Genomic DNA, 121,000 nt, shown 5'->3' on the forward strand with positions numbered 1-121,000 from the left:
GAGGCCAGAAATGGAGGAGTGCAGATATCTCAGAGGGCTGGAGGAGATTACAAAGAAAGGGAGGGAGGGGCGAGGCTATGGAAGGATTTGAAAGTAAGCTTGAGAATTTTAAAATCGAGGCATTGCTTAACAGGTTGCCAGTGTAGGTCAGCAAGCACAGGGGTGATGGGTGAATGAGATTTGGTGCAAGTTAGGACCCGGGCAGCAGAGCTTTGGATGACTTAAAGTTTATAGAGGGTAGGTTGTGGGAGGCCGGACAGAAGTGCATTGGAATAGTCAAGTCTAAGGGTGACAAAAATATGAATGAGGGTTTCAGCAACAAATGAACTGAGTCAGGGATGGAGTCCAGCGATATTACGGAGATGGAAATAGGCGGTCTGAGTGGTGGCGCGGGCACTGTTCAGAAGCTGTTCATTTGACTGAGTATGGCATCAAGGAGCCCTAGCAAAACTGAGGTCAATGGGAATCAGGGGGAAAATACACCGCTGGCTGGAGTCATACCTAGCAAAAAGGAAGATGGTTGTGGTTGTTGGAGGTCAATCATCTGAGCTCCAGGACATCAAGGGCGGCACAGTGGTGCAGTGGTTAGCACCGCAGCCTCACAGCTCCAGGGACCCGGGTTCGATTCCGGGTACTGCCTGTGTGGAGTTTGCAAGTTCTCCCTGTGTCTGCGTGGGTTTTCTCCGGGTGCTCCGGTTTCCTCCCACAAGCCAAAAGACTTGCAGGTTGGTAGGTAAATTGGCCATTATAAATTGTCACCAGTATAGGTAGGTGGTAGGGAAATATAGGGACAGGTGGGGATGTTTGTTGGGAATATGGGATTAGTGTAGGATTAGTATAAATGGGTGGTTGATGTTCGGCACAGACTTGGTGGGCCGAAGGGCCTGTTTCAGTGCTGTATCTCTAATCTAATCTAATCTAATCTAATCATCACTGCAGGAGTTCCTCAGGGTAGTGTCCTAGGTCCAACCATCTTCAGCTGCTTCATCAATGACCTTCCTTCAATCATAAGGTCAGAAGTGGGGATGTTCGCTGATGATTGCACAATGTTCAGCACCATTCGTGACTCCTCAGATACTGAAGCAGTCCATGTAGAAATGCAGCAAGACCTGGACAATATCCAGGCTTGGGCTGATAAGTGGCAAGTAACATTTGCGCCACACAAGTGCCAGGCAATGACCATCTCCAACAAGAGAGAATCTAACCATCTCCCCTTGACATTCAACAGCATTACCATCGCTGAATCCCCCACTATCAACATCCTAGGGGCTACCATTGACCAGAAACTGAACTGGAGTAGCCATATAAATACAGTGGCTACAAGGTCAGAGGCTGGGAATCCTGAGGCGAGTAACTCACCTCCTGACTCCCCAAAGCCTGTCCACCATCTACAAGGCACAAGTCAGGAATGTGATGGAATACTCTCCATTTGCCTGGATGGGTGCAGCTCCAACAACACTCAAGAAGCTCGACACCATCCAGGGCAAAGCAGCCTGCTTGATTGGCACCCCATCTACAAACATTCACTCCCTCAACCACCGACACACAGTGGCAGCAGTGTGTACCATGTACAAGATGCACTGCGGCAATGCACCAAGCCTCCTTAGACAGCACCTTCCAAACCCACGACCTCTACCAACTAGAAAGACAAGGGTAGCAAATGCATGGGAACACCACCACCTGCAAGTTCCCCTCCAAGTCACACACCATCCTGACTTGGAACTATATCGCCGTTCCTTCACTGTCGCTAGGTCAAAATCCTGGAACTCCCTCCCTACCAGCACTGTGGGTGTACCTACCCCAAATGGACTGCAGCGGTTCAAGAAGGCAGCTTACCACCACCTTCTCAAGGGCAATTAGGGATGGGCAATAAATGCTGGCCTGGCCAGCGACGCCCACATCCCATGAATGAATTAAAAAAATGCTCATCACAGTGTCAAATATGTCACCAAGGTTGTGAATCGGCTGGTTTGGCCTCAACAGTTGCTCGAGAGAGGGATGGAATCGATGGCTAGGGAATGGGGTTTGTTGAGGGAACCGAAGGCAATGGCTCTGGTCTTCCCAATATTTAATTGGAGCAAGTTTCTACTCCTCCTGTGCTGGATACTGGATAAGCAGTCTGATAATTCAGAGACAGTGGAGGGGTCGAACGAGGTGGTGATGAAGTAGAACTGACTGTCGTCAGTGTACACATGGAAACTCACCCTGTGTTTTGGATGATGCGATTCAACTTTGAGATTGTCATAGGGTCATTTGCGGGCCAGAAGGAGGCCATTTGGCCCATCAAGTTCATGCCAGCTGTCCACAGAGCAATCCAGTCAGTCCCACACCCCCACTCGATCCCTGTAGCCCTGCAAGTTTATTTCCTTCAAGTGCCCATTCAATTTCCTTTTGTAATCATTGATCATCTCTGCTTTCACCACCCTTGTGGGCAGCGAGTTCCAGGTCATTACCACCCACTGCATAAAAAAGTTCTTCCCCATATTCCCTCTGCATCTCTTGCCCAAAAACTTCAATCTGTGTCCCATAGTCCTTGTATCATCAGTTAATGGGAACAGTTTTTCCTTGTCTAACTTCTCTAGTGCAGTTCAGCTCTTACATTTGAAAAAAAGGAAGGTGTGGACTTTGAAATAGTGGGTGGAAGGGAGCAATGAACCATTCAAAATGTTCATTGTGGATTATTTCCATGAGGAGAATTTTTCCAGGCCCTTGAAGACAGATTTGGAGGCAAAGGGGGCAGAAGAAAATAGGAAAACATGGGTCAGTCCGGTTTGCTGATGAGTTCCCGCATCTGATTGCTTTTCCCAGGGGCAGGGTGGGTCCAATGTTGGCAATCTGCGTGTCCGCACCGAGAAGTCAATTGAAGTAGTTAAGGGATCAATTTTCAGGGATTTTCCCAACATAAGGAAATTTTGACCTTGTTGCACAGGCCCCTGTTGTGTCAGCACACCGTCAACTCAGAGGAGGCATTTGCACTGCGGGGGTTTGGAGCTGTGGGAGATTTCAAGGCTTTTTAATGTTTACCACCAAGAAATGGCAAGGCCAATGTATTCCCATGTCAGAGGCATGACATAGCTTGAGGATTTCCTGGAGTCATACTGAGCACGAAGGAAGATGGTTGTGGTTGTTGGAGACCAACTTCTTGTTGCTCCAGGAGTTCCTCAGGGTAGTGTCCTCGGCCCAATCATCTTCAGCTGTTTCATGAATGACGTTCCTTCCATCATAAGGTCAAAAGTGGGGATGTTCGCTGATGATTGCACAGTGTTCAGTACCATTCGCAACTCCGCAGATACTGAAGCAGCCCATGTCCATATGCAGCAAGACCTGGACAACATTCAGACTTGGGCTGATAAGTGGCAAGTAACATTCGCATCACACAAGTGCCAGGCAATGACCTTCTCCAACAAGAGAACTTGTAACCATCACTGAATCCCCCACTATCATCATCCTGGGGGGTTACCATTGACCAGAAACAGAACTGAAGCAGCCACATAAATACTGTGGCTACAAGACCAGGTCAGAGACTGGGAATTCTGCAGCAAATAATTCACCTGACTCCCCAAAGCTTGTCCACCATCTACAAGGCACACGTCAAGAGTGCGATGGAATACACTCCACTAGCCTTGATGGGTGTGGCTTCAACAACACTCAGGAAGATCGACATCATCCAGGACAAAGCATTCTGCTTGATTGGCACCCTATCTACCGCCTTAAACGTTCACTCCCTCCACCACTGGCGCACAGTGGCAGCAGTGTATACCATCTACAAGATGCACTGCAGCAACTCACCAAGGCTCCTTCAACAGCACCTTCCAAACCCATGACCTCTTCCACCAAGAAGGACAAGGACAGTAGATGCATGGGAACACCACCACCTGCAAGTTCCCCTCCAGGTCATACACCATCCTGACTTGGAACTATATCGCCGTTCCTTCACTGTCACTGGGTCAAAATCCTGGAACTCCCTTCCTAACTGCACTGTGGGTGTACCTACCCCACATGGACTGCAACGGTTCAAGAAGGCAGCTCACCACCACCTTCTCAAGGATAGTTAGGGATGGGCAATAAATGCTGGCCTAGTCAGTGACGCCCACATCCCATGAAAGAATAAAAAAAGACTGATGTCTCCGATAGTGCTTAGTCTAATGCAGTGCCAGCTGCTCCCCCGATAATGATGGCACCTGCATTGCGTCCTGGCCACTCTTAATGTTTGCCCCTCAGCAGCACTCTCATTGGTTACACTGTGAAACCTGCCGGCCACCCTAGCACATGTGCCACACTGTACCCATCTCCTGCCTCCAGAGCCCATCTGCCATCTCGAATTGGATGGTTTCCCAGAGGGGGGCTCTTAATTGATTGGCTCATGTAAGATCGTGCCTGAAGTCCCGCTGCTGCTGCAAACAGGGCCAGGACCCAAAAATGGAACTGATGCCCTCGAATTGTCATACTGTGGAAGATTCAGCCCCTTGTGTCCACATTAGATTGGCATAAGTGGAAGATGAGTGCACAGAAACATACAATTTATCCATTCAAGGATTTATAGAATTATCTCTAAACAGGAATAATTATCGATCTATCCATCAGTCTTAATATCACTTTAAGTAACTCCCATGACAGTTCAATGTTATGTTTAGTAAAATAACTAGGTTTTCAGAAATTAGCAGATGGCTAACTAAAGGAAATGGCCTTCAAAGTAACTGGCTGTATTTGTGTAACAAAGTGGGAGAGATCAATGCTTGGAAAATGAAAAGTGGGCTTCTTGTGATATTTTGAACATTGAAGCAAGTATAAGCTGTAGAAGGAGTCCAGCTTTTGTTTTGTCCTATTTTAGTACAAATTATAACCTTTTGAACAAGACAGCATTAATTGGCCTCCCACAGTCCTGATAGAGACTGAAGCCTGTGCTACTCATCTGATCAATATTATACAATGGATTAGGCAAATCATAGCTCCTTACCTTCAACCATAATCTATGGTACAGGGATAAAAAAGTGTCAGAAATTAATTCCTTGCAGCTGCGATTCTGTAAAACTCTGTGGGTTGAATTTTCCAGTAAGCTGTAATTAGAGCTCCACACCAGCTCAAAATGAGTTGTAGTCATCATCCTAAATCCATTTCTGCACTGGGATTAAGAGGTTGATTTGAATATTTTAATTGTACATCACCATATTTTGTAGTCTAGCCCAACAAAGAGGCAGTGGAAGGGTTGAGAGAAAGAGCTTGTGGATTTGAGGTCTGATGCATTGAGGACAAGGCCCGAACTATGTTTCGAGACAAAAAAATGGACATAACATTTAAATGGCCAGTGCAGTGATTACAGTTGTTTTTCATTCTGCCCTTCACACTTTTACTCATTTTAAAAAGACAAAAATCTCCACTGCTCTGCTCCCCCATTATAATGATAATCTTCAGCCAGCTAAACCATTCGGATGCACACTGGAGAACAAGTTCGCTAAGGGTAGGATACTCTTACTGAAAAATTAAACCACAGTGATATCATCTGTTAGAAGGTACCACACTGTATTAAAAAAAATCTCCATGGATCATTTACAATTTGCATGAAAATTAATGCAAGCATATTCATAGCTTGGAGCACGTGAGAAAAATTTGCTTGTTCTATTTTACAACATGCTGTTTCTTCCTGATATCAGTTTTTTTCAATGCTTTCATTTCTCATATGTTTTCACAGAAGAGGCCTTGTCTTATAATGTGGTGTGGTGAAGATAAGGTGGAATTTGTCTCTTCATAGGGACAAGTCACCTGAATCTGAATTATTTCAATTGGGTACAATTTAGCATTTTCCAATTAACCCTCCTTAAATCAGTGCAGAATTTTTGATTCAACTTAATATGTCTGTCCAATAACTAGCCAGACAAGCTGACAATGTACATTTATATGGAATATGTAGTATTTATTTTAAATAAAGTGTATGGTATGAGTACTTTACTCATTTTATTTTTCAATAGAAATTTGAGAAGCTTATTTTGGTTCAGGGTTTGATGAGTTCTGTTTGGTTTTGATTAATATTTTTAAATTAAAGCTGGTTTGCTAATTAGTCAACGAAACATTGTATTGCTCTTTGTGTCTTCATTCTCCAGCGGCTATTCTTCAAATCCCTGATCTGCTGCTGTTTAAAATGATAGAACTTTAAAGAATCTCTCTTTTTCTTACTGGAAAAGGAGAAGCTGTGGATCATTTTTGTTACTTTGGGAGTAAGCAAACTGGCATGCTTTGCTGCAACACTGTGGTGTGTTTTGGCACAATCAAACTGTCTAATCATCGGCAAGTTTTTTTTTGTTTGTTTACCACTCTCTGAAGATATAACCATTGCTTCCAAATGAAGAAATAAAAACAGAAAGTGAGACAGTAACCTTTTAAATCCTGAGGAAATAGATGGAGAACTATTTCAAATAAACCTCAGTGCTGATATCGGATGATGAAACCTTTGTCTCCATTGTACCTCCTTGTGATAAGATCAAACATTTCTAAATTCAAGCTTCTATATTTATTTTCTCTATTAGTTTTAAAATCTCTAGGTTTGGAACAAATTCATTTCCTCCCCTGAATTTGCAATGAAAACAGATTGCATGCGGAATCTCAAAGTGACACTGGTTATAATAACTGCTGCCCCATTGTGTACCATTTGTATCACATTTTAAATTTACAAAACCTTTGAGTCTAATCTCCAGAGCTGAGCAAATCTGTACCTTGTTCTCCAGAGCATATTAACATTTTCAAATATGAGTGAGGTTTAGAAGCTTCTCTTTTCAATTTTATGTGGAAAGAGCCAATTTACTTTCTTCTTTGCTGGAAGAAAAAGAGCTGACAGTTTCCATTTGATGGCTGCTTTCTTCTGCAAGGAAATTTGCATTTTAACCTTAGTTTCCATTTATCATATCAAACATGTTTGATGAATCAATAAATTTATCAATTGCCTAAGTGATTAAAAATAATTGATGGGGAAACTGGTGCCTTTATTCAACTATATAATGTTCCTCACGCATGGCTAGGACATCTTCACTATAACTACACACACTGTATATCATGCTAATAAGGACTGCAATAGTTCTTGGGTTATATCTATATTGTATTATGTGTTCATAAAACAACATCTGTTATTATTAGCCCATGAAGGTTGTATATAGCAAGGACTGCATTTTTATTTTTTTTAAACTACAAAACTGTGAGTTAGGTTTCATAAGCTCCTGACTGCTGAAATTAGAGTGCTTTGGGGAAAATGAGCTTTTCATGTTGATGAAGAAAATGAAATTGAAAGAGGCCAGTTTATCTTTCAGGAAGTGATATTCCCGTTAGTAAAATAGGTCAATTGGACCTGGAGGTAGTGGAGATACCTGTGTCCTCCTGTCCACCATTTTAGTTAAAATAGACTGCATGCACCAAAAATGCAATAAAATAATTTCTTTCAACTCTATTGTTCAAATTTGAAGGTCCAATAATTGGGTACTGAGCAAATAACTATTGCCCTGCAGCAAACAGACACCCATTAATCAAACCATTAAGTATCAGGGATTGCACAGATAGAGTCATAGAATCATACACTTCTACAGCACAGAAACAGGCCCTTCGGCCCATCGTGTCTGTGCCGGCCATCAAGCACCTAACTATTCTAATCCCATTTCCCAGCACTTGGCCCGTAGCGTTTCAAGTGCTCATCTAAATACTTACAGTCAGAAACAGGGGATTTTATTGTGGCGAATAAGGAAATGGCTGACCAACTAAATGCATACTTTGGTTCTGTCTTCACAATGGAGGACACAAATATCATACCAGAAATGTTGGGGAACACAGGGCTTAGTGAGAGAGAGGAACTGAAAGAAATCAGTATTAGTAGAGAAATGGTGTTGGGGAAATTGATGGAATTGAAGGCCGATAAATCCCCAGGGCCTGATGGTCTGCATCCCAGGGTACTTAAGGAAGTGGCCCTAGAAATAGTGGATGCATTGGTGGTCATCTTCCAAGATTCTATGGACTCTGGAACAGTTCCTACAGATTGGAGGGTAGCTAATGTAACCCCACTATTTAAAAAGGGAGGTAGAGAAAAAACAGGGAATTATAGACCAGTCAACCTGACGTCATAGAATCATAGAATCGTACGGCATAGAAACAGGCCCTTCGGCCCACCGCGTCCATGCCGACCATAATGCCTATCTATACTAATCCCACCTGCCTGCATTAATTCCATATCCATCTATGCCTTGCTCGGTAGTGGGGAAAATTCTACAGTCCATTATCAAAGATTTTATAGCAGAGCACGTAGAGAACAGTGGTAGAATCGAGCAGAGTCAGCATGGATTTAAGAAAGGGAAATCATGCTTAACAAATCTACTAGAATTCTTCAGGATGTAACTAGTAGAGTTGATGAGGGGGAAGCCAGTGGATGTGGTTTATTTGGACTTTCAGAAGGCTTTCGACAAAGTCCCACATAAGAGATTAGCATGTAAAATTAAAGCGCATGGGATTGGGGGTAGTGTCTTGCGATGGATAGAAAATTGGTTGGCGGACAGGAAACAAACAGTAGGGATAAATGGGTCTTTTTCCGAATGGCAGGCAGTGACTAGTGGGGTACCGCAGGGATCGGTGCGAGGACCCCAGCTATTCACAATATACATTAATGATTTAGATGAGGGAACTGCATGTAATATCTCCAAATTTGCAGATGACACAAAACTGGGTGGGAGGGTGAGTTGTGAGGAGGATGCAGAGAGGCTTCAGGGTGATTTGGACAAGTGGAGTGAGTGGGTAAATGCATGGCAGATGCAGTATAATGTGGATAAATGTGAGGTTATCCACTTTGGTAGCAAAACAGGAAGGCAGATTATTATCTGAATGGCTATAAACTGAGAGAGGGGAATATGCAGTGAGACCTGGGTGTTCTCATACACCAGTCGCTGAAGGTAAGCATGTAGGTGCAACAGGCGGTAAAAAAGGCAAATGGTATGTTGGCCTTCATAGCGAGAGGACTCGAGTACAGGAGCAGGGATGTCTTGCTGCAATTATACAGGGCCTTGGTGAGGCCACAAATGGAATATTGTGTGCAGTTTTGGTCTCCTTATCTGAGGAAGGATGTTCTTGCTATAGAGGGAGTGCAGCAAAGGTTCACTAGATTGATTCCTGGGATGGTGGGACTGACGTATGAGGAGAGATTGAGTCGGTTAGGATTATGTTTGCTGGAGTTCAGAAGAGTGAGGGGGGATCTCATAGAAATCTATAAAATTCTAACAGGACTTGACAGGGTAGATGCAGGAAGGATGTTCCCGATGGTAGGGGAGTCCAGAACCAGGGGTCATAGTCTAAGGATACAGGGTAAACCTTTCAGGACTGAGATGAGGAGAAATTTCTTCACCCAGAGAGTGGTGAGCCTGTGGAATTCGCTACCACAGAAAGCAGTTGAGGCCAAAACATTGTATGTTTTCAAGAAGGAGTTAGATATAGTTCTTGGGTCTAAAGGGATCAAAGGGTATGGGGCGAAAGCAGGAACAGGCTACTGAGTTGGATGATCAGCCATGATCATAATGAATGGCGGAGCAACCTTGAAGGGCCGAATGGCCTACTCCTGCTCCTATTTTTTATGTTTCTACTTAAATGTTGTGAGGGTTCCTGCCTCTACCACCTCTTCAGGCACTTCCATATGATGCACTTCCACAAGATTGTATTACCTCCACAACTCCGATAAGATTATAAGGGAACAGATAGATAAACCCACCATTACCATGAAGTTAAATTTTCCATCTAGATTACCAGGGATGTGACACATGCTCTACCATCGGAACACCAGCAGGCAGGTACTTTCAGTTTCACAAAGCAGCTACAGATGCCAGACACTCAAATCATCAAATTCATCATTATATTGGATTTGTAATATAGCACTGTACCTGCACAGTGCTTGCATGAGCTTTTCTAAAAGATCAATCCACCTCAATCTCAAAATGTGCAGAGTTGAGGTTTTTGTGGGAAATAAATGACCAATTTTGGAGCACTTCCAATTTAGGTTGAGTCACACTCCTAATAAACAGCTTTCAGTCTCACACACTGCTTTACATTCCAGGCTCTAAAAGGACATTTTAAACTTGCTCCTTGCTTTTCCCTCAGTCCCACTTCCATCAACTGTAACTCATGTTTTTGCAGCTGATTTTCATGAAGCAGGGCACAACAACCTTAACTGTGAAAGTTCCCCAGAGTGTCAGAAGATTAATGCACCAGGAGGTATGGTACTGAATCATATTGAACAGGATGATCCCAGGCTTCAAATCTGGCTCATTAGTTTATCTTAGGTACAGTTAGTCTCAATGGGGAAAATAGCCAGAGTTCCTGATCCTCATTGGTAAAAGATGAAAATTAGCAGTCATGTTAGTGGCTGCAGCATGCCGAATTAGATTAAATTATACAAAAGCAAAATGCTGAGGATGCTGGAAACCTGAAATAAAACTAGAAAATGCTGGAAATATTCAAGAGGTCAGGCAGCATCTGCGGAGAAGGGAGTCTGATGACCAGTTGTCAGAAGTTTATCTCTCCTCAGATGCTGTCTGGCCTGTTAATTATTTCCAGCATTTTCTGTAGATCCAATTATAGCAAACCAATAGGAAACAAATGGAGAAAATTGCAATAAGTGGGCAAAATTCTGGGTGGAAAGGTGCGATGTGGAGTCCCACAGGGCTTGGTATTGGGACTAGAACTTCAACATTTTCATTAATTATCTTGAAGAAGGTGTCAGTAGTTTCATCTTGAGGTTTGCAAATGGCACCATATAAACAGGGTGATTAACATGCAAGAAGATGGGGACAATATAAGGGGAGTCTTAGACTGTTTGGGGGGTTGGGCAGACAGTTAGCAGATGCAGTTCAATGCAGATAAGTTTAATTTCATTAATTAAATGAGATGCAAAATAAACAGAGGGATTATAAGTTTGATAAGAAAATACTGATAAAGACAAATCAGGAAAGAGATCTGGGAATAATGCTAGAAATAGCTCTCAAGGCTATTCAGATCTTGAGATTTTCATTACCAGCCCTCTGGAGAATGGCTGGGAGGTGGAAGGGCTGGTAAAATGGTGGTAGAAGGCATCGGGAGGGAAGCCTGATGTCTTCTTGCCACCACAGCATATTGCCAGAAGTGGGAACGGCAGTGGCCGCCCAGCAACTGGAGGCAAGTGGCCAATTAAACCAATTAATTGGCCACTTAGCCACTTCTCACCCCCACTGGCATTTTATCGGTGTTGGGATGAGTCCACGCCCCATGGGGAGACCACCAGGTAAACTATGCCAGCCTCCCAGCCGGTTCCCGAGAGGAGGCTTTCCTTAATGTCTGCTCCATGGCTCACAGAGGGGCCCCCCAACGGCAATGGCTGCCTCTGCGGCTCCGACACCACTGCTGAAGGGTTCACACCCCTCCGAGCACCAGGGCCTGCCTGCCTGGCCCCAACACAGTTAAAAAAAATCCTAACTGGCCTTTGAGGGTGCATCAACATGGAGGCGCCCTCTTCATCCTGCAAACTCAGTAGTGGCCACCTCTATCGGTGGCGTTGCCAAGACTGTCAAGCTGTTGGCCCTCTGATTGGGCTGGCAGATCTGAAAGGCGGACCGCTGTCCTCAACTAGATGGCGGTCCCGGTGGCAGCTCTTAATTGGGCGCTGCCGGTAAAACCCCTCCCAGTGTCCTGACGTCCATCCACGCAGGCTTAGGGCACACTTTCGGTCCCGGCAGTGGAACATCTTTGGAGTTGGAAAAATTCCGGCCTATGTTTCTATCCCCCTTTGAGTAGGCAGGAGTAGGCTTGATTGTAATGATTACCCAAAGTCAAATAACCCGCCAACAAGTCCCTGGGCTCATGTGGCCAGTGCAAAAGGAACTATACTGGCGTATGACACTGTGTTAGCAGGAGAGATGGGATAAAGACAAAACTATAGAACAAAAACAAACATGAGGGTAACAAATCAGTGTAATTAGAATGCCTTTACTCTAGGAAGTGTTTACTGTTTGATTCAACTGTCAGGGTTTCATTTCACATGTGGAAATGGTATCTGGTTTCATTTATCTGGGTAATAATGGGTATTAGGATAACCAGATGAAGTTGTTAACGGAGCATCAAATTGGGCAAGTGGCTTGAGGCTTTTGTTGCATTAGTGAACATCTGGCAGCAGCACATTTCAACATCTCAAAAAGATGGTGCTCTACACATTTTGCAAAAGTGAATCATAGAACTTCTCAGAGGTAGAGCCCTTGGATGCTTTCAACTTTGCTGCTTGAAATGTACCTGGGCAGTGCAATGGCAGGTGCTACGTGAGAAATACAGTGGTGCAGCATCAAAACTTGCTCAATATCAGAACTTGTTTGGTTTATATGTGTGTTATACTGCACAGGAAAGAAACAACGTGGGCATTCATGCATTTATTGTTTGAGAATGCAACAATATGCTCGTACTATCAAAGGGAAATCTTCTTGGCCATAGCATTGAATGTGCACTATCTGCTCATTCCTGCCGGTTAAATGGATAAAGGCACCACCTGACATAATACTGCACTAAATGGTGTCAAATTTGGTTCTTGTTTTTATGCTGAGTTAGTTGATCTCAGCTGGGCTGAAGTTGGTGTCTAGCAAGCGGCCTCAGTGTTCTTGGCTTGGAAAGGAAGCAACTAGCCAGAGGTCCTACTACTTTTCTACTTAGAGTTGGAATGTGTTGATTTGAGAGCAAGATTGCAATTAGATATTATGGCTTCCATTGTCAAGTAACCTTTCTAGGTTCAACATGAAGCATAGCCATTTGGGTGAAGGATTGGGAAGGAGAGTGGAAGGGATGGTCTATCTTACTCTATATTTTTATTTCACGGTTTATTCCTTGTGCTATTCAGATCCACACCTCCCATTTAATTCTAGTTACTGCTGAAAGTCAGTCTGATTCTCCCTTCTTTCAATGATTTATCAATAAGCAGCTCCTGCTGTACCATAATAGCTCGGAATCAAGCCCAGCCTCATCAATTTTAAACTAAAGAGGGGGCATTATTACAAAATTACGTCAGCACTGAATGAAGCAACTAGATTTTTCAAAGATTGTATGTTATTGATCTGTGCTGCATCCACTTTGTCTGCCGTAAAGTGTTGTGTTTATTAATTGCCCTCAAGCAAGACCCACAAGGAACCTTTCGAACCAGAGTATATCCTGTGAAAGTCTCATATAAATAGTAGTTTCATCAATGAAATGGATAGTGAAGTAAAGTACTGCACTATAAAGAGGGTTGTGATTGTTCCTTACTGGAGATAATTTGCCCTGATAGTGTGGTAATATTTTTGACCATGTTTAAGCTGCTCTTGTCTTACAAGATGTGATGGATGCCCTTTGTGTGGCAACACTAACAACTCAGTTAGGGACATAAGGGCTGAATGATAACATCTATAGTAATTTAATCAAAAAACTAAAATGTCACTTGTGATTGTTACAGATGGATGGCCTAGTCGAAAGAATTGAAGATCCTTTTGCTTTGTCTTCCAGTAAAACCCTGAACCTCAATTATTTAGAAAACATTTTTGTTTATAACAGTAACGTGTGAAGATGAGTCAGCGCATACAATTTAAAATGATTTCAGTGAAGGACCTACAACATTAAAAAATTAAAAGGTGAGAGTTTGGTTCGACAAGATTGTGTCACGAGTTTTATTGTGAGTGAATTGGGCCATCAATTATTCAAACTAGCCAGGGCCAGCTAGAACATTCTTTGGAATATAAAAAGCAAAGGTTCAGAGTAGTTCAGCCTATTGCTCTTCATTTTGTTATATTTCAATTTACTAAAGTAGAAGCCGCATGCGGTCAGCCCCCAGCAGTTTGAGTTTGTTGCCGAATCAAATATGTTGCATTAATTCTGTAGATATGGTCATTCTTTCCTTTGTGACGTGGGGGGGGGGCGGGGGGGGGGGGGGGGAGGACAGTGGCTTTAAAGCCTTTAAAATTTAGCTATTCATGAGGCTGATCCAGTAGTTTATAAAGAAACCATTGGAAAGGAACCATAAAGGAAACTGCTACCGATACCATTCTCCCTTACCACGCTAGAAATTGTGTCTAAATATGATTCCTAGGCATTACATTTCCCGCACAGACCCTCCCCTGAGGTTCGTCGAGTTGATGCAGAAAGACACAGACAAATAAAGTCACAGCTTTGATTTTCTATGTACGTTGATGCCCCCCAGGGAAGTACAATTGGCGTCAGTGCCCCTGGCTTAGGGACAACAAAAGTGCTGAGGTTTCCTGTTCCTGATTACAGTCCTTCAACCCCTGGCAAAGGTTCTGAGGGTGTAAACATTAAGGTAAACAAATTTGAGCTTGTCTGTTATGCCCTTCGCAGCCAAATAGCCTAGGCTCACCCATAGCGAATGGCCACTATAGTAAGATACTGGAGGCTGATGCACCCGGGAAAATGTACCCCAGCAAGAGTAAGTCGATCCCTTCAGTTCCAGGTCAGATGTAGCCAGGACTGCACTTCCACCCATCAATATGACAGTGGCACAACCTCATCCAATTTTTCTCAAATAAATTCATTTTAATATTGCTCGTGGGCTCTCAACACTATTTGCAACCTGTTTTAGGAGCTTGCCTCTTGTGAGCATCAAACTGTCTGCAACAGCTTCATGGGGCATTGCAGTAATTTTGTTTCTTTAAACTATTTTGGGTCCTTACAATATCTGAGGCTGATGTTTTGCATGTATTAACAGAATCTTTAGTTGAGATGTTGTTGGCTGGAATTCAGTAAAGATGAACCCAACATTATGGTATCAATGGATGGAAGTCTGTGAAGAGAATGTTCCAAGCTCAGTGAAAGCAACATAAGAACATGAGGAATTGGAGCAGGTGTAGGCCATTTGGCCCCTCGAGCCTGCATTGTCATTCAATATAATCATGGTTGATCTTCAATCTGAACTCCGCCTTCCTGCCCTATCCTCATTTCCTTTGATTCCCTTAGTGCCCAAAAATCTATTGACCTTTGGCTTGAATATACTCAATGACTGAGCATCCACAGCCCCATGGGGTAGAGAATTCCAAAGATTCACAACCCTCCGAGAGAAGATATTTCTCCTTATCTCAGTTCTAAATGGCTGACCCCTTATCCTGGGACTGTGGTCCCTAGTCCTAGACACTCCAGCCAGAGGGAAACAGCCTCTCAGCATCTACCTTGTCAAGCCCTCTAAGAATTCTATACATTTCAATGAGATCCACACCCATTCTTCAAACTCCAGGGAATATCGACCCATTTTACTCAATCTCTCCTCATAAGACAGCCTTCTCATTGTGAGAATCAATTCAGTGAAAGGAGTTGTCTTGGTGGGAAATGCCATCTCAGTGATTCCTGCACAGCTACTCAGTGTCAGAAAAAGTTCAGTGACATCAACTGGTTAACAAGATTAGAGGAGGAAATCACTGATTGAATTAATACAATATTAGAACCACCTTTCACATTTCTATCTAAGTGCTAGCTGTGGTTCACTGGTAGCACCCTTGCTTCTGGGTCAGAAGGTTGTGTGTTTAAATGAGCGGGGGAGTTCCCCTCTGTTCTGGCCAATGTTTATCCCTCAACCAACATCACTAAAGAAATGGATCATCTGAGCATTATACCAATGCTGTTATGGGATCTTGCTCTGCGTAAATTGGCTGCTGTATCCTAACTGCAGCAGCAACTACACTTCAAAAGTACTGAATTAGCTGTAAAGTTCTTTAGATACCCTAAGTTAGTGGAAGGCACTATCTAAATGCAAGTTCTCGCTCTTGTTCTTGTCCTCCCTGTCCTGAACACCATGTGCAACTTCCCATGAGGAACCAGGAGATCCTTCACACCCCTCTCTTTTCCCTGCAAGTATTCCTTCACCTATTGCTTAATATGTAGAAATGCATCTAAAGATTCATGATATGTCTTTATTCATTTCCTGCCCCTGTTATTGGCTGCATGAGGGAATGCTTACCTAGCTTGCATTTTGCATGATGGGAAACAAAGTGCCTCAGACTCTCTATGTTTATCATAGAATCATAGAAATTTACAGCATGGGGTTCATTCGGCCCGTCATGTCCATGCCAGCCAATAAGTAACCATCTAGCCTAATCCCACTTCCCGGTTCTTGGTCCATAGCCTTGTAGGTTACGGCATTTCAAGTGCATGTCCAAGTACTTTTTAAATGTTATGAGGGTTTCTGCCTCCACCACCCTTTAAAGCAGTGAGTTCCAGACCCCCACCATCCTCTGGGTGAAAGAAATTCCCCTCGAATCCCCTCTAAACCTGCTATCTTTTACCCTAAATCTGTATCCTCAGTTATGGACCACTCAACCAAGGGGAATAGGGCCTTCCTATCCACTCTGTCTAGACCCCTCATAATAACATACACTTCAATTAGGTTTCCCCTCAGCCTCCTCTATTCCAAAGAAAATAACCCTAGCCTATCCAATCTTTCCTCATAATTAAATTCTCCAGTCCAGGCAACATCCTTATAAATCTCCTCTGTACCCACTCTAGTGCAATCACATCTTTCCTATAGTGTGGTGACCAGAACTGCACGCGATACTTCAGCTGTGGCTTAACTAGTGTTTTATACAATTCCAGCATATTTTCCTGCTCTTATATTCTATGCCTCGGCTAATAAAGGTAAGTATCCTGAATACCTTCTTGATCACCTTATCTACCTGTCCAGCCACCTTTAGGGATCTGTAGACATGCACTCCAAGGTCCCCCGTTATCTAAAAGGTCCCACTATCCTACCATTTATTATGTATTCCCTTGCCTTGTTAGCCTTCCCAAAATGCATTACCTCACATTTCTCCGGATTGAACTCCATTTGCCACTGTTCCACCCACCTGACTGGTCCGTTGATATCTTCCTGCAGTCTTCAGCTTTCTTTGTTATCAACCACACGGCCAGCCTTTGTATCATCTCCAAACATATAGAGTCATAAAGTCATTACGGCATTGAAGGAGGCTATTTGGACCATTGAGTCCATGCCAGCTCTCTGTAGAGCACTCCAATCAGTCCAATACCACCGCTCTATCCCTCTAGTAAACCTGCAACTTTATTTTCCTCAAGTGCCCGTCCAATTTCCTTTTGAAATCATTCATCATCACTGCTTCCACCACCCTCGTAGGCAGAGAGTTCCAAGTCATTACCTCTTCCTGCATAACAAAATTCTTCCTCACATTCCCCTGCATCTCTTGCCCAAAACCTTAAATCTGTGCCCCCTTGTCCAAACAGAATCATCTAACGGGAACAGCTTTTCTTTGTCTACCTTATCTAAACCTGTCATGATCTTGTACACCTCTATCAAATCTCCCCTCAATCTCCTTTGCTCCAAGGAGAACAACCCCAGCTTCTCCAACCTAACCTTGTATCTAAAATCCCTCATCCCTGGAACCATTCTGGTAAATTTCCTCTACATTCTCTCACTGACTTCTTAATCATACCCTCTACGTTCAAGTCAAAATCATTGGTATATACCACAAAAAAGCAAGGGACCTTGTACTGAGCCCTGTGGAACCCCACTTGCAGTCACAAAAACACCCATCACCCATTACCCTTTGCTTCCTGCCTCTGAGTCAATTTTGGATCGAACTTGGCACTTTGCCTTGGATCCCATGGGATTTTATTTACATGACCAGTCTGCCATGTGGGATCTTATCAAAAGTCTTGCTAAAATCCATATAGATTACCTCAAATGCACTACTCTCATTGATCCTCTTTATTACCTCCTCAAAAAATTCAATCATGTTAGTCAGACATGACTTCCCTTGACAAATCCATGTCTGGAGCGGTTCCTGCAGATTGTCACCCCACTATTTAAGAAGGGAGGGAAAGAGAAAACAGGGAATTACAGACCTGTTAGCCTTACACAGTCTTTGAGAAAATGCTAGAATCTATTCTTCTTCTTCTTCTTTGACCTCCTTGTCTCGGGAGACAATGGTTAAGCGCCTGGAGGTGGTCAGTGGTTTGTGGAGCAGCGCCTGGAGTGGTTACAAAGGTCAATTCTAGAGTGACAGACTCTTCCACAGGTGCTGCAGATAAAATTGGTTGTCGGGGCTGTTACACAGTTGGCTCTCTCCTTACACTTCTGCCTCTTTTCCTGCCAACTGCTAAGTCTCTTCGACTTGCTACTCTTTAGCCCCGCCTTTATGGCTGTCCGCCAGCTCTGGCGATCACTGGCAACTGACTCCCACGACTTGTGATCAATGTCACAGGACTTCATGTCGCATTTGCAGACGTCTTTAAAGTGGAGACATGGACGGCCGGTGGGTCTGATACCAGGGACAAGCTCGCTGTACAATGTGTCCTTGGGGATCCTGCCATCTTCCATGCGGCTCACATGGCCAAGACATCTCAAACGCCGCTGGCTCAGTAGGGTGTATATGCTGGGGATGTTGGCTGCCTCGAGGACTTCTACGTTGGAGATACGGTCCTGCCACCTGATGCCAAGGATTCTCCGGAGGCAGTGAAGATGGAATGAGTTGAGATGTTGCTCTTGGCTGAAATGCGTTGTCCAGGCTTCGCTGCCTTAGAGCAAGGTACTGAGGACACAGGCTTGATACACTCGGACTTTTGTGTTCCGTGTCAGTGCCTCTTGGCCAGTCTGGACATAGCAGCCTGCGATAGAATAGACTCCATTCTAAAGGATGTGATAAATGGACACTTGGATAATAATGATCTGATTGGACATAGTCAACATGGATTTATGAATTGGAAATCATGTTTGACGAACCTGCTGGTGTTTTTTGAGGATATTACTAACAGAATTGATAAAGTGGAGTCGGTGGACGTAGTATATTTGGATTTTCAGAAGTCTTTTGATAAAGTGCCCCACAGGCGGTTGGTTAGCAAAATTAAAGCACATGGGATAGGAGGTAATATACTGGCATGGCTTAAGGATTGTTTAGCAGGCAGAAAGCAGAGAGTAGGAATAAATGGGTCATTCTCGCATTGGCAGGCTGTGACATTCTCGCATTGGCGGGGGTAACGCAGGGATCAGTGCTTGGGCCCCTGCTGTTCACAATATATATCAATGATTGGATGTGGGGCCCAAATGTAATATTTCCAAGTTCGCGGATGACACAAAACTAGGTGGGAATGTGTGTTGTGAGGACGAACCAAAGCAGCTTCAAGGGGATTTGGACAGATTTAGTGAGTGGGCAAGAACATGGCAGATGGAATATAATGTGGAAAAATGTGAGGTTATCCACTTTGATCGGAGGAATAGATGTGCAGAGTATTTCTTAAATGGTATGAGATTAGAAAGTGTAGATGTACAAAGGGACCTGGGTGTCCTTGTCAATAAGTCACTGAGAGCTAACATGCAGGTGCAGCAAGCAATTAGGAAGGCTAATGGTATGTTAGCCTTTATCGCAAGAGGATTTGAGTACAGGAGTAGTGATGTCTTGCTTCAATTGTATAGAATTGTTAGACCGCATCTGGAGTACTGTGTGCAGTTTTGGTCCCCTTACCTTAGGAAGGATATTATTGCCATAGAGGGAGTGCAACGAAGGTTCACCAGACTTGTTCCCGGGATGGCGGACTGTCCTATGAAGAGAGATTGGGGAAACTGGGCCTGTATTCTCCAGAGTTTCGAAGAATGAGAGGTGATCTCATTGAAACCTACAAAATACTTAAAGGAATAGACAGGGTAGATGCAGCTAAGATGTTCCCCCTGGTTGGGGAGTCTAGAACCAGGGGACACAATTTCAAAATAAGGGGGAAGCCACTTAGGACAGAGATGAGGAGAAATTTCTTTACTCAAAGGGTTGTAAATCTTTGGAATTCTCTAACCCAGAGGGCTGTGGAAGCTCAGTCATTGAGTATGTTTAAAGCAGAGATTGACAGATTTCTAAATACAAATGACATGAAGGGATATGGGGATAGTGTGGGAAAAAGACATTGGAGTGGATGATCAGCCATGATTGTAATGAATAGCAGAGCAGGCTCGATGGGCTGAATGGTCTACTCCTGCTTCTATGTTCCTATGCTTCAACTCTACAGAGTTGTCCCTCAGAAATTTTTCCAATAATTTTCCCACTACTGAGGTTAGGCTGTCTGGCCTGTAATTACACGATCTATCCTTTTCTCCCTTTTTAAACAATAGTACTTTAGCGGTAATAATGGAGGCGTGTAAGAAGGGCGCTACAACTGTCATGGGTGATTTTAATCTGCATATTGACTGGACAAATCAGATCGGCAGAGGTAACATGGAAGACGAATTTGTAGAGTGCATCGGGGTTGTTACTTTGAGAAATACGTTGCAGAACCTACTCGGGAACAGGCTATTTTAGATCTAGTAATGTGTAATGAGGTAGGATTAATAAGAGATATCGTAGTTAAGGATCCTCTAGGGGGTAGCAATCATAACATGGTAGAATTTCAAATTCAGTTTGAGGGCGAGCGACTCGGGTCTCAAACCAGTGTCTTCAACTTAAACAAGAGCAATTACAGAGATATGAAGAAAGAGTTGTCTAAGGTGGGCTGGGAAATAGACTAAAGGAAGGTCAGTGGATGAACAGTGGCAGACCTTTAAGCAGATATTTCATAACGCTCAGCAAACATTTATCCTGGTCAAAAAGAAGGACTCGATGAGAAGGATAAACCACCCGTGGTTAACTAAGGAGGTCAAGGAGAGTATCCGATCAAAAACTAAGGTATACAAAGCGGCAAATACTAGTGATAGGCTAGAGGATTGGGAATTTTTTAGGAACCAGCAGCAGATATCTAAAAAGCTAACAGGGAGAAAATTGATTATGAGAGTAAATTGGCAAGAAATATAAAAACAAACAGCAAGAGCTTCTACAGGTATATAAAAAGAGAGTAGCTGAAGTGAGCGTGGAACCCTGGGAGGATACAACTGGAGAATTGATAACGGGGAACAGGGAAATGGCAGATAATTTAAACCAATATTTTGCATCGGTTTTCACAGTGGAGGACACTATAAACATCCCACAGATATCAGATAAGCAAGGAGCTAATGGGAGGAAAATCTTGTAACAGTCTCTATCATGAGGGTCAAAGTATTTGACAAACTAATGGGACTAAAGGCAGACAAGTCACCAGGACCTGATGGCCTGCATCCAAGGGTTTTAAAGGAAGTGGCTGCAGAGATAGTGGAGGCATTGGTCGAAATATTCCAGAACTCACTGGATTCCGGGAGGGTCCCAGCGGATTGGAAAACCGATAATAGAAACATAGAAACATAGAAAATAGGAGCAGGAGCAGGCCATTTGGCCCTTTGAGCCTGCTCTACCATTCATTATGATCATGGCTGATCATCCAACTCAGTAACCTGTTCCTGCTTTCCCCCCATATCCTTTGATCCCTTTCGCCCCAAGAGCTATATCTAACTCCTTCTTGAAAACATACAATGTTTTGGCCTCAACTGCTTTCTGTGGTAACGAATTCCACAGGCTCACCACTCTCTGGGTGAAGAAATTTCTCCTCATCTCAGTCCTGAAAGGTTTACCCTATATCCTTAGACTATGACCCCTGGTTCTGGACTCCCCTACCATCAGGAACATCCTTCCTGCATCTACCCTATCAAGTCCTGTTAGAATTTTATAGGTTTCTATGAGATCCCCCCTCACTCTTCTGAACTCCAGCGAACATAATCCTAACCGACTCAATCTCTCCTCATACATCAGTCCCGCCATCCCAGGAATCAGTCTAGTAAACCTTCGCTGCACTCCCTCTATAGCAAGAACATCCTTCCTCAGATAAGGAGACCAAAACTGCACACACTATTCCACGTGTGGCCTCATCAAGACCCTGTATAATTGCAGCAAGACATCCCTGCTCCTGTATTCGAATCCTGTCGCTATGAAGGCCAACATACCATTTGCCTTTCTTACCGCCTGTTGCACCTGCATGCCTACCTTCACCGACTGGTGTACGAGAACACCCAGGTCTCCTTGCATATTCCCCTCTCTCAGCTTTTTGCATTCAGATAATAATCTGCCTTCCTGTTTTTGCTACTAAAGTGGATAACTTCACATTTATCCACATTATACTGCATCTGCCATGCATTTGCCCACTCACTCAATTTGTCCAAATCACCCTGAAGCCTCTCTGCATCCTCCTGACAACTCACCCTCCCACCCAGTTTTGTCTCATCTGCAAATTTGGAGATATTACATTTAGTTCCCTCATCTAAATCGTTAATATATATTGTGAATAGCTGGGGTCCTCGCACCGATCCCTGCGGTACCCCACTAGTCACTGCCTGCCATTCGGAAAAAGACCCATTTATCCCTACTGTTTGTTTCCTGTCTGCCAACCAATTTTCTATCCATTGCAATACACTATCCCCAATCTCATGCGCTTTAATTTTACACGCTAATCTCTTATGTGGGACTTTGTCGAAAGCCTTCTGAAAGTCCAAATAAACTACATCCACTGGCTCTCCCTCATCAACTCTACTAGTTACAGCCTCGAAGAATTCTAATAGATTTGTCAAACATGATTTCCCTTTTGTAAATCCATGTGACTCTGCCCGATTCTACTACTGTTCTCCAAGTGCTCTGCTATAAAATCTTTGATAATGGACTCTAGAATTTTCCCCACTACCGATGTCAGGCTGACTGGTCTATAATTCCCTGCTTTCTCTCTACCTCCCTTTTTAAATAGTGGGGTTACTATCGCTACCCTGAAATCTGTAGGAACTGTTCCAGAGGCTAGAGAATCTTGGAAGATGACCACCAATGCATCCACTATTTCTAGGGCCACTTCCTTAAGTACTCTGGGATGTAGATTATCAGGCCCTGGGGATTTATTGGCCTTCAATCCCATCAATTTCCCCAACACCATTTCTCTACTAATACTGATTTCCTTCAGTTCCTCTCTCTCACTAAGCCCTGTGTTCCCCAACATTTCTGGTATGATATTTGTGTCCTCCTTTGTGAAGACAGAACCAAAGTATGCATTTAGTTGGTCAGCCATTTCTTTGTTCCCCATAATAAATTCCCCTGATTCTGACTGTAAGGGACCTACATTTGTCTTCACCAATCTTTTTCTCTTCACATACCTATAGAAACTTTTACAGTCAGTTTTTATGTTCCCCGCAAACTTACTCTCGTACTCTATTTTCCCCTTCTTAATCAATCCCTTGGTCCTCCTTTGCTGAATTCTAAACTGCTCCCAATCCTCAGGTCTGTAGTTTTTCCTGGCAAATTTATATGCCTCTTCCTCGGATTCAATGTTATCTCTAATTTCCCTTGTAAGTCATGGTTTGGCTACCTTTCCCGTTTTACTTTTGAGCCAGACAGGGATAAACAATTGTTGCAGTTCATCCATGCGCTCTTTGAATGTTTGCCAATGTCTATCCACCGTCATCCCTTTAAGTAACGTTTCCCAATCCATCATAGCGAACTCGCGCCTCATACCTTCATAGTTTCCTTTTTTAAGATTCAGGACCCTAGTCTCAGAATCAACTACGTCACTCTCCATCTTGATGAAGAATTCTATCATATTATGGTCGCTCATCCCCAAGGGGTCTCGCACAACTCGATTGTCAATTATTCGTCTGTCATTACACAATACCCAGTCTAGGATGGCCTGTTCTCTGGTTGGTTCCTCAACGTATTGGTCCAGAAAACCATCCCGTATACACTCCATGATTTCCTCCTCTACGGTATTGTGACTGATTTGACTTGCCCAATCTGTATGCAGATTAAAGTCACCCATCAACAGATGTTTCTTTATTGCATGCATCTCTAATTTCCTGTTTACTGCCATTCCCAACATCACCACTACAGTTTGGGGGTCTATATCCAACCCCGACTAACGTTTTTTGCCCCTTAGTATTTCTCAGCTCTACCCATACAGATTCCACGTCGTCAGAGCTAATATCCTTCCTCACTATTGCCTTAATTTCCCCTTTAACCAGCAATGCAACTCCACTGCCTTTTACTTTTTGCCTGTCCTTCCTAAATACTGAATATCCCTGGATGTTCATTTCCCATCCCTGGTCATCCTGCAGCCATGTCTCCGTAATCCCGACTTTATCATACCTGTTTACATCTATTTGCGCGATTAATTCATCCACTTTATTGCGAATGCTCCGCGTGTTAAGGCACAAAGTCTTAAGGCTTGTCTTTTTAACATTACTTGTCCCCTTCCCACTATTTTTCACTGTGGTCCTGTTTGATTCTGGCCCTTTATTTCTCTGCCTATCACTTTTCTTATTTCCCTTACTGTCTTTTGTGATGCCCCTGTTCAAGAAGGGAGGGAGACAAAAAGCAGGAAACTATAGGCCAGTCAGCCTAACATCGGTCGTTGGGAAAATGCTAGAGTCCATTATTAAGGAAGAAATAGCAGGATATTTGGAAAAGCTTAATGCAATCAAACAGAGTCAACATGGTTTTGTGAAAGGGAAATCATGTTTGATAAATTTGCTGGAGTTCTTTGATGATATAACAAGTAGTGTTCATAAAGGGGAACCAGTAGATGTAGTGTATTTAAAATTCCAGAAGGCATTCGATAAGGTGCCACATTAAAGATTATTGCACAATATAGGAGCTCACTGTATTGGGGGTAATGTGTTAGCATGGATTGAGGATTGGTTAACTCACAGAAGACAGCGAGTCGGAATTAATGGATCTTTTTCAGGTTGGAAAGACGTAACTAGTGGAGTGTCACAAGGATCAGTCCTGGAGCCTCAATTATTTGCTATCTATATTAGTGACTTGGAGGAGGGGGCAGAGTGTAATATATCCAAATTTGCTGACGATACAAAAATAGATGGGAGGGCATGTTGTGATGAGGACATAAGGAATCTGCAAGGGGATATAGATAGGTTGAGTGAGTGAGCAAAAACTTGGCAGATGGAGTTTAATGTAGGAAAGTGAGAGATCATGCACTTTGGTAGGAAGAATCAAAAGGCAGACTATTATTTAAATGGTGAGAGACTGCAAAAATGTGCAGCACAGAGGGATCTGGGTGTTCTTGTGCATGAAACACAAAAAGGTAGCATGCAGACGCAGCAAGTAAGTAAGAAGGCAAATGGAATTTTGGCCTTTATTGCTCGGGGGTTGGAGTTTAAAAATAGGGAAGTCCTGTTACAACTGTACAGGGTGTTGGTGAATCCGCACCTGGAGTACTGTGTACAGTTTTGGTCCCCATATTTAAGAAAGGATATACTGGCATTGGAGGCAGTTCAAAAGAGATTCACTAGGCTGATTCCTGGGATGAAGGGGTTGACTTATCAAGAACAGCTAAACAGGTCAGGCTTTTATTCATCAGCGTTTAGAAGTATGAGGGGTGATCTTATTGAAACATACAAGATTCTGAGGGGGCTTGACAGGGTAGATGTTGAGAAGATGTTTCCACTAGTGGGGGAATCTTGAACTAGGAGACATAGTTACAGAATAAGGGGACATTCATTTGAAACTGAGATGCGAAGGAATTTCTTCTCTCATAGGGTAGTGAATATCTGGAATTTTCTACCCAAGAGAGTTGTGGAGGCTGGATCATTGAAAGTATTTAAAGAGGAGGTAGATAGATTTTTGAAATATCAGCAAATTGGACGCTATGAGGAGCTGGCACGAAAGAGGTTGAGGTCTGGGGCAGATCAGCCATGATCTTATTGAATGGCGGGGCAGGCTTGAGGGGCCGAATGGCCTACTCCTGCTCCTATTTCTTATATTCTTATGTTCTGATGTTTAGCTGTCCTTCAGTCCTCATCTAATCCTGTCTGGCTACAGACATGGTACCAAACGATGGTCAGAGCCTTCGTTATTTATTCTGTTGCTTCCCTTAACAGCCTAGGATACATTTCATCTGGGCCTGGAGATTTATCCACTTACAAAGATGTTAAACTCCTTAATACTTCCTCTCTCACTATGTTAATTTTATCTAATATTTCACACTCCTCCTCCCTGATTGCAACTTCTGTATCATCCTTCTCTTTTGTGAAAACAGATGCAAAGTATTCATTAAGAACCATACCAACATTCTCTACCTCCACACTCAGATTACCTGTATGGTCCTGATTAGATCCTACTGTTCCTTTTGTTATCCTCTTGCTCCTTATAAATTTATGAAAAAACACTTTGGGTTTTCCTTGATTTTACTTGTCAATATTTCTTTATGCCCTCTCTTTGCTTTTCCAATTTCCCTTTTAATTTCACTCCTACACTTCTTATACTCCTCTTGGTTTTCTACAGTTTTGAGCCCTCAATATCTGTCATAGGCTTCACTTTTTTTTCCTTTAGCCTCTCCTTTAAGCTTTTAGTTTCGGTGACTGCAGCTTGGATAGCAACGGAGGTGCGTGAACGGGCTTACAGCTGTGAAGTCAATTTCAGCGTAAGTTTAAAAGTGAATTCCCTTTTGTTTTCGGAGGACCAGGGGACTGCTGGGTAAGGAAAAAGGTATATATTTGTGTGGTGGCTGTACCCGAGACACTACACGTGTAGTGTCTCCCACCCACCCTCCTCCTCTAACCAAAAAAAAAGGACTCTGGTGTGTTGATAAGGTAAGCTTTTTATTTAGGAAGTTCTGTCCGTTGGATTGCTCACCTAACAAGTTTTGACTTTTTGTTTTTTTTTTGGTTTTTCAGTAGATTTGTTGGGAATTTAGAATAGAGGGAATGGAAGTTAAGGCAGTTGTATGTTCCTCCTGCAGAATGTGGGAGGTAAGGGTCGCCAAGAGTGTCCCTGCTGACTGCATCTGTGGGAAGTGCACCCAACTCCAGCTCCTCGAGAACCGCGTTAGGGAACTAGAGCTGGAGCTGGATGAACTTCGGATCATTCGGGAGGCGGAGGAGGTTATTGAGAGGAGTTATGGGGAGGTAGTCACACCTCAGGTAAAAGAAGTAGGTAGATAGGTTACCGTCAGGGGAAGGAGAGGGAACCAGCAGGCAGTGCAGGGATCCCCTGTGGCCGTTTCCCTCAACAGGTATACCGTTTTGGATACTGTTGCGGGGGACGACTTACCAGGGGTAAGCAATGGGGTACAGGTCTCTGGCACAGAGTCTGTCCCTGTTGCTCAGAAGGGAAGGGGGAAGAGGAGCAGAACATTAGTCATTGGGGACTCCATAGTTAGGGGAACAGATAGGAGGTTCTGTGGGAACGAGAGAGACTCACGGTTGGTATGTTGCCTCCCAGGTGCCAGGGTTCGTGATGTCTCGGATCGTGTTTTTGGGATCCTTAATGGGGAGGGGGAGCAGCCCCAAGTCGTGGTCCACATAGGCACCAACGACATAGGTAGGAAGAGAGATGGGGATTTAAGACAGAAATTTAGGGAGCTAGGGTGGAAGCTTAGAGCGAGAACAAACAGAGTTGTTATCTCTGGGTTGTTGCCCGTGCCACGTGATAGCGAAGCGAGGAATAGGGAGAGAGAGGAGTTGAACACGTGGCTGCAGGGATAGTGCAGGAGGGAGGGTTTTAGTTTCCTGGATAATTGGGGCTCTTTCTGGGGTAGGTGGGACCTCTACAAACAGGATGGTCTTCACCTGAACCAGAGGGGTACCAATATCCTGGGGGGGAGGTTTGCTAGTGCTCTTCGGGGGGGTTTAAACTAATTCAGCAGGGGAATGGGAACTTAAATTGTAGTGCCAGTGTACAGGATGTTGAGAGTAGTGAGGTCAGGGATATGGTTACAAGGACGCAAGAGGGCACTGGCAAGCAAGAACCTGGTTTAAAGTGTGTCTATTTCAACGCCAGGAGCATCCGGAATAAGGTGGGTGAGCTTGCAGCATGGGTTGGTACCTGGGATCTCGATGTAGTGGCCATTTCGGAGACATGGGTAGAGCAGGGGCAGGAATGGATGTTGCAGATTCCGGGATTTAGATGTTTCAGTAAGAACAGAGAAGATGGTAAAAGAGGGGGGGGGGTGTGGCATTGTTAATCAAGGAGAGTATTACAGCGACAGAAAGGACGTTTGAGGACTCGTCTACTGAGGTAGTATGGGCTGAGGTTAGAAACAGGAGAGGTGAGGTTACCCTGTTGGGAGTCTTTTATAGACCTCCGAATAGTTACAGAGATGTAGAGGAAAGGATAGCGAAGATGATTCTCGACAGGGGTGAGAGTAACAGGGTAGTTGTTATGGGGGACTTTAACTTTCCAAATATCGACTGGAAATACTATAGTTCGAGTACTTTAGATGGGTCAGTTTTTGTCCAGTGTATGCAGGAGGGCTTTCTGACACAGTATGTAGACAGGCCAACCAGGGGCGATGCCACATTGGATTTGGTACTGGGAAATGAACCCGGCCAGGTGTTAGATTTAGATGTAGGTGAGCACTTTGGTGATAGTGATCACAATTCGGTTAGGTTTACCTTAGTGATGGGCAGGGACAGGTATATACCGCAGGGCAAGAATTATAACTGGGGGAAAGGAAATTATGATGCGATTAGGCAAGATTTAGGATGCGTAGGATGGGGAAGGAAACTGCAGGGGATGGGAACAATCGAAATGTGGAGCTTATTCAAGGAGCAGCTACTGCGTGTCCTTGATAAGTATGTACCTGTGAGGCAGGGAGGAAGTTGTCGTGCGAGGGAGCCGTGGTTTACTAAAGAAGTTGAAGCGCTTGTCAAGAGGAAGAAGAAGGCTTATGTTAGGATGAGACGTGAAGGCTCAGTTAGGGCGCTTGAGAGCTACAAGCTAGCCAGGAAGGATCTAAAGGGAGAGCTAAGAAGAGCAAGGAGAGGACACGAGAAGTCATTGGTGGATCGGATCAGGGAAAACCCTAAGGCTTTCTATAGGTATATCAGGAATAGAAGAATGACTAGAGTTAGATTAGGGCCAATCAAGGATAGTAGTGGGAAGTTGTGTGTGGAATCAGAGGAGATAGGGGAAGTGTTAAATGAATATTTTGCGTCAGTATTTACAGTAGAGAAAGAAAATGTTGTTGAGAATACTGAGATTCAGGCTACGAGGCTAGATGGGATTGAGGTTCACAAGGAGGAGGTGTTAGCAATTTTGGAAAGAGTGAAAATAGATAAGTCCCCTGGGCCAGATGGGATTTATCCTAGGATTCTCTGGGAAGCTAGGGAGGAGATTGCAGAGCCTTTGTCCTTGATCTTTATGTCGTCATTGTCGACAGGAATAGTGTCGGAAGACTGGAGGATTGCAAATGTTGTCCCCTTGTTCAAGAAGGGGAGTAGAGACAGCCCTGGTAATTATAGACCTGTGAGCCTTACTTCGGTTGTGGGTAAAATGTTGGAAAAGGTTATAAGAGACAGGATTTATAATCATCTTGAAAAGAATAAGTACATTAGAGATAGTCAGCACGGTTTTGTGACGGGTAGGTCGTGCCTCACAAACCTTATTGAGTTTTTCGAGAAGGTGACCAAACAGGTGGATGAGGGTAAAGCAGTGGATGTGGTGTATATGGATTTCAGTAAGGCGTTTGATAAGGTTCCCCACGGTAGGCTATTGCAGAAAATACGGAAGTATGGGGTTGAAGGTGATTTAGAGCTTTGGATCAGAAATTGGCTAGCTGAAAGAAGACAGAGGGTGGTGGTTGATGGCAAATGTTCATCCTGGAGTTTAGGTACTAGTGGTGTACCGCAAGGATCTGTTTTGGGGCCACTGCTGTTTGTCATTTTTATAAATGACCTGGAAGAGGGTGTAGAAGGGTGGGTTAGTAAATTTGCAGATGACACTAAGGTCGGTGGAGTTGTGGATAGTGCCGAAGGATGTTGTTGGGTACAGAGGGACATAGATAGGCTGCAGAGCTGGGCTGAGAGATGGCAAATGGAGTTTAATGTGGAAAAGTGTGAGGTGATTCACTTTGGAAGGAGTAACAGGAATGCAGAGTACTGGGCTAATGGGAAGATTCTTGGTAGTGTAGATGAACAGAGAGATCTTGGTGTCCAGGTGCATAAATCCCTGAAGGTTGCTAACCAGGTTAATAGGGCTGTTAAGAAGGCATATGGTGTGTTAGCTTTTATTAGTAGGGGGGTCGGGTTTCGGAGCCAAGAGGTCATGCTGCAGCTGTACAAAACTCTGGTGAGACCGCACCTGGAGTATTGCGTGCAGTTCTGGTCACCGCATTATAGGAAGGATGTGGAAGCTATGGAAAGGGTGCAGAGGAGATTTACTAGGATGTTGCCTGGTATGGAGGGAAGGTCTTACGAGGAAAGGCTGAGGGACTTGAGGTTGTTTTCGTTGGAGAGAAGGAGGAGGAGAGGTGACTTAATAGAGACATATAAGATAATAGAGGGTTAGATAGGGTGGATAGTGAGCGTCTTCTTCCTCGGATGGTGATGGCAAACACGAGGGGACATAGCTTCAAGTTGAGGGGTGATAGATGTAGGACAGATGTGAGAGGTAGTTTCTTTACTCAGAGAGTAGTAGGGGCGTGGAACGCCCTGCCTGCAGCAGTTGTAGATTCGCCAACTTAAAGGGCATTTAAGTGGACATTGGATAGACACATGGATGAAAATGGAATAGTGTAGGTCAGATGGTTTCACAGGTCGGCGCAACATCGAGGGCCGAAGGGCCTGTACTGCGCTGTAATGTTCTAATTCTAATTCTAATTTAAGCCTCTTGACATCCAGGGGCTCTGGATTTGTTAGTCCCACCCTTTTTCTTTAAGGGAACATACTGGGCTGAATTTTACCAGCCCCTTGACGTCAGGGGTCGTGGCGGGGAGGGGGGCCCCATAAAATACTTGTGGGAGCAGCCCGCCACGACCCTCGATGCCAAAAAGGCCCTGTTGCATTTTACCGGCAACGGTGACTCCTCGGTGCAGCCCCAATCCTGCTGCTCGGTGGTGGGGCCTTCAGTTAAATCTTAAAATTTTGTAAAACAAATGCAAATCCACTTACCTGGTCCCGGCGGCAGTCCCACGCCAATATTACTGCTGCCCACTGCAATTCGTGCGCCTTCGGAACTCCGTATGGGGTTCCGAGGTGAGGCACTGGTGAGGAGGGGGGAGGACTGAAATTATCAGGGTGGGAGGTGGGGGGAGTGGGAAAAACATTTTTTTATTGCCTGTGTGGATGGTGGGAAGGGGTTGAAGGACTAAAGTGACGGGATTGGGGGCTAAATTCAGCATGGGAATAAAATTAATATCTGTCAGATTGGTATATGAAACAACCATGGCGGGGTGGGGGGGGGAGGGGTGCGGGTTGGAAAAGGACCTCCTGCTTTTGATTTTGATTTTTAAAAATTAACAAAGTACTTTCTCTTTAAACATTCAAATTTTTGTTAATGGCTTGAAGCCCTTTAAAAATGGCGACGGACGCCATTGCTGGGGACAGAGTGACCGCTCCACCCCTCCATTTAAATGAGCCCCCGTGTGAAATATCGCGGGGCTCAGCGGCGCGCTTCCGTGTCGGAAGGTCAGCAGCTTCAAAGCACACCGCCATGAAGTGTGGCGCCAGTAAAACTCAGCCCACTTGCTCTGAACCCTCACTTACCTCTTCCTTGAAGGCCTCCCACTGATCTAGCACTGATTTACCTTCTACTTGAGCTAAATCACATCTCAGCTTAGTAAAATTAGCATTCCCCAGTTGAGAACTTTTATTCCTGGTCTCTGTCCTTTTCCATAACTACCCTAAATCTAACTGAATTGTAATCACTTACCTTTTAATCTTCAAGGAGAAAGCAGACCATAATCAAAGCAAATAATTTACCACCATAGCCCTCCGAGGCTCCTTCTCTAAAGCATTAACCCCTCAACTTACTGCCACTGAAGGAGCATGGGGAAGTTAAAGATTAGGAATGAATACATACACAGGGGAGGGAGGCTTGGATTAAGAATACGGTATGAAGGCCCACAATTTGCTTTCATCTAAATGTTTTTGAGTAGATGCAGAATTTGAGGCAAGGGAGAAAATCTTAAAAATGAGTAGTAGGTTTCTCAAATTAAGGTTTTAGTGGTTGTGGAGGAGAGCTACATGTCAGAAAGAGAATCAATTGGTGCAGTTGTGAAAGGGAGACCATGATGGCAGGACTGATTGTGCAGTGGGCTATGATCTTATTTAGCTGAAATTGTCCGTTATAAGCTTTGCCTGCAGTTGACTGTAATCAAACATCCTCGGCTGCCTGCGACCCAACCCAGCTCGTCTTGGCCTCCTTTCTCTTCATCCTCTTGGACATTAATCAACAGACTTTGACCAATAGCAACATTGTGCAGCATACAGCAGACCATAATGATAACGAACTGTCTGGCAGGACTACACTGAAGTGCTTCTCTAGATCTTTCCAAGCACCTAATTCATGCCTTGAGAATCCTTTATGGTTTGGTCAATGACAATCCAATTGGAATCAAGATCTTTATTGTATTGGTGTTCCTAATCAGTTTTCAGGTTGTAGAATAACTGAATAGATGAATGGATATTTACAATGGTCTCACCCAACATGCACATTCCACTATCCTCCCATTCCATTGTGCTCTGAGATCAAATATGACAATGTTAGAGTGAAAGATTAAGAGATTAATGCATAGCCCACACACGAAAACCTTTTCACATGGAACATCTGCAGACACCCACGTGTAAATTTATTGTTGAAACAGTTGTTTTGCTTAAATTATTCACTTTGTAAAGGAAAACAGCATCCACAATCTGTCAAAAAAGTGCCACAGGGAGGGGAGGAGTAGCAACCATTGTGTCCTTAAACAACCATGAGGAAGAAGCTCTTTAATTCTTCGACAGACATACTCAGGAGACAGTGGAGGATGGAAAGTTGGAGGAGAGGTGCCAGGAACAGGATGGTAACAGTGCAGATTGCCTACTTTCCCCTTAATTGTAAGGCTTATTACACTGCTCTGTTACTTCTTCGAGGTCACATGTGAATCCACCCTCTGTTATTCTCCTGGAACATGACTGGTCTGAGGAATATCCTGGTCCCTCCACAGCAAACACTGATGCAGCATCCATTATGGCAGCTTAATAATTCCAGCAACAGCCCAGGTGCACCCACTCAGAGGAATGCAAACAGTGAGAGAGCAGGTATGTCACAGGATGATGCACAAAACATGAGTAAGCAGGAGAGGGGGAAAAGGAGGAGGCAGCCATGTCTCCTGAGATGGGGAGAAACAATTCTGCTTGCCTGAAGAGCCGAGCTACCCAAATCTCATGGGTCTGGTTTTCAAAAGATAAATGCTCAGGGAGTATCAAACTCATGCCCACATTGTGGAGGCAGTTTCCTTGCAGGTAGTGAATAAGTTGGAGGAGTCAATTTCTCTCATCTGCTGCACTTTACAATGGTGCTCATAGTAGGATGACTTCAGCGACTTCCTCATTCTTCCATAATCTAATATGAAAGCCATGCTCGGACGTTATTGGAGACCAGTGCGGATTATTTCTTGCTTTTTTCCTTGAGCAGTTGGCAATGGATTTGTCAGAAGCTCCTCCCCTCTTTCCAGGCCAACTTCCACATGATCTGGAGAGGGAGGGACTCTGTCTTCACCTTACCTCTTTGTTCCCCTCATTATCATCTGGCAGAACTAACCCCTCCTGAGTCACATAATGTGTTATGTGATGTATAGCAGGGCGAAACTGCAGTAATTCTCCCAGAACTATCAAGGATATCAACTTGTCACTTGCTTGGATCCTAGCACCCAGCTTTATCTGTTCTGCTGTGTGGTGATTAGATGTTGGAAAGGTGCCAACAGCTAAGGATGCAGGTAGTATCTCTAATCAACCAACCCAATTCTGTGTTCTAGCTCATCAAGGCAGGTATCGTTGAATGCCAAATTACAAAACATCATGACAACTACCTGGGTAACAAACATTCCCATTCAAGATCATGTATCACACACTAGCTGAGACCATTGTTGGACATGGAACAATGAGATCCATCAAATGCACTTTGTATCCAAGGGAATTCTGCTCCTTAATAAATGCTCACAGTCTATTCTCATTGCTTGTCATGGTAGGACCTATAAGTCTAGAAACCTTGCAGAGTGGGGAATGAACATGTTGGAAATAAGTGCCCTCTACGTTCCTATGAATTGGTACATTCCATATCTTTATCCTCATTCTAACACAGGAAATCCTCAAGAAAAATCCATCTCTCTACTCTAAAAATGTTTATTTCTTGCAACACACTGTAAATGACAGAACAACTAAGAGAAGATCCTAAGCCCAAAAAACAAAAATTTCTATTCAAGTAAATTTCCAGAAACATGCAATAAATTTCTCCAACGATGGTATTCTCTATATGGTATCCACCTCAGGGATTCCACTTTGCTACTCCAATCACCATTGTTTCCCAAAGTTAGGCCATGAGCACCAATTGGGAAAAATTGTGGGAACAGTTTGATAATGCTCACCCGACCCCATTTAGCAGCAGAGAGACTAGCTCAGAGCAAGTGCCAATGGTGAATTGTAATTTTCCAGCAGAACAATTCTGCCAACTATTTATTGAGGTGGGATTTCAGCAACAAGACACATCTCAGAGAAAGCAAACTTAACTGATTTAAATTCAGGCTGCTGAGGTGAAAGGGCAAACGTATAATCTGTATCCCATTCCCAGAAAAATAAAATCTTTATGAGCACGTTTCATTCATTATAATTTAATTAGAAATATTTTAATTACATTTTCTTTAAAATTCTAGTGTTTTGAAGTGCCTGTTATTAATTGAAGTACAATAACATGCTGAGTTCAGAATGATCTCTATTATCTGTTGCCTTGGTGTTATTAATGGCTGGAATAAACCCACTACTTCTAGCAAGGATTCCAGGGTCATTCTGTCGTAGTACTTGCAATGGGAAAATCAAATAAGTAGTCAGATAATCGCTCCGTGTCTCAGTGTGTCTGACTAGGAGAAAAGAATGAGCTTGTCTTTTCCACCTGAACACTATGTCAGTGGACATTCACCTTGTTCTCAATCTTCTGTCTCTCTGAAGACTTCACTGAGGTTTAGTTATAAAACCCTACAGGGGAAAAACATAAGAGAAAACGATCAGCGCTATGTGAAATGCAGACGATAGCCAACAAACACCATCCACAACAAATGACACTGTTTATATTTGAATTATGAAATGTTGACTTTTAAAATCCTAAGCTGTATGTGGTCACTTGTTACAAACGGTAACAAATGCAGCTGCACATTACCTGGGTGACATTTTCAATTTAGCCAAAAGTTCATTTATAGCTAAGCTTCTTCTATATTTAAAATACGTTAAAGAGGAAGGTAACAATAAACAAATGTACAAACATAGAACAAAACTAACTGAGGTTTTCAATGAAAATTAGAGATTGTTTTTGCTCCAGTTGTAGGAGGGCCACTGTTGGAACAGCAGAGCCAGCTGACCCACAGCAATGTGGCACAGGGGCAAAGACATCACCGTGCACGGATATGATGTCATCATGGGCCTATAGACCACAAGCCCATAACTAAAAAATGCACTAAAACTGCCTGTGTTTGTGAGTATAATGGATTAATTTCAAGTGACAAACGTTGATGAGAACAGCGAACTGAATCACAGTGTTTTCCTGGCTAGTCATTGTCTTTTAGACTCCTGTATTTTGCAAAATTACTTTAAATGATTCTTCCGTTCTAACCCTGGTAACTGGACATAAAGGCATCAGGTACCGAACAATGGGCAGACTGGCTAAAAACTAAACTGTCCATTATAAAACTGGACGAATGGCCACTCTACCCTAGTTTGTTCTCTCTTTTCTCTTACTGAAGTCACAGGCTCATGATTGAAGTGGTCCACAAGCTGCTGACAGCTCTCTGCTTATTCTTCCCATGGCAGCCAGGAAGAGAATGTCAGCAGGCTATTCCATCACAGAGTCATCACAGCTGAGCCCAACCCTGCCCTCGACAAACACTCACACATGTACTTTCCAAGTGGAAATACTGAATGTTGATTCTGGGCTTGTTGATTTTCTCCTCTACTTAGCACAAGACAATGAAACCATGTCATAGGAGGAAAAATTTCTATGGAAATTCTCTTGCCCTCCCATTGTAACATTGGCAGAAGAATGGCAGAAATCTTTGAAACTCGGTTCATGTCCCAAATGTCACTGATGGAGATCTGCCTGGTCTGGAAGTTGCATTTACCTGCTAGGCTTTTTGTGGGGAATCCATACCTGACTTCCATATATATATGACTAGTAAATTTCCCACATTGTTGCTCATGGTCAGTTAATAAATATTTTTTTATATACAAGATAGCAACAGAGTAGGGAAAGAGACTTCAGAAATAAAAACAAGAAATGCTGGAACCACTCAGCAGGTCTGGCAGCATCTGTGGAAAGAGAAGCAGAGTTAACGTTTCAGGTCAGTGACCCTTCTTCGGAACTGACAAATATTAGAAATGTCAAAGGTTATAAGCAAGTGAGGTGGGGGTGGGGCAAGAGATAACAAAGGAGAAGGTGCAGATTGGACAAGGCCACATAGCTGACCAAAAGGTCATGGAGCAAAGGCAAACAATATGTTAATGGTGTGTTGAAAGACAAAGCATTAGTACAGAATAGGTGTTAACGGACTGAATATTGAACAGCAGCAAGTGCAAACATGAAAAAAAACAGTGGGTAAGCAAACTGAACAAACTAAGATGAAATGAAATAAATGCAAAAAAAAAGGTTGTAAAAAATGTAGAAAAGAAAAAGAGAAAAAACAACTAAAAATGAAAGTAAAATGGTGGGCTGTGATGCTCTGAAATTATTGAACTCAATGTTCAGTCTGGCAGGCTGTAGCGTGCCTAATCGGTAGATGAGATGCTGTTCCTCGAGCGAGCGTTGATGTTCACTGGAACACTGCAGCAATCCCAGGACAGAGATATGAGCATGAGAGCAGGGGTAAGTATTGAAATGGCAAGCAACCGGAAGCTCAGGGTCCTGCTTGCGGACCAAGCGGAGGTGTTCCGCAAAACGGTCACCCAGTCTGCGCTTGGTCTCCCTAATGTAGAGGAGACCACATTGTGAGCAGCGAATACAGTATACTACATTGAAAGAAGTACAAGTAAATCGCTGCTTCACCTGAAAGGAGTGTTTGGGGCCTGGGATAGTGAGGAGAGAGGAGGTAAAGAGACCTCAGAAACTCACTCCACAAAGTCATCTAGTGATCAGAGACTGCAACTAGATTAGAACAGATTGACAGTAAAATTGATTGTTAACACACCAATTTACAATGATAATTGATGACAAGAAAGTGTGACTAGAAATTGCAAGAAGTAAGGTTTATGGAGGACAAAAGATGTTTAATAATATACTAGTAGACCTTCCTAAAACACTGTTCACAATGTGTCAGGAGATACACTGCTTAGAGCTAATGGGCTATTTATACCATATAGCGGATATGATCAGGGTCAATGGCTGAATAAATCAAATTCCAGTTTTATTAGATGGTATTCTGGAATTTTTATTGCTGCTTTGGGAATTGAATCTCTCAATTGTTCTGTGACTTTCTGAGGAATGCCTGTAAACATTGGATTAGAGATTTCCTGATTGGTTTCAAGACATTTCTCCCTCTCTCTTTCAATCTCACTTTCTCTTGTCTCGCACGATCTCTCTTTTGTCAAAGGCCCGCAGTTTTAATGTGGAGCCAGGAGATTTGCTCCTGCTGCTCCTGACTCCACGATGAGGTAAGTTCATAAAGTATTAACTTATCTTTTTGGTTGGCAGCCTCCAGCAGTTCCTTTAAGAACCACTGGTTTGGCTGACGAGCGCCTGAATAAAACAAATAGCAACATGCATGGCACACACTGGCATCAGCCGCAGGCCAATTTGGCAAAGGAACTGAAATCGGAGTTAAGCCCTTGATTTGCATTTGCGGTGGACCTAGCCGCAATTTCAGACGTGCACCCTGGAATCCTACTGAGCATTCTGAACCCAAATGATAGGCAGCAACAACATTGTGCATTTACAGAGTGGCTTAAAAGTAGTAAAATGCCCCAGGATGCTTCACTGCTGTGTTCTCAGACAAAATAGACACAGAGGGCTGAATTTTATATCGTGCCGGTCCGCACGGCGCACTGTGAAACCAGCGGCCTTCCAACATGGAAGTGCTGCCACTGAGCCCCCGCAATATTACACGCGGGGTCTCATTTAAATGGAGGGGTCAGAGTGGCCGCTCTTGATGATGTAGATGGGACGACCGCCGCGTCCCCGACAATGACATCAGGCGTCACTGTGCAGGCACCAGCGTCATTATTAAAGGGCTTCGATACCCTCAGATGAAATTTTAATATTTTGAGGTGAATTCATTTACACCTCATTTGAAAATTTTATTGAAACCTGGAGGCCCTTTCAACCCCACCCAGTGTCTATTTTAGGGCCACCGACTCTGAATTAACTTTATTGACATCGCAAAGTTTCCCCCCCAACCTCGTCACATTTGCCCTTCAACCCCTTCCCACTATCCCCACAGCCAATAAAAAATGTTTTCCCTGCTCCCCCCACCTGATAATTTTAGTCCTCCCCCCTCCTCAACAGTTTCTCACCTTGGAACTCTGTACAGAGTTCCGAAGGCACGCGAGTTGCGATCGGCAGCCGTAAAATCAGCGTGGGATGGCTGGTGGCAGTAGGTAAGGTCATTTGCATGTTAAATTTTGTGATTTCCATATTTTAATGAAGGCTCCGCCGCCAAGCAGCATGGTTGGGGGTGGGGGGGGGGGGGTGCGCTGCACCAAGGCCTCGCCGCTGCCACTAATATCCGGCGGGGTCTTCTCAGTGTTGTGGGTCGTGGTGGGCCACTCCCGCTGGCATTTTACAGGCTTCCCTGTCACGACCCACAGGCCTTGCTAAAATTCAGCCCTGAACTAAAGAATGAAACATCAGGACAGGTTGGTCAAAGCTTAGTCAAAGAGGTAGATTTTAAGGAGCATCTTAAAGGAGGAGTGAGAGGTGGAGAGGCAGAAAGGTTTAGGATGCTTAGGGTGTAGACAGCTGAAAGCACAACTGCCAGTGGTGGGCTAAAGGAAATTGGGCAGCACATCTCTGTGTGTGTATACCAACTGTCACATTGGGCCCATTTTACACCTGCAAAAGGAGCACAACACAATCCACTTTCTAGGTCATACTCTAGGTGGCATCTTAATGCAGTTCTAAGAGACAGTTGCACTATTGGAGGTGCCATCTTTCAGATGAGGCAATAACTCAAGGTCCCAGCTGCTCTTTCAAGAAGGTGAAAAAGATTCAATGTCACAATTTAAAGAAAATTCTCCCAGATTTCTGGCTGAGACTTACCCCTCATTTTTTTTAAATTCATTCATGGGATGTGGGTGTCGTTGGCCAAGCCAGCATTTATTGCCCATCCCTAATTGCCTTTGAGAAGGTGGTGGTGAGCTGCCTTCATGAACCGCTGCAGTCCATTTGGGGTAGGTACACCCACAGTGCTGTAAGGAAGGGAATTCCAGGATTTTGACCCAGCAACAGTGAAGGAAAGGCGATATAGTTCCAAGTCAGGATGGTGTATGACTTGGAGGGGAACTTGCAGGTGGTGGTGTTCCCATGTATTTGCTGCCCTTGTCCTTCTAGTTGGTCGAGGTCGCGGGTTTGGAAGGTGGCACTGGGATGGATTATATGGTCATTTATGTCATTGCTGCCTGTGGGATTTTGCTGTGCTCAAATTGGCACCACATTTCCCAGCATTATAACAATGATTACATTTTAAAAGTACTTCACTGGTTGTGAAACACTTTGGATCATCCCAAGGTATGAGGGCTCTATATAAATGCTTTCCTTTCTCTCCTTTCTTTTGTTCGTCTTTCTTTCTCTCTGTCTCATAGCAATAAGGAAATGTTTAATATTAGAATTGTTAACAATCAATAAAGCAGGTCATACTTTGAGTTTTCAAAATTCAACTCTTGTTTTTTTGAGAAATACATTTAATGAAGAAACACTCCAGTGTGGATCTTTGTTCCTGGGGCTCTATACTTGACAGCTGTTAGCAATTAGCATCTTTCCATTTTCTAACCATCAACCTAACACAGGTGATAATTAGACTGCTTGCACTATTGGTATAAGTGATAATCGGATGTGATAATTAGAGGGTGTTGGTTTTTAAATGCAACATTTTTGTTAAAAAATGAAAATGACCATGAGGAAGGACACCATAGCCACTCAATGAAATCAGGTGTTGAGCAGCTGAACCAATGGTCTTTGTGGGGATGACTGCAGAACATTCAGAAAGAGAGGGAAAAAAACTGTAGCACTGGCTTTTGTGGCAAATGGACTGCCTCTCCTGTCCTGGTAAAAATCGTCTGGCCATTGCCAGTCCCTCTCTGACCCTCTTTGAAGTGCTTTCTCCCAGCTTGTCTCTGGAGAGGAGTGGCTGGATTTCCCATAACCCTACTAATTGGCAAACTACCTGTCAGTGCCCATTTTGCTGCTCCATTTAAATTCGGCATAACCATGAAACTGAGTCAGGGCTTTCATTGGTCCCCTCAGGTGAACCTTGCAATTGCTCTGCCCAATGTGTACTCCCAATAAAAATTGATCTAGCATCTCACTGAGCTTAATGCACTCTCTAAAATTCATAATACACTAAACAAATGCTACAACAGGTGTGTTTTTCTCACATCTAGCCTGCTTGAAACACTCTGTAAATTTTACTTGAATAATGATTTTGAAATTTATCCTCTCGATTGCTTTCAAATAATTCTCAAAAACTTCTGAAGGGAAACTGATAGAAGCTGAAGAAAAATATTCCATCAGTACAGCTGACTGAATGGTATTGATGCATCCTGGAGAGTAGGTAGAGCACACATGCTCAGATTGCACAATCCAAACTGATCTCATAGGATCATTGCTCTGGGCAAAATTATCAAGTCCAAGCCCAGGCTTTTGAGAGAGGCTGGGGCCTTTATGTAAGATTTTTAATGAGGGCATTAAGACACAAAAGATACTTCAATGGATACAGTTAATCATGTTTTGTGAAATATCTAGTTTTTAAAATTTAAACCCTATTTTGGACATTATAAATCTTAGTTACTGAGGAAAAAAACTATAAAATTAATTTTTTTTTCAGAAAGCATTTTGATTGATTTGTGGGAACCTGGTAACCAGTCTGAATAATCACAGTGATACGTTTACATAGGCAAAACCCATTAAAAATGTGGACATGGGAATTTGTAATGGGAAAAATTTGACACAAAAGCTGGAATTTTATGTAGAAAATAGGGGTCCCACAGCCTGGACTCAAAGTGGGGGGTGGGGGGCGACCCCACCTCGGGCAGCAGGACCTGAGGCCCATTTTGTTGGCGGCAGCCAATTAAGTGAGGGGAGACGGCGTAGTGGTAATGTCACTGAAATAGTAATCCAGAGGCCCAGGCTAATGCCCTGGGGACACGGGTTCAATTAAATAATAAAAAATGGGAATTGAAAGTTAGACTCCGTAATGGTGCCATGAAACTATCATCGATTGTTGCAAAAACCCATCTGGTTCACTAATGTCCTTCAGGGAAGGAAATCTGCCGTCCTTACCTGGTCTGGTCTACATGTGCCTCCAGACCCACAGCAATGTGGTTGACTCTTAACTGCCCTCTGAAATGGCCGAGCAAGACACTGAGTTATCAAGGGCAATTAGGGAGGGTCAACAAACACTGGACTTGTTAGCAATGTCTACAGCCCATGAAAGAATTTTAAAAATGTGTTTGTGTTTGTATGTATCCTGAAGTCGGGTCTTAATACATTATAGCAAAATATAGAGAGGAAGACAACAAAAACACTAAAAAGCTAATTACATTTTGGCGGATTTGTTTGGGCCTGGATTTCAAGAAAGCAGACTGCTAATGGTAAATTAACGAGGATGTGCATATCAAGGCCGAATAGTGGTGCTGGTGTGTGAAGGATGGCAGAGATTTGAGGACATGACGGCAGTGGTAGTCAGGATAGTAGAAGGTGCAGAGTGTGGCATTAGGAGCAGAAGGAAATGGAGTGAAGCGTACAGCAGTGAATGGAGGAGAGAGCTGCTAATCAGGGAAGGGAGCATTATGTGTATTGTGGCCCCGTGTAATGCAAAGTTATGCAGAGAGTGATGTGGGATCATAGTTAAGAGTCTTACCTTAGAAACCTTGGTCAAGTCATTAAACTTTATCCCACATTGCAGCCATGTGCTGGGGGCAATGCTCCTGGTGCTGCTGCACTCTGCCATTTGGTGCCCACTGTAGCCAAGCAGCTTGGTGGGATATCTTTCTGCCACCTGGAGGGAAGGGGTCCTCCAGCTGATCTCCTCCACTAAGACCGCCATTATTCAAAAGGCAGGGGGGCCCTTGAAGCTTCTCCTGGGCCTGTTGTGTTCAGAAATTGCCTGCAGCCAAAGAGCGCCACCCCTTAAGAGGTACAGGCTAAAGCCTGGCTCGCGTATAAAATTAAAACCTGACCCAGGCCTGACCCGACAACAGCCAACCTGAACCCGACCCGGGGCTGAGCCCTTTCATTTTTTAAAATGCCCGATCCGACCTGAGCCCGACATATGTAGTCGGGTTTGATCAGGTAACCAGGCTTTACTGCAGAGTGCGGAGTCAGGACTGCACATTTCCCATCTTGACATCCTGAATGTTCATTTGAAGATTACTTCCCGAAGCAAAGCAGCACTGTCCATGTCCAGCCCGACCCGATCCGAGCCTGAATGCCGGACCCGACCTGATCCGAACCCAACACATGTCGTCGGGTCTGGTGGGGTTTGGGTCAGGTAGCCACGCTTTAGTACAGGCTGCCTTTAAATAGGGTCAGGGATGCCCAGTATTCAAACCCCAATTCGACAATTTACCAATCAGCAGCACAGCTAGCGTTGGCAGCACGGTTATTTGACAATAGTGAAGCCCCTGACTAATTTTACGTTCTAGGCCTATCCACATGATCAGATGCACACTGACTGCAGAGTGTCAATTCTGATGCTCAGAAACAGGCCCAAACAAATTTCCACCTCTATATGTCCATTGCAGTGACTGTCCTTAGTCATATTCTGTCAGGGTTTTATACAGATACTTGGGTTGTTTTCTGCAAACGCCTTCAGGCAGATGTTTGAGTGAACATGAGAAGATAGAGCTGCATTTCATGTGATGGGGCCCCGTTCCTGCCATCAATGTTGAATGCTCACTTTGTCTGGCAGGGATAAAGTTCACATCAGGGAGAGTAAGGCGGTTGTGTGAACATTGGATCCGAGGCGGAATCTAGCTTGAACAAAATTTGTGAGAATAAAGGATGAAGTGATTATTTTAATTTTATGGATGTGACATTTTTATTGTGAGCTTCCATAGTTATCAACTTTAGTCTATTGTTAACAGTGAGATTCTATGAAAGGAAGACTGAAAGAGGTTGCAAATCCACTCAAATGGATAAAGTTGTTCACTTTATTTGGAGACAGACAGAAATATATTTTCTCCTAATTTTCTTTCCTTTTCTTCAATGGCACTAACTCAGAGAATTAGAATGTTATGGGTGATAACTGAGTTCCATTACCCTGCCCAAATATCCAGTGAATCTGTTTAATCACTCGTGTTACATTTGAGTCTGATCCTGTCTTCAGCTGACATGCAGCATTCCCAGCCTAGGCCATTGAATAGCAATTAGGAACAGCGAGCTATCTGATTTTTCTCCTCCTTAAGTCACAGGCACTGAGGCTCATAGTAGCTCCTGTCCTTGACCCAGCTGAGAGCAGTTAACTCGGTACATCCCCAAAGACTGTATCAGAAATCTTCCTGTTATGTCGGGCCAGTACCGAGGAATATACATATGTATGTTTTTTAAACAAAATTGATGTGTCTCAATGCAAATGAATGTGATGTGACTGGAGTGTGAATGGAAGCTTTCGTTGCCTGGTCTTGTAGTAGGTGAAGGGTTAGCACATGATGAAATAACTAAAGAATGTAACAGTGTCAATAAAAGACTTCAGTATTGCTGTTACCTCTTCAACATGATATGTCTGCTCTTCAGGAATGACTTCATCTTCAACAATTTCAGCCACTCTCTAGAAAATATCAATGTGATTTTCTGAACACAGGCCTGACGGTCGGCTTTATTCCTTTAACCTTTACATTTGTAGAATTCATCTCTTCACACAATTAAATAAAATCTCAAATTCAGGAATAATTTGAAGTCAGACATAATTTTCTTCAATTACATATGTTTTAAACATGAATTTCTCAACATATTTAATACGGTTAGCCTTCAGGCACAGAAACATCTTAGAAGAAATTGCGAGTATTTAGTTTTTATTATACTTTTGTTCTAAATTGTTTTCAGTCATATTAATTTAGACTCAGTTACAAAATTAAATTGAAAAGCTAATATACAGGATGCCTGAAAGCAGCACAGAGGGAACGTGAATCAGATTGCGGGTGAAGACACAGACCCTGATTGAGGTATACAAGGGAGAAATCTATTGTTCAGGTTAGCATGTCTGTCTGTCTCTCTATTTCATATCGGAATATGTTCCCTTCCACAAGGGTATAGCGCAAACTTGCAATAATGCTCTTTACATCACACTTTTTTAATGACTATTTCTTGAATATATGGCTTATCATCACATACCAGCAAGCTTATAAACTCAGACTGGGCTACCTGCTGGTAGATTTCCAGCAATTCCAGTTTTAGCAAACTAATTCATATCCCAATTTTGACTATCCTTTGAACTTGACTCCTTTCACTGATACATGAGAATTTTTCAAGGATTCAGAAGCACCAGGGCTCTCTATGCTGGTAGAAAACTCAATTTCAGGAAACAGCCCAACAATCAAAAATCCATGAGGCTAAATTTTCACAGCCCTTTAGAGATGGGCTAGTAGTGGGGAGGGCTGGCAATATGGGGGGGGATGTCATCGGGAGGGGAGTCCAAACTCTTCCCACCACCCTGGCATATTGCCAGCTGCAGGAACCTTAGCGGCGGGGCTGCCTAGCAGGTGGCCAATTGAGCCACTTAAGGGCACTTGGGAGGGCCCACCGCTGCCTGGGGAGACTGCCAGGTAAACCACAGAGAGCACTCAGTGGGTTCCAGGGGGAGCGTTAAACTCCAGAAAGTTTGTGTTGGAAGGATAATGCTGGAGCCTATCTTTACTCAGTTTCACAGAGTAAAAGGATTACAAACATGTAGCTCCACACTCAAAACTCTTACCCAGTCTCAGCAAGTGTCTGCTTATGTGCTCAAGTAAGACACCAATTAACACCCTCCACCTGCATATACTTAAACATTTGATACACAATTAACAGATTAACAGGGAGAACCTCCTTGATGGGCACTCCATGGCCAACATAGGGCCCCCACACCTAACTTGCTGCCAGTACACCACGACCCCCACCGATCATTGGGGCCTGCCTTCCTGGCCCTGGCTTCCCCCTAACAAATTCACCAGCCTCATCCTCAAGCTTCAGCCTCAGCTGTGGCTACTGCTAGCAGTTTTGCTGCTAAGGCTGCTGAGCTGCCAGCCCTCTGATTGGGTCAGCAGCTCTGTGTGGGGTGCGGGGGTGGGGGTGGCGGTGCAGGCCACTGTCTCCAATTGGATGGCGGCCACAGCAGCAGCCTGTTAATTGGCCACCACCAGCAAAATGCCGCTCCTGGGTCCCGCAGCCCAGCACTGGCAAGACGTGACCCCCAACGGCAAAATTCAGCCTCAGTATTAGTAGGGAAATGGTGTTAGGGAAATTGATGGGATTGAAGGCCAATAAATCCCCAGGGCCTGATAATCTACATCCCAGAGTACTTAAGGAAGTGGCCCTAGAAATAGTGGATGCATTGCTGGTCATTTTTCAAAATTCTATAGACTCTGGAACAGTTCCAATGGATTGGAGGGTAGCTAATGTAACCCCACTATTTAAAAAAGGAGGTAGAGAGAAAATGGAATTATAGACCGGTTAGCCTGATATCAGTAGTGGGGAAAATGCTAGAGTCCATTATAAAAGATGTAATAGCAGAGCACTTGGAAAACAATGACAGGATCGGACAAAATCAACATGGATTTACGAAAGGGAAATCATGCTTGACAAATCTACTGGAATTTGTTCGAGGATGTAACAAGTAGAATAGATAAGGGAGAACCAGTGGATGTGTTGCATTTGGACTTTCAGAAGGCTTTCAATAAGGTCCCACATAAGAGATAAGTGTGCAAAATTAAAGCACATGGGATTGGGGGTAAGGTACTGACCTGAATAGAGAACTGGTTGGCAGACAGGAAACAAAGAGTAGGAATAAATGGGTCTTTTTCCGAGTGGCAGGCAGTGACTAGTGGGGTACCGCAGAGATCAGGGCCAGGACCCCTGCTATTCACAATATATATTAATGATATAGATGAGGGAACTAATGTAATATATCTAGGTTTGCAGACAACACAAAGCTGGGTGGGAGTGTGAGCTGTGAGGAGGATGCAGAGACGCTCCAGGGTGATTTAGACAGGTTGAGTGAGTGGGCAAATACATGGCAGATGCAGTATAATGTGGATAAATGTGAGGTTATCCACTTTGGTGGCAAAAACAGAAAGGCAGATTATTATCTGAATGGTGATAGATTGGGAAAGGGAGAGGTGCAGCGAGACCTGGGTGTCCTTGTGCACCAGTCGCTGAAAGTAAGCATACAGGTGCAGCAGGCAGTTAAGAAGGCAAATGGTATGTTGGCCTTCATAGCGAGAGGATTCGAGTACAGGAGCAAGGATGTCTTGCTGCAATTATACAAAGCCTTGGTGAGGCCACATCTGGAGTATTGTGTGCAGTTTTGGTCTCCTTATCTGAGGAAGGATGTTCTTGCTATGGAGGGAGTGCAGTGAAGGTTCACCAGACTGATTCCTGGGATGGCAGGACTGACAAATGAAGAGAGATTGGGTCGATTACGCTTGTATTCACTAGAGTTTAGAAGAATGAGAGGGGTTCTCATAGAAACCTACAAAATTCTAACAGGACTGGACAGACTAGATGCAGGAAGGGTGTTCCCGATGACGGGGGAGTCCAGGACTAGGGGTCACAGTCTAGAGAGTGGTGAACCTGCAGAATTCTCTATCACAGAAAGCAGTTGAGGCCAAATCATTAAGTATATTCAAGAAAGAGTTAAGGAAAATCCCAAGGCGTTCTACACTTATGTGAGGAACAAGAGGATGGCCAGAGTGAGGGTAGGGCCGATCAGGGATAGTGGAGGGAACTTGTGACTGGAGTCGGAGGAGGTAGGGGAGGTCCTTAATGAATACTTTGCTTCAGTATTCACTAGTGAGAGGGGCCTGGTCGTTTGTGAGGACAGCGTGGAACAGGCTGATATGCTCGAACAGGTTGAGGTGAAGAGGGAGGATGTGCTGGAAATTTTGAAAGACATGAGGACAGATAAGTCCCCGGGGCCAGACGGGATATACCCAAGGATATTACGGGAAGCGAGGGAAGAGATTACTGCGCCTTTGGCGATGATCTTTGCGTCCTCACTGTCCACTGGAGTAGTACCAGATGATTGGAGGGTGGCGAATGTTATTCCCTTGTTCAATAAAGGTAATAGGGATAACTCTGGGAATTATAGACCAGTCAGTCTTACGTCGGTAGTGGGTAAATTATTGGAGAGGATTCTGAGAGACAGGATTTATGATTATTTGGAAAAGCATAGTTTGATTAGAGACAGTCAGCATGGCTTTGTGAGGGGCAGGTCATGCCTCACAAGCCTTATTGAATTCTTTGAAGATGTGACAAAACACATTGATGAAGGAAGAGCAGTGGATGTGGTGTATATGGATTTTAGCAAGGTGTTTGATAAGGTTCCCCATGGTAGGCTCATTCAGAAAGTAAGGAGGCATGGGATACAGAGAAAGTTGGCTGTCTGGATACAAAATTGGCTGGCCCATAGAAGACAGAGGGTGGTAGTAGATGGAAAGTATTCAGCCTGGAGCTCGGTGACCAGTGGTGTTCCGCAGGGATCTGTTCTGGGACCTCTGCTCTTTGTGATTTTTATAAATGACTTGGATGAGGAAGTGGAAGGCTGGGTTAGCAAGTTTGCCGATGACACGAAGGTTGCTGGAGTTGTGGATAGTGTGGAGGGCTGTTGTAGGTTGCAACGGGGCATTGACAGGATGCAGAGCTGGGCTGAGAAGTGGCAGATGGAGTTCAACCTGGAAAAGTGTGAAGTGATTCATTTTGGAAGGTCGAATTTGAATGCAGAATACAGGTTTAAAGACAGGATTCTTGGTAGTGTGGAAGAACAGAGGGATCTTGGGGTCCATGTCCATAGATCCCTCAAAGTTGCCACCCAAGTTGATAGGGTTGTTAAGAAGGCGTATGGTGTGTTGGCTTTCATTAACAGGGGGATTGAGTTTAAGAGCCGCGAGGTTATGCTGCAGCTCTATAAAGCCCTGGTTAGACCACACTTGGAATATTGTGTTCAGTTCTGGTCGCCTCATTATAGGAAGGATGTGGAAGCTTTAGAGAGGGTGCAGAGGAGATTCACCAGGATGCTGCCTGGACTGGAGGGCATGTCTTATGAAGAAAGGTTGAGGGTGCTAGGGCTTTTCTTATTGGAACGAAGAAGGATGAGAAGTGACTTGATAGAGGGGTACAAGATGATGAGAGACATAGATAGAGTGGATAGCCAGAGACTTTTTCCCAGGGCGGAAAGGGCTATCACCAGGGGGCATAATTTTAAGGTGATTGGAGGAAGGTTTCGGGGAGATGTCAGAGGTAGGTTCTTTACACAGAGAGTGGTGGGTGCGTGGAATGCGCTGCCAGCGGTGGTAGTAGAAGCAGATACATTAGGAACATTTAAGCGACTCTTGGATAGGTACATGGATGATAGTAGAATGAAGGGTATGTAGGTAGTTTGATCTTAGAGTAGGTTAAAGGGTCGGCATAACATCGTGGGCCGAAGGGCCTGTACTGTGCTGTACTGTTCTATGTTCTATGTTCTATATAGTTCTTAGGGCTAATGGGATCAAGGGATACGGGGAGAAAGCAGGAACAGGTTACTGAGTTTGGATGATCAGCTGTGATCGTATTGAATGGCAGAGCAGGCGCGAAGGGCCGAATGGCCTACTCCTGCTCCTATTTTTCTATGTTTCTATGTCTCACATTCATTCCATTTAACACCCATGGTGGTTTCAGGAAAATCTGTCTCTCAGGTTACCACCCCACTGCCCCTCCCCCACCCCCCCGAGATAAATGAGGAATTGTGCCAACAGTGAGATAACTATTGAAAATCCAACCTTGAAAAATACAGTACCTAAAATCATTTCCCACCTTATCGATCGGCAGTTCCACCTTGGTGTTTTCATCATCAGGAATTTCTTGAGCTCCTTGCAGCTCAGCTCGTTTTTCATTCACTTTGAAAACACTTCTGTCCTCTGATGGATGTAAAGTATATTAAACTGACAGCAGCAGTCAATGAAACAAAAGATAAAAGTATTTCAAATAGAGTGCGCGTAACAAGCAACATTGTCCCAGCTAGTTCACTGTTAAAATCACCAGAGTGTAGCAAAACATTAGTAACTCCCACTAATACCTCTATCTCCTGGAATCATTCCAGGAGATGTTGAGCTGGCTTGTGCCAAACCATATTAACTATATCAACTGGAACATTTTCAATGTCCTCTAGGTAGTCTTAAATTTGACTCAACTGAGAATAAAATGATCAAAATGATGCTCTTGCATGTGGATGTATTTTTTCCCCTTCTAATAGTCACTGTGCTACAAATTTATTCATCATGTGAAGTATGTTAACATGATTTGACATGATAAAGACTATGTTAAGTGTATAGATTATTATTCTGTTCCTCTCTTGGCCATGCCTCCATCTCAGACAAAACATAGTCAGGAGGACAAAAGGATTTTCAAACAGGACTAAATGTCTGATTCAGATAAATAAAGAGCAGAAAAAATAATACCAGAGTTTCTAATGTTCCTTAATCAATGATTTGGTTAAACAATTATTTTTTATCCAAGACATCTTTAAGCAATTAATAAACGAAGAATAAATCATAATCAAACTATGAACAATTGCAACAAGAAACATATACTTGAGCACACTTTCATTTCTGTCAAAATATGTCATTAGATTGTAGCTAGGTATGATCAGACATTACTAGTTAACTACCTGGTTAAATATTTCAATATAGTTTGACGTATCTCCCTATTTCCACTGAATAGACATTGCATTCAGATACATCAGCACTGTGTGACGTGGTTCTGACCCATACGCACCAGATCTAGGCAATCCCAGCTTGGGTAATGGTGCAAGGGCTTTTGAGAATGGGAATATAAGATCAAGCATTGTTCTCCACTGCTGATTTCTTATGTTGCATTTCTACTGGACCTATCAGTGTGTGGCTGCCAGATCTGGGCTTTGCTACGATTGCCCGTGTGTTCAATAACCTATTGGCACAGAAGAAATAGGCATTTGATCATGGTAGCATAGAGCTGCTGCTGTCTGTATAACAGTACGAGTACGTGTGTGTGTGTTTGAGTGTGTGTGTGTGTTTGAGTGTGTGTGTGTGTGTGTTTGAGTGTGTGTGTGTAGCTGGAATGGAAATCAAATTGAAGAGAAAGCATTGTTTTCACAATTTAACGGCCTCTCCCTGGAATCTTTCAGCAGTATATTTTCATTTGTTTACTTTCTCCAACTTATCCTAGTAGCTTGACAAATGAATGATAGTATTGACTAGCCTCCATCTACTGCATATTTATGTAATGACATGAAATAATCTGAAAGACTATATGAATCCCAGCATGAGTTACTCATTATCTTATGGGTAAGTGGGAAAATTGGTGGCAAGACTGTCAAGAGGATGACTTTCAGTTCCTGTAAATATTGCTTGTGTCAGATGAATTTTTAACAAAGCTTCAATTTTAAAAATTAGAACTCTTACCTTTGGCAGCATCCCTGAGCTGTGACTTCTTTGTCAGATTCCGATTTGACTTCACTTTAACCGGCTTTGCAAAGAATATAGAATTTGCTTCCTGGTTGGTGTTCTTTCTTCCTTTCCTCCTGACAGTCTGTGGTGACAAGATGACTCCAACTGCTCCTGCATCCCCTGTGGACTGGATTCTCCGCTGATCTGACTGGAAATTGAAACAATTAGGATCCTCATTTACAAACTATTACACAGTATTTACAACACTCCTCCCACTTCACATTTATTTTGTTTGTTTGTGGAATGTGGGCGTCGCTGACCAGGCCAGCATTTATTGCCCATCCCTAATTACCCTTGAGAAGGTGGTGGTGAGCTGCCTTGTTGAATCGCTGCAGTCCCTGTGGTGTAGGTACACCCACAGTGCTGTTAGGAAGGGACATATCCTTCTATTATTTTCTCCCTCATGCACTTATCTAGCTTCCTCTTAATTGCACCTTCATTTCCGAAGATTTTACTATAGAGTGTGCTAAGTGCAGTTGACCATGTTGATCTCGCTAAGGAAGATCATGAAGCCTGGTCCTGTCCTTTTGAATATCCAAATAAGTGCTCTCTATAGCAGGAGTCACTAGATAGCTCCTAACTAGAGGCAAATGTGGCTGATTATTTTGCCCATTCTAGCTCAGGGATGTTGAGATTAATTGGGACACTGATCCTGCTGCCCCAGTTCAGCACAGGGAAAAAATCAAACCTGCAATTTTCCTGCTCAGTCTGCTGAGCTTCACATTGAAGAGTATATTAATCAACCAACCCGTCAGGAAAACCCACTCTTAACTTTTGGATATAGTAGAATAGGAGGGTGCAAGGGTAGCACAGGGTACATTTAATAAAATCACAAAGCCATTTTCTTATTATAATCCCTTATGTGTATGTTTTCTGAATAATTCTATTTTTGAAATGAGCTCACTGTTTCCCTCTAGTGATTATTGAGGAGTAGTTTTACTCTCCTGTATTGTGATTACATCACATGATAAATACTGTTCAATAAAATGGATTTGGTAGTAAACAGATTATCAGTGGAAGGAGGTGTCTGCTGGAGGATCACCATCCTTCATTGGAAAGGGGAAGAGGATGGAGAGTCTAATTCAGCCAAGTCAATATGATAATTACCTTACCAGGTGATGACAGCAGTGCAGAATCACTGACTCCATCTCGGGATAGGATATACTGTCTCACACAATAGATGCAAACAATTGAAAATAATTAGTTGCACAATTATTTGTTTATGCAAGTCTTTCATTTTATATCATTTACTTTTAAATTAAAGATCATTATTAGTGTTAGAAGTTGTATGACATTTAACCATTTGCATACTGAATATTCTTTCTGAACTTTTTAAAATATCTGTTTTTTTAAGATCATGTAATTACTGCAGAAAAGAATTTGTCGAGGTTCACAGATGAAGACCAGCCACTTGAGTGAGATGTTGGAGGCAGCGACAATTACTGCCATGTGGAACAAAACAATAGTCGCAGAAGGAAAGCATAAACTGGGAATTTGTATAAGCAGGACTCTGATTATATTGCATTATAATAAGTTCTGAGTTATGACTGTGCATTTGTGGATGTGTCATATATGACATATCTGTATACTTAATGTTGGAATGATATGTTATGTAAATACTGCTGGTGTGTGTTGAAGATACTTAGAAAATGGTGAAGTTGGGGTTTCGACAATGACAGAAATAAAAATGTTTGTTCAATATTTGGTGAATGCACTTTTAAATATCCAGGGCCATTGCTATCTTTACAGAATCATTCTGCCCAACTAACATTAAGTGGAGGAGGATTGGGCAGTAATAACAGGGACATATTTCTGATCAATGAGTTTAAATGATGGACTTTGTTAATTTTGCTTGAATCAAACCTATGGTCTCACCCTCCCCCATTTACTGAGCAATATTTCTGTTAAGGGCCATTAAGAAAGGGGCACAAACTGCATCAACATGGTGGCTATCAAAACCATCAGTACTCAAAGATGAAAATGGGGCTTTCCGCAGATACATCTATCATCATATATAAATTTAAAATATGTTAATTTAGATATGACACCCCCATCACCAATATAATTCAGCGCCTTTGTTTTGAGCCTGGGAGCAGGTTGAATGAACTCGTTATGGAGCTCCATAGTCAGTGTTGCTAATGTAAAACTTCGCCATCAGTCAACAACTGACTTAGAAAAGGTGGCCAAGTTATTGGCTTTGCTGAAAGACCAAACACTAAAGCCTGGCTCGGGTATAAAACTAAAACCTGACCTAGGCCCAACCCGACCACAGCCAACCCGAACCTGACCCGAGCCCGAGTCCTTTAATTTTTTTTCGCGCCCGACCCGATCCAACCAACACAAATCTCCTTCAATCTGTTCCAGCAGCTGGAGTTGTGGGGAATCATGGGTAAGCCTGATCCCGTGACTTCCGGAAGCAGTGTCCAGCCTGACCCGACCCGAGCCCAAATGCTGAACTCGGAATGTCGACCCGACCCAACCCGAACCCGACGCATGTAGTTGGGTCTGGTTGGGTTCGGGTCGGGTAGCCGGGCTTTAGCAAGCACAACATTTTTCATCCAAATGAAATGAATCAATTTACTAAAAATAACACAAACTGGAGCTTCTAGCCCTAAATTACAATATTTCCTCCAGGTTGCTACAAGAAGTTATAGGATTATTCAGATCACAGGGTTTACGTTAACACATGATGTAATTGTTGGCCCATAATGAGTGGGAGTTGCCACGCTGGAATTACAATGACTTTGTTACTGGTGTCATCGTGTCTCAGAGATCAGCTCTGCTTTGTCACTTATGCACATTTAGGAGACGATTTACCTCTTTGCTGTGATTCTTGTGTCTGGTCATTTGTTGACGTCTGAAAAAAGAATATTCATATCACAATTATTTTCTATTTTTCTGCATATAAAAGCTTCATTAAAAGCATTATTAAAAAGGCAGTGTGTCTGCTTTTTGAAGCTTACTTGTATCTTCATATTTGAAGATACGGTAAAGCAGTTTTCACCATTGTATGCTGCATTAAAGATATGTGGCAGATGACAATTCCATTAACCTGTGTTCATTAGTGCCTTTTAATGAAGAAAAACATCTCAAAGCAATTCATGAGAAGAAAGGAACTGATGGCGAGACTTTGTACAAAACCGTGGAGAGGTGACCAAAAGCTTGGTTGAGGAGGTGGCTTGAGAAAGCTTTTAAAGGGATGAGAGCGGTAGGGAGCAGAGAGCTTGGCAGAGAGAGTCCTGAAAAGTGAAGCTGAGACAGCTGAAAGTTCTGCCACTAATGGTTGCTTGGGGTTTGAGACCAGCTACAGAAAACCAGAGCAAAGTGCCTTAGCTCACTATCTACACAATGATAGTGATCAGAAACAGGAACATTATTTAAAGTTTCCTCTTTAGGACAGGACCACTGAACCTTCTTGTAGCACACCATTACTGTCCTGGGGAAAATCAGGGAACTCAGTCCAGACTGACAATGACATGGGAAGCTTTCCTGCTCTGAATTAAATAGTCTGACACGCAGTAGTGACGTTACCAATTGAGCTATCAGAGAAACCCCAATACCACACGCGAGTTACGTGATGATCGCGTCCTCAGAGAATGTTTCTGTAATTCACAAACTGTGATTGGCCACCTACTCTGTTCATATCTCAAGTGTTGTGAAACTGGAATCATTTCTGTTTTTTAAACCATTTGTATTTTTTTTCTCTCCGTTACCTGCTTTTATGGAGCAGAAGAGCTAAATGACAGTGGTCAAGTGGTGTGTTCAGACACATGTTGAAATGATATATCACTTTGCCTCAATCAGCCCACTGCAACACACAGTACACAGTGTTGTGTCTCCTTGGTACAGTCTGTTGGAGCGTCACTGTGTCGAACTACAGAACTGCTATCTCCATGGTCCCAAAATCTTAGTCGCAGGTCAAATACATTGGTGAGGGACACACAGAAGCTGAGCACCGATTCACTGAGGGCTGAAGAAAGAGGGAAGTTTTCTCTGAGCTGTTCCTGTATGTCTACTAGAGGCTTCATCAGAGCATTATTGATAGAGATGGAAAAACATCACCTGTCCTGCATGACTTCCTTAGGCTACAGATATCAGGAAAAGAAAATACAAAGAACACACTATTCCCCAAGTAAACTCAAGTCATCCCTGTGTGTTCAATTATTGTTCATAATCAATGCTTAATGTATAGCTTCCAGTCATAGGAATCACTCATGTTTAACTCATGTCAATAAGGTTCATTTCCGCTCATTTTGACTTGCTTCTTGTGTTTTCATCAGATGAGAGGGTTGATGTCCCCTGTGACTATTGCACGGTAAGTGGTTGAGTTTGTAAAATGTCAAGATGTTCTAGCCTTTTCATAAGATGGGAATGGGTTCAAAAGTGTTGTCAGTGTAACATAATGTAAGGCAGAGATACAGCAGCTGATGTGTTCATGGTGTAAATATGAAGGGCTGATTGAAGCACTATTGGTTCATGTAATTCATGATGTCAGCTCAATGCCTTGATTAGATCAGAAAGTGCTGGAAATTCTCCTCAGCATCTGGCAGCATCTCCACCTGCTGAGTATTTGCAGCACTTTCTGTTTTTATTTCAGATTTCCAGCATCTGCAGAATTTTGTTTTACCCTTGATTAGATCAGTCTGCCATGTATTATTCTCTGCTTAATATCTAAATCAGAGCAATGTGATGTGATAGCAAGACAGAACCCTCGGAGAGTGATCATGACTAAATCCAACTTTGTGTCTTTGCCTCTCACTGGCAGCAGTTAGCTTTGTATGAGATTTAAACCATGAATGGATGTCATGCCATGTATGAAACTTTGTGTGATTATAAGAATACAAGTTAGTTTACAGTGCTATAAGTGCTTTGTTTTTTAACAAAAAACAAGAGATGTGTGCCCTTAAAACTGAGAAATGGATTTCTCTGAGAACAGTGAATTCTGAACTGGGTGGGGTATTCGCAAGGCAATCTGTTTTTCCAAGCCACTCAGCAGAGAGAAATGACTGTCACATGACTGGCTGCTGGGGAGTTTTTAGTTTCTCTTTTGCAAGAAAAGACCAGTTTTGGCTGGAACCTGTTCTGGAGACCAGAGAAAGAAAACTCTCTCTGAAAGAAATCAGAAACAGTTTGCTGCTAAAAGGGGTAGGAAGACAGCCCAGAAACTCTTTCTTGTGAAAAATAATTCTTGTGTCAAGGGAAATACTAATCTCTTCATAAAGTTAAAAGAACTTTGAAGGAATTGCAAAATCGAAGGTATGGGAGCTAAAACCTTTGTCGCAGTTTATGCCTGAAGAGAGAGAGAGGACCCAGGAAGAGGAGTTGTAACACTCTGTGGAGAATTACTGCTTTGGAGAAAGGCTCCTTTGCTGATAGGAAGCCTGCATTGCTGAAGGTAGTCTCCAGTCTCTGAAAACCTCTACCTCAAGTGTGAGTCCTGTTGTATTGTTGTATTTTTTGGAAGTTCCTGAATCTCAAGAGTTTCTGCTATTGATCTGTTACTGAGAAATCCAAGTGGACCTGTTGCTACACCTTTTGCTGGGAGATCTGTGTGATGCCTGCTGCAGCCAAATTGCCTTGAATGCCCACCCATCACAGATTGTCCATTAATTTCACCTGGAAACTTTGAGTGGCATCTGAATATTCGACTCTGGGACACCTCACTGATCTGGAAATGTTCTACCAGAATTTACAACCCAGTTAATTTATTATTGCTAAGGAACAGCTCTAACTTAAATCAATCTTTTAAAAACTGGTTAACTGTTGGTTTTTGAATGTATGTGTGTGCATGAGGGTTAGGAAGACTAAGAAGTTATAAAATCTATTCATACATATAGATTTATCTCATTATGTTTAAAATTGGTTTATTAATAAATAGTTAATTTGTTGCTGTTTAAAGAAACCTAGTTTGGTGTGCTTTATTTTGGGGAATAAATATGGTGTTTAATTTGGCTAATTTCCAGCAGGTGGGAAAATAATATGCTGCGACCTGTGGAGTAGTGGGACTGAATTAACTGCACATTACTCCTGCCTTGGTCATAACAACAGTCAGCAATTATGAAGAAAAACAGACATTCACCGATTAATCAATGTAGTGGAATTTCAGCCCCAATTAGTCCTTTCAATGTCCTTTGACCAAAGTGAGACAGCATCAAGAATATGACAAAACAATACAAATTCAAGAGCTAGAACTGAAATTACCTGTAAGCATTTTGTGATGACATTTTGCATACGAGGAGTTCTAGGTAAGGAAGATTTTTGAACTTTTCAGATCCAACAGCTACATAGTACTGTCCACTCTCTAACTGAACAGCACTGTCTATTAACTGTCCATCCATTGTACAAAGCCTGAAGAAAATAAATCACTTTTTCTTGAATCTGAAATACATCTGAATGATTTATCACTAAATTTTTTTCCAAAATTATCACCTCACAATTTATCAATGGGCAATAATGAAAAAGGATATTGAATACTGTAAAATATTGATATTATTCATTCCAATGCTATGGTTGCCTGGAAACAAGCAGTATGATTCAAAGACATCAATGTCACTGCATCTCTTTATTTACAGTGATTTCATCACCATAGTTAAGCATCTGTTGAGATAAGCTTCAATATTAAATGAATTCCAAAGCCTGCTTTTCTGACACATTTCCATCACAGTTTTGAATCTTCACGTCAAAAAGTTACAGTTAAAACAGTCAAACCCACATCTGAATAGTTGACCTACAGTATCAGTTTGAACATGTATCAACCAGCATTTACAATAGCAACAACTATAACAACTTGCATTTATATAGCACCTTGAACATAGAGAAACATCCTAAAATGTTCGCAGAGGCACAAGGAAAAGAAAATAGACACAGAGACAAAGAAATATGAGCAGGAGTGACAAAGAGTTGGGTTTTAAGGACAGTCTTAAATGAGTGGAAAGGCAGAGTGATTTAGGGAGGGAAGTCAAGAGCATGAGGCCAAGGAGGTTGAAGGCACAGCCCCCAGTGGAATGGAGAGATTGGGGATTGGTTTATGGCAATGGAGGAGCTTACGGAGCCACAAGGGGGATGGGCCATGAAGGAATTTAAACCTGAGGATGAGAATTTTAAATTTGAGGCATTGGAGAACAAGGAGCCAATGGAGGTTAACGAGGAAAGGATGATGAGTGAGTGTCAGTTAGTGTGGGATAGGGCCTGGGTACGGAATTTGAATTGGTTGAAATTCATGGAAAGTGAAGGATAGAAAGCTATCACGAACAGCACTGGAGTATTCTAGTATTCAACTCTGAATATGATAAAGGTACAGATAAGGGTTTCAGCAGCAGATTGGCTGAGGCAGATAATACCAAGGTGGGAATAGGTGGTTTTGTGATGGGGAGGATATGAGGTCAGAAGCTCAATTCAAGATCGAATAGGATGTCAAGGTTGGTTCAGATTAGATGGTGGCTAGAACACAAGAACAAAAGTAATAGGAGCAGGAGTAGACCATATGGCCCACCGAGCCTGCTCCACCATTCAATACAGTCATGGCTGATCTTAGGATTCAATTCCACTTTCCCGCCTGTTCCCCATATCCCTTGATTCCCTGAGAGACCAAAAATCTATCTATCCCAGCCTTAAATGTATTCAATGATGGCGCATCCACAATCCTCTGCGGTAGAGAATTCCAAAGATTCACAACCCTTTGAGTGAAGTAATTTCTCCTCATCTCAGTCCTAAATGATCAGTCCCTTAACCTGAGACTGTGCCCCCGTGTTTTGGATCCCTTGACCAGCAGAAACAATCTCTCAGTGTCTACCCTATCCAAGCCCTTCAGAATCTTGTATGTTTCAATGAGATCGCCTCTCATTCTTCTAAACTCCAGAGAATATAGGCCCAATTTTCTCAGTCTCTCATCAGAGGACAACCCCTCATCCCAGGGACCAATTTAGTGAACCTTCGCTGCACTGCTTCCAGTGCAAGTATATCCTTTCTTAAATGTGGAGATCAAAGCTGCACACAGTATTCCAGATGTGGTCTCCCCAAAGCCCTGTACAACTGTAGCAATATTTCCTTATTCCTGTACTCCAATCCCCTTGCAATAAAGGCCAACATGCCATTTGCCTTCTTAATTGCTTGCTAACTTTTTGCATTCTTTGTACAAGCACACACAAGTCTCTTTGAACATCAACACTTATAAGATTCACACCTTTTAAAAAATATTCTGCTTTTCTATTCTTACGAATATAGTGAACAACTACACACTTCCCTACATTATACTCCATCTGCCATCTTGTTGCCCACTCACTTAATCTGTCTATATCTCTTTGCAGCCTCTCTGTGTTCTCCCCACAGCTTACCTTTCCACCTAGCTTTGTATCATCAGCTAATTTAGATACATTACTCTCTGTCTCTTCATCTAAGTCATTAATATAGAGTGTAAATAGCTGAGACTCCAGCACTAATCCTTGCGGCACTCCACTATTCACTGCCTGCCAATTTGAAAATGCCCCGTTTATGCCTACTCTTTGTTTCCTGTGCGTTAACCAATCCTTTATCCATGCTAATATATTGCCCCCAACTCCATGAGCTCTTATTTTGCCTATTAATCTATCGAATGCCTTTTGAAAATCCAGGTATACTACATCTACTGGTTCCCCTTTATCTACCCTACTTGTTACATCCTCAGGGAAGTAACTCAGGTTAGTGGGGCGGGAGTGCTGGAATGGAGCTGGTGGTGAGAGTTTAAGGTGGAACGGAAAACAATGGTTTGATCTTCTCCTTCAGTTGGAAGAAATTGTGGCTCATCGAAGACTAAAAATTGGACAAGTAAACTGACAGCACAGAGGCAGTGGAGGGCTGAAGGAAGATAACAGAGAGGTACAGCTGGAATATAGAGAGAGTGAATTTTCTATGGTTCTATGACTAAATCCAATTGTGTGGCTTTAGCTCTAACTGGCAGCAGTTAGGTTTGTACGAGATTTAAACCATGTATGAATCTGACTGTACAGAAAACTGCAGATTAACAGTCTCACATATTTAAGTCCCTTAGACGCACAGAGATCTTCCTGTCTACAGTGCTATAGAAGCCTGACAGTTTCAGGATGTTTAGATCAATTATATCATCTCTTCATTGCTTGAAGAGAACATGTACAATCGGCACATGTGGCTGTACTCCTGTTGCTCATTGTAAATTAATCTGTCACACCTAACTGCAGGGATTTATCTCTACAAATGGGAGGTCCTTCTTAGTCTGGAAGTTGTAATATTAATAACAAAGCTGCAAAATTGTGGATTGAAATGTTCGATAAGTATTAAGAAGCCATGCTTTGTGAGAGACATGATGCATTACATTGACAATTTCAGTGCATGCCACCTTCCTCCTGAGAGATGGAGGACTCTTACTGTGAACAGTGACTGCCAGACCTGTGAGAATACTATTTTATCACTGTGCTACTGCTAATGCAAATAATACAGAACAGTGCCAAATCCAAGTAATTATATTACACATGGATATATCAGCTCTTTCACACTGTATTAGATTTGGAAGGATACAGAGAAAAAACACAAGATGACAATCATTCACCATTTTCAATAGCACCCACCTCCGGACAGCTCCAGTTCGGATGTTTGCTTTCTCGGTTATCATGGCAAGAATCTTATCCCAATTTGTCATCACATGTTTGGGAATAATTAATCGAAAAGGTGGGCTCAGCAGATCCCCATTCCGAAAAATACTAGATAAGCAGATTTTTTGTTTTAAGTAGCACAAAATAAGCAAAATTTTAACATCATGAAAAGATTTATGGTAAATCTTCTATGTAAAGGGTCATCAGAGCAGCAGATTCCGACACCATCCATCACACCACTGGACTGTTAGACCACTGTAAAATCCATTTTCAGGGATTAAATTAGGTCATTCTGCTTGTCTCCTCAACCAGTCCTTATAGTGTCATCTCTTGAATTCACCTGGGTCTTTTTGGGCACCAATGATCTGTTGCGATTTAGCGTAACAATCACTGAATGTACACCAATCTCTTGTGTGCTCACTACATTTCCGGTGTCCCTGTTTGACAGTTCTGTTTTTGACTTTTCTGAGGGCAGATCTGCCAGTGAGTTATATGTGCTCAGCAGTAGGGGAGAGAGACCAGGGGCTTGTGGGGCTATGTGGAATAAGTCGGAAGCTTGGGGTTGGGAGCTGGTGTGAGTGAAATGTTTGGGGCCTGGCATGGAAGGGCATATATAAAATTGCATTGCAAAATTCACAAAATCTATGCAAGTATGACGAAATATTTATAACATCCTAAAGGTTGTGGGGGTGGGACAAGACTATGCGTAGAATCAAATGTTGCAGGGGCATGGACATGTGGGGAAAGGGGTGGGGGGCGGAATTATCCATTCTTACAAATTCTAATTTAACCACTGCCGCCCTCTCACTATCCCATCACTGCACTGGATCACTGAACCACTTCATCGCCCTATCACTGAACCACTTCATCACCTTATCACTAAACCACTTCATCACCCTATCACTGAACCACTTCATCACCCTATCACGGAACTACTTCATCACCCTATCACTGAACCACTTCATCACCCTATCACTGAACCACCTCATCACCCTATCACTGAACCACTTCATCACTCTATCACTGAACCACCTCATCACCCTATCACGGAACTACTTCATCACCCTATCACTGAACCACTTCATCACCCTATCACTGAACCACCTCATCACCCTATCACTGAACCACTTCATCACTCTATCACTGAACCACTTCATCACCCTATCACGGAACTACTTCATCACCCTATCACTGAACCACTTCATCACCCTATCACTGAACCACCTCATCACCCTATCACTGAACCACTTCATCACCCTATCACTGAACCATTTCATCACCCTATCACTGAACCACTTCATCACTCTATCACTGAACCACTTCATCACCCTATCACTGAACCACTTCATCACCCTATCACTGAACGAATTCATCGCCCTATCACTGAACCACCTCATCACCCTATCACTGAACCACTTCATCACCCTATCACTGAACCACCTCATCACCCTATCACTGAACCACCTCATCACCCTATCACTGAACCACTTCATCACCCTATCACTGAACCACTTCATCACCCTATCACTGAACCACTTCATCACCTTATCACTAAACCACTTCATCACCTTATCAATAAACCATACCAATTCTACACCACCATCACTGCTACACCTACAAACTGTGCTTGAGTTAATGTTAATACTGTGGACAGTGACAATGTATCATCGACTGCAAACAGTGACAAAGTTAAAACATTGTTTCTTCAAGATAGATTGCTTACAAAACTTCAGAGCCGATTCTTCTGATTACAAAAACATTAGCTAATGTTTTACTTACTCATTCTGGAATCAAACAAGTCTGTGCTGGATTTAAGTACCATTACACTAACACAGATTGACTGCAGTAGACGAATGTTTGATTTTGCATTCAGTTTTCCTTGTACAGAACAGATCTTATCTTTGTGTTCCAGTGTGTGGTAATGTGTAGGTCTCTTTGTTGTTTTATTTGTCAGGTCAAAATGAGCCATTAATCCAACTATCAAAGCAACATTTTCTGGTTGTCAACCAGGCTTATCGCTAACCTGTTTAGATCTTCCAGCGTAAATAGTTTACGTGTCAGAGGTCCATGGCATTTTCGTGAAATGCAGAACTTTTTGATGACTGCATTAGATAGTCTAAAATGAGGCACAATCGCCTACAAACAATCACCCAAAGTTACCTTGTAAGCTGGCAAAACCTTTCATTGGAACATAAGTTATAGGTTAGACTTTACAAAGCAAAATCCCATTAACATCTGATCGAAGTTGAACCAAATTATTATACCTTTGAGCTCAAACAGTAAGTTCATCTTTATCTGGGCGACTATGGGCTAAAATTTTCTTGATCACACTCAATGCCGAATTACAGTGAAATTATAGCCTGTTAATATATTGATGGTGCCAACAGCAACTTATCATGCAATTTCCTACGTATCCGATTTGCATATGTTGGAATATAAAAAGCAGAATAATACAAGGGGAGATTAGCATAAACAATCTGGGCAGGGTGAAAGCTCAGGGCAGAAGTAGTGACTTTAGGTCATGCTGCACCTGAAATTTTGTTTGTAAATTTATCACATGCTTGGAATTGGCCTAAAGCAGGAAACTCGTGATCCTGGTCCTTCTCATGGGGACAGACCTTTGTTGATGAAATATTAGGGGTTTCCACAGATGTAACTCAGGAGCGGGGCATATGATTGAGGAAGTTTATGCATTAACAATTTTGGCGTAAAACTAGCATACATCAGTTAAGTGTGAATTTCCTTAGAGGAAAATGGCACAACTCCAATCTTACACCAGCATTACACTGAAATTTTCCAGAAAATTCTGGGCCGTAGTGTGGTGCTGAGCTGTACAGATTAGTGAGGTCTTGGATTTGATCCTATGTGTATGTTGTTAGTTGATCTCAGGAAAAACAAATAACAAGAAAAGGCTCTTCATCAAGGCTGTTCTTCTCAGTAAGCTGTTTGTATTATATTATCATTAATCCATCAAAATTAATTTCCTGAGGAAGGTGAATGAAAGCTCCCAAGAAAATGATAAGAAATAGATAACAATCCTGCATTTCTTGAGTGGCTTTCTCAGGACTTGAGCTGTAATTTTCTGTGCAGTCTTTGATTGTCCAAGGCCTCCCATTGGATTGGTGGTAGAGTGAACTCAGAGCCCACCCACCTCACTCTGTCCCGACTCTAACATATCTTCCAGGGTCAATCTAATTCTAATGATTGTAGTAGGTTCTGAGCTGTACCTCTGATCCTGTCAGATTCCACACATCAAGGGGTGAGCGGAGGAGGGCTGAGGGGGTGGGGGAGGGGTTGGAGTCGGGGGAGGCCTGAGGGGAGGGGGCGGGGGAGGGAATTTGTTGCAGCGAGATCAACAATACTAGTTGAAACAAAGTTGGAATTTAAAAAATAAATGTTATGATTGATTGCATTAAACTTGAATTTCTTTCTCAGCTTTCATAGTGATAGTATTGTTGATGTCCAGTATTACTGAGCTATTGGTGATAGAAAATAGGTCAGATTGTCCAGTTTGATCATTAATATTCAAAAATGGGCAAGTCTATTCAATCACATCCAATGGGAATTTCTGGAAGTGGCGGGGAGGGAGAGGAGGGTGAGGAGGGTGATGAGGGAGAGGAGGGTGAGGAGGGTGATGAGAGAGAGGAGGGTGAGGAGGGTGAGGAGAGAGAGGAGGGCGGGGGGAGTGTGGGGATGGAGAGGAGGGTGAGGAGGGTGAGGAGAGAGAGGAGGGCGGGGGGAGTGTGGGGATGGAGAGGAGGGTGAGGAGGGTGAGGAGAGAGAGGAGGGCGGGGGGAGTGTGGGGATGGAGAGGAGGGTGAGGAGGGTGAGGAGAGAGAGGAGGGCGGGGAGAGTGTGGGGATGGAGAGGAGGGTGAGGAGGGTGAGGAGAGAGAGGAGGGCGGGGGGAGTGTGGGGATGGAGAGGAGGGTGAGGAGGGTGAGGAGAGAGAGGAGGGTGGGGGGAGTGTGGGGAGGATGAGGAGGGTGAGAAGGGTGAGAAGGGAAGGGAGGGACTGGAACTGGCAGAACCTGCTGACTGACTTTCTCACATACACCTAGAAATTGACAGAAAATGGATGATAAATGCCTACAAAATCCAGGCCAGTTGTGATCAAGTGAGAACCGATTTTAATACTTACTGAACTATGCATGGTATTGGAATGTATTTTCTCCATCTAGCAGAGACATTAACCCTGTTGGAATAAACAGTCCTTACCTAAAAACAAATATAAGGGAAAATATATTTTAGTAATTGAATTCAGTTCAGTTACCTTTGCACATTTATTGCTGAGATGCTTCAGTGAAGGTCCAAGCTAAATATTATTGCCACCACCAAGACTGTAAAGATAGAAGGGAAGACAAGGTAAAACACAAATGAATGATTAGGTAACACAAAGGTTGGGATTTGTATGAAGGGAAGACAGAGAATGATAAGCACACCCTTGTTGGGAAAGAATACGGCTGATTTATTTCATTGTTGTGACTGGAAGTACTGAGGGGAGGAAAAGGAAACCGAGATCTGCTACATTAGGAGCAATCCTGACCCTCCTGGCCCACATGTAACCTTTAAAAACATACAAAACGGCCACTTACCTGAGCCACCTGTGCCCAGGACACTTGCTATCACCAGCTTTTGCCAGCAGGTTGGAGACGATGCGGGCCTTAGTGAGGCCTGGGGTTAAGATGGCATGCACATACCAAATAGCATCATTGGGACATGGCTTTGCCATTTAAATTAGGTTTGCATTCATCTGGGGCATGCAGCCTTCCAATTCCTGAATTCAGGCAAGCGAGATGGTGCGGCGACAGGAATGTGTTGGGAATGTGACACGATCCTCTTCTGCCATCTTACCCCATCTCGGGGTGGGGGAGGGGGTTAAAATCAGCCCTGAATATTGCCACTAATAAGGCACATTTTAACACAGTCACAAAAATGAGGAAGAGCACAGAGGGGTGGATATCTGGAGATATTATTACATAAATACTCAAAGGAATCCAGTAATTGCATGCCAGTGTGAGGAAAATGAGCAGCAAGAGATTAAGTCCATTTACAGAGAGTTTGGCTTCAGTGCTGGTCTTGTGGTTATTTTGACTTGATTGGCATTGGCGTGGTAACAAGTGGTGTGACTGAACAAGCTGCTTTTAAATAACATTCCTGAAACTGTGCCAATTACTACCCAATTGCACTTTTAGCTTGATAAAGATCTGTGGACTGCAGTCATGTGATTCACCTGGCTTGATTGGCACACACAAATATAAATTCTTGACAACCAGAGGAGGTTTTGTGAGCAGCCATCCGATTAAATACCTCTTGCTCTTCATCATGAATGCATGAAACCATTTGTGAGTGTCTGCATATTTATGTCACAATGCTAATTTATATCACTATGTGAGCTTTTAGACACACTGAACAGACTTCATATCAACTCCTTCATTCATGCTTGTTCTAAAGATCTAATTTTTAAAAAGAATATTGTTTAAATTGTACGCAGGTCCCAATGGATCACCAGTACACAGTTGATTTTGTTGTGACAATTCATTAATGTGCCTGCAATTTGGAAAAAGATGTCAGTGCATTCCGTTTGACCACTAATACTAGTTTCACTCAATTAAAATCCATTTGAAATGGATTAGAACTGCAATAATAATTTTGCAGTTTTTAATTCCGATTTAATATCTTGTATTGGTTAGTATTCAATTCCTTTTTTACAAGTTCCAGTCAACACCACGTTCATTTATAGTCTGGGAGTCCATTTCACAGATTCACTTTTCTGTGGGGAATAAAAGCTTCCTTCAAATCTCAAGTCTTGCCTGAGGCTTGATAATTTTATACATATATCCTGTAGCCAGCGCTGACAGTCTGTTAAAAATAATCTGATTGCATCTATATTGTCCCTTCCTCTCGATGTTTTGAAAATCTGGATATCTTTTCTTAATCTTTTTTCTTTAATGAAAATAAATTCAGTTCCGACTCTTTCTTCATAACTTTGAGCCTGAAATTCTGAAATTATCTCGATCACTGCTCTGAATACTCACCAAAGCTTCAATATACTGCTGAAGTTATGGTTTTGAAAACTGCATGCTAAGGCAAAACTGCCTACAATGTTCACCACATCTGCTTTTTTTTGCTAATAAAAAGAGTCTTGAAGTCATGAGGAGAAATGCTCTGCTTTAGGTGCTCCTATGAAAATCAGGAAATTCCACGTGCCAAGCCTAGGATGTTTTGTGGAGAGTGACAGGTGGGGGTGGCATTTCCTTATTTTCCTAGGTTGGGAGGGGTTTCATGAGTAGCAGCTTTTTGGGGGAGGGGGTGATAATAGGACACACCTGAGGCGCCCCCATGGCAAAGTGGCTGGTAAGTCCAGCAGGTGTTTACCAGCCTGGGGTGGTTCTGTCCACGCCCCCTCCAGACCCCTCCCCATCCCCCAGCTCAGGAAGAGGCTGCGTCCATTGGTCCCCTTTGTAAGGATGCCATTTGTAATATTTGTTAAAAAAATCTGCCCTTCATCTTCAGGACAGGAGGCCCTAATCCAGGCCTAGACTCCCAGGTGGCCCCCCCACAGCTACCCACTCGTGAGTTACAGGTGGTGAGCCTAGACGTACCTGCCTCAATTTCCTGTATGTGCAGAGATGTTTACTCCACTTCCAAGTAAGCTACTTAATTTCCAAACAAGCACATGCTGAAGAGAAGGCATCGTATTAATGTGCACTGTATTCTGGTAAACCAAACAATTCCAACCTGCGGTCCAAGCATAAATTTATTGACGGCTGTGCCACTGCATGTAATCTTGATTATTTCTTAAATCTACATGAAGGAACTTGAAGAAAATTCCGGATTTTTTTAATTGAGTGTTTACACTCAAAGATTGAATACTTGATTATTTTTTCATATATAATTATGTGCATGTTTACTGCTTGAGAAGTGTTAATGCCTATCATATCTCATAAGTGTAGAAACTGAGGGGACATGTATTAATTTGAAAGGCAATGATGAGGACGCCTTAGCCACAGGGTCCTCTGGAAGGAGCAGGTAGATAAAAGCAGGGGAATATGGAGGCGAGCACGATGACTAAAGAACCTCACAAAGGGCCATATTTATATGATCTCAATTCAAGAAACGAAAGATTAATTGAGTCACTTCCTAAAGCAAGAAAATGAAGATGACTGAGTAAAATAGTTTGTTGTCTTCTGCAATGTGATATGGTTCACATCACGAGGAAACATGTCGAAACATGTTGTAGTGTTGTAGTTAGCACAGTAACAAGCACGCTCATGACTATTAAAAGAGCAGTTATTTGTTTCTTCCAATTTTGTCCTTTTCCCTTGTTCTGAAGGTGCTGCTGGGTGGGGAGGAGGTGGAGACTTTGATTAGCATCTATTTTTCATGTGTAAACACATAAGAGACATGGGAAATAGGAGCAGGAGTAGGCCATTCGGCCCATCAATCCTGTTCCTCCATTCAAACAGATCATGACTGATCATCTACCTCTACGTCATTTTTCTCCACTATCCCCATATCCCTTGATGTCATTAGTATCCAGAAATCTATTGATTTCTGTCTTGAACACAAGAACATAGGAAATAGGAGCAGGAGTAGGCCATTCAGTCCTTCAAACCCAGTCCACCCATTCAATAAGATCATGGCTGATCTTATACTTCAACTTCATTTCCCTGCACTATCCCCGTAACCCATGATGTTTCCAATATGTAGAAATCTATTGATCTCAGTCTTATATATACTCCAGCTCTCTGGGGTAGAGAATTCCAAAGACTCACCACCCTCTGAGTGAAGAAATTCCTCCTCATCTCAGTCCTAAATGTCCTGCCACTTATTCTGAGACTGTGTCCCCTGGTTCTAGACTCCCCAGCCAGGGGAAACATCCTTCCTGCATCAACCCTGTTGAACCCTTTAAAAATGTTGTATGTTTGAATGAGATCACCTCTCATTCTTCTAAACTCCAGAGAATAAAGGCCCAGTCTATTTAATCTTTCCTCATAGGACAATCCCTCCATCCCAGGAATTAGTCTGGTGAACCTTCGTTGCACTCCCTCTATGGCAAATATATCTTTCCTTAGGTAAGGAGACCAAAACTGCACACAATACTGCAGGTGCGGTCTCACCAAGGCTCTATATAATAATAATAATATATTTATATAAATAGACATTTCCTGTCTCCATCATCCTGTTTTTCACTGTGACCAGGATGCTTACAAGAAGCAAATCGTCAAAATAAATTTACTGACATCTTCTCAGCCAAGGCCATTTTCGAGCAAGCCTCTATTTTAGTGGTCAGCACTCCTGTCACAAACGGGAAGGAGTCTCTTTATTCTATGAAAATTGAGGTCTTATGATGTACAGCAAAAACAATTGATAGCATTTATATAGCACCTTTAACATAGTAAAACATCCCAAGGTGCTTCACAGGAGCGTTACAATGAATTATGACTCTGAGCCACAGAAGGATATGTTGGGCTGAATTTTATTAGCGTACCGCACATCGCGAACTTTGAAGTCGGCGGTCCACCCACCTGCAGCAGCTGCTGCTGAGCCCCGGGGATATTTCACACAGGGGCTCATTTAAATGGAGGGGGCGGAGCAGCCGCTCACGATGACATAGAGGGGGCGGTCACTCCATCCCAGGCAGCGGCGTCTGGTGCCACTGCGCAGGCGCCATTTTTAAAGGGCTTCAGCCCCTTCACTTTCATTTGCACCTTTAAAGCTGTCATTTTGGTAGAAAGTGCAGAAAATTTTAATTTATCTTTGATTCCCCTCTTCCCCCCCCCAGCACCCACCGAGTTCTTATTTCATAAATTGACATTTGGCTCCACAAAAACCACTTTGGAAAATGTTGACTTTTAACTCCTCACCTTCAGAATATTTGACCTTCAACCTCTTCCCACCATCCCCACAACCAATCGGAGTGGTTTTCTCCACTCCCACACCCCTCCCAACCTGAAAATTAAACTCCTCCCCCCTCCCCACCAGTGTCTCGCCTTGAATCCCCAAACGAGGATCGGAAGGTGGGGGAATTCCGGCCACCAGCTGGAATATCGACGTGGGACGGCTACCCGGTCTGGGGAAGGTAATTAACATTTATTTGCATTAATTCTGTTGGGCAAATGAAGGCCCCACCACTTGGCGGCGGGGGACGGTGCACCGAGGCCTAGCTGCCACCGGTAAAATGCGACGGGGCCTTCTCGGCATCAGGGATCCTGGTGGGCAACTCCCGGAAGAATTGTCCGGGTCCCCCACCATGACCCCGACGCCAGAGGCCTCGTCAAATGCATCCCGTTATGTCAGAAAGTGGTAGGTTTAAAGTGCGTCTTAAAGGACCATGGGTAGGCATGCAGAGATGGTCGGGGTGGGAATTCCAAAGCTTAGGACCGATACAGCTGAAGGCGTGACCGTCAGTGGTGGAGCAATTAAAATTGGGGATGCACGAGAGACCAGAATTGGACCCTGCTGCCATTTTGGTCCCAAGGAATGTGACGTCCACTCAATTGGCTGATTGTGGACAAGGGCTATCGCTTTCATACCCGGTTCATGGCATCTCTCTGAAATGCATGCTTCCTGTCTAAACTACAACCAGGGTTGACTTGAGCCAACATCGAACAGCCCATTGGCGTGCTCAAGCAATGCTTCATTGCCTGGACAGACCTGGTGCCTTTCGGCAAGACAGCCCAGAGTCAGTGTCCTAATTCCTGGTTGTCTGCTACATTCTCCACAATTTCACTCTACGGAATGGACACCACACAGAACAACAACAATAACTTGTATTTATAGAGTGCCTTTAACATAAAGCATACCAAAGTGTTTCACAGGAGCATTATTAAACAAAATTTGACACTGAGCCAAATAAGGCGTTATTAGGGCAGATCAAGGTAAAAGAGGTAGGTTTTAAGGAGTGTCTTAAAGGAGAGAGAGGTGGAGTGGTTTAGGGAGGGAATTCCAGAGCTTAGGGCCCGGGTTGCTGAAGGCGCGGCCACCAATGGTGGAGTGATTAAAATCAGGGATGTTCAAGAGACCAGAATTGGAGGAGCACAGAGATCTCAGAGGGTTTTAGGACTAGAGGACATTACATAGATAGTGAGGGGCAAAGATTTTCCGCCATATGAAGAGGAATGGGAGGGCACCAGCCTGCAACCAGAGATCTTTGACATTGCTTAAATGACCATTGTTTCAACTGAACTATCCCATTGGAGTAAGAGCTTGGAATTGTGCCTGCACTTCCCCTAAGTGACTAAGCTTTAGCTTAAAATAATAATTACAGCAAGTGATTTGTTATTAATTTGATCTGCTCAGAAACAAGTATTTATTCTGCCTCTAGGATTTGTTACATAAATCTGTGATACTTAGGGAACAAATCACTATAGATATTAAATGTAGAAATATGCTGGATTTATCACAGATGATGCCAAACCACATGTCCTAACATTAACTGTCACAAGAAATAGGAGCAGAAGTAGACCACATGGCCCATCGAGTCTGCTCCACCATTCAATATGATCATGGCTGATCTTGGGCTTCAATTCCACTTCCCTTCCCTCCCTCCCCCTATCCCTTGATTCCCTGCAAGAGCAAAAATCTGTCTATCCCAGCCTTAAATGTATTCAACGTTGGAGCATCCATAACCCTCCGGAGTAGAGAATTCCCAAGATTCACAACCCTTTGAGTGAAGTAGTTTCTCTTTATCTCAGTCCTGAATGATTGACCCCTTACCCTGAGACTCTGTCAACGTGTTCTAGATTCCCTGACCAGTGGGAACAATCTCTCAGCTTCTACCCTATCAAGCCCTTTCAGAATCGCCTCTCGTTCTTCTAAACTCCAGAGAATATAGGCCTAACTTACTCAGCCTCTCATCATAGGACAACCCCCTCATCCCAGGGACCAATTTAGTAAATCTTCACTGCACCGCCTCCATGATTCATCTTACTTCGAATGTTTGTAAAATGTACTTTGTTCCATTTCTTTCTCCACCCTCACTCCCTTACTTAGGGTGATTTGAGGGCCTGAATTTAACTCTGTAAGTGAATGGATTTTGAGTGAGTTAAAATCTTGCCCTAGTTTTGCCCCCTGTTGAGTGGGACGAATAGACATGCACAGAGACATCACTTAATACCTCTGCTCCAAACTTGAGTTGCATTTATTTAACTGAAGTAGTTATAACAACTTGCATCTATCTACCATAGTAAATTGTCTTAAGGGAGCATGTAATCTGACAATAAAATTGATACTGAGCAAAAGAAGGCGACATTAGGACAAGTGACGAAAAGCTTGGTCAAAGACGTTGGCCCTAAATAGTGTACTGTATTAAGGTAAACTGAGAAACACTTGGCATGTTTATACGCAATTTCTGTGCTGCTATTTTAACACGATCATTCTCCTCCGGAGAATACTTGGCATCAGGTGGCAGGACCGTATCTCCAACACAGAAGTCCTCGAGGCGGCCAACACCCTCAGCTTATACACACTACTGAGTCAGCGGCGCTTGAGATGGCTTGGCCATGCGAGCCGCATGGAAGATGGCAGGATCCCCAAAGACACATTGTACAGCGAGCTTGTCACTGGTATCAGACCCACTGGCCGTCCATGTCTCCGCTTTAAAGACGTCTGCAAACGCAACATGAAGTCCTGTGACATTGATCACAAGTCGTGGGAGTCAGTTGCCAACGTTCGCCAGAGCTGGCGGGCAGCCACAAAGGCGGGGCTAAAGTGTGGCGAGTTGAAGAGACTTAACAGTTGGCAGGAAAAAAGACATGAAAGGCAAGGAGAGAGCCAACTGTGTAACAGCCCTGACAAACAAATTTTATCTGCAGCACCTGTGGAAGAGCCTGTCACTCTAGAATTGGCCTTTATAGCCACTCCAGGCGCTGCTCCACACACCACTGACCACCTCCAGGCGCTTACCCATTGTCTCTCGAGATAAGGAGGCCAAAGAAGATATTTTAACAAAGGTGTTAATTTATTTAGAATAAATGGGCTAATATCTCTGTAAAAGTAATGCAGAAAGGAAATGAATAAAAATGCATTAAGCATTCAGAGCCTAATATTGGAACAGTGTAATTTCAAGGTCTAATACTTTAATTGCCAGATGTAATAGTGAAGAAGACATTTACTGCGAAGACCACAAATCACAGTATACAATCCCACAGCAATGTTCCAACTGGATACAGTGCATCAGGAGAACCAAAATGGAACAGTGTGTTTCTCAGAGAGTAATTTCAAGACCTTTTTCTAAAAACCGTAGGAATGTAACATTCCCACTGTAGATAATAAAATAGCATATTCAATCATATACTCTATTATATAGGCCCTCTCATTATTCTTCACTACCTAACTTTAATTCAGAACTAGCAAGCTATCCACCTACAACTTGTGGTCTTTTACAGTACATGAATACCTCTCCTCAGATATAAATGGAGGCCTCCTCAGTACCTTTTCTGACCCAGCCAAGCTCACTTCAACAAAAAGCATCTTTAATCTCACTCCCACAGATACATCAGATATTTCATTCTTAGATTAAGCAATATTTCCAGCGAAGTTTTTTCCTATGATTCCTCCAGATTTTGATACTGACAATAATACGAAGTGACAATCCATCACGGACATTTAATCCCAAATAATATGCTGTATTTTCTTGAGATAACTATAAAATGCCAGTATAAACATAGGACAATCACATAGTGGCCTAGCCATTGCTATTGGTGTTATTAATGGATTAGCACTTTAACTCATTCCTATGGCATTCCTTTGTTAACTCTTCTAACTCATTTAAAGTTAAAGATAGGGGAATGTGATCTCAATGCATTAAATGTTTGTCACTAATATCGACAGCAATAATTAATATGCTAATAGTATTACCAGTGATATATACAGTTCTCAGCTGAAATGTTTTAACAATGAACAAAATATAACAATATTCTCAATGTTACTTAAAGGAACTCACCATTATGCCAATTTTTCTTCTGTTTCCATTTGGTTTTTGATTCCCTTTTTGTAAATAGCTAATAAAAGAAAAATTGATATTAAGCTGTTGATGAGGGAAGAAACCTAAGACGTCACATTTGACCAGAAAAGAAATACATTCACAAATGATTTGTTTGAAGCGACATTTAACTTTGCCTCTAAATCTGTTCTCAATAGCAAATTAAGTTTCTTCAATATCAGTGTGTTAAACAAATTACAGGGAGATGCCCAAAACAAACATTTGATTTAATATCAAAATAAGAAGTGATATCACCAGGCAGTGTTCTTTGCTTCTAATGAGTTAAAAACTAATACAGCCTTTTATTATATTTACAATTGATTACATACTGCAAATGCTGTAAATAAAATGTCAGAACTGGAGTCAGATGGAATGCAAATATTGCCCCGTGACTCTTATTCACTTGTGACATCAGTATCACAATCATTGATTCAGCTTCATGATACTGCATATCATATCTCATTGCAAGCTATGATATGCCTCTGTGGCTCTTGTTAAATATTAGTTGCTGCATTTGTAAAAAAATATTCATACGAATTAGAAGCAGAAGTAGGCCATTCGGCCCCTCGAGCCTGCTCCACCATTCAATAAGATCATGACTGATCTGTTTGTGTCTTGAATTCCACTCTCCCATCTCCCCCCGATAACCTTTGATTCCCTTGTCTAACAAGAATCTATTTATCTCCGCCTTAAAAATATTCAATAACCCCACCTCCACCACCTTCTGAGGCAGAGAGTTCCAAAATCGCACAACACTCTGAGAGAGAGGATTTCTCCTTATCGCAGTCCTAAAAGGCTGATCCCTAATTTTAAAACAGTGCCTCCTTGTCCTGGACTCACCCACAAGAGGAAACATCGGTCTGGATTTTAAGTGGCTGCCTCCAAGTACGGTGGCTGCCGTAAAGGAGGGCGGCCCGCACGCGCGGCATTGACTCCGTGGAGCCACCGTGGTTTTAAACGCAGCAGCTCATTAACATGCCTTGGGCGGACTGCCCCCCTGATGATGTGGGGGGGAGGTGGTGAGCCCTCCCTGGCAACGGCGTCCGGTGCCACTGCGCAGGCACCGGCACCATTTCTAAAGGCCTCAGAACCCTAAATGACAATCTAAATTTTTAAAGGAACAGTTAATTCACAATTATTAAAAGTAATTTAAAAAATCTTTCCAGGCCCTCTCCCCCCCAACAATAGAATTACTTGTCATTCATGCCCTTCCCCCTGAAATACTTACCTTGAATATATGACCATCGCCACCCACCCCCGCAAAGTTCAGAATCTTTTACCTTTACCCCTTCCCATCACTCCCTAGATCAATCAAGTAAGTTTGACCTCGCTCCCCCCTCCCCCGCAATGATAAACTTACCTCCTCCCCCCTCCCCAATGGTGTCGCGCCTCATTTCCCCGGATGGGGATTTGAAGGCACGGTAGTGCTGGCTGCTGGGATGAAGATCACGGCTGCACTTCAGGAAGCGACGGGACCTTCATTACCTAAGGTATGTAAATTAATTTGAATATGGTGGTCCCGTCGCCGAGCAGCGGGGGGGCCGCCACGAGGTCTCGCCACCGCCGTCAAGATTGGACGCGCCCTGCCGGCGTTGAGGTCGGTGGCGCGCCTCATCTGGAGCAATCTTCATGCCCCCCACCCCCCGCCACTGTTCCCGATGTGAGGGCTCTATAAAATTCAGCCCATCCTCTCTACATTCACCTTGTCAAGACCGTTCAGGATCTTATAAACTTCAATCAAGTCTCCCCTCACTCTTCTAAACTCCAGTGAAAACAAGCCCAGTCTGTCCAACCTTTCCTCATAAGACGACCCACTCATTCCAGGTATTAATCTAGTAAACCTCCTCTGAACCACCTCCAATGCATTTACATCCTTCCTTAAATAAGGAGACCAAAACTGCACACAGTATTCGAGATGTGGTCTCACCAATGCCCTGTACAACTGAAACATAACATCCTACTTTTAGTTTCAATTCCTCTCGTAATAAAGGATAGCATTCCATTAGCCTTCTTTATTACTTGCTGTACCTGCATAATAACTTTCTGTGACTCATGCACTAGAACACCTAGATCCCTCTGCACCTTGGAATTCTGCAATCGTTCTCCGTTTAAGTAATACTCTGCTTTTTTACTCTTTCTGCCAAAGTGAACAACTTCACATTTTCCCACATTATACACCATCTGCCAGATTTTTGCCCACTCACTCAACCTACCTATATCGGACTGCAACCTCCTTGTGTCCTCTTCACAACGTACATTCCTACCTATCTTTGTGTCATCTGCAAATTTAGCTACCATGCCATCGCTCCCCTCATCTAAGTCATTGATATAAATTGTAAAAAGTTGAGGCCCCAGCACAGACCCCTGCAGAACTCCACTCATCACATCCTGCCAATCAGAAAAGGACCCATTTATGCATACTCTCTGTTTTCTGCCAGCCAGCCAATCTTCTATCCATGCTAATATGTTACCCCCTACACCATGAGCTCCTACTTTGCACAATATCCTTTTATGTGAGACCTTGTCAAATGCCTTCTGGAAATCCAAGTACAGTACGTCAACGGGCTCCCCTTTATCCACAGCGCGTGTTACTCCTTCAAAGAACTTCAATAAATCATTTGACAATAAATCTAACTTATCCAGGAACAAGACTTAGGAATTGAGAAAATAATATCACAACTTGCTGCTGACATCAGAATGGTGGGTATAGCAAATTGTAATGAAGGTCTGAAAGGTCAGCATGAGAGAAAGACTTGCATTTATATAGCGCCTTTCACAACCTCAGGACATCCTATAGCACTTTACAGCCAATTACTTTTGAGGTGCAATTACTGTTATTATGTAGGAAGCATTAAACATGGTGGAAAGATAGGTGGCTGATGCAGTTGCGTGTAGAAAAATGCAAAGTGATAACATTTTGGAAGTAAGAATTGGAATTACTTAGAGGGGCCTTGGTATACATAGCCACCATAAATATTTTAGGCTATACAAAAGGCAAATAAAATCAATGTTTCAATTTCTAGAGGAACAGCATACAGAAGCTAGGAGGTAATATTGAACTTGTACAAGTCCTTAATTTGGCTGTAATTGGTTTATGATGCACAATTTTTTGCAAACCATTGGAGAAAGGATATATAAGAATTGGAAAAGGTATTAAGATAAGGTAACAATAGATTTTCTCATAGATTAGGAAAGTGATAATGAGAAGGGACAAATTTAACATAATCATAAAAAGAATTAAAGAAAATGTAAATAAATATTCTTTACACAGATGGTGGCTAGAATGTGGAATTCTCTGTATAAATCATTGTTCAAAGTGTTTGTAAGTAGCATTAGATATAAACAAGAATAAATTAGCAAATTAAAATACCATAAATATGTTAATTCTCAAATACTTTAAAATTCTTTTTGAGTGTAACTAACAAAACAGTTTCTGTTTCTTTTTATATAGTGATTTTAAATTTGTGTTCTCTCAATGCTGTATTAATAACCAATGATAGTAACACTGAGCTGGGGAGAATGTGAGGTGAGGGGGCAGTGAAAGGCTGAAATCAGCTGAAGATCCCAGCAAGGCTGGGAACATGGAGGCTCTGCTGATCTTTATGGCCACACCCTGCCTGGCAGCCAGCCCAATGGACTAAAACAGCTGGTGGGCAGAGAGCGACAGGAGGCTACAGCTGGGGACCCTTGGGGGGGTCATCAGAGGGGCTGTGGGAGGTAGGACAGCTGGGTGGAGGTTAGCGATCAGGGCTGGGAGGCTGAAGGCTTTCTTTACAGTCCTGGGGGGACATTCCTGCTACTCCTAGCCCACAAAGAGGGCTAAATGAGACACTTACCTTGGACAGCTGGCAGCTCCCATCTCAGATTAGCTGCCAGGAATACCACAGGTTAGAATCGAGGCCAATATATCAGTTTACCTGAGCTAAATTATCTACCAGCTTGGTGTTTCGCTACCTATCGGGCAAATCCAAAGTACACACTAGGCAGACTGTGCTATTTCCAGTGCATCCATTAGGTGTGTAATGACCTTGCCTGGTGGAATACTTTCCTGGATCGAGTTTTGATTTATAGAGAGTGAGAAATTGTTTATGGAAGTTTACTTTAGTTGTCAGCGCAATAAGGAGTATTGGGAATAAGCTCAAATTGTAACACCTGTCATAATGTATGATCTAGGGATGCAATGTCCTTTCAGAGTGTAAAAGGCATAACTCAAAAACAATTTAACCACAAGTAAGCTATTAAAATTTTCACTGCAAATACTTGAACATTCATTTCCTAATACAATTATTGATTCTGGGAAAGATGTTCAGACTGCATTTTAAATTTGTTCCAGTAGATAAAATGGTGATATGATATTTTGACATAGATATAATATTTTTGATTACCACTGATGTGAAATACAATTTTCATGGAGTGAGAATACCAAAGTGCCAACTGTATGTAAAGAATAGATTTTACTTGATCTGTTACATTTGAGAAATCCCAATAATCTATGATGCGACTGTATCCAGACTGGGATAATGTTTATCAAATTCATTCCCGGTTACTGGTTTGAAATAACATTTTAAAATCACATTATCTATAAAAAAAATTATTTGACACAACTTTTTATGAACTTGCTAACAAATATTACAGTTATTGAAATATATTATTTTATTACTTGTACATGTCAGCTTGATAACAAATTTTATTTCCAAGTCAATCTTGTGGGTTCAAGTCACACTCCAGGGCTTGAGTAAACAGTGTGGGCTGACTCTTTACTGTAAATCTGAGAAAGTTCTGCCCTGTCAGTGATGTTAAACTGGCTGCCTGTTCCTATAGTTCAGGTTCAGTTAAATGATCACACAAGACTATTTGACAAAGAATAGTGAATTCTTCTGGAGTCCTGGCCAATATTTCTCCTTCAAATACCACGAGGAATAACATATTACTGATCATTTATCTAACTGACTATTTATGGGATCTTACTTTGTCACCATTGTTACGACCGAGGCGGGAGGAGTGCACTGTTTTTCTAGTTCCACTTCTCCACAGGTCACAACATATATTAAAAAATTTTCCCAGTTAAAAATATGGTCAATCATAGATTCTATTTTTAACCCAGAATAAAATACACCAACCAGGTTTCTTTAATAAACAATAAAACTATCAGCTAATTATAAAACAAGTCTTAACCAGTAATGATGCAAAGCATTAACACACAGATTGATATAAAAGTTCCCTTCTTACCTTAGCCCCTCACACAAAGACACACACACACATATACACTGGTTAACCGGAAAAATAAAGAGATTTACTCTTCAGAGCTCTATTACAAAAAAAAAGACAAAAAGAATACTTTGCCAAATACTTGCTAATTCTTGAAGAAAAAAGAAACGATATGGAAAGATGTCAGATGTCCTTTGTTTTGGTTTTGTGTCCCAAATACGCATAGATGGCTGTCACTGGGATCTTCCTAGAACAGTTCTTGTCAGGCGACGTTGAAGATCAGTTTGGGCAGGCTTTGCAGAAAAAATGCAGCAACAGGGATTTCAGGCAGTTTCTTACATGTGCTTCTCAGCACTTCTTAAAGAGATTGAAAAGTTGGCAGGCTTTTTTAAAGAGATGGAACAAGCTGAGTTGGGGTTTGCTCCCTTGGCAAGTTTTCTCCAACTGTCTTTTTAACACTGTCCATATCACCAACTCACTGTCCAAAGAGAAACCAACAACAATGTCACAAAAGTCAAGCCTCCTGACCCCTATAAATCTTGGAATTTCACTTCTTTGTAAACATCTTTCCCCAAGGCAAAAAATACTCTGCTGGGTAATTATCTGAAGACAGGTGCCTTCCAGTAAGGGCTTGTTTTTAGCACTTTGTGATTCTTCCAGTACCTGTTGTTTAGTAGCCATATCCAAGAGACCTTCTGATGACCTCTTTTTAAAAAAACACAAAGTTCCAGTATCTATGGAGTCTTTTTTCAGTTTTAACACACAACTCCTCATAATTTAACAAAAAAAAATGGAAGCACTTGGAACACCATGTTTGTTTACTTAACAACCATGACTGAACCATTTGTTATCCTGAGAATGTTGTCAGGCAGACCCCCACCTGTCAAGAATGAGGCATATTAATTTTGTCATATGAACATTGATTTTAAACTGTTGCTGGAGTGAAGAAATGATTTGTTTGAAGATCACCAGACACTGGGCTGGAAGGACATTTGCATACTAAGAGACACTGCTTGTGCAGACAAAGGACTATTCCCTGCTCCAATTAACCCAAATGGGTTTTGATCACCAGACATTGAAAGGTATAAGGAAGCACATTCCAGGCCCTGCTAAAATGATACAATCCACAGAGCCAGGACTGGTTAAACCAGCTGGTCACATGACTAACTGACTGGTCCAGATTTTTTGAATGAGCCACAGAACAGTCTGAATTCAGAAGGCAGTGAAGGTGGAACAAGCAAGTATCTCACCTGGCTGTCTCTCACTCTCTCACTTTCTCCCAAGCCAGCGGACCTACAGAAGACATGTAAACCTCAAGAGAGAAAAGACTCCTACATCAGAACAAGTTGAAGCGTGAACTGAGCCCCAACGAATTGCAAGACTTAATGGCAACCAAAGACTCCACATTGAACTTAAAGGACTGTAAATACCAGATATTGTCTCAAACTTTTCCCCTTTATTCTTTCCACTTTTTCTGTCTCTATCTGCATGTGTGTTTATCACGTATGCGTGCTAGCATGGTCGCGTCGCATATTCGTAGTCGTTAACTGGATTAGAGTTTAAGATTAATAAACTTCTACCTTTCTTGTTTAAATCTAAGGAAACCTGTTTGATTTCTTTGTCTTACAATTGGAGCAGTGAACAAAGATTCACTAAAGGGGGAGCTAAAAACATAGTGTTTAAAAATTAAACCCTGTTACGGTTAAACCAGGTAAAGGCTGAGAGGGAACCCCTAGACCCCTTCTCACCTGGTCGTAACAATGTGATAAGGTGCTGTATAAAGATACTTATATCTAAATCATTTGATATCAACTACATACAACTATTCTTGGGGTTGAGACTCTGCTACCAATCGACAAAAAAAACTTTGCCAAACACTTTTAATGAAGACAGTTTAACCTTTGTATTCTTGTTCTGATTTTGCAGCTGTGATGCTTTGATGGGCTGGATTTTAAAGGATCCCCGATGCCAGGAATGGTGGCGGGGGGCGGGAGGGGGCATGAAGATTGCTACGGATGACGCTGGCAGGGTCCGGCCTGATCTCGCCTCCGTTGAGGCCTCATGGCAGCCCCCACACTCAGCAAAAGAACCATGATTTCCATATGTAAATAAATTAACCTACCTGAATTAATGAAGGTCCCACGCCTCCTTATTTGCCGCACCGATCTTCATCTCAGCACCCGTCACTGCCGCGCCTTCGAATCTCTGTCCGGGGAACTGAGGCGCAGCTCCTGCAGGGAGGGGGGAGCAGGTACTTTTCTCAGTGCGGGAGTGGGGGGGGAGCAGGGTCTAACCTATCGGATTGGTTGGGGGGGGGTGGGTGATGGGAAGGGGTAAAGGACAAAGGTTCTGAATTTTGGGGGGAAGGTCATATATTCACGGTAGGTATTCTGGGGGTAAGAAAGGGCCGGAATGAAGTGTAATGCCATTGGGGAGGGGGTGGAAGAGGGCATGGATGGATGTGGTCATTCAGTTTTATAACCTTCACATTCGCTGTGTCTTTAAAAATTTTAATGGTCATTTAGGGCTGTAAGCCCTTTAAAAATGGTGGCAGCGCCTGTGCATTGGCACCAGTTGCTGTTGTCAGGGATGGCTCGCCCGCCCCCTCCACGTCATTGGGGGGAGGGTGGTGGTCACCCTGGCCATGCTAATGAGCCATCGCGTTTGAAATCATGGTGGTGCCGTGACATGTGCCCTGTGTGTGCAGGCCGCCACATTTTTCGCCCACCACCTATTTCGGAAGTGGGTTTTCAAAATGCAGCCCATTGTATCTGATCTCATTATATTTGCACAATGAAAGCTGTTGTGACTATGAAACTTTAACAAGTGTAAGGTGCAGTACAGTATCAAGATCCCACCCTCCAATTTCCCCTTTATTTTACTATCAAACTGCAGCACATGTGTCTTGCAGCAAGAAAACAAGGGCAGGATTTTATGCAAAAGATGGCGGCCTGCACGCACGTGTTTTACTCTGCGGAGCCGCTGCGATCTTATACGCGGCAGCTCATTAACATGGCCAGAGCGGACCACTCCCCCCCCCTCCCCCGATGAAGTGGAGGGGGTGGGCAGTCCATCCCCAGCAATGGCGTCCGGCGCCACTGTGCAGGCGCCAGTGCCATTGTTAAAGGACTACGAGAAGTCGTCTGTGCAAGGTACAGGTACGTCTAGTCGATTTCCCAATAAGTCATAGTCACATCAACAATCATTCTATGGTAAGGAAGATTCTTTCTAACATTGGTCAGATTTCCTCCTTTCTGTTGATCCTTAATGTAACTGCAATATTTTTCTGCAGCATAACTAAAGGAGTAAATATATTCACAGTCTAGCCTGTGTAATCACGCTCAATAAATGTCACTTCATAAGCAATTATTATTTCAGCTGGTTGCCAGAGAATTAAAATCCAAAATTCTTTATTAACTTTTATCATCTTGGGTTTCATAACCAAACTTTGATTACAATGGGAGAGATTCTGATGGATAACTAATGTCAGCACAAAAATAGCATACATTTAAATATGGTATGTGTACATTAAGTGCTGGTAGCCAAATTTTGCCAATCAGAATTTCTATTTTGCCACTTTTTTATCATAGTATAAAACTGTTTTTCATTGCTGTGGTTAGTTGAATGTCCTTGAAATAAACTATAATCGGTCAGACAAAATGAATATTCTGAATTCCACTCTTCAGAAACAGTTATAATTAATCACAATTTACCTTTCTGTGGGCCCACATCAGAGACGCCATCTATGAGTCAGCTTTGACCACCTACGACAAACGTGCGAAGAGAAATGCAGACTGGTTTCAATCTCATAATGAAGAGCTGGAACCTGTCAGAGCCACTAAATGCACTGCACTGTTGAACTACAAGAAAGCCCCCAGCGTGTTAACATCCGTGGCACTTAAAGCAGCCAGAAGCACTACACAAAGAACAGCCAGGCGCTGCACAAATGACTACTGGCAACACCTATGCAGTCATATTCAGCTGGCCTCAGACACCGGAAACATCAGAGGAATGTATGATGGCATTAAGAGAGCTTTTGGGCCAACCATCAAGAAGATCGCCCCCCTCAAATCTAAATCAGGGGACATAATCACTGACCAACGCAAACAAATAGACCGCTGGGTTGAGCACTACCTAGAACTGTACTCCAGGGAGAATGTTGTCACTGAGACTGCCCTCAATGCAGCCCAGTCTCTACCAGTCATGGATGAGCTGGACGTACAGCCAACAAAATCGGAACTCAGTGATGCCATTGATTCTCTAGCCAGTGGAAAAGCCCCTGGGAAGGACAGCATTACCCCTGAAATAATCAAGAGTGCCAAGCCTGCTATACTCTCAGCACTACATGAACTGCTATGCCTGTGCTGGGACGAGGGAGCAGTACCTCAGGACACGCGCGATGCCAATATCATCACCCTCTATAAAAACAAAGGTGACCGCGGTGACTGCAACAACTACCATGGAATCCCCCTGCTCAGCATAGTGGGGACAGTCTTTGCTCGAGTCACTCTAAACAGGTTCCAGAAGCTGGCCGAGCGCGTCTACCCTGAGGCACAGTGTGGCTTTCGTGCAGAGAGATCGACCGTTGACATGCTGTTCTCCCTTTGTCAGATACAGGAGAAATGCCGCGAACAACAGATGCCCCTCTACATTGCTTTCATTGATCTCACCAAAGCCTTTGACCTCGTCAGCAGACATGGTCTCTTCAGACTACTAGAAAAGATTGGATGTCCACCAAAGCTACTAAGTATCATCACCTCATTCCATGACAATATGAAAGGCACAATTCAACATGGCGGCACCTCATCAGACCCCTTTCCTATCCTGAGTGGCGTGAAACAGGGCTGTGTTCTCGCACCCACACTCTTTGGGATTTTCTTCTCCCTGCTGATTTCACATGCGTTCAAGTCTTCTGAAGAAGGAATTTTCCTCCACACAAATTCAACCTTGCCCGTCTCAGAGCGATGTCCAAAGTACGGAAAGTCCTCATCAGGGAACTCCTCTTTGCTGACGATGCTGCTTTAACATCTCACACTGAAGAGTGCCTGCAGAGTCTCATTGACAGGTTTGCGGCTGCCTGCAATGAATTTGGCCTAACCATCAGCCTCAAGAAAACAAACATCATGGGGCAGGACGTCAGAAATGCTTCATCCATCAATATTGGCGACCACGCTCTGGAAGTGGTTCAAGAGTTCACCTACCTAGGCTCAACTATCACCAGTAACCTGTCTCTAGATGCAGAAATCAACAATCGCATGGGAAAGGCTTCCACTGCTCTGTCCAGACTGGCCAAGAGAGTGTGGGAAAATGGCGCACTGACACGGAACACAAAAGTTCGAGTGTATCAAGCCTGTGTCCTCAGTACCTTGCTCTATGGCAGCGAAGCCTGGACAACATATGTCAGCCAAGAGCGACGTCTCAATTCATTCCATCTTCGCTGCCTCTGGAGAATACTTGGCATCAGGTGGCAGGACCGTATCTCCAACACAGAAGTCCTCGCCACTGGTATCAGACCCAGAGGCCGTCCATGTCTCCGCTTCAAAGACGTCTGCAAACGCGACATGAAGGCCTGTGACATGGATCACATGTCGTGGGAGTCAGTTGCCAGCGTTCGCCAGAGCTGGCGGGCAATCATAAAGGCGGGGCTGAAGTGTGGCGAGTCGTAGAGACTTAGCAGTTGGCAGGAAAAAAGACAAAAGCGCAAGGGGAGAGCCAACTGTGTAACAGCCCCGACAAACAAATTTTTCTGCAGCACCTGTGGAAGAGCCTGTCACTCTAGCATTGGCCTTTATAGCCACTCCAGGTGCTGCTCCACAAACCACTGACCCCCTCCAGGCACTTACCCATTGTCTCTCGAGATAAGGAGGCCAAAGAAGACCTTTCTGTGACACTGATATTTACTGTGTAAATTTGATTGATCCTTGATCCTCCAGGTCTTCAGAACTCTTCTGATTATTAGCAGTGCCAGACAGGCTCAACTAAAAACTTAACTGTTTGTTAATAACTGCATTTTCACCTCAATTTATGGGCAATGCAAACTAGTCAAGTAGTTGAGGCAAATTGAAGATAAAATATTGATTTATTTTACTATTATTGATCAAAATGTAATTGTCTAACAAATAAATGGTTTGTTATAATGTGCTCTTTACATATTTGTTCTTAACACTTTTGATTCATTATAAACTATAATTAAAATAGGACAAAGAAAAAAATCAACTGATACAATTATATTTCAAAACTTATTTGATAAAGTTCCAAATGTGAGGCTTTTAAAGAGAGTATTTAGATGTATAGAATTAAGGATAAGTTTACTAACAAGACCAAATATTATCTTGGCAATAGAAAGCAGGAAGGAAATATGCAAGACTCTGTCTAGGAGGCAACTAATAATTGTAGCACATCAAGGATCTGTTCTGTGTCCTTTGCTATTTACACTATCCATAAATGATATGGTGAAGGGATCTTTTGATGATGATATATCACCAACTTTGCTGATAATACCACACCATGTGGCTAGGTTATTACTATGACAGAGATTGATAGCAGTCAAAGGAATCTAGACATACTTAGCAGATGGGTTAAGGAACAGAAGGTGGATTTATATTTGAATGATATTAAGTTATACACAGGAAACAAAAAACAAGTAGGTACATTATATGTGTGCCAATTGTCAAGGTGAAAAGTGAAATGTATGGATGTGATTATATATATTCTTTAAATAACCAGTAGCCAATATTTGGATGACTGAAGCCATTGCCTTCCCAAATACGTTCCCTAGCTACTGACTCCATCCCTCTCCACGGCAACTAAAACTAAAGCAGACTGTTTGCAACCATTATGTGATATTTGACCCTGAGATGAGCTTCCAACCACATATCCATTCCTTCATTAATATTGCCTATTTCTACCTCCATAACACCACATGACTTCACCCCACCTCAGTTCATCTGCTGCTGAAACACTCATTCATGCCTTTGTTACCTCTTGACTTGACTACTTCGATGCACTCCCGGTCGGTCTCCCACATTGTACCCTCTGTAAACATGAGGTCCTCTAAAACTCTCCTGCTCATATTCTTACTCGCACCAAGTCTCATTCACCCATCACCCCTGTGCTCGCTGACCTACATTGGCTCCCAGTCAAACAACGCCTTGATTTTAAAATTCTCATCCTTGTTTTCAAATCCTTTAATGGCCTCACCCCTTCCTATCTTTGTAATCTCCTCCAGCCGCACAACCATCTGAGATATCTGCGTTCTTCTAATTCTGGACTCTTAAACATCCCTGATTTTAATCGCTCCATCACTGGTGGTTGTACCTTCAGCTGCCAAGACCCTAAGCTTTGGAATTCCCTCCCTAAACCTCCCCACCTCACTTTCTACCTTTAAGATGCTCCTTTAAATTTACCTCTTTGACCAAGCTCTTTGTCATCTGCTTGAATATCACCATACATGGCTCGGCATCACATTTTGCTTTCTAATGCTCCTGAGAAGCATCTTGGGACGTTTTATTATGTTAAAGGCACGATATTAATATAAGTCGTTGGTTGTTGAATATTCTCTCTAATTATCATGAAAAGCTTGTCTAATGAAAGCAATTGAATTGGCAGCCCAGTCAGTGTCTTATTCCATATTTTTTGTTTTTGTGTAGTAAATTGGTGGGAATAAAAACAAACTGTACCCCAAGAAAATATAACAATGAATGAAACTGGATGCAATATAGCCTGGGAGGGTGGCAAGAGGCAATTTCCTCTTTCCACTATTTGTAGCAAAATCACAAGTTTTCTTGATATACATACATATATATTTACAATTTCTTTACAAATAGAGAGCTCAGGAAATCTTTCCCAGTGCACAAAATAAGTATTTTCTTAATACAAGTCACAACTAAATTTCCAGTCATCCATCAGAAGTAAAAGTCATGCCCTCAGTGGTGAAGGAACGGTGTTTGCTGTTCAACTCACTCGCAACTGCTCATGGGCTTTTTGCCAGCTTGACAGTGGAGCTTTCCACTAATCCAGCATTTGTTTCAGTCCTGTGCCCTCTACAGAGGATCTGTGGAGTCTGTGAACAGGGAAAGCAACAGCAATGCTCTTCAACCAATCAGATTGAAGAACTGTTGCTGAGACACGCAGAGTCCAAACCAGAAAGTAGAAAGCAGGAAATATAAATTACATTTAAATGATGTAGAGGAAGTGAAAAAGATTGGGAAATACATGTAGGATTAAGGAAGAGAGGTAAACGAGACAAACAGAAAAAGTAAAAAAAAAAATCAGATTTCCCCTGTAACAATGATGAGCATTATTATCATTCACCATAATTATTACAGCAAAATCTGGGCTAATGTGCAGGTAGAATTTCAAAGAATTTTACTAAATTGGATTAAAGTGTTTATATATTTGGCTTTCACAGACTGTCACAATAGATTTCACATGAATATTCAAGGTCAACTTTGTGTCTAATTTCTTTTTACTTATTCTGAAGAAACACTTCTGAAAAAACAGCTACTACTTTAGAGACAGAATAGCATAAATGCACTTACTCTATTTTTTTAAACTTTTCAAATCCTGCGGCCACATAATGACATCCATTCTGTAGATCATTTAACTGAAGGACCCGGTGTCCTCCACTTGGTGTGTAAATGTTTCTCACAGCCATAGGGGCATTGATGTTATTTGTTACTTCATTTAAAAAAGACTCAAAAGTTATAATCTGCCTCTGGTTGACCACAAGCTTTCTTCCAGTAAAGAAAGGATCTCCATTCTTAAAGACTACCACATTCTTTGCCTGAGGGGCAACAGAAATGCCCGTTGAGGCCATTTTCCTTAACTCAAGACCAGCTTTTTTCCCTTTGTCGCATACTTAACTGCGACTAAAGTTATTGAGTGGTGTGAGTGACTGTGCTGTGCAAAGCTACCTTGGTTTCCATGGTGCTGTTTTCATCAATGGTTGCTTTGTGTGTTGTGCTGCCAGTAGAACAGCAGCTCAAGTCAATAAGATCAATTTACACCTATTGTTTGGTTACAAGCTTCTAAATCAAAGAGTGCCACTGCTCTGAGTCATTCCCATTTTCAAGTACGGATATTAAATGGGAACGGCATTATACCCCATTACTATAGTCCCCACATTGACTACATTCAGTTCCAATATGTGCCCCAAACTGACTGCATTTTTTTTCAATTTCTATTCAGTGCTGTTTAGTTTCATTTTGTACTACACAATTTTGCAATGAAGTGCACAAGGGAAAATTCACATCAGGACTTTTTATCAGATCATCCATAGGCATTATCTGACATTTTGCTAATGGTATCCATCTGGTACAATGGTGATCCGGCAACCTCAGGTGATCTGAGAAAGAGATGAAGCTTTGTTGTTGCAGGCTTCCAAGATGATAGTTACCATGGAGATAAAGGGGTAGAGGATCTTGGGGTTGTTAGTGATCAAACCAAGTATCTCATGGCAGTTCAGTTTAGTTGAATGTCAGATTAGGGATTGTCTCTCTAATTTTATTCAAAGCTTTTGCTGTGGGAAAATAAGAGCTGTACATATTGAAATATAGCCAAAACTCTTTCCCTCTCTTTGGAGTATCAGCAGAATGTAACAACCCCAGATCTTGCCTTCTGCTGGTATTATGCTGTTTAGTTCATATAAAAAATAAACTATTGAAAAGACAACATTGGGCAAATTCTGTACAAAAAGATTGCCATCACAATTTTCCATTTGCCTGATAATACACAGCATTTGGCTCCAACTACAAAATATTATTCACCTAAAACTTGTGGAGAAGTCTTGGTAAACATGAAAATGAAGTAAATGTAATAACTCCATTTAGAACCTGTGTTGTAATTAACAGATTGCACTGTTGCACCACAGCAGCTCCTGTAGTTATTTTAGAGATACGTTAATATATTCTCAGCCAATTGGATTACCAAATTTAAATTTGTCACCTCCTAATTTTCAGCTGAGATGTCATGCCCTTTTAAAGTGAATGAGGTCATTGCAAAGGAATGAAAGGACATTTTAACTTAACCTGTCCATTATGAACTGAGTGGGTTCTGGTCAGTTATATTTTACATCCCAGTCGATTTACATTCTGTTTCAAATGTAAAAGTGAGCAGGGTATAAAACAGGCACAGGACCTGAACCTGCCCCATTCCTTCTAGACAGGTTAGGTTAAATTACCCCTTTCAATGTTTTTATATCCCTTGTCAGCAAAATCTCTTTCTTCGGTGAAGTATAGCTATGATTAAAGGTGGAGTAAAGCCCCCAGTAATATGCATTAACCTCAACCTGGGCCACTTTGATGCACAGAATTTTGGGCAACATTATACCATGAAACAGCAATTAGTAGACACTGAGATTGGCCAAACTAATTTTGTTTAAGGCTCTTACAGCTAGCAGATTGATGATATTCGGCTGATCCCAATTCATGGCCCAGAGTCTACAAGCCATGAAGTGCTTGTGTTTCCACGCTTTTTTTGGTAGCTTTTTATTTTACTGGTATTATTTCCTAGATAAGTATAGCCATTACATTTTACTATTATGTCTCCACATTAACTTTGAAACTTATCAAATCAAAGCTTTGACAGAAATTATTATGGCCACTTAATGATTATGAGAAATTTTGTAATGCCTTTTACAGATTTATCAACAAGGAAGGTTTTAGATTTTAATTGTTTGTGCATTTTTCCTTTATCTTATATTTGACTTATATAAAGTGTGTAGAAACTGGCTGAAAAACACCTTGAGCCAATAGCTATCCATGATTCCTTTGCAGTCTATTAGGTTCCCCTTTTACCTCACACTGAACAATCAATTGTTCTTTCACTTTAGCTATTATTTTTCTGCACATGGCTCTTGTGGATGAACAAAATGACATAAATGTAGGTGACTGTGCTATCTGTGTGCTACCTGGTGTGGTAACATGTTTCTCCATTTTGGCTTCATATTCTTCCTCTTGTAAAATTATCTTGCGACCAGAGATATCACTGGTTTGTTTACTGGCCTATGTGGATTTTAGTTTAGAGATACAGCACTGAAACAGGCCCTTCGGCCCACCGAGTCTGTGCCGAACATCAACCACCCATTTATACTAATCCTACACTAATCCCATATTCCTACCAAACATCCCCACCTGTCCCTATATTTCCCTACCACCTACCTATACTAGTGACAATTTATAATGGCCAATTTACCTATCAACCTGCAAGTCTTTTGGCTTGTGGGAGGAAACCGGAGCACCCGGAGAAAACCCACGCAGACACAGGGAGAACTTGCAAACTCCACACAGGCAGTACCCGGAATCGAACCCGGGTCCCTGGAGCTGTGAGGCTGCAGTGCTAACCACTGCGCCACTGTGCCGGAGTTGGCTGATCTCAATCATGGGGCATTAAAACTTGGAGTCAATCGCTGGAACTTTCAAATACTGCAGGGGCCTGAACGGGGTGACATCGGACTGGCCGCAAGCTTTACACCACACCGAATTTCCCTTTCCATTGAAGTCCAACACAAAGAAAGATTGGGCAGGACACTTAACAGGCAGCCAATCGATAATGTCCATTGTCCCTGGGCTTGGAAGAGGAAAGTTGCTTAGAGTTCCCATTCCTAATTGCTATCCAATCACCCCAGCTGGAAAGTAAGCATGCCAGGAAAATACAGTATCTGGTTTTGCTATGATGGACTGCATGGTTTAATAGCCTGCTGACTCTCACTGCCCAGGTTCCCAAATGAGGAATGCTCTTTTGAGTGAGGCACTGGAGAGCTGGCTGTGCCAACGCAACTATACACCACCATGAGTAAACAACTTGGGAAGAAAAGGAGAAAAGGGAAGGAGGGGTGAGAAATGATGGAACTTTGGTGACATTAATAAGTTATTTATGAAATAACCACTTTTGTTTATGTTATTCTATCTCTCCCATCTTCATGCTCAGCCCAAATTCTATTAGTGTCATTCATTTAACCACCTGTTCTTGTCTGCTTTGCCCTAGCCAAATTGAGGTCAATGGGAATTAGGGGGAAAACTCTCTACTGGTTAGAGTCATACCTAGCACAAAGGAAGATGGTTGTGTTTGTTGGTTTGTTGGAGGTCAATCATCTCAGTCCCAGGACATTGCTCCAGGAGTTCCTCAGGGTAGTGTCCTAGGCCCAACCATCTTCAGCCGCTTCATCAATGACCTTCCCTCCATCATAAGGTCAGAAGTGGGGATGTTCACAGATGACTGTATGATGTTCAATACCATTTGCGACTCCTTAGATACTGAAAGCAGTCCTCGTCTATATGCAACAAGACCCGGACAACATGCAGGCTTGAGCTGATAAGTGGCAAGTAACATATGCACCACAAAAGTGCCAAGCAATGATGATCTAACGATCTCCCCTTGATGTTCAATGACATTTAACAGCATTACCATCACTGACTCCCCAACCATCAACATCCTGTGGGGGGGGGGTTTACCATTGATCAGAAACTGAACTGGAGCAGCCACATAAATATTGTGGCTACAAGAGCAGGTTAGAGACTGGGAATTCTGCAGTGAGTAAGCCAGCTCCTGTCTCCCCAAAGCCTATTCACCAGCTACAAGGCACAAGTCAGGAGTGGAATACTTTCCACTTGCCTGGATGGGCGTGGCTCCAACAATACGCAGGAAGCTCGACACCATCCAGGACAAAGCAGCCCTCTTGATTGGCACCCCATCCACCACCTTAAACATTCACACCCTCCACCACCGACACACAGTGGCAGCAATGTGTACCATATATAAAGTGCACTGCAGCAACTGACCACGCCTCCTTCAACAGCACTTTACAAACCCAAGAACTCTTCCTTCCAGAAAGACAAGGGCAGCAGACATGTGGGAACACCACCATCTGCAAGTTCCCCTCCAAGCCACACACCATCTTGACTAGGAACTATATTGCCGTTCCTTCACTGTTGCTGGATCAAAATCCTGGTTAGGCCACAGCTGGAGTATTGCGTACAGTTCTGGTCACCACATTACAGGAAGGACATAATTGCTCTAAAGTAAGTACAGAGGAAAGATTAGATCGGCTAGGGTTGTTTTCCTTAGAACAGAGGCGGCTGAGGCGTGACTTAATTGAGGTATACAAAATTATGAGGGGCCTAGATAGACAGGAAGGACCTGTTTCCCCTAGTGGAGAGGTCAATTACCAGGGGGCACAGATTTAAGGTGATTGGTAGAAGGATCAGAGGGGACATGAGGAAAGACTTTTTCACCTAGAGGGTGGTGGGTGTCTGGAATTCACTGCCCGAATCAGTGGTGGAAGCATAAACTCATTTAAAAGGTACCTGGACATGCACCTGAAGTGTTGTAACCTGCAAGGCTACGGACCAGGTGCTGGAAGGTGGGATTAGATTTACAGCTAGTTTTTTCAGCCGGCACGCACACGATGGGTTGAATGGCCTCCTTCTTTGCCCTAACTTTTCTATGGTTCTATGGTTCCTGGAACTTCCTTTCTAACAGCTCTGTGGGATACCCACACTAGATGGACTGCAGCGGATCAAGAAGGCAGCTCACCACCACCTTCTCAAGGACAATTAGGGATGGGAAACAAATGCTAGCCTTTCCAGTGAAAGAATAAAAATAACTCAAACATAGAGGCTTCATTTTGAGAACAGCACAGCTACAGCTGCCGGTGTATCCTGTATGAAAATTCCTCTGACTGGCTGTACTAATGCATCAGGAAAGACAGAGTGGATATGGCAGAGACTTTCACAATCTGTGTGCGACACTATGAAAAAATCCTGCACAACATATTTTTAAAAACTGCAGATAACGGCCAAAAATTAAACTGCTTAGAAATAAGAATTTTGCAGAGCTTTAACAAACAATAACCAGAGAATATGATGAACTTTTAATTTCCACCACTTCTTAATGCAGTTGCTATTTCCTGCAAGTAAAAGCTTGACTGTTACAGCAGACCATTTTGTTGGAGATTTTCAATTTCTAAATTGCTGTAAGATTTAGCACATCTTGGGATTTCTTTTCTTTTTCCCTGTGAAAAGGAATAGAAAAAGATAAAATATCAAAATGACGCATCTATATATTTACTTGCTGTCATCTTCTAGACAATTTCATAGCTTCAAAAAGATCGATCTCTGAGCCTTAGTCTGCTTTTATAATGGCAGTTATCAAATGGATTACTACAATAAAATGTAATTTTGTTTAAAAAAATTAAATTGCTCGAATTGCACTGCAACTTTTCCAAAGGTTATTGTAGGCTAGACATCAATGAAAAGGAATACTGCAATGTTAATAATAGTTTCTTCTTTATTAAACATTATAACACCATTACCTTCTCTATCATAAAGCTCTTATTAAAATACACACTTAATTACAACCTGATCTCCCGTGCTAGTAGAGCACAGCTGAGGTGCTTAGTGTGACAAGTGGAACTTTGTATTTAAAATTTGGCATTGCACGTTTATTTTAATGAGTGTTCTGAGTGGTTGAATCTGTTTCATTCATATTTGCCAGACAGAACACACATACTAGAACAGAGTTAAGGTTTAATCATTTAATCATCATTTGAGTAAGCACAGAGGCTGAAGTAAAAAAAGTTTTGCATTGGACATAATCAGGAAAATTTTCCCTTTAAGTTATGCCAGTTTTCTGCTGTAACTTGGATGGGCAAAGGCAGAACACTGGACATCCTGTTAGTTCTCCATCCATTTCTGGCCCAGGAGAAATTTTCAGTGATACAAAAGCACTGCCCAAAAACTGGCAAAGGATAACCAAGTAAGGTGGCAAAAATAAAGGTATGTTGTATGCCACAACTTCGCTCACTACCATCATTGCAACACTAGTATCAAGAGCATGTGGCTGCGGTCTAACATTGCTAGGGTTGTTATTATATGGATAAACAGATATTAAAAGGGATAAAACAAATTTTGCTACATTGGTATCTTCTCATCATTAACCTTGGTCTATCTACTAAATGAAAATTGTGAATACTATATATAAAAAAATAATGTACTGTTTAAGTCAGAAGGTGAGACAATAAATGGAACTGAAATTATTTAATTATTTTACAGAACAATCCCCTTTCAGTATTTTGGGTTGTTTTCAGGTTCCTGTGCAGAAATATTAGTGACTCGATAATCTGTTCATTATTAACAGGCATTCTATAGAAATCCAAACCAAGTATAATCGAGCATTAATTGTCAAACCAATTATTCTCTCTTATCACGGTACAACTGTACCTGGGTAGATATTGCTTTGCTGATTATTAAAGTGACATTGTTCAGCTGCACTCTTCAGTATTCTCTTTGCAACTCTGGTCTTCATCTGCTGGAGAAATATTAAACCAAAATATGAATTACAGACTACAAGCTATTATTCAACTGCTTTTGCTTTTCATCTAATAACTGATCATTTATTTTCTTTCTTCCCCCTCCTCACCTTTCTGTTTGTTGCAATCTTTTTCTATGTTCTGGATACTGCTTTGGTCATTTGATACCCCCTTGCTGCGTGGAAGTCGTGCTTAAAAGCAGCATGAATTGGAAAGAGTGGGTAGGAGTGCTGTCCAAACTCTGCAGTTATTGTGATCTTGACCCCTGCCCCCCCCTGGGATTCACCATTGCCACAAGCCCAAGTGAGGCAAGTGGCCTGAGGTTTCTCACCATGTAGAGGCCCAACAGATGCCAGCAGTTCAGGTAAAAAATATCAATGAGACTCAGGTCAGCCTCAGGCTTCCAGGTTACAGCCCAAAATCAGGCCCAGACAAATTTCCACAGTTTTGTTAGAAATCTACTAGGTACATTCCAACAAGAGCGAAAGGTAAGGGAACCAATAACAGGGCTCCTTGGATGACGAGGGAGAAAGAGATTCTGATGAAACAAAACAAAATGGTGTATGATGCATATCAGGTGAATTTTTCAAGTGAGAACCAGGTCATATACATGAAGTTGAGGGGGGAAGTGAAGAGCAAAATTATACTGGCAAAGAAAGAATATGAGAATAGAATGCCCATGGGATACTGGGGAATGTGGCAAGTTGGATCCAGAATTGGCTCAGGGACAGGAAACAAAGGGTACTGGTCGACAGATGTTTTTGCGAATGGAAAGTTCCACAGGGTTCAGTGTTGGGTCCTTGCTGTTTGTGGTATATATTAATGATTTGGACTTCAATGTGGGAGGCATGATTGGGAAATTTGCTGATGACACAAAAACTGGCGTGTAGTTAATAATGAAGAGGATAGCCGTAGACTCCAGAATGATATCAATGGTTTGGTTGAGTGGGCGGGGAAATGGAAAATGGAATTCAATCCAGAGAAGTGCATTTATGGATGTAAAATAAAGTGACGGAATACACAATAAACAAGAGGATATTGAGAGGGGTAGAAGAAGCGAGAGACCTTGGAGTGCATGTCCACAGGTCCCTGAAGGTGGCAGGACAGGTAGATAGAATGGTGAAGAAGGCATACGGAATGCTTCCCTTTATTGGCCGAGGTATAGAATACAAAAGCAGGGAGGTAATGCTGGAACTGTATAAAACGCTGGTTAGGCCACAGTTGGAGTACTGCGTACAGTTCTGGTCACCACATTAGGGAAAGGACAAAATTGCTCTGGAGAGAGTACAGAGGGGATTTACAAGAATGATGCCAGGGCTTGAAAGTTGCAGCTATGAGGAAAGATTAGATCGGCTAGGGTTGTTTTCCCTGGAACTGAGGAGGCTGAGGGGAGACTTAATTGAGGTGTACATAGAAAATAGGAGCAGGAGTAGGCCATTTGGCCCTTTGAGCCTGCTCCGCCATTTATTATGATCATAGCTGATCATCCAACTCAGTAACCTGTTCCGGCTTTCTCCCCATATCCTTTGATCCCTTTAGACCCAAGAGCTATATCTAACTCCTTTTTGAAAACATTCAATGTTTTGGCCTCAACTGCTTTCTGTGGTAGCGAATTCCACAGGCTCACCACTCTCTGAGTGAAGAAATTTCTCATCTCAGTCCTGAAAGGTTTGCCCCATATCCTTAGACTATGACCCCTGATTCTGGACTCCCTCACCATTGGGAACATCCTTCCTGCATCTACCCTGTCAAGTCCTGTTAGAATTTTATAGGTTTCTATGAGATCCCCCCCTCACTCTTCTGAACTCCAGTGAATATAATCCTACCCGACTCAACCTCTCCTCATACGTCAGTCCCACCATCCCAGGAATCAGTCTGGTAAACCTTCACTACACTCCCTCCATAGCAAGAACATCCTTCCTCAGATAAGGAGACCAAAACTGCACACTGTATTCCAGGTGTGACCTCACCAAGGCCTTGTATAATTGCAGCAAGACATCCCTGCTTCTGTACTCGAATCCTCTCGCTATGAAGGCCAACATACCATTTGCCTTTTTTACTGCCTGTTGCACCTGCATGCTTACCTTCAGCGACTGGTGTACGAGAACACCCAGGTCTCGCTGCATATTCCCCTCTCTCAGTTTATAGCCTTTCAGATAATAATCTGCCTTCCTGTTTTTGCTACCAAAGTGGATAGCCTCACATTTATCCACATTATACTGCATCTGCCATGCATTAGCCCACTCACTCAACTTGTCCAAATCACCCTGAAGCCTCTCTGCATCCTCCTCACAACTCACCCTCCCACCCAGTTTTGTGTCATCTGCAAATTTGGAGATATTACATTTAGTTCCCTCATCTAAATCATTAATGTATATTGTGAATAGCTGGGGTCCTAGCACCGATCCCTGCGGTACCCCACTAGTCACTGCCTACCATTCGGAAAAAGACCCATTTATCCCTACCCTTTGTTTCCTGTCCGCCAACCAATTTTCTATCCATCACAATACACTACCCCCAATCACGGTGGCAGCACAGTGGCACAGTGGTTAGCACCGCAGCTTCACAACTCCAGGGACCCGGGTTCAATTCTGGGTACTGCCTGTGCGGAGTTTGCAAGTTCTCCCTGTGACCGTGTGGGTTTCTGCTGGGTGCTCTGGTTTCCTCCCACAGCCAAAGACTTGCAGGTGATAGGTAAATTGGCCATTGTAAATTGCCCCTAATGTAGGTAGGTGGTAGGGAAAATGGGATTACTGTAGGGTTAGTATAAATGGGTGGTTCTTGATCGGCACAGACTCGGTGGGCCGAAGGGCCTGTTTCAGTGCTGTATCTCTAAAAACAAAAAATCCCAGGTGCGTTAATTTTACATGCTAATTTCTTATGTGGGACTTTGTCGAAAGCCTTCTGAAAGTCCAAATAAACCACATTCACTGGCTCCCCTCATCAACTCTACCAGTTACATTCTAGTAGATTGGTCAAGCATGATTTCCCTTTCGTAAATCCATGCTGACTCTGTCCAATTCCACCACTGTTCTCCAAGTGCTGTGCTATAAAATCTTTGATAATGGACTTTGATAATGATGAAGTTTCCCCACTACCGACGTCAGGCTGACTGGTCTATAATTCCCTGCTTTCTCTCTACCTCCCTTTTTCAATAGTGGGGTTACATTAGCTACCCTCCAATCTGTAGGAACTGTTCCACAGTCTACAGAATCTTGAAAGATGGCCACCATACACTATTTCTAGGGCCACTTCCTTACGTACTCTGGGATGCATACCATCAGACCCTGGGGATTTATCGGCCTTCAATCCCATCAATTTCGCCAATGCCATTTCTCTACTAATACTGATTTCTTTCAGTTCCTCTCTCTCACTAAACCCTGTGTTCCCCAACATTTCTGGTATGATATTTGTGTCCTCCTTTATGAAGACAGAACAAAAGTATGCACTTAGTTGTTCAACCATTTCTTTATTTCCCATAATAAATTCCCCTGTTTCTGACTGTAAGGGACCTACATTTGTCTTCACTAATATTTTTCTCTTCAAATACCTATAGAAACTTTTACAGTCAGTTTTTATGTTCCCTGCAAGCTTGCTCTCGTACTCTATTTTCCCCTTCTTAATCAATCCCTTGGTCCTCCTTTGCTGAATTCTAAACTGCTCCCAGTCCTCAGGTCTGTTGTTTTTCCTGGCAAATTTATATGCCTTGGATCAAATGCTATCTCTAATTTCCCTTGTAAGCCATGGTTTGGCTACCTTTCCCGTTTTACTTTTGCGCCAGACAGGGATAAACAATTGTTGCAGTTCATCCACACGCTCTTTAAATATTTGCCATTGTCTATCCACTGTCATCCCTTTAAGTAACATTTCCAAATCTGTCATAGCCAACTCACACCTCATACCTTCGTAGTTTCCTTTACTAAGATTCAGGAGCCTTGTCTCAGAATCAACTACGCCACTCTCTATCTTGATGAAGAATTCTATCATATTATGGTCGCTCGTCCCCAAGGGGTCTCGCACCAATAGATTGTCAATTATTCCTCTCTCATAACACAATACCCAGTCTAGGATGGCCTGTTCTCTAGTTAGTACAAAATTATGAGGGGCCTAGATAGATTGGACAGAATGCCGGGGTGGACAGTTACCAGGGGACACAGATTTAAGGTGAATTGGCAGAAGGATTAGAGGGGACATGAGGAAAAACACTTTCATCCAGAGGGTGGTGGGTGTCTGGAATTCACTGCCAGGAATGGTGGTGGAGGCAGAAACCCTCAATACTTTTAAAAGGTACCTGGACATGTACCTGAAGTGCTGTAACCTGCAAGGCTACGGACCAGGTGCTGGTAGGTGGGATTAGATTGGGTGGCTAGTTTTTTCGGCCGGTGCAGACATGATGGGCTGAATATTTTGTTTTTATTCATTCATGGGATGTAGGCATCTCTGGCCAGGCCAGCATTTATTGCCCATCCCTAACTGCCCTTGAGAAGGTGGTGGTGAGCTGCCTTCTTGAACTGCTGCAGTCCATGTGGGGTAGGTACACCCACAGTGCTGTTAGGAAGGGAGTTCCAGGATTTTGACCCAGCGACAGTGAAGGAACGGCGATATAGTTCCAAGTCAATATGGTGTGAGACTTGGAGGGCAACTTGCAGGTGGTGGTGTTCCCATGCATTTGCTACCCTTGTCCTTCTAGTTGGTAGAGGTCGCGGGTTTGGAAGGAGCCTTGGTCTAAGGAGCCTTGGTGCATTGCTGCAGTGCATCTTGTAGATGGTACACACTGCTGCCACTGTGCGTCGGTGGTGGAGGGAGTGAATGTTTGTAGATGGGGTGCCAATCAAGCGGGCTGCTTTGTCCTGGATGGTGTCGAGCTTCTTGAGTGTTGTTGGAGCTGCACCCATCCAGGCAAGTAGAGAGTATTCCATCACACTCCTGACTTCTGCCTTGTAGATGGCGGACAGGCTTTGGGGAGTCAGGAGGTGAGTTACTCACCTCAGGATTCCTAGCCTCTGACCTGCTCGTAGTCACAGTATTTATATGGCTACAGATCAGTTTCTGGTCAATGGTAGCCCCTAGGATGTTGATAGTGGGGGATTCAGCGATGGTAATGCCGTTGAATGTCAAGGGGAGATGGTTAGATTCTCTCTTTTTGGAGATTGTCATTGCCTGGCACTTGTGTGGCGCGAATGTTACTTGCCACTTATCAGCCCAAGCCTGGATATTGTCCAGGTCTTGCTGCATTTCTACACGGACTGCTTCAGTATCTGAGGAGTCACGAATGGTGCTGAACATTGTGCAATCATCAGCGAACATCTCCACTTCTGACCTTACGATTGAAGGAAGGTCATTGATGAAGCAGCAGAAGATGGTTGGGCCGAGGACACGACCCTGAGGAACTCCTGCAGTGATGTCCTGGAGCTCAGATGATTGACCTCCAACAACCGCAACCATCTTCCTTTGTGCTAGGTATGACTCCAGCCAGCGGTGTGTTTTCCCCCTGATTCCCATTGACCTCAGTTTTGCTAGGGCTCCTTGATGCCATACTCGGTCAGATGCTGCCTTGATGTCAAGGGCAGTCACTCTCACCTCACCTCACCTCTTGAGTTCAGCTCTTTTGTCCATGTTTGAACCAAGGCTGTCATGAGGTCAGGAGCTGAGTGGCCCTGGCGGAACCCAAACTGAGCGTCACTGAGCAGGTTATTGCTAAGCAAGTGCCGCTTGATGGCACTGTTGATGACACCTTCCATCACTTTACTGATGATTGAGAGTAGGCTGATGGGGTGGTAATTGGCTGGGTTGGACTTGTCCTGCTTTTTGTGTACGGGACATACCTGGGCAATTTTCCACATTGCAGGGTAGATGCCGGTGTTGTAGCTGTACTGGAACAGCTTGGCTAGGGGCGTGGCAAGTCCTGGAGCACAGGTCTTCAGTACTATTGCCGGAATATTGTCAGGGCTCATAGCTTTTGCAGTATCCAGTGCCTTCAGTTGTTTCTTGATATCATGCGGAGTTAATCGAATTGGCTGAAGTCTGGCATCTGTGATGCTGGGGACTTCAGGAGGAGGCTGAGATGGATCATCAACTCGGCACTTCTGACTGAAGATTGTTGCAAATGCTTCAGCCTTATCTTTCGCACTGATGTGCTGGGCTCCCCCATCATTGAGGATGGGGATATTTGTGGAGCCACCTCCTCCAGTTAGTTGTTTAATTGTCCACCACCATTCACGGCTGGATGTGGCAGGATTGCAGAGCTTCGATCTGATCCGTTGGTTATGGGATCGCTTAGCTCTGTCTATCGCGTGCTGCTTACGCAGATTGGCATGCAAGTAGTCCTGGGTTGTAGCTTCACCAGGTTGACACCTCATTTTCAGGTATGCCTGGTGCTGCTCCTGGCATGCCCTCCTGCACTCTTCATTGAACCAGGGTTGGTCTCCTTCTGTGCCAAAGTTGTTCTATAGTTCTAATGGCAGTCAACATAAAAGAGAACCACAAAATCTTCTAACGGCGTGCAAATAGTAAGCGGGTAGTAAGAGGTGGAGTGGGGCCCATTCCCAACAAAGAGAGTAATATATGCTTAGAAAGGCAGGGCATGGCTAATATACTTAATGAGTAACAGTGTTCACTAAGCAAATGGAATCTGACGATATATCAGAAGAAGCGGAGAGAGTAGAGGCAATGAATAAAGTAAATATTGAGAGGGGAAGGTACTAAAAAGGCTGGCTATGCTGAGGGTAGATAAGTCACCTGGTCCAGATGGCTTGCATCCCAGATTGCTAAAGGAAGTGGAGATGGAGATAGCGGAAGGGCTATAATCTTCCAATCTTCCTTGTATACGGGGGAGGTGCCAGAGGATTGGACAGTGGCAAATGTGACACCTTATTCAAGAGAGGATGTAAGGACAGTCCTAGCAACTACAGGCCAGTTAGTTTAACATCAGTGCTAGGTAAGATTTTAGAAACAACAATCAGGGGAAAAAAACACACTCAACAGGAAGGGCTTCCACTCCCTGAAGCTGGTCTGCGACCATAACAAGCGCTTAATGCATGTGTGTGCATGTTATCCTGGCAGCTGTCATGACGCCTTCTTCCTTCGGCAGTAGAGGGTGCTGCTGCTCTTCATGGCAGTACCGACACTCTGCAGATGACATCTAGGGAATAAGGGATATCCCTTGAAGAGATGGCTAATGACATCTAGATATGCTCCTGCAACGGAGGCACAGAGGCGCTTCAACCGAAGCCATCTGCTCACAAGGAGCACCATCGAGCAGGCCATGAGGCTTCTGAAGATGCAATCCCAGTGACTTGACCAGTCGGGTTTCGCCCTCCAGTACACTCCCACAGGGTGTCGTGTATTACAGTGGTCTGCTGCACTCGCAATAATATGGCCCTGCAGAGAAGAGGGTGAACTGCTGAGCGGCACAGCTCATTGGAGGACGAGGAGGAGGAAGATGCAGAGCAGAACGGAGCCTATGCTGTGCAGGGAGGTCACTGAGGCTGCCTCATGAGTCAAAGCACTCATCAGGGTGGCATGGATGCTAGGGCCAATCTGATCAAGACATGTTTCACCTGAACACTACTCATCCAGCAGGACTGCGTGCTCTGAATCCACAATAGACACAACTCTTATTAGTTCCATTCTTCCCAAAAATGCATGGAAAACATCTCTCCAGCAATCACAATGTCCACGTTCACAGACCATTGCATTGCTTGCCCACTTCTTCCCTTTTCTGCCATATTGCCATCAAAGAATGGAAACACACAAGTCTGGGTTCGTGCAACAACATGGCCATTGTAATGAAACATAATAACTTTACACATCCACAAAGATACCCAAGTGAATCACTCAGTGCAATTAACAATGTGGTGGTCTTTGTTCGCAGCCACTCCTATGGTGTGCTCCCTTTGTGGCCTCGGATGAGGTAGAGGCAGCCTGCTCACATGTGCCTGCCTGTGGCTGAGATGCCCGTGGCGATCATCCCGTCGTGGAGGTGCCAGTGGGACACCTCCAGAGGCTGCAGCACTGGCGTCAATGCTGGGGCAGCCTCCGTCACAGGGCCTTGCAGCAAGATGGTTCCTCAGTCAGAGGGGGGGGGTCAAGGAGGTGGATGATGATGGCAGCACCCTGGAATGGCACCTTCATCACTATCGGTGACTGCCTCAGGCCTTTCATGGCGCACTCGATCACTAGAGGGAACCACCAGCTGGACCACAACTGGCATCCACTCCATACACCTTTGCATCATTGGCGCCACTGATCGCTTTGTGCACGTCAGTGCACTGTTCCTGTATCTACTCAGAGTGATGATGCATCCGTCTCTCCATGAGGTTGAGCACTCTTTCAAAGGAGGAGCTCGTGCGCTCCAAACCCTGAGATATAGCAGTGTATATGTGCTGAAGGGACTCCTCCATTCTCAGTCCGTCTGGAAATTCAACGTTGTGGCATCAGTTCTGGATTTAGTCAGTGGCAGGAAAGCACCAAGGTGGCATCATTGCCCAGAAGCACAGGAATGTAATTTAAACTGTACAACAGTTTGTTTTACTACAGTAGCATGTAATTGATCGTGATTCAATGGAGGTTTGGAATTAAGTGGATGACGGGCAGCCCTCACATTCCTTCAGACCCCCAGCCATTGAAAGCTGGCAGCATCAAGGGGAGCTCAGTGCCGCGACAGGTAGGCAGCCATGACCAGCACAGCACGGGGGAAGAGGGAGGGAGCGGAGGCCATTGTCAGCCCATGGGGCTGTGCGCCCTGCGCGGGTGGGCTTGTTCTCGGGTGGCAGTGCCGGGTGGGCTTGGTCTCGGGTGGTCTGCAAGAGGGGGGCTTGGTTTTGGGTGGCACTATCGGGTCTCCATACCGTTGGGTGAGAGGGTCAGGTGCTCATACTGCTGGGTGGCAGTACCGGTTGTCCGTACCATTGGGTGAGAGGGTTGGGTGTCCATACTCCTGGGTGAGAGGGTCGACTATCAGCAAGGTGGGCACTGAGGGTCATTAGCTAGACTGCCGAGAGAAGTAGCAAAGGGTAAGCTGCCAAGGCAGGTTCGTCTCTGCAAGGACAGTGCTCCAGAAGCCTATGGATCACCTTGCACGGGCCTCATATACTCTATCTTTCTGGACCTCCATGGCATGATGTAGCGCCTCTGACAGAGGGGGAAGGGTGAAGTCAGCAGCTCATAATTCAGGCATGATAGAATAATCAATTTCCACAATGAAAGTTAATTTCAAAAATGAAAAATCTTCTTAAGACAAAACAAATGGCATATGTCAAACATTAATGAACCACCAAGTGTGTCTAGGTGGTTTTCTTCATACATTTGTGAGTGCTTCTATGAGGTGTGACCCCTGCACTAGCAGCTGGGCTGGAGGCAGGCAGCTGATCACGCTGCCCTTTGGCCTGTGATGACTTCAGCGGCCGTCCTCTGGCTGCCTGAGGCGTGGAGAGCCCCGGCTGCCTGAGGGTTTCCTGCACTGGTGCAGGACACTCCTCAGGCGTTGTGGCTACTGGTGCTAGGTGCACTGGCGGAGGGGCACTATCGACACTCAGAGCGCCCTGAGGGGAGTCCCCAGCTGTGGTGGTCATTCTCCCCTCCTCTCTTTCAAGGCTCATTTGAAACTCTTGCTGACCAGAGAAGGGTGAGGAGCTGGAGAAGACTCCAGGGGCCTCAACCTTCTCTCGCCTTGCCACTGCTGCGTCGGGCTCTTGTCCAAGACGATGGTGTGCAGGTTTGTGCACATCTGTGAGATCTGGCTCTCCATGAGGGTCGCCAAACTCTCAATGGAGGAAGCCATGCACTCACAAAGCTGAGACGTGGCAGCACTCATGGAATGGATGGACTCCTCCGTCATTTGCTCATGGCTGCACATTGCTTCTGGCATCTCTGCCAGATGTTGCCTCACCCCTATCTGCAACTCCAGGTCCTGTGCTGCCAACACCAGAGGCTTGTCATGAGCCTGGCCACCGACAGTCCATGACTGTCAGAGCCTCGGCTGTCTTAGCCTCAGCCAGCTGCTTGGACGCGTGTGCGGTTCTCTCACCAGCATGTGACCCAGATTCTACAGCCGACGGAAACCCACCGAGGTGAGGGTACCTGTGCTGGTGGAGGGTGCAGGAGAGTCATGTGATGGTGCATTGCTAACTGCTGATTCTTCTCAGAGGTGAATTACATCCCCCTTCTGCTGGAGTCTCCTGTGGACGCCGACCTGCTTGACAGAACACAAACGTGTGTGGGTTAGGTTGTGCAGATCTTCTCATGCCAACCATGTGGGATGCCAGTCTCCAGAAGTGATCTGTATGTCGATGGAAGACAACTGTCATTCTCTTGCGCGGGGACTCCAGTCTCACCATCCGCGATTGACCAGCCGCCCTGGGTCCCCGCTAATTTCAGTGGCTCCTCCTCAGCCGTGGAGAGAGGCCTGATGTTTGGGATGTTTCTGCCAATCTGCAATGTCTCCCTGCTGTATATGGGCCCTCTTGTCCTGCAAGTGGAAAGAGGGAGATAGTCATATTTCACAGAAAGATTAACATGACATTTCTGCTAATGGCAGCCCCTCATATATCTCATCCTTCTGTCTGTTCTCAGGGGATTTATTGGGAGTGAGCTGTGACAGAAGGTGGCCTGCAGCCATTTGTGCTGCCTTCCTCCTGTGTAGCCATATGCAATCACTAAAAAGAGAGGTATGGAGCAGTCACCTTGGCAGAATGAAGAAGCTCAATGACCCTCTTGTGGCACTGCACCCATGTTCGGAGGGGCTGGGGTGACCCCATAGCTGCTGACCTCCTCAGCAATCTCCATCCAGGCTTGCTTGGTCAGGCGGGAGGACCTCATCTTGCCATCACTGGGGAACAGGACAACCTGCCTTTCCCTTGCTGCCTGGAGGAGAACCTGCGGGCAGGCATCACTAAACCGTGGGGCCACCCTGTGTCTTCTTTCAGCCATGGTCATTGCAGGTTCACTTTCAGCACCTGCTTCAGAGTCACCTGATGGCGTATTCGGCACCTTGAATCCTGTCCCCAGTATTGTAATTAGCCAGGCTCCGTGCCTCCTTTATTATAATTGGCAGCCTGCCACATGATTAAAGTGGGCCGGCTGCACATATGACAAGTGGGGATGCCCACTTTTGGGTCCACCGCCTGCGACGGGCTCACTAAATCCAGTCCCCCAACTTCGGAGTCCCGACCCCAGACTGAAAATCCAGCCCAGGGTCTTTACTGTAGCACTTGACTCCAGTTTGCATATATTAATGAAACCTTTGCCTTCTTCCGTCTGCATTGAGACTCGCCCAAAAATTGGAATAGGTGGATAAGTCTACAGCTTAATCCTCCACATGATTTGGTCCTGCTGCCACCAGATTTTTAGTTATAAATAGTGCAGCCATAAGAGGACAATCACCCAATATATATTATTCTGCTTGTGGTAGATAGATGTCCCTTCAAGGCTACTAAGTATAATTAATGTTATGTTTGGATGGGTTCATTCAAAGGTTAATAGCTATTCAGGCCAGAGATCTGAAACTTGCATTTGTTGATGGTTAAGTCAATTAAGAGTTTGCAGATAGTGTGGCTCCAGCACTTACTATTCCTAGGGAGTTTCTCTGTACATTTCTTTGTACTTAGGTAAAAAAACTGACACAGAAATTGGCATCAGCCAATGTCATCTATCGAGTCATGGACAGTGTAGTAGGCATTCATAATGTGCTATTTTAACAATATTTATATATTAAAATTTACATTATGAAAATTGCAATTAACTTAATCATTGTACATTTTTATAACTTGGAGGCTTAAATAATGTATAACATACAGATGTGGGTGTTGGCTGATAAACTTTTTGATTTACTACTGTACCTGGTTGGCATTCATCAGACTGGACTGTTTCAGAAACAGTATCTGGTAATATAGGAAGGCTGCTACAGGGAGGTGGAGGGCTTGAATTTAAAAGCTTTAGAGATTCTGTATTGGAGGGTTCTTCAGGTGGCTGGCAATCTGTCGCATCTGACTCAGAACACAGCTGCAGGAAAGACAATGAAGCAAAGTGTTAACACAGTGCAGTAGCCCTGCAAAGTAGAGAAGTGACAAACAGGTTACGGCCCTGGCTGAGGCCTTCAGTTAAGACAAATAATGATTAAGACTTGAAGTGTTTTAATTAAAATTAAAATGTTCAATTTCTTTTTTGATCAAATTAAGTTGAATTAATCTTGTCACTACTTTGCTGTAATACACCAACTGTTTTAGCATTATATTCACAGTAAAAGCACTCTACTTTGTAACTGTGTGTACTTGTAGCTTGTTATATAAAGCCCTAGCATGGTACTAAATTTTTACTGAATACCTAAAATGTTTATACTATTAATCTGTTAACAGCCTGTATCTGTATAAAACAAACTTTGAGCTGCAAGGTAGCATTTGCTCACACTTGGATTTGAGATTTTATTTGTTTTTGTGTCTGATAATAACATTTCTCACCAGAGTGGCATTCTGTGAAATGAAAAATATATATTCTTGCCATAATAAAACATTAAGAGTTTGTCTCCTCTTCCAACCATCAGACCTCAGACGAGATCGTCCAGTGCAAAATTCAGAACCATTATAGCAGAAGTCTTTGAACTTCAACAACAGCCACATAGCAACCAGAATCATTGCTACACTGAGCTCAGCACAGGTGGAGCATTGTTATCAGGAATTGCAATCGTGTAAACAAAGCAGCCAATCCAGAGAATTCAAATCTCCCTGTGAAGAGTTCTGAAATTCTTCACAAACAGCATTATGGAAAGATCACAGCAGACTTGAGTTCCATCAGCATAGTGGTTGGTAATCTGCTGACACAGTCACTATGGAAACAAGCTTATTTTAGACTATTCTAAGCTTTTAGTATAAGTGAAATAGCTTTTATGTTGTCTGACATATTAACTGTGCCCTTTAGTCTTTATTATACTACATCAGGTACACATAGTCACATAGTACATGCTCCATCTCTAGGTTACACCATCAAAAATAGTCACCTCTAAACCTAACTGCTTAGCGTGTGTATGAATAGAAGTTTGGATTTCTTTAGTTGTCTAGTCTCTAGGACATTTAATAATGCTTATGACAAATTAACTTTGCTTCCTAATTTTTGTATGGCAAAATATTTTGGAATACAGAACAAACAAATCTACATCATGGTAGAATGACAAAAAGGTGATCCTATGTAGCATACAAGTATTAAGCTATCCACCCTCCCAGCTTTGAACTACTCAATCCACATTAGGGGATTTCTGCATTGTTTAATTAATATTCCAAAACCAGAAAGAAAAAAATCCTGGTTCCAATTACTGCTTTTCAAAAGAGAGCTGTCATGTGCAACCCGCCTCTTTCCTGATTGGTGGATGCTCGATGAACCCTTTTACCATTTTCTAGATGCACAAGTAAACTGTTTCCAGTTTTGTGATGCATCACCTTTGTGTGCATGTTTGGTAAGATCCGTTTTGCATACAGAGAGCTTTTTCCAATGCCACGTGCCACTTCCCCACACCCCCAACCCCACAGATGACACCCCTCACCCCACCCCATAGAACCCCACCCCCACCCCCTCATCCCATAGCCCTGCACACCTTCAGCTTCAGACTGGACAAAAGGTGGCCACTGCAATATGTAAACTTGAGAAGTGTCCTGGGGCTGAAACTTAGATCCTTGACATGAAAAGCCAAAGTTCAAATACACTGTGGCCTTCAATGCCTCAAGAACTATATATTTCTTCTAAAATTCTATTTGCTAAAAAAATTATCATACATCTGATTTAACTTTCAATCCTTCCAACCTCAGATGGCATCGTCTAATGTACATTTGAGAACATACTTGTAAAGTTCCCCAATGGTTTAGTTAGTGACTGCAGTGTTACTGGGTAACAGCCAAGACGACTGGAAGGGTCTCAATACCCAAGTCACAGTCAGTCCTGAGTTAGTTGGTCTTGACTGCGGTGCTAATAGTTGTGGTATAGTTGACACGAGCTATTACAGGGGAAAATAAATCACTCAGGATCCTGTTGCTGTTCATTATCCAGTAACTACAGTTGGAAAGTATACATTTATTGACATTGAACAAGAGTAGGATCAGTTTGGCTGAGACAATGCTGTTGGTTAAGTGGCCTGTCACCATTCATTATCCAAATCCACACATGAAGAGTGGACACTTGGGTTGCAGAAGGCAGCTGCTGTATGGGGAAGTATACCAGAACCTCTGAGTCTCTGATATCAACTGCAGAAGGCAAAATAAGAAAACTTGACGGAATAAACACTTTATTTTTATTTAAAATTAACTTAAGAAAAAAATTGATTGGCTGACTACCTTCGGGATGTCTGGGATGTCTGTATCAAACAAGTGGTTTTGGAGTCTTTTTGGAAGGTTTTCTGAGTCTGCAGCTACTGACGTGATTCCCAAAGCATCCTTTAATGTTAGAATAATCCTGCCCTTGTAGTATGCGGAAATGCTGTTATCTTCCTGCACATACTGCTCAATCACCCAGTCAATCATTTCACAGTCATCCTCCCAATCATACGGAAGAATCAAGGAGCTCTCCCTGATCCAAGCTCTGCCAGTTTGGTTCTCTGGAATTGTGTTATTCCAAGTAAAGAGACTGGAAAAGGAATATAATAATAATAAATAAATGGGCTGTGAAAAAACTGTCATGCACAAATAGAAATAATATGGAAAGTCTCAATTCAGTTCCCAGCAGAACAAATCCACATCAGAAAATCTAGAAACAATTCTACCTAACAATTGAACCATTGGGGAGGACGCAGATAATGAACCTGTATTTTTCTTTTTAATAAGTATTTTCTTTATGTTTTCTACGAGATGGAGATTTCCTGAGGAATGGGCAAAGGTCTATGTTTGCTCCAGATGCCAACTGGGATAATCTGTTTGAATCACTGCCCTTTTTTCCCATCCATTGCCCTCAGTCAGAGTGACTACCTGATATCTGAGACTATCAAATTACTAGTTTTTTTTCTGATTGTGCCTTCCATTTGTTATTTTATATCAAAATATTTCAACCAGTGCAAGTAGCCACACTAATAATCACAGCCCGCTATTCCTCACTAACTGCCTTCCCCCACCCCCTTCAGCTTGTTTCTGTATCCAGGATACTGCACACTTGATCTAGTATGTTGCTGTAATGCCATAATGGAACAGAGGTACTGAGCAGTGAAGGTGATTCCTGGCAGCCTTTATCCTATATTACAGATTTCAGAGATTTAGAAACTGATTGAAAACTTAAATGCTTATAGATTAGAGGAAATCTGATGAAAGAAAAATAAACACACTATCACATTCTCATGATGTCCAAAGTACTTTACAACTGATTGATTACTTTTTGAAATGTAGTCACTTGTTATGTGGAAAAGCATGGCAGGTAATTTACCCACCGGAAGATCCCACAAATAAGAAATAGTCTGGTTTTGGTGGTGTTGACAAATATACTAATGGATTTGTTACATGCACAGTGTTAGAAATTGATAATTTTTCAGCCCTGATTCACAGTTTGATCATTATTCTTTATCTCATGTCCCACACACCAGTCAGTTCACTAAGAACCACTCACAACAATGAATTATTTTCATAATATAGATAAGTGCCCCTCGGGTAAATGCTGAAATAACAAATCAATCGGAGTGCTGAAAATTGGGACAGAAGGGCTGATCAGGGTGGGGAGGCCAGGTGGGAGGTGGGGGGTGGGGGTGGGGTGGAGACTGAGATGAGGGTGTCGAGGTAGCAGTCATGAGGGAAGGGTTGAGGCAGTGGTGGGCAGTGGTGACATGCAATAAAATATTTTTTACAAACTTACCTTTTTGGTGGTAGTCTGGAGCAGTAGACTTGGTTTTCCAGACCAGTTGTGTCCAATATTGCACAGGAGGTTGCACACAGTCGTTAGGCTCCTTATTTACATATGCCCTGGACACCAATCTTTCTGCCTACAGCATTATGGCAGTTGACACACTTCTGGCTCATAATGAGCGTGCACTTCCTGCCCACCATATTGGAGGCTTCAGAGCCCATTTAGGTCCTTGAAAATGGCTTTGTGCCATTAAATTGCGAGACCAAAGGATCTTAATAAAATGAAAGCCTTCCATGTGACAGTTAAGGTAGAACTAAACTGCTTTGCTTAAAGATGCTGAAGTGATCTTATCACTGAAATGTTATACTGATAATTATCACTGTGAGGTTATATGATATCACCATGGAAAACAGTTTGGTACAAAAAGGAAATTGGTTTTCAGTTGGGAAGCAAATTATTGAGCTTTTAAAATGTCTGCTTATATTTTTATATAATTAATTTATGACTAACCTCTTTTCTTGAAGGTGTTTTGAGGGAACATCATTTATCCTGGAATCAAAGTAATGTTCATCTGTTCTCTCTTTGGCACACCGATTACTGTGGCTGCCTCTATCTCCACAACACTCATCCTCTTGCTTAGTCTTTCTACGACCACAGTTGTAACATCTGATTTGATGTACTTTACAATGCCCATTATCAGACTGAACCTCACAATCTGTGCAGAAATGGAAAAATGTCATTCAGAACCATGACACACAGAAATTAAATCTACAATATGGTGTTTCTCGATGGCCAAATATATTTATGTGTGGTACTGAACCACACAGACCAGTAGGTCTCAGGTTTGGTATCCAATATATGTGGAGTTCAAGCTGCTGATTGTTATCAAAATAACTATTTCTGGAAAGTTAGGTGAATTCAGGTTAAGGTTCAACTCTGATGCTCTGCTTAGTCAAAACTGTCTGCTAAAACTCACTGTCAAACTTACAGGTGAAGAGTGACCGCTTGGATAAAGTACCAATATTGGTAGGATGGTAGTGTTTGCTGCACTCCTTATTCCGCTTATTGTCTATTCTGGCTCTGCCTCATTGAAACAATGCATGTTGAGAGTTTAACCAGGCAGCATCAATACTGAGACCAATATGCTTTTTCTTTTGCATATTGCTGCTGCTTCCTGCCACTCCCCATAATACTTTATTGCTCCAAATCAAAATTGTTTCTCTTCCCTTAAAACACTGCTCAGCCAGGCAGTTCTTGGCCAGTCCCTTTAAGCTGTTGCAGTAAGAGCAACACTGCAGCAATACAGGTACAGTGACAGAATCCCAGTAGAGAGCAGAGATATCACTGGAAGCCTGCCCGGCATCCATAATGGCCCCAACATAGGAAAAGGGAGTGTGGACATGAATGGGTCAGATTACTGAGTGGAAGCCTGGTCCAAACCCACTTGTGGTAAATTTTCTCCCCTTGAGACAAATTAATACCATCTCCCCAATAACCCCACCACCGCCACGTCTCATCAGAAGCAATCACTTACGATTTTTAGTGAAAACACAATAAAATGTTCATCCAATCGGCAGCTGGCGCCACAACATCAAATACTGCTGCCTTTGGGGCTACAATAGATATGTTTTTGAGGTCTGGAGTATTTCTTGCAGAAGTATTTTCATGACATATAAAAGGTATATTTTCCAATTGTCTTTGCTGTTCTGATGGCACAGAACAAGTAGAAATTGTCTGGAACTAATGTGCTGCACATATGCTCTAGGATAGGAGTACATGTAAGTGGACAATGCTCTCCTCAAAATAGGTGAGAGCTTCATTGCAATATTGAAATCATTCTTGATATGCAGATATGTTCTTGTACAATTGCCCATGTCAAGAAAAAACATATGCCAAATAAGGAATATTAATCAGTTGGAAACTTACATTAAACTTTTAATGGAAAAAATCCTGCAATTAACTTTTAAAAAACTGACAGCCAAGATGGCCAGCACAATTTTCATCTGAAACACCTTTTCACAGTCCAAGGCTTCAACTGGAGACAGAGGTCTGAGGAGCATGGACCCAGAACAATGGCTTGCTCTAAGTGCTTGAATTACCTAAGTTTGCTTCATTAGCACAGCATTCAAGGCAATCCTAACACCTTGACTTTGAAAGAACAAACCCCTCCAAGTGTAAATATTGGCATCCTGGGGCCTGGGGAGCCAATTGCAAACCTTGAATTTCATTAGAAGGTTCCAGAGAATACACTGAGGCAGTCATATGACTGTCTGTCCATCTCTGTGAAAGCTGGGAATTTCCTTGAACAAAGGAAATCAAGCCAGTAACTCAGACTGTGCAGCAGCAGGAAGGCTGTGTGCCCCCCTCTCTCTTTCTCTCTCTCTCTCCAGATAACACAAGTCTGAAAACTGTCTACGACTGTGGACCTTGAATGGTGGAGCAGGCTCGAAGGGCCGAATGGCCTACTCCTGCTCCTAGTTTCAAAACATTTATTTATTTATTTAGAGATACAGCACTGAAACAGGCCGTTCAGCCTACCGAGTCTGTGCCGACCAACAACCACCCATTTATACTAATCCTACATTAACCCCATATTCTCTACCACATCCCCACCATTCTCCTACCACCTACCTACACTAGGGGCAATTTACAATAGCCAATTTACCTATTAACCTTCAAGTCTTTGGCTGTGGGAGGAAACCGGAGCACCCGACGGAAACCCACACAGTCACAGGGAGAACTTGCAAACTCCGCACAGGCAGTACCCAGAACTGAACCCGGGTCATGTTTTTACAAGTTTTACTTTAAAACAAAACTTTAGACATTTAATATTGATAAAGTTTAATTAATATAGCTGAAAATGGGTTTATCGCAAAAAATCAGCACTTTCAATCAAAATGTCATCCACCACCTGTGAGTAACCCAATTTCAAATGACTTTAAAAAAAATATACAAAACCCTTTTCCAGTTAGATTGGGGTGCAATAGCTAGTTCCTTAGTAAGTTAAAAAAAATTCTAAATCTTTGAATATGTGCCTATTCGTGTCTTTGCACTGTTACGACCAAGTGAGAGGGGTCTAGGGGTTCCCTCTTAGCCTTGCCTGGTTTAACAGTAACAGGGTTTAATTTTATAAAAACACCATGTTTTAGCTCCCCCTTTAGTGAATCCTTGTTCATTGCTTTCCAATTGTAAGGCAAAGAAATCAATTCAGTCAGCTTTTCTTAGATTTTAAACAAGAAAGGTAGAAGTTTATTAGTTAATTAGACAGCATGGCTTTGTCAGAGGGAGGTCATGCCTAACAAATTTGATTGAATTTTTTGAGCATGTGACTAGGTGTGTAGATGAGCGTAGTGCAGTTGATGTAGTTTACATGGATTTCAGCAAAGCCTTTGACAGGGTCCCACATGGGAGACTTATCAAGAAAGCAAATGCACATGGGATACAAGGTAACTTGATAAGGTGGATTCAAAATTGTCTTAGCTGTAGGAGACAGAGAGTGATGACAGACGGCTGTTTTAGTGACTGGAAGCCAGTGTCCAGTGGTGTACCACAGGGATCTGTGCTGGGTCCCCTATTGTTTGTCATTTATATAAACGACATAGATGACTATGTGGGGGGTAGGATCAGTAAGTTTGCGGATGACACAAAGATTGGCCGAGTGGTTAACAGTGAGGTGGAGTGTCTTAGGTTACAGGAAGATATAGACAGGATGGTCAAATGGACAGAAAAGTGGCAGTTGGAATTTAACGCTGAAAAGTGTGAGGTGATACACTTTGGAAGGAGTAATGTGACACGGATGTATTCAATGAACGGCTTGACACTGGGAAGTTCCGAGGAACAAAGGGACCTTGGCGTGTTTATCCATAGATCTCTGAAGGCAGAAGGGCAGGTTAATAGGGTGGTGAAAAAGGCATAAATTGCCTTTATCAATCGAGGCATAGATTACAAAAGCAGGGAGGTCATGTTGGAGTTGTACAGAACTTTGGTAAGGCCACAGCTGGAGTACTGTGTGCAATTCTGGTCGCCACATTATAGGAAGGATGTGATTGCACTGGAGGGGATGCAGAGGCGATTCACCAGGATGTTGCCTGGGATGGAACATTTAAGCTATGAAGAGAGGTTGGATAGGCTTGGGTTGTTTTCGCTGGAGCAGAGAAGACTGAGGGGTGACCTGATTGAGGTGTACAAGATTTTGAGGGGCATGGACAGGGTGGGTAGGGAGCAACTGTTCCCCTTAGCTGAAGGGTCAGTTACGAGGGGTCACAAGTTTAAGGTGAGAGGCGGGAGGTTTAAGGGGGATTTGAGGAAGAACATTTTTACCCAGAGGATGTTGATGGTCTGGAATGCCCTGCCTGGGAGGGTGGTAGAGGCAGGTTGCCTCACATCCTTTAAAAAGTACCTGGATGAGCACTTGGCACGTCATAACATTCAAGGCTATGGGCCAAGTGCTGGCAAATGGGATTAGGTAGACAGGTCAGGTATTTTAATGTATCAGTGCAAACTCGATGGGCCGAAGGGCCTCTTCTGCACTGTATTATTCTGTGGTTCTGTGAATCTTAAACTCTAATCTGGTTACCAACTACGAATATGCGACGCGACCACGCTGGCATGCATACGCGATAAACACACAGGCAGATAGAGACAGAAAAGGTAGAAGGAATAAAGATGAAAAATTTGAGGCAATATCTGGTTTCGCCTTGTTTCAACGTTGGAGTCTTTTCTCTCTGGAAGCTTGCATGTCTTCTGTGGGCCTGGTGGCTTGGGAGAAAGTGAGAGAGGCTTCCTTGTTCCAGCTTTAGTTTCAAACTGCCTTCTGAATTCAAACAATCCTGTGGCTAGTTCAAAAAACCTGGACCGGCCAGTTAGTCATGTGACCAGCTGGTATAACCAGTCCTGGGTCTGTGGATTGTATCTTCTTAGCAGGGCTTGGAATGCACTTCCTTACACCTTCCCAATATCTGGTGATCAAAATCCATTTGGATTAATTGGAGCAGGGAATAGTCCTTTGTCTCTACAAGCAGCATCTCTTAGTATGCAAATGTCCTTCCAGCCCTGTGTCTGGTGATCTTCAAACAAATCATTTCTTCATTCCAGCAACAGTTTAAAATCAATGTTCATATGACAAAATTAATATGCCTCATTCTTGGCAGGTGGGGGTCTGCATGACAGCACCCAAAAGTTCCAGCTTAATTTTTGAAGCCTCGTCAAACACCTGGGAATGAGCATAATTAGTGGAAACTCCTCATGGTGATTAATTCACCCTGGGACCAGTTTTGTGGGCAGGGCCTGCTTTTAGCACAATGTTTTTAAACTAGTGCAGATCACAGAGATCACGGAAACTCAAATTGCGCTGAACATAAAATTTACTTTTAAAGTTCCGTGATCTTTTGTTCCGGGTACATCGATGTCAGGGAATTGCGATGAAAAACCCAGCCCAGCCAAGTGGAAATTCCAGTCCAATGGGCTTTTCTGTTATGACAATCCAAACTGAAGAAGTTTACTCTAGCTCTTTCTGCATTACTGTAATGAATTTTACAAAAATCACATGTTTGCAGTACAAAGGTTGTGAGGCACAGTCAAAAGTTATGCAGGGATGGGCTGATAAGTGCCCCATCTCAACAAAATTTAATCAGTGATGCGGGTGGATGTGCCTGTGCTGCCGCTTGCTATGGATGGAGTAGGTAACAGTGAGTGTTGTGACATGCTGGCTTTGGGCTGCCTTTTTCTTCAGATACCTATAGAAAGAGAAGAGCAGTGAATTACAGTGCTGGCTAAGAAACAAAGCTGATGTAGCCAATATCGAGTCACAATGCTTTACTGCAATGCATGTGTGCGTGTGTTGGGGGAGAACGATACTTCCCTGATCTTGGAGTTTTCCAGCTTCCCATGGCCCACATCATCTACATCTAGTGCAGCAAACTCGTACTGTGTGAGGGAACTGAACAGTAAGAGTACTCCTCTGCTTCAGCTCTGCTCTCTTTTATTATGAGCAGCTTTGTCCTGCAAACAGAAGTAATGAAATGCTGGAAGAGTATACAGACTAATGGGAACCTAGAGGTCACCTTTCATTATGTATCGTATGCGTTAGTGACACGTTAAGCTTGCTTTGTGGGGGCACCTCTCCAAATATTCATGTAATGCGTTTTAAACACTGGTAATAAAGTATGCCTTGCTGTGGCACAGGAATGCATGCAATGCTTAGGAAGAACTTCTTTCTGAGGGCCTAGCATTCAACTTCACTGTGTTAAAAGGTGAGAGGAAATGGTTATTTGGGTGGATAGTTTGATACAGAGCAATGCTGGCTAAGGTTTTTGACACATCTGTTTCCAGGTCCTCTTGATGGTGGTGTAAGATTATTAGGTTAACTTAGTTAACCACCTCCTACCAAGCAGCCTAGACATTATTTTAATTTGGGAAAGTAAGCTGGCATGTCGATGAGAACAATAAACCTTTACTGCATTTCTAGCAAGACCTCCAAAAAGCATCAGAAAGTGGAGCAGACATGCTCCTTGCTCCATCCATGTCTTCAGTTGTGTACAGCAACAATACACATGGGCCCACTTAGCAGGTGCTGCCTTTAAGAGCTGCAGCTATGTACTATTTCCTTCATCCCCACCCTCTTTTTGCATTGCCCCAACATCAGGTCCATTCAATATTGCAAGCTCTATGTGAATATTTAAAGCTGATTTAATGCTGGGATTGGGACCGATAATTTCATCCTATCGTATATATAGTCCTACCATCATCATAGTTTATGGTCTTCTTAGAACACTTCCTTCCATTCGTTGGACTATGTCTCTTTTCTATGAGTCGATCCTCACTGGTAAAATGTAGAACATAACTTACACTATTGCTTTATTCATAGCACATATTTATTATTTTATTTATATGAAAATATCTATTTAAATATCACTAATCCATAATATTTCAAATAATGTTGGTCACTGTGAAAGAGTGCTATGTCATATAATGTACAACGTATTATCAGGGCCACTGATTTATACTGACAATGTGAAATTCTGCTTCCATTAACCGATATTTGCAACTCTTTATGTCTTTATTATAGTTACAAACTCATTTTCAGCTTAGATAAGAATCTAAGAAGGTAGCTGAGAAGACTTTCAAAAAATATGTTGATCAAATGTTGAATGCCTCACCTTCTTTACTGATTGATCTTGCTGACTGACAATTTTTAATTCATAGCTTTTCGAATTTCATGATTGTTGGCTTTCACTCCTACTTGCTACTTGTTAATTGGTGTGTTTTCCTCCAGTTCATGGTGATTTGTTGATTTTTTATTAATTAAAAAAATTGAGACAATCAGGTGTAAATATGACAAAAATTTGTGAGTAAAAATGTGCACTGTGGATTCAGGTGAATGTATACACTTGCAATATTTAAATATGGATGAGAAGAAAACATTAAAGCCTCCTCTCCCAATTTATCTTTCTTCTATCTATGATACTGGTAACACACATCTCTTGAGGATGATACTAGTTAACCTCATCTGAAATAGCTCTGGGAGAACCCATTGAAATTAAAAGGAGCACCACTGGTTATTGAAGAATCCTATCTACATGAATGAACTAACAAAAGGTTCTGAAGACAGACTGACTCACAGCCCAAATCAAAATGAATAGAGTGAAGCAGAACAATTATAACAGAAAGATCCCCATTTAGACATCAATAGATAGCCATGGTTTCCATATCCTGGACCATTCTGTGGTCACACCAAGAGAGAAAGCCATGTGTCACCTAACAGAAACTCAAATATGACGGATTTTGACCTTAAAAGCTAACCCTCCAGAGAGAGAGAGAGAGAGAGAGGATAAATCAAGACAAGACCACAGGAAGCCCATTTCAAGCCACAGGCTGTGAGAGACATCCAGCTAAACAGAAGAACCCTGCTGAACAAGAACTGAACAACACTACAGCAGAGAAATTACCAAGTGACTTTGAGACTCTCCATCTGTGAAGGTAAACCAAATTCACACCAACAACTTTGGACTGAGTTTAACCACCAAAACTCCATAACACCTCAGCAAATTCGGAACTGCAAATATCCAGGCCTGCACTTTAAAAAAAAAAGCTTTCCTCCCAGGAAGACTCAACAGTATTCTGTAAACCATGAGCTCTTATATCATCTTGGACTTTAATTGCATCCTACCCTTTTCTCTCCATCTATTCTTGTGCCTGCATGTATGTGTAAATGCGTGGGTGAGTGAAGGTTGCGACCATTTTGGGAGTTGTTTAAAAATAGTTATCTTCTTTATAACCTACGAGAAAACCTGTCATTTGTCTGTTTATTTGACCCTAAAAAAACTCAGGGACTAACACATGATTTTTAACAAAACACGATTGCGTTTAGTTGTGAGGTAAAAAGTGGAAGCTACCCACACCACTTACCACCTGCCTGTAACACAGTGTAAGGTTTTCTATTTCTCATATCAGCGTCTGCAACATTTTTCTATGAGAAATATCCAATTTGATAATATGTGCCATATTATAGTGTGGGTCCATGCCCAGTAGGTTAAGATTATCCAAATGAAATTCACATTGGTCTCTATCAGCTGGCAATAAGAGAAGACAAGCATCCTCTGTCTAAAATGGTTTTGAACCCAAGCCCCAGTCCTGGAAGAACATTGTGCCACTTAATCTGTCCAACTGATCTTGTCTGAAAATTATTTTCCCATATGGAAGATAACTGTGGCCCTTTATTGAGCTGCTGTTTTTGTTTTAATTTTTACAATACCTAAAGATGACTTCATTAAAGAAAATCTGCGAAGAAAGAAGTTAATTTCAGAAGTTTCTGGAAATGTTGAGTTGTTGCCCAGAAAAAATTAATTCGAAATTTGATTGGTTAAGTAAGCATGCCCCTTTTCTTACAAAAAATCCTTCTGCTGCTTCTCATGTAATTATGAAATACCTGCAGGACTTAATTGCTGGAGTTTGTTCACTATTTCCCTGGTAATTTCTCTTTAAATGCTGATTGCTCCCTTTACAGTTGCTGCATTCAATGCATTTCTGTAGAAAGAGATGGTAAGTAATAAACATTAACATTGTTTTGCTGCCTGCTATGATGTAAACAGCATTGTACAGGTTGGAAACAAGCTAAGCAGACAATGAAACTAGTTCTTCAAAGTATGTTTTATAGTAACTATATTGAACTGTTTGAAGAATTGAATCAAAATTTGGTCTTAGGCTAACAAAATATTAGTTGAGCTAGTGAATGTCAAAAGTAGCAAAGCTTATTGATCACTTATTTTGTCCTGTTGAGATCCTGACTTTTTTTTAAAAACAAGCACAGAACCTTTGTCAGGTAAGAACAGGGCTTGCTACTTTTCAATGTTTCATAGGTATGCATAGCTGCTGAAGTGCAAATATTCCATTTGAGTTTAGTCTGTTGGCTAAATGCATTTTGTAGTTCAAGCAGGAGAGAAAGGATTATTATTTAAATGGGGCACAAATCTCCAAAAATTAATAACTACATAAATCTAGACACTAATTTGGCAACTAGATAAGACTTCCACCTACCATGATCCAAACCATTTCCCTGGGTTAAGCGTCATTGAATATGAATGGCAGGTTTGCAGTTTGAAGGCCAAGCCCACCAGTGCCCAGCCACAAAATTCCAGTAGTTCTGCAGCAGGAATTTAAAAGGGTAGAAAGGTCTCGCAGTTTAAGGGAGCTGAAGCCTTGGAGGCCTGAGCAAAGATTGAGATTTATGTAGGTAACTGATTGGGGGCCTCTACCATGGTAGAGGCAACTTCTACTGGCACTCTCCCTCGAGGCTGCTATCACTCTACCTCCGTCCCACCTTGACAATCATGGGAAGCACAGTACCTGCGGCAAATGGGAGGGGAATGGCCTTGGGTCCTGGGCCTCCACCAACATTTGAATCAGGCCATCAAGAAAGCAATGGCTAGTGGTGATCCCAGCTGGGTGGGGGAGAGAAACAGAAATCAGTGCAGTGAGGCAGTAATCAGTGGCACGGGTCAATTTTGGCTCATTCACCTCTGCTACCTCACCCCATTTTTGATGGAATGAGAGGAAAATCCATCCGTCTTTGTGTTTGCGTATACATAGAGTCACGTATATAGGGTAAATATGATTGGTAGTTATGGATTTGACTTCAAAAAACTATCCTCTGTTTTTCCTATGCCATGTTCTGCTGCTGAGATGTTATGAAGACAACATCTGAGTATAACAGATTTCCATAAAAACAAAGATTTTAGAAAAAGAGAGATAAAACTTTCTGTATCAGATATCATTATGGCCACAGAAGCTAATGCTTGCTTATTTAGAGGCTTATTAAACACTAAGATTTATGGCTATTCTGAATTTCCAGAATTATTGTTGGTTAAACTTTGTTATGTAAGCAAAGGAGTGGAAATAAAAACACAAAATAGTTGATAAAACCCACAGCCTGTACAAAAACGGGATAGAATAATGAATTATTTACATTAGTTGGCTGGAACCACTCCAGGCAACACTGTTGATTTCTTGCATAAAACCTAACACCACATAAAGGTTCAAAATTATCTCTTGCAATGAAAAACCTAGAAAATGTTATTATTCTGCATATTTTGTAAATCAAACTCTATAATATTGTTTTTGTATCACTTACTTCACGTGTGTACTTTTTATTCTGGTCAATAGCTTTCCTCACTTTTGTACGAACTGAAGGTACTTCACAATCCTTGGGAAGGGTTTTGATCTCTGTATGTAATGCCACTGGCTCAGGTTGAGGCTCAGAATCTACAGAAACCTCAGACATGCTTTTAAAAAACCTGTAGGGAAGATGTATTTTTCTGAGGCTGTAATCCCATTTCAATATTCAGATCATAAATTGTTTTAGCCTTAGTCCCTTTTTCCATGATGTAATTTGAAACCTCAATGTGTTTATAGCCTTGTAAACTCTTCAATTATCCAATATTCCTTATATAATTCAACACAATTTCATTTACACTATATTAAAGATAAGTCTGTATTGCATGCATATCATTTAAAAAGATATACTTTATTTCCCAGTAATTAAGTGGAACATCACATCACTACAGGACACCATTAGTCCATCAATGGGGATGCCATCACATATTAACAACACAGAACATTCAGTTTATCATTATCTGCAAAGACATCTATAATTGGGGGGAGGGGATGGAGAATGGGTCAAGCATATAATAACACCTTTCATTAAATTCAACAGTATTCATTGGGTATTGCTGAAAATAGAGACATTTTATCGAAGCTTTTTGTCTTGCACTCATCAGGACAATTCGCAAGAATACCAATGTAAAGGAAGCAACAAATTTATATTGTATGAGAAGAGAGTGCTGATTGGTTGGCAAGTGGATTCTGATAGGTAGAGGCGTTGCCATG

General features: G+C 42.9%; 1 protein-coding gene across 1 annotated transcript; it reads right to left on the bottom strand.

The window, feature by feature from the left end:
* Positions 1 to 34,769: 34,769 nt before the first annotated feature.
* On the bottom strand, positions 34,770 to 87,325 carry dcdc2b (doublecortin domain containing 2B). The gene is made up of 11 exons (XM_068011022.1): positions 87,048 to 87,325; positions 73,261 to 73,318; positions 64,453 to 64,529; positions 60,289 to 60,420; positions 56,912 to 57,058; positions 53,528 to 53,567; positions 51,818 to 51,874; positions 50,666 to 50,858; positions 49,041 to 49,144; positions 43,759 to 43,821; positions 34,770 to 34,831 (listed from the first exon to the last, which is right to left on the bottom strand). The coding sequence occupies exons 1-11, from the start codon at positions 87,323 to 87,325 to the stop codon at positions 34,808 to 34,810; spliced, it is 1,173 nt and encodes a 390-aa protein (XP_067867123.1). The 3' UTR covers positions 34,770 to 34,807.
* Positions 87,326 to 121,000: the final 33,675 nt, after the last annotated feature.

Source organism: Heterodontus francisci, chromosome 31, assembly GCF_036365525.1.
Source record: "Heterodontus francisci isolate sHetFra1 chromosome 31, sHetFra1.hap1, whole genome shotgun sequence".
In the NCBI taxonomy this organism is placed as follows: Eukaryota; Metazoa; Chordata; class Chondrichthyes; order Heterodontiformes; family Heterodontidae; genus Heterodontus; species Heterodontus francisci.

Bases quoted from the DNA above. Each gene is read 5' to 3' on its own strand.
- dcdc2b (XM_068011022.1), bottom strand. From the start codon at position 87,325: ATGGCCTCAACGGGCATTTCTGTTGCCCCTCAGGCAAAGAATGTGGTA. The intron at 57,059-60,288 runs GTGGGTGCTATT...TATTTTCTTCAG, and splicing joins CGAACTGGAGCTGTCCGGAG to GCTTTGTACAATGGATGGAC. The intron at 34,832-43,758 runs GTAACAGCAATA...TTTCCCCTGTAG, and splicing joins AGACATATCATGTTGAAGAG to GGTTTTATAACTAAACCTCA.